Here is a 142,721-nt window from a genome sequence, read left to right on the forward strand (position 1 = left end):
TTTACAGTAAATCCCGTGGAGTATTTGCTCTGACGTCGTAGACTCTGTATCAAATGTAAGGATTATTATCATAACGATCGCGGAGACGTTGACGAAAGTGTAACTGGATACAACCAAGCCTCCGTGCCGTCACAGAGGCGCTTTGCGAGTCTCGTATTTTCAAAGTGATTAGCTTGTTGGCTGGAAAGCAGAGATCACTGCTACTCTGGGTGGGGTTAGATTACACCCAATTTTCGCATGAAACATCCATTATCGTGTTGTACACATTGATTGAGAGCACGAACAAGCATCGGGGGCGAACATCTGGTGAAAATTGAGTTCCCCGCTCTCGCCGGTGAATAAGTAATTTCGTGAAAACACGGCGGACTCGGTTAAAGTTGTTTGAATTCGCGCGAAGATTAAAACACAAAGCATTTATCCTTGCATGGATGCACACAAAGGGAAAAAGGAGATCAGCCTTTAAACATGAATTTATGCCTAACCACCCCCAGAGGAATAGAAGAACCTACTGATCGATATTCTCTTCCATTTGCACTGTGCTAATTTACCTGACTAAAGTTTGCTCTGAGAGTTTCCCTGGCCTCTTGTAGATTAGAAGCACCATTCTATGCTGAACAATACCTCGTCCTGTCTCTCTCGATCGAGCTAGCGTGCAACAAAACCTGTTCCATTACTGTGAATGGAACTAATCTGCCACATTTTCTTGGAAGGTCAGGCAACAGGTAGATTAAATGACGGGCTTGAACCTGCAACCTAGTGACTCAGAGGCAAGAGCGCTCCTGACTGAGCCAGGCTGACATACTACCGAAGCAAGTGAGACTGAGCAGAAATAATCTGCGGAACCGCCTTCAGTTTATCCATGAATTGATTCGCTGATGGGGTGGTTCGGCAGGTGAGAAAAAGCATAAATATTTTTGTTGTTGTTCTATGATCCCTGAGATGCCAAACTAATTAAGGTGGGTGGAACACACAATTTTCCTCTTGTAATAAGTGTTCCTCCTGGATTCCCCTCAGAACTGACTCGGTTAATGCTCCTCAGTGATATGATTTAATAAGCAATTGTGCGGGTTCAATTCCTGGCTTTTTGATTGATTGATGCTGTAAATATAAATGTGCTTTAAAATTGGCAATTTACGATGAACCTGACGAGGCAAATACCACTTAGCAAACCACGTGTTAGCACGAAGGAAAAATGACATTTGCTGCCATAATATTAATAATGCCAAGTAAAGACAGGCCTGAATTTCAGCCCCTGAAATCCTTTTTTCCTTCTGAGTATAAGATTGGGCACAAATTGTTCCATTCAGTCTTCTCTGCGTAATTGGCTGCCATGTTTCGCCCACAAAATACATAGTCAATTCACCTTACAGTAAACGCTGTTAGTCGACTCGAAGACGTGTGTCAAATGCAAGGATTATTATTATTATTAATTTTGAAGCCGCCTCTCTAAGAGTTGCAGAGAGATGAACTTCTAAATCAAGATCGAATTTCACCTCGAATTAAAACCGTTTGGTTTTAAAATTTAAGAAATTGCGCAGAAATTGAGAAAATTCTCCCACACCCATTCCTAATTTGGAAGCCAGTTTCATTTATTTTGTTCACCTACAAAACACACAGCCGCTACACTTTACAGTGAAACCCTTGAGGTGCTTTGAGACGTCCTCCCCACGTAAAAGGTACCGTCTCAAACGCGAGGATGATTATTATTACTACTTATGCGTTTTAAGAGCTGATTTTAAAATCAGTTTCCCCAAATTAATGATCTTCGCATTTCAATGTTAGCATCTTTCACAACGGGGCAACGTTCCAGATAGATAGAAAGGGAGGCATTATAGAAGTACAATAATCCTTGCATTTATATAGCCTTATCAAGTCGTTCAGACGTCTCAAAGCGCTTCACAGGATCCACTGTAAAGTGGATTGATTGTGTATTTTGTGGACATTAAGATGCTTCCCTGAAAACTCACTGAAATATTCAATTATAAAGATTCACCATCTCCAACTTTAAAGGGATTTTCGAGAACATAGATAAATCTTTACATAATGATATGAGAGGTTTTTAACGCATTATACTGGTTCAGAAACAAATGTAATGGTGTAGCGATAAAATAAAGCTTCACTATTTTATTGTCCGTCATAAAATCAGTTGTGGTAGGAACAGAATACCAGATGGCAAGTCACTGAAAATTTCATCTGTTGTGCTTGTGAATTGGAGCAATGCTTTAAGTCACTTTTACTTAGACATTTTCTCAACATTCAATATTAATAATCCTTGCATTTGATATGGAGTCTTTCATTTCAGGAGGATGTCTCAAAGCTCTCAACTGGATCCTACTGTGAAGTGAAGTGACTGTGTGTTTCATAGGCGAACTTGGAAACCAATTTGCATACAGCAATACCCTGCAAATAGGCATGAAGTGAATGAATGATTTTATCTGGGCAATTGTCGGCAAGCACACTGGGAGAAACTCCCTTCTCTTTTCGAGTAGCGCCATGGGACATTTAACGTCTGGGGTGGTGGTGCGGGGGGAGGGGTGTGGGAAGAAGGAAAGACAAGTCTGAAAGTGCTCCGAGACGGCACCCACTGTGAATAATAATAAGAATAATCCTTGCATTTGAAATAGCGCCTTATCGCGTCTTCGGGACGCCTCAAAGCACTTCACAGAATATACTGTGAAGTGAATTGACTGTATAATTTGTGGGCGAAACACAGCAGCCAATTGCGCACAGCAGTGTCCCACAAACAGTCGTGGAGTAACCAATGTATTATTCATTTTTTTTGAAGGAATTATTAGTGAAGGGCACTATATAAATTCAAGTTGTTGTTGAAAGCGAAGAACTTGCTAGACTTGAGACGCAAACATAATCCTTTCAGAAGTTCATGTTTTATTCAGAGTTTAATTGATCATCACTGTGCTGGCCAAGCACAAGAGACCTTAGCTTTGTATCCAGGCTTATTGAAAGAGATGGATTGCAAAGTGTTGAGGGGATGACCCATCAACACATCTGTCTGCTCAGATATCTGTTATCTATATGCAATATAAAATCAGGCCTCCTGTGTTTGGAGAGCAGACATGTGATCAATTGGTCTCCTGAATAAAATATGATTGTTCCTTGTTCCTCATAGCTTTGTGTAATTAACTGCACTAATTTGGCTCTGTTGGTCATCAGCTTGTTGAGATTGAGTTTCTGGGGCTGAAATGCCAGATATATAATATGTATATATGTGCGCGTTTGATATTAAACAAACTGGTACTTTTTGATGTATCCAGTTTTTGCAACTTTGCGAAAACGTGGCAGATAATAATAACTATAATAAGCCTTGCATTTCATGTAACACCGTATCACATCCTGAAAAGTGACTGTGTAATTTAGTAATAAAATAATACAGCGCCTTATCATATTCGAGACGCCTCAAAGCGCTTCACAGGATATACTGTAAAGTGAATTGACTGTATATTGTGTGGGCGGACGTGGCAACAACGTGAATGACCAATTTAATCTTTTTTTGGGTGGGTGGGGTGGGAGGGTGGATGTCAACCAGGACACAGACCCAGAGAAATTCGTATCTTGTTTCGAAGAGCGCCATAGGATCTTTAATCTCCATCGGAACAAGCACAGACGGGACCTCACTTGAACGTCTCATCCAAAGGACGTCACTGCAATCAATGCAGCACACCCCGCAGCACACTGAACAGGCTAGATGATTAGCTCAACGTCCCCAAGTGGGGCTTGAACCCACATCCTTCTGACTCAGAAGCAAGAGTGCTCCAGGCTGACTCCCTGACCAGATGAGCAGACTTCAACCACAGTATTGGCAGCGTGACTGTATTCTCTGAGCAGCGTGAGACATAAGCAATGTTGATGGGCCCCTTTATTATACTCATCAGCGCATTTCTTTCAAGCTGTTAAATAAAAGAAAAGACAAATGCTGGAAGTCTCAAGTCAAAACAGATGGAGGGAGGCTGCACTGAACTAAATACATAAACACAGAAATTCGGTTAATTATAATAATAATACTGTAGTTGAATTTGATGTGGGTCAATATCTCAAACCTCTTCATAGGTAACTGCTGTCAAATGCAGTGTCTGTGTATGTGTAGGCAATAATTAAATACTACACCATAATTTCATTTGAGAGCAAGACTTTTCGCAAGTTTTCATTAACTTCAAGTATATACATATAAACTATGGAAGCCATTGAGGAATTCAGCTTTTTGGTAAGTGCATTGCTGAGAGCTCTGATCTGAAGCTCTGGCTCATATATTTCACTGGAAAGCAAACAAGGCATAAGTAACAAGGTCAGCTTCTCAAAATTAGATATTTTTCTTATGAAAGAATGTACCAACCTGCAGAACCAAAACTAATGAATAGACTGTGGTATATTTATTAATATATCTACGTATTTATTGTCTGATTGATCGGTTGGTTAATTAAGGAATTTATTGCATTTGTTTCTTTTTTAATCGCTTTTTTTTGTTTGTCTATTGGCCTATTTCGTGATTGATCCATTTCTTGGTTGATTGGTTTATCAAAGAGTAATAAATCGTAATTATCAACCAAGGAAGATATTCATTAATTATTTATTGCTTTATTTATTTACTTATTTATATGTTTCTTTCACTATTTATGTATTTAACGATTCGTGTATGTACGTCACATAGATAATACATAATAATACGTATGTATGTATGTATGCATGTATGTATTTAGTTATTTATATATTTGTATTTCTATTTATGCACGGATCTATTTATTCATAACGCGTAACTTGCACGGTTGTTTCACCCACAAAATACACGCGCGCCGCACTTTACAGCGTCGCCCGTGAAGCGCTTTGAGAAGGACCCGCAGGCGTGATAAGGCGCTCCATCGGATCGCAAGGGTCATTAATTACTATTATTATTATTGTATTATTACCGTTCGTTCGTTCATTTATTTTATTCATTCATTTATTTGCTTGTTTATTTGTTTGCTTGTTTGTTTATTTGTTTATTTGTTTATTTGTTTGCTTGTTTGCTTGTTTGTTTGTTTGTGCTCCAGGCTGCCCCATTGCTCTCTGTGCATCAAGTGGTCACTGGCACATGGTGGCCATGTGTCCCCCTTGACAAGCTACAGCTGTTGATGTCGTCATCGGAGCCGCGCCGGCCGGAGGGGTAGTAGCGGCGTGACATCATCAGAAAGCGCCGACCGCGACCGACGCGACCGCCCCCTCCCCATCCCATCCCCCCTTTGGCCGTTGCCGTGGAGACGAGGCCGTCAGCCATGGCGCTGAGGAGGGCGGCCTGCGTTCGGCGGCTCCTGGCCGCCCGGAGACCCGGGGGCGAGGGCTCGCTCGGGAGGCGGCGGGCTCCGAGCGGCTCGGTGACGGCGCGGGGCCAGCGCGAGGGCCTCCGGTACCGCAAACACGGCGAGCCGCTCAGCGTGATCCGGTAAAGCGAGGGTCAGAGGTCGCGGCCACTCACTCACTCACTCACTCACCGCCTCACTCACTCACTCACTCGGCAACTACACGAGAACAATAATAACACTGAATATTTACAACGACAACAACAACAGCAACTTGGGTGTATATAGCGCCCTCCAGGCCGGACGGCGTCTCAGAGCGCTTTACAGTTACGGATCCCGGGGCCGAGCCCGGGGGGAGGGGGGGAGGGGAGGAGGGGAGGGGGAGGGGAGGAGGGGGGGGGGGAAAGGTGACCAAAGGCGCGGGCGGTCGAAAAGAAAGGTCTTCAGCAGAGACCCGAAAATGGGAAGGGAGGGAACGAGGCGAAGGGAGTGAGGAAGGCAGTTCCAGAGCCTCGGGGCGCGGCCGCCGAGGGGGAGCGGAGGACTCGGGGCAGGAGGAGAAAGCCAGACCTGGAGGAACGGAGGCGACGGGCGCTGTTTTGAGGAGAGAGGAGGTCGGGGGGTGCAGAGGAGCGCAGGGACTTGAACACGAGGGTGAGGGTCTTGAACTCGATCCAGAGGAGCGCAGGGACTTGAACACGAGGGTGAGGGTCTTGAACTCGATCCATATGATTATCGAGTGATCTCTGGGCCCGTATCAGAGGGGGTGACCGAGCTTTAAGGTCATTATAACCTTACAATTATTAGAATGGGTTTGACTTATTTACATTTATTTACAATATATATTTATGTTTGTTATACACAAACGCCGCCGCTGAGCGCAGTTGGCGGCCGCGTTTTGGCCACAGAATACATACTGGTAAATTCACTTCACAGCCTATTCCGCGAAGCGCTTTGAGACGTCGAGAAGACGGGATAAGGCGCTGTATCAAATGCAGGGATTATTGTTACTATCGTTAATATTTATTTCTCGGTTGAGGCCATTTGTGTGTCAGCTGGGGCCACAGGTTGGTAAACGTTCTCAAGCCGTCCTGGCACTCCTCTCGCCTCTTGCGTCACGGGGTCGTGGGTTCGAGCCCCGCGTCGGCACTTGGGAGTCACATCTGGTCTAAACTGACCCTCCAATGCAGCACTGGGGGGGAGTGGGGGCAGAGGTGGGGGTTTTGCCTTGTCGGAGGTGCCGTCCTTTGGATGAGACGTTGAACCCACGCACGATGAAGATCCCCCTGGAACTATCGGAAACGAGAGGGGAGTTCCTCTCTCTCTCTCTCTCTCCTGGTGAACTACTTGACAACTCCCCCCCTGATCAAAATCGCTCGCTTCGCTTTGTGAAACGTCACTGTGCGCAAATTGTCACATTCACCCACAAAGCCTTACAGTCACTGCACTTTATAGTACACTCTGTGAAGCTTTTTGAGACGTCTTTCTGATGTGAAAGGCACTGAAGCAGACGTAAGGATGATTATTATTGTATGGTAATCAATGTAATATGACAAGATAATATATAACAACATACAAGGCAATACACATTTGTGTAGCGTCTTTCGGGACAGGAGAACATCCCAAAGAGCTTGACACTGCTGGCTGCACACCCAAGCTGGGGGCGATAGTGAAGGGTGGGGAGGAGAAAGTTGACTGAAAGCATGGTCAAAGAGATAGATATATAGTATTAAATAAATAAAAGGTTATAGCAATCCTCTGTAAATTGCTTTGGGATGTTTCAGTGTTATAGTTTATGAGAATCCTGATGTTTTGTTGGTCTCGGTCATTGTCATAGTTTGGTCTACAATTGGATTTAATATCTCTCTTTTTTGTCCCCTCCCCTGGGCGAATGTAACTCTAGAGAAGCCAAAAGTAATCGAATCTGAAAGCAATAACGTACCAGAAATCTGACATTTGAGCAGGGTGCCTATGCAAATGGTGCACATTGAACATCTTGGTTACTATTCGTTCAATTTTAAATGTTGCTTTTTCCGAATTTCCTAACTTGCTATTTCATTCAATAAATCATACGTTCTCCACAGAGTGAGAGAGATGGAGTACTTTATCTGTTTATTTTTACATTTTGTCCCTTTTTAAAGGTTTGATATTTTATACCTTTAGAGGAAACTATTTCAGTTACCAGGATCAAAATGGTGTGTATTAAATTGGATTTTTTATTAAAGAAAAATGAAACTTTGTTGGCAAAACAGATTGAAACGCAAACATATTATGAGTTTGTTTCCTCACCTTCCAGGGCCCACTGTGAGAAAACAGACTATTTATTCATCATTTCCACATCTGGCATAAAACACAGCTGTTTTTACTACTCAGTAAGGAATGGGACAGGCATTTTACAGTTTAGATTATAAGAAAATAATTCAATTTCCCAAAACATGTAAACTGAGCTGAATAAAACAAGTGTTAATTAGCAAATTTCCATTGAAATATAGTTTCTAAATACTAACAGAGAAATACTTAACAGCGTTATAAGTTTGTGCGTGCCAGGACTTGTCATCCCTAATTAAAGGATGCTCAGTGCTGAGACTTTTAAGAGATGCTTCATACCGTGCAGTTGACTTTTGGCTTCACCAGATATTTGGGACGTTGAGGTCTGATTTTTGTAGGAGTCCATCACTGATTGAAATTGAAGACGGTGCATGCATGGTTCCCATGGTTACTGTTGGTGTTACTGGCTCTTGAAATCCCCTCACAGCACAGACAATATACTCTTCTTCTTACAACCCCCATCCTTATAACTCACCATTCTCTGCTCAAGACTGGCAATAGCCAAGACAATGGCGGTTTGATGTATGAGAGAAGGGGGGCTAAGGAGATCCCTGGCTTTTTTACAAAACACAATTCTCCATTTTAATAATATAATAATAATCTTTGCAGTTAATATAGTGCCTTATCACATCTTTGAGATGTCTCAAAGCATGTAAATGTTGTCGTGGTCTTCACACCCTGAGCTTGCATGGCTGTTGCTTGTGCTGATAATATCAGACAGATCACTGGTGCAGCAGACTTCCCGTTATTTAAATTGCTCAGTTGAATAATTCCAGGCTCCACTGCTGTGTGATGTATCATTCCATTCCAGCAAATTGAATGTGCGTGCCTGTTTTTATCCGTCTTGGCTTCTGGTCAAGATTTTGAAAGTAGCAACAAAAATTTCCACAAAATTTGGCTAGTTTTTGTGCATTTGCTACACGTTTAAGAGGAAGGTGAATCTATCATCATATTTTTTTTCTTTGGTGTTTGTGCACGTGGTTCATAAGTGGGACATATTTGGCTATTCAGTAAAAGATTCCCAGGGAGAAATAGCACAATTGGATACAGATAAAGCAGCCTTAATAATAATAATAATCCTTGCATTTGATATAGCGCTTTTCACGTCGGGAGGACGTCCCAAAGCGCTTCACAGAACATACTGCAAAGTGAATTGACTGTATATTTGTGGGCGAACGCGGCAGCCAATTGCGCACAGCAAAGCCTTCCCTGTGGTATGGCTCAACAGCGCGCGTTAATCAAAGCTTCGAAGAATACTGTCTACTGTGCACAAGTACCAGCAACAGCTTCCGTCTTGTGGACATTGTGGGTGCACAATAATCTAACTAATCCTTGCAATTGATAAAGCGCTTTTCATGTCGGGGAAACTTCTCTAAGCAAGTCACAGGATTTATTGTAAAGTGAAGTGACTGTGTGTTTCATAGGCGAATAGTCAATCGTTGCCAAACTGTGGGCATATCTTACTATTGCAGCAGGTTGTTTGTTTGGTTAAGGACATCTTGTGCGTGTGGTGGAATCCCATCAATGTGTGCGTAGAATACGACATTCAAGATACACAAAGCTCTGTAAGGGAAAACACATACTAAAGATAATTTACTCAAGGTTGTTGAGTAAGGCTCTTTCACACGTCTAAAATCCCATTATGTATTCATTGATCTCAAGCAAACCTCGTCCATTTATTTGCTGTTTTATTTTGCTCAGAGCAACTCTCTGAACCCTTTTAGCTGGTGATATATGCAAAAGAGAGCATTTGATCATTCTTTTGAAGATTAACTTGTGAAAAGACAATTTGTGCAACCTGTGAAAGGCTGGCTTGTCGATGGATTGAAACTTTTACAACGAATGAAGTCATCCATTCTTTTTTTGCAGGCTTGAGAGCCTGGAGCTCCCTAGCGTCGGTGATTATGATATCAAGGTTCAGATGCTGGCAGCACCCATCAATCCATCAGACATCAACATGGTCCAAGGTAGTACTTCAAACATCAAGTGGCTTCATCATCAAAGAATGACTGATATCTGAAATGTTCTTTATACATTAATCAAATTATCTTCGCGTGCAGATATGACCTGAAGCACTGCAGAAAAGAGAACTGTTGTTGACTCTACTTTAAGTGTTCAGAACAGTTAAGTTAGAATCAAGACTTGGCATTCACAGTTGCCATGTTGCTTGAGGCAACGTAAATTAATTTTCAGATGATTACCTATCTGCATGTGCTCAAAGTTGATTATGTTTTAGTCCTCAAGTGTTTCGAGTGGAATCTGTAATTGTGTTAAGCACAGGGACTTGTACACCATGGGGGACATTCTCGCCATAGGAAAGAATTACAGTTAGCCAAAGTATTTGCAAGATAAGAACAGAGCCTAAGATTAGTTATGTTATTTGCATGAAGCGTTCAAGAACAGAAGTGGAACACTGAATAAGTAAAACTTGATGGAGGTTTTGTCCATGCCGTTATATTGAAGGAACTATAGTCTCTTGAGAAAAAGCTTCCATTATTACTTGATTACTGGATGGCGCGTTTGCCCACAAAACACTACACTTTACAGTAGATCCTGTGAATGCTTTGAGACGTCTCGGCGATGTAATAAGGCGCTATATCAAATGCAAAGATTATTATTATATCCTGGTGTCTCTCCAGCTCAGAACCAACGCAAAACCTTTGGATCCTTGGCTCTTCCCTTCCTGACCAAGGACAAAACGAGAGTGCTTTACCTTCTTGTGTTAATCACTGCAGCACAACTATACAGCACTTCAGATATGCCGGCTAGCAGGATAAGAGAGCACAGGTTCAGAGTTGTGAAGGACAATATTAGGACAGATACCAGGAAGTATTATACGGAGATAAAATGACGACTGGAATAGGTTACCAGAAGAATGGTGAATATACCAAGACTAGATCATTTAATGTTGCTCGAAGGGAATAAGGGAGAGAGCGTATTCAGGAAGGATAAGAACAAATGGGACAAAGGTCTTGTCTTTATCCAAACCAGGGTATCTTTTTCAGGCACCTACGCGATTCTTCCTGATCTGCCAGCCATTGGAGGGAATGAAGGTGTGGGACGGGTTTTAGATGTCGGCAGTCGGGTGTCCAGTGTGAAAGCTGGTGATCTGGTGATACCATCAAATACGGGGCTGGGTAAGTTTGCAGTTTTCGATGTTTGTTCAAGGGTGTGCATTGAAGAGGCAATCAGAAATAGCCATCAGTGCTGTGCTGTGGAAATCCTCTGGATTAATCAGTCATTCAGATTGTTGCTAATTGTAACATGTGCATAAAATGGCCATCATGGTTTTTGCCTACAAGAAAAAAAAAGTCCCCTCACCTGACAGTAATTATTGTAAAGTGCTTTGCTATTTTTCTGAGGCGCCCTATAAAAATTTAATGTCTTAATGGGTGTGCAACAATTAATTCTTCAGGACAGTTGAAGCCTTGAAATCTGGTAGGGTCATTAATACCAATCATTTTTCAGAGCCTTGCCCCTGAATTGCCATAAGCCCTATCGGAGCTTTGACAGCAAGTGTTTGTTAGCTTCCTGACTGTGGAGGCTTTGCCACTGTAATCATTCGTCAATCAGAGTCAACACATGCATCCCTGTGGTAATTGGATAGCAAATGGGAACCTTGACCAATTTTCCCCCTACTCTGTAACGCAGGTCAGTTGGGGCTTAATTGCAGCTTTCTTACCCACCCTCACTGAGATCACCTCACTCGACATTGACTGGGGATTGAACCTGGGATCGTCCCAGTCCTTTTGCATTAACCGTTTAGCTGGATAAACTCACTGGGCCATTGGCGAGTTGTAAAAAGCAAACTGGTTGTTTGAATTATTGCCGTGCAATTTCCTGCCAGCCATTACTTATGTCATAATGCACGTAGCTTAAACATCACACTTGGATTATTGTGCGATTCTGTTTCTATGAAAAAAGATGCTCTCTCTTAGTTACATAGAGTACAATTTTTCAGAGTTGAGCTCGATAACACATAGTTTCATCCCATTAAAAAAAAATTTGATGAAATGCACCATCCAATTTTGGGAAGTAATTTGAAGTTATTTCTTAACAGGATTCCTTAACAAGAAGTGCGTTTGAAAACCCATCAAAACCTGTGTTAACTGTACTCCGCAGACAGATTTCTTTGACTTTGAGTTCCCACAGATCCGATTACCTAGCAGGAGTCTGCATGAATTGGAATCTCTTATTGAGGAATCCCGTTAAGAAATACCAGAAATTAGACCCCAGCCCATCTGCATATTTCCGTGTGTAAAATAAAAATCAGAATAAGTCAAAATTATTTTTTTCCAAAAGGCCTTTACATGATTCTTGGAATCTGGCCATGGGTGGTTGATGATTGTTAAAGATTAGTTTTTAAAAAAGATATTAAGTCAGGCCTGGACTAAATTAAATTTACATTATGATCACTTCAGGGAACAGTTTAAAGCAATAAGAAACCGTAGTCCCGAATCAATCAATTTTTTTAAGACGCAGCATTTCCACCCACTAGAGGACCACAAACACGGAATATATAAATTGTGAATGAAAGAGTTTACCTATGTTGGGGGGAAAAATACAGGCTGGACTTGCGCAATGCTTGTAAATTCCAATAATCAAAAGAACCCTTGTTTTTCAGGCAATATAATAATCATTTGCATTTGATTATCTTGGTTCAGAGCATATTTGATGATGATGATGATAATAATCATCCATTATTTGATACAGCGCTTTTCACGTCTTCTAGACGTCTCAAAATGCTACACAGAATATACTGTAAAGTGAATTGACCATATATTTTGTGGACGAAATGATGAGCCTCAGTTGACACTGAACCTTACCTCCTAGCAGTTTGTAGCAAGATTGTTAGAAATAGCAGGGCCCAGAAGATCCCACAAAATATATAGTCAATTTACTTTACAGTACATTCTGTGAAGCGCTTTGAGATGCCTCAACGATGTGAGAAGGCTTATATCAAATGCAAGGATTATTATGAATGATCACTCCTTGTAAATATGGATTATATAAATCATCCAAAGCAAATTATAATTTCTCCCTTGATGTGCAAGGTACAGGAAGCTTCAATTTCTCTGTCATCATTTAGATCTCATTGGATAATGTAGCTTTAATTAGGAATCTGTGCAAATAATTTGTTTAGTCTGCATCAAGGGCATTTTATTTCTAACATATATTCCATATAGAGGTTTTAATTTAGAATACCCTTCAAGGTAAGTACACTATTATTTTGTCTCACAGTCATTGCCTGGGTTTAGTCTCTTTGATCATAGTGCGCTTTGAACTTAATCTGAGAAAATGAATGTTTAAATCATGAGCCTTCAATGCAGCTTCCAGAAGTTTTGAATATTTTTCTCAACCATTATCATTCATGAATGATGTGAATATTTATGCAGGGAATTCCTGAACCAATTTAACACTTTGTGAGACGATATTTTCTTTGCAGCTTTTCAACATGATCTGTTTTTTTTTACATATAGTTTCTTTTTTATTGCGGTGAGGGGAGAGGGTTACTATTCTACAGCTGAATATCTTTGTGGGGGTAAGAGGAGAGGAGATGATTTCATGGCTTTCCGACTGGTCTGCTTGTGCGTTCGTAACATATCAACAGCAGTTAATACATCTGTGGTTTGACACCTTGGAATTGGTGTATAGTATTTGAGGTGTAAAGCAGTTCAGTTGAACAATGTTATTTTAGAAGACTAGCAATTAGGTAGTGAAGCCTATTTTTGAGACATGTATTTGTTACAGGAACCTGGGCGACGGAGGCAGTGGGCAATGAAAGTGCTTTTGTTAAGCTCCCCATTGATGTGCCTCTTCTGTGTGCCGCCACCTTAGCTGTCAACCCATGTACTGCCTACAGAATGCTGTACGACTTTGAGTCCTTGAAGCCTGGTAGGTACCACCATTCAGTTGTAAGATATCATTAAAGTGTGGAAACTAAGCACCTTACAGAAATCTGTGAGGCTTTTATCCTTTACTTATTGAATTTACCAAAGTTCATGCAGTTGGTGATACCTGATATGTTAAATGCTACTCGCAGGCACAAACCTTAAGCGATGCATTGTATATTTTGATAGTGCTGCTTGTTCAGGTGTGATAGGATCAGAGTCATTCCTTGGTTGAGGAGAAATGCTTACAAGAGGAGACATTCTTAGTTCAAGCAAACAGGAAAAATTCACGGGAATTTAGTCCAGCGTGATGTCTAGGGTGATTATATGAGCAATTGCGGGCAAGGGTTTCCTTTATTGTCTTGATCCTGGAAGTGCTTCAACTGAGGGTTATTGATCTGTAAGGAGTGCAGTATATAACAACAACAACTTGCATTTGTATAGGGTAGCATACCAGGGTGCTTGAAAGAAGGGAGTTGGCATGGTGCAGGATTCCCAAACGTAATCCATACATCATTCTTTCAGAGTACTGGGTGTCTTGCTAGGTTTTTATAATTTACTTTATATAGCGCCTTTCACGTGGGGAGGATGTTCCAAAGCATTTAACGATCGTGTCTTGGCACGCAATCTGGAGTTGAGAGCTAAGGAGGGGAGAGGAATGATGACTGAAAGCAGTCAAAGAAGTAGATCTTGAGACGGACCTTAAACATGGAGTTCCAGAGAGCAGGGTGGATGGAGTTCCAGAGAGCGGGAGCAGACAGGCTAAATCCTGACCGCCAATGGTGAGGCAGGTAGGGCAGGAGATAAATATTCAGGTTTGATATTTAAGTATATCTTTAAAATGTATAAATAATCCAAAGGAAAAGATTAGGATGTAGCCAGTTCCTCAAGTTGTTCGTGTGTGTGAAAAAATACAGGCCTGCGTGTAATTTTAAAAAAATTGAAATTCACCACTGAAAGTAATGAGCTGTGGGGGGCAGTGGGGAGGGCTTGAAAAATGAGACTGATTAAAGTGATGTTGTGATTCTACAAAGCGACAAAGAAATTACACTTTGAGTTAGCAAGCAGTTTGCCAAGTTGGTCACTTTTATCTCTGGTTATTTTTCCGCAAGACAATTTCTCACACCTGAGTTGTTGTGGTCTTGTAGCATTTGTTTTTTATATATGTATATATATAATGTATATATATTTTAAAAATACTTCTAAGAAACAAAGACATCAAAATTCCAAAAGACGTTAACAAGCTGATTTCCTGTGTCTAAATCACTCAATTACTGGCACAGATGCAGGGACAGCAGAAAAATAGCCTTGTATTTATTTTTCAGAAATGTGCACGTTTTGGATAAGTCATTATAATATTGTGTTCACTGGGTGTTTGTAAACGCAATGCATCAGTGAATTGAACCTGTTGAAATGGTTGTATATGATCATCATGTAACTGCTTCCAGGAATTGTAGAGCATGTTTCACACAATACGCCGTGTTCAGATAATTGAATCGGTTTCTTAAGCTACTTGTTCAGTGACTTATACTGGTTTTCTCAGATTTAATTCCTCCTGCGGTTTCTTTCTACTGGCTGCAGACTGATGCTCTTGTCTCTCAATTTCTCACTGTCAGAGCCTCAGTGATTTTCCTTGCTCAGTAGCTTGTGGATACAAGACCAAACACTGAACCTGAGGAATCAAGAGTGTAGAGCAATGTCATTGCGTCACAGCCGGTGAGAAACTGTAGCTCGAGAACAAGATTGAGAAACTGTTAGAAACGTGGGATGAACAATTGGAGTGGCATCAGATGTGAGAAAACTCAGTGCGAGAGTGAGCTGTGAATCACCATTAACGATAAACTGAATGAAGGGTGTTATTAAATAATCCTGTGTAAAGAGATCAGAGAGCCACTTTAATCTTCTCCAAACCAAATGCCGATGGCTTGTAAAACTCAGTCCTTTCATTGTCTTGACCTTTTATATGATGTATAAGCTTCTCCAAAGGGGATTACGTCTTTCAATTAATTCAACCATAACTCAAAATTAGTCATTCAAGTGTTTTTTAGGGTGATGAAAATCTCATAATGAGCCCTAGTTATTGGGGTGAGCATATATAGTATTGTGGTGCACCTCAGGCATGGAGACCCAAAAGGATTTTTATACACCTTTCAGCTTGCCACCCATCCAAAAATTCCCAACGTTTTCCAAATTTTTAGATTCAGATGTATTTTTCTGATTCCGGGTATATTCTGTATAATATTCCAACACAAAAGAGAGTAGGAGATGCAGGTGACGTGGTGATGGGCGCATTAGGAAAATAAGGAATTACAAAAGGTTTTGAAAAGCAACTAGACCAGTTTCTGCCAACTAAAATGGTTCTGGGTTATAATATTTAGCATTAGATACATTGAAGGAATCTTATGGGAAGTTGGCTGGAAAAGCTAGATGCACTGATGGTCTCCTGCCGGCCTAAGTTACAAAACCTTTATTTTCAGAAATTACAAATATGTGTCTCCGTTTAGCAATTTACAATCAGATATTGTAGTTTGCATTCAAGATGGACTCGGGTATAATGCATTCTCTTCAAATGGCTGAAATGCAGAAGATTATTTGATATAGTAGATATAAACAGTTTGGAGCTAGGACAGATTGATCTGAGGTGCCTGATTAGCATTCAGCCAGAACTCTGTGGTCCCAAACCTGCTGAGACCTCGGGAATGTTAACGGGTGAAATCTTACTAGAGTTGAGTAATGAAGATTATAACATGGAATTGATTTCCTAGAGTTTTGCTTGATTACCTTCTGGGTTTGGGGAGAAGTTTTACAGAGCTTTATCATCTTGGATATGTTACCTGTGACAATTCACCTCGCTAGAAGGAAGTAAATTAAGTTGGTATTGGTGTATTTTGGTCGATTAGAAGGAAGAGGCTTGGTGACCCAAGTGCCTTCTTGTCCGTTACTGTTTTTTTAAACGTTCTTGCAGTTTCTCCACTATCCAGAATTGCTAACTACATAATTAGTTTTTTTAAAAAAAATCTATAACACACTGAGGAACAAAATAGATCACCTTTGTTGGTCTTTCCCAAAATGTCGCAGATTTAATCAGGTCATATTTCACGCTCGTTTCCCAAATAACCGGTAATCAGAGTTTTTAACTAAATCCAGCAGGCTTTGATTTCTGTTCGAGATAATGGTTAGTGCAGACATTTCTAATGGGTCAACAACAAAAACTTGCACTTATATAGCACTCTCCACGCAGGGTAGCGTCTCAGAGCGCTTAACAGTGGCAGAGCCTAACTCCGAGCTGCTGGGGTGGGGCGTGGGAGGGGGGCGCAGGGGTGTGGTGGTGGTGAGGTGAAGAGGGAGGTTTTCAGGCAGGACTTGAAAAAGGGGAGAGAGGGGGCAAGGCGGAGGCATTGAGGGAGAGCGTTCCACAGTTTCGGGCCATAGTGGCTGAATGTGCGACCTACAATGGTGGGGCAGAGGATGCGAGGGATGAGCAGGCGGCTGGTGCCAGTCGAGCGGAGGCATTGGGTGGTGGATTGGAAAGTGAGGAGGTCGGAGAGGTAGGGATATGCCAGAGAATGAAGGGATTTGAACATGAGCTTGAGGAGCCAGTGCAACCTGACCAGAACTGGTGAGATGTGAGTAAGGAATTTGGTCCAGGTAAGTATGCATAAGTATGGGTCCTTCTTTCTCAATGCCCAAATAAACTGTGTGTGAGTGTGAGGAGGGGTTGTGACAAACAAATATCTATTGCTTCCTGAGGTTGGGACGTCCTCCTGACGTGAAAGGCGCTTTATAAATGGAATCTTGTTGTTGTTGTTGTTGTTTCCACCAAATAGGGAAGCATAAGAGGATATCAGATCGTCAGGAGTTTTAAACAAATCTAATTGTGACAAAGAATTATGATCATCTGGTTTATGTTTTGATACTTTTACTCACTCCTTAGATTTGGTCAGTCGAGCTTTTACAAGGTAAAGCTATTTGGGATGAATTGGCGGCATTTGATCGGTTAGGAAGTGAAGTTTACTGTTTCGTGTTATAAGTTTTAAGTTATTGAGGGTCTGATTGCAAAGTTCAGCACACTGTGTATCTCAAAGGGCTGACCGTACACGTTCAAACCAAGGCAGATTCATTTGGAAAGAGTAGATGATTGTGGCTGTGTGAGCATTCTGGATGCAGACAACATGCTGAAGTAAGAGGGTAATTTCTTTTCATGCAATTAAGCACCATTTCAGTAACCAGTTAGCTGTCTGACGAAAGTGCTGTCGATTTGAAATATTTTAGCAGCATGATTCCAAACATGTTTTTTGATCTTGGCCTTTTAAAAAATAACTAGTACAGTGGCTAAAGCATTGTGTTTTGCGAAGCTCCCAATTACTCTCCAGAGACTCTCCACTTACCCTTTTAAGCGCTCTTGAGACACTATAGTGCATGGAGGGCGCTATGTAAGTGCAAGTTGAGTGCTGGCAAATAATATAAATCACAGTTTAACCGTTTGGCCTTTTAGAGAAACCGAAAGGGGTTGAAATCCATAGGAGACCAACGGTAAAAGGATACCAAGATTTTGTGGTAGAGTTAGGTTATTTTTTAATTCAGTTTGACTTCTGCAAAAGTTTCAGTACGAACCTTGTTTTCATTAGAATTTTTTTGTGGGGGACAGTGGTGGGGCGGGTCATTTTTGTTAGTTTTAGAGCAGGAAAATAATCCTCTTCCGAACTAATGCAGCCACAAGCCACAATGTCCAATATCTTAATTTTAAAAAATTACAACTGGCAGAATGTAATGTGTACCTTGCTCTCAGTCATTTGCCATCGATCATCTTGTAAAGTACATTATCTAATTTATTTCTTCTGTCTTATTTTCTCTCCTTACCGCCTTACTTATATTAACCTTTGATTGATTTCCGTCAGATCCATCCCAGTCCCCAATCAAGCTTCCTTTGTTCACTGCCAAAGAGCCTCATGCACATCAACTCTATTACACTGGGTTCTGAAGGGCAATCTTCTCCAATCAAGCTGTTTCCAGTATTGTATTCCATTACTGGACTGATTGCGCTGTGCTCTTCCCATACTGTATAGAAAGCTGTGCTCTGGCATTATATTCTATCAGCTTACTTAATATCCCATCCCAGCACTTCCTCAGGACTGGGCGATCCTAAAACATCTGTGCCTTTTGCTGCCTTTGCATCAACATATTGCTTCTCACATTAATCTCGCCCTCTACAGGTGTTTGGGGTTAGGTAAACCATCTGTGCGCTCTTGTGTTACCTTTGATTTGATTTTCATGCAGGTTTTCCTAACTAAGTAAGCATATCCGCTTCCATTCTTTCAAGTCCCTATTCCCAGCTCTCTTCTCTCCTTGTCTAGTTTATCAGTATTGTTGAATAGGGTTTTTGTGCTTGAAGGAATGCCACTAGTTTGTGAACCATCAAACTGGTCCAAATCTCCTCTCTCTGTCCCATGCTTTGAGGGTTAGACCTCTTAAACATTGCCATTCTCCACCCCCCTCTCCTCTTCTAAAGTAGTAACTACTCCCTAGGTGCAACAATAATAATAGTCCTTACATCTGATGTGGCGCCTCATCACATCGTTGAGATGTCTCAAAGCACTTCAGAGAATATGTTGTAAAGTGTATTTTGTGGGTAAATCGCGGCAGCAAATTGTGTTCATCAGTGTCCCACAAACAGTTGTGGATTGAGTGACCATATTATTTGGGGGTGAGGGATTAATACTCCCGGAAAACGATCCGCCAATCGAATAACAACCACTACGCTATGTGACTCCCCACAGTAACTCAGCTGTCATGTTACCTTAACCGCAGGTTACCTCACCCCAGGTAGTCATTATTAGCAGTGAATGGTATTATCTATAATACTTGTGATGCAGGTTCTATTACCTTAAAAGTACAATCCATGATTCATGCTCCCTCCCCCACCACAGTTACTTCTTGTATCAAGAGAGAGAGGCTGATTGCCTGAACAAATGGCTCCACAGCGAGCAGAACATGTAATGAGGGTAATGGACTCCCTGCCTGGTTCCACTCAGAGCGGAAAGACGTCTAACATCAGTCCATTAGTCAAGATAGATGATTGCGGTTCAGAATACAAGCCTTCTTGTTTTTAACATATAGAGATTCTCAGTATGTCAATAAAAGCCTGCTTCAGTCTTCACCTGGTAAACACCCATCGAAATATGTCATGTCTCACTGTGTGGAGATTGTTAATGAATTCATAAATACATCTGGCACAAAAAGCTATGTGGATTTTAGTACAGAGCTTGAACAGGCTTTTGATCAGCTACTAGATTGATTAGGCGTGTGGCTCAACTAGCTAGCTCATTTTAGGGAAATTAGATTGGAAAAGGTTCTAAAAATTTAAGCACAAGTTGATGTGCAATGTTGCATTAAATTCTGAAACTGCAGCTTTTGGGTGTACACCTAATCGCTAGGAAACGCTGTTTGGTGTTGCCTTGGGACATCCTCCTGATGTGAAAGGTGCTCTATAAATGTAATTTTGTTGTTGTTGTTGTGAAAGGTGCTATACAAATGTAATTTGTTGTTGTGCAAACTGGCCTTTTTTCTGTAACAATCGGGTTAATGTTTTGTAGGTGACTCTGTGATACAAAATGGTGCAAACAGTGCTGTGGGCCAAGCAGTAATTCAGATAGCCCATGCCATGGGGCTGAAGACGATTAATGTTATCAGAGACAGGTGAGTTTTATCTGCATAAACCCCCTTGGAAGGACTGGTCTGCCAACTCTTCCTCTTCCCTCACTTTGGGACATGCTCCTGACATGAAAGGTACATCAAAAATGCAATTTATTATTCATCAATCAAATCGATTTTTTTTGTTCTTGTAGTCCAGACAATTATGTATGGTTCCCTCACATGCCTTACCCAAGACTCATCTGCAAGCCTCAACAGTGAGTGAGTGTGGGGGCTATTCAACCATACAGACATTCACAAAACCCATACATACACCTGCCGGAGGGGTGTCTCTGGATAACAAGAAAGAGTGGGAACCTTGGTTAATGTTCCTTTCTCTAATTCAGGGGCAATGAGATAGTTGTACCTCTAGGTACTGCCTGGATGTAGCACCTTGGGACATCTCGACATGAAAGGCGCTACACAAATATAATTTGTTGTTGTTGTTGGGTTCAAATCAGCTGTTCAGGATGTCCAGACCTGCAGTCTCCTGTTGTGATTAGGGTTGTGCCTTACTGAGCGGTGTCCTTACCGACTAAGCTATCAGAGGATTTTGATCTCGCACCTCGAAGGCAGAGCTTGTTTTTTTTTTGCTAACCTTCAGAAATGTTTTCTCTGATTTGATTCAGGAATAATCTTGAAAACAGAAACGCTCTGAACCAGCATGTGTCCAGCTTGCATGTTCAGATGAAGTGATTTATCACGTCAGTTTCTTTTAAAAAAACGCTGTTACACTTAGAACAAGCTTAGTGGGTGATTTCCTCCTTTGTCCGCGGGGATCTTTCCAGAAATAGACGTGCTGAAATCTGTGGTGCATTGATTGGTTTGCCTCCCAACAGTCTGTAATTGAATGCTATCGTTCACCTTAATAAATTAATGCTTTTCATCAGACTATTAACGGACTCTCATAAGGGTTTTGATTCATGTGCACATAAACACCAATTTGCAACTTCATTAAGTTTGGTTGCATGTTGTCCATTGTTTTCCTCTGAGCAGACACATCATTATTTTTAGATATTAGCAAAGTCGAACTTTCCTATTTGCTTGGTTACAAGTCCCAAATCTGTTATATTTTGAATCATGACAAAATATCCCACTTCTTATTAGCACAAAAATGAAGTTCATTTGCTGGATGACAATGTTTTTGTAAAGCAGGTCTATTAATCTCCACTGACTTTTGTTTGTCGTTACATTTAGCTGCTTTTTATAAACATCTTCATCACTGCTATTGTATTACAAACAATGTGTGGGCATTCTTTGTGATGCATAATGCGTACTCTCTCATTCGAGTTTCGATTGCCATTTATCCCTGCCGTTTTGGGTGGTCAATTTGAAAATGCTTGAGAATCCGTGTAACTCATAAAATACACGGATTCTCTCCAAATTGGTTGTCATCACCATTGATGATGCTGGGGAATAGAATACGTTTCCATTTTTTTTATACGTCATCTTCATTGAAGAGCTCCCTGACCACAAGTTAGACGCAAGGTAAATACTTTTCCCTATAGCGCAACAGGAGGTAGATAGATATTTGATAGGTCAGGATATTAAAGGATATGGAGCAAGGGCAGATAACTGGACTTGAGTTACAGATCAGCCATGATCTTATAAAATGACGGAACAGGCTAGAGAGGCTGAATAGCCTACTCCTGTTTCTATGTTTCCTACAGTTTGGCTTAAACCCAGGCTACCCACTGCTGCATGAATGTCAATACCAACTTGGCCATCCTTGTTGTCTGTCTGGTGAGATTACAACGAGTTCTGGGCAACATTGTGCTGTGGATTCCCAAGTTGAGAATATCAGTGTTCTTTGCACGCATTGATTTGTGAATGAGAGGAGACTTCAATGCCAATAGTCTGAGCTTTAATTGAACCCAATGTCCCACGGGCGAAAGAACAGTGTGGCAGCCGACGTCATCGCCCTGTCCCTGCAGGAAAAAATTTGTAAAGAAAAAATGATGAGATTCTACCAAAGTTCTAATTGGGTTGACAGAAAATGAATGTTTTGCTGTAACACAATGAGTTTCTCATTTGCTTGGTTACAATACCGTTTCTGTGCAGCTGAAATATTGCCAGGCATTGTACGCCACATCTTCTCGGTGAGAAAAGTGTCACAATAAGTAGGCTTCAGAATATTTTAGATCCCTTTTCTTTGTAAAAAAAATTATTGTCATTGAGAGTAATAATGCTTTAATCTTACTTTATGTGTTACTTGAATTGCTAAAGACGGAAAGCATTATAGTCAGCTGGAGGCCACTTTCAACTCCTTTGTGGGCTGAATAATAGGTATAATTTCTGAGAAACAACCATGCCTTCCATCATGTGTTATATTGTATAATTCTATAAAGGCCATTAGGATAATGTTCTTGGGAGGTGGCGAGACATCGTTAACAAACTTGCACTCAATTTGTGTAACTAGGTAGGTCACCAAGCCTAAATTCTAATGTGTGTTAGATTGCTGCTCTGTCCATTCATGTACATAATCTTGTAGACATCTATACAACTCCTTGCAGGAAAATTACACCAAAATTTCAAATTCCTTAAAATAACTAATAGGTTTTATGTTTCGTTGACACATAGATACAGAGAGGACCTATTGTTAGCTATGTGGTGGGGCATTATTCTCCCGTCACTTTGTTTTTTGGTGCTAGGATCATAGTCTTTGAAATGATAGTCTGAACGTAAATATGCGCTGTTATTTACCATCATTACTTATATACCGTACATTACGTTATGTTTTAGACAAATAAAGTTGTTTATAACCCAGATTTTTAGCACTATAATCTTGTAGAAGAACCTTCTTCCTAGGACTCTTGTTTAAAGCCATTTTGTAAAAAGAAGTGGCTGTTAGTAGGAACGTAGAGATGAAATAATTTAAACCGTCTGTGTGTAATAATAACAAAGGATATTGGGTTGAGGTGATGACAAGGTCAGCTTTAAATGGCAGTATTTAAGCTTCTTGTGCTTTGATGTTGGAATTCCATAAACAAGTGATGTCCTGCGGTGTGTTCAAGCCCTGTCAAAAGCTCCCAGCAACTGATGTCCTTTGCTTCATTGTTGTAATGTGACTATTCCTTGACTTGCAGGCAGACCTTGGGGACTTTTTGCATTTGACTTCTCCACCAATTTGGTGAAGGCTTTAAAAATACTGTACACGTGCCACTCATGCTGGGTTTCAGGGATTCAGTGAAGGAATGAAGGCAAACCAAAGGTTTGGCTGTGCTGCTAAATAACTGTGTTAGATTTTTTGTCGTGGGAGCAGAGATATTTTTTATGGGAATCTTGTATTATTGTTAATATCTTGACAGAATCGATCAAATTCTTGAAACTCCATAGGAGACCAGAAGGCTCCCAGGCAACTCTTAAGAGACAGTGTGTGCCACTTTGGACATCGAGATTTGGGTATTTTTGAGTGCTGTGATAATGTTAACTAAAGTTGTAAGTTTGTCACAGGAAATTTTGCTTATGATCCCAACTCTTTCACGCAATTGTGGTTCTCAGAAAAGCAGAACTCCATCCTGTCACTTTTACTTGGCTCAGTAATGGCACCAAGAATAACTCTTCTCTCTGTCTCTTTCTCTCTGTCTTTCTCCCCCATCGGCCCCTCGTATTTTCAGTGCCAGGCCATGATTACGCACTTAAGTGTGAGCCCAGTGGTGCAACCTGCTGTGCTCAGTGTGGGCTGTATTGCTCAAATGCATTGTGATTAGTGCATTTCCACATGCATGCTTCGTCCTAACTGATGTTTTTAAATGAAAGGAAATATCACAAAGTGAGTCTAATTTCACAGTACCTGTGACACCTCTGACAGATGCGCACTCTTCACAATAAGGCTTTCTTGTTTTTTCTATGCCAAGCTTCTCTAAGGAGGTATTGTTCAGGGCTGTCTTTCCTTAGATGGAAACATGAGCAGCAAGGGGAGATTTTCACTCAATGTCCTAAGATGATAGAGAAAGTGGCATCTTTTTCAACCTCTAACCCAGGAGCATAACAAAACTGAAAGCTTTAATAATGTCATTCCTAAAGCCTTTATAGATCTTCCTGATGTTTCTTTGCAGACCTGACTTACAGAAGCTGACAGACCGACTTCAGTCAATGGGAGCCAACTATGTGGTCACCGAAGAGGCACTTAGGAAGCCTGAGATGAAAGAGATATTTAAGGTAGCTGCTTGATTTGGCAAGGCACTCAGGAACAGATCGATAATCGTGCATTCAATAATTATTCCAAAGATTGGATCTTGCTCCTGCGATGATTGTTCTTAGCCTCTTTAGCATTTCACTCTCTTATAACAGCAATCTAGTGTTGCTGAATTAGCTACATTGGTTACCTTTAGTTCAGAAGCTGAAATAATCAAGTTGCTGTTTTTTCCTGCTCAAAAATTGCTTTAAAATGCTCAAAAAGTATTACAGTTCTGTTACAGGGCAGGGTTAGACTTGCAAAGACCAGTTGTAGTATATATTTGTAATGCTTATTTAAGATCTTCAGCAAAAGAGTACACCCAGTTATTTTAAGAACTGTTCAAACTGATCAAAAGAATCAGCGATTTATACCATTTACAAGGTTAGAGACTGGCGTGAGATTGGTTGAGTTTTGTGATGCTGAATGACCTTGGATCACCACATGCATGAGTATCATGTTGTCCATCAGCTTTTGAAGTGAGTTAGATGTGCATAAGGTGTACTAATGTGGAACACTCCAGGGCCCAACAAGGATTTGCTTAAGCAGATGTGGAAATGAGCGGATGAATCATTATTACAATTCCTACATGGACGATCTTTATTGTTTTTGTTGTCAGTTTAATGCCTCTGCACACTTGAGGAACACAGTGAATGATTAGCTATGGGAATGGGAAACAAAATTGGTGGGAAGAGATCAAACACTAGGTGTTTTAGTGCCTTGGTCTGAAGGTGCAAGTTGAATGAAAAAAAACAGCACCTGGTCATTTCTAAGAGCCACTGTTGAGTGTAAAACGGTGACCACTGTTTTAAAAGACTTTGGTGTAAATTGCCTGATAGTTTTATAATATTTGTGAAGATGTTCAATATTCCTATTATCTCCGGCCATTGAATAATAAGCAATGTCTTTGTTCCTCAGGTTATTTTGAACTCAGCTACTTAGTTTTATTACTTGCCCCATTACTACTGCTGATGTGAATCTGTGTTTCGGTAGCAAATATAGTAGGAGTTAGTGTCCAGTTGATGTAATCTAAGAAAGCATGGAATGCTGAAAGGTCAATTAGCTCATCAGACCAGATGCAATCTAATCCACCAATCTAATTTTATGAGGGAATTTTTTCAGAATACTCATCCCCTTGATTCCCCAAAGTTATTAAGCAAAACTATTTTCATTACCTTACCCCCCACCACCACATTCACGTGGCCTGCTACTCTCCATGAATGGTCCATTCCGCAGAAGCACAAGGTCCATTGTGGCAGTTTCATTAAATCATCTATAAGAACCAAAAATTGTTGGACCTTCACTAGAAAGTTAAAGTTAAGCACTGAATCTCCTCAACAGCTTTCAATCTGCATATGTGGTTGCTATCACAGATGTACAGATCAGAAAGTATGTCTACTGTGAATGCTATGAGCTGTCAATGAAATGACATGAATAAATGAAAAAGCATGTTAGAGTTGTGTTTATCTGATTTGCTGCACTTCCCTGGGGAGCGTTAAAGCTGGAGAAAAGAAAGTACTGTACTTTGTTCTCCTGTTATTATCACTGAATAGTCATAATCGAAGTTAAATTTGTTTGAAATACATGAATGCTTTCTGCTGGCAAAAAGATACATTTTGTTTTGTGCGCTTTTCTGTGCAACACAGAATGGAAAGTCTAAAAAAATAACATTGGAATAATGGATTTTAGTTTCTTTTAAAAAAGTATTGTGGCGAAATGTGTGGGTTGGCTCCTCTGGTAACCTGGTGGTAACGTATGGCACTAACTCATACAGACCAGGTCACGCGCTTGATTCCTGGTCCGTGCTGATCTACTTGATCGCGACTAGGGCAGAGTTTGGGATCTCTAGTCAGTGCTAGTGACCTGGGTTTAGGGAAAGGAAAGACATTAACATTAATCTTCCTGATCACCATCCAGGGATGCTTGGTAGAAACCTGTGTGTTTTTGTGCACGTGTGTGAAGGTTAAGTTAGGACATTATGGGAGTTGGTTGTTATCCCCTTTATGGTCAAATTACGGCCTGTCAAAGACTCCCATTGAATGACAAGCCGCTAGAACAAGGTATTGGCTCCCCGGGAGAAGAGGAGGGAAGGAATTTTTTTCACAAGAAAAATCAGTGTCTTGTTCCAGCATATTATATTAAAAGAAAAATAATGACCGAATAAAATGAAATGGCGTGTGCAATTATAGGGGATTGATGAAGGATTCCATAGATGACGGAATTTTTTTTTTAAAAATTCAGCTTAAAAAATTAAGAGTAATTTTTTAAACAAGGTGTTTTTAAAAAAAATCAGAGGCTGACATTTCAGCCAAGGGCCGTCAGCCTGTCTGCTGGAAGCAACCCTTCTTCTTGGTGTGTGTAATAAACCTTGAAAAAGGACATTGCTTTCATTGAGACAGCAATTTGTAACAGATTGTTGGGTTTAACAGTTATAGATAATGGGTTTGATGTAGAAAGCCCAGATTGTCATTTGCAAATTATTGTTAGCTGAAGAATCCACAGTACCATTCATGGAACAAAATTGCTCTATTAGCACGCCACTTGACCGTGCGCCCATCATTTCAGCTTTTCAAGGTGGGAAAGGAAATCTTAAAAATTTTCACAGAAACATTTGTCAAAATTGCATTAGGAGAATTGGGAAGAATTTCGGGTAATGTCCACACAGGCACAGCGTGCTTCAAATGAAAAAGCCATTTTCTCTCCTTTATTTAAGTTTTTATTTAATCAATTCCCCCAACCCCCACCCTTCTCCCTCCCCACACACAGAAATTCTCTTCTGGGTGCTCTCTGTTGAACTTCCTAACGTTACATGTCCTCGTCTTTTTGAAAACAGGAAGTACCAAGACCTCGGCTCGCCCTGAACTGCGTCGGAGGCAAAAGTACAGTTGAGGTTCTACGGCAATTACAGTAAGTAACGGTAGCAAGTCGGACAGATGGAGTAGAAACAAAGATTTGAAGTGTGGAGTGAAGGGGCCACTCGAATGCTTGCTTGGCTTCAGCTGCAGGCTGCGTAATCAGAACTCCCCTCAAGGCAGCTGCTCAAGGAATACGTGAGGTTGGACCCCAGCAGTGACCCAGACAAATTTTCTGTTACAATCTTCACTCGGTGACCTACTTCTGATCTAAATCAGACCTTTTATTAAGCGTCCCTGCTGTGTGCATTGTTCAACTGTGTCTGTTGTTTACAGCATCCGTCCACAGTTTTGGATGCTGAAAAGCTCTGTATAACAATACACAGTGTGATACTCCCACCCAAATCCCTCCCTTTTTTCTGTGTTTAGTACTAAGGACCACAGTGGTGTTGTGTGTGACAAACTGCAGAGTGCAAGGTGGGCACAGTTTCAGGGCGATCTGATTTGCTAGACTGCAAACAATGACAAAGTGCTAACTGAAGGATCAAAATCTGTACCTTGCATTGCAGCAATCACACCAGCCATTTGGAATTAAGTAAAGACAGTATCAAAGAGAGTCTGTAATAACCTGTTTAGCTGTCTGGACATGTCCGTGTTTGGTTGGATATTAAGATCAGGCAACATAACAGTACAATAAACCTTCAATTTTAATCTTAGGAAATAGCATTTCGCCCACAAAATACACCGTCAATCCACTTTACTGTACATCTGGTGAAGCGCTTTAAGATGTCTCGACAATGTGATAAGGCTCTATGTCAAACAAGGATTATTATTCTTATTAAGAAAGAGCAGGTACCAGGGTCACACATACAGTTTAATTGAAACTATTTGGCTCAGTTTTCCTACTGAGGAGGAAAGGGACTTGAGCGATACTATGAAAAACAACCCAGGATACATGGGTGTAGTTGTAGAGGTAATGGGAGCATAGAATACAAAGCAAAATTTTCCTACTTTAAAAGCACTAGTTAGACACCACCGGCGGGAAACCATAGGCTGGTAGCTCTGCCTTAAAAAGCTTAAGTGCAGAAAAATGAGGATGATGTCTTAGCTCTCGTAGCAGGTCAAATTATGAGAAAAGATTGCAGAAATGAGGCTGAGTACAACACTGAGCCATTGCAGTGTTCCTAACTTTCTTTCACATCTGAGCGATGTGGCAACACGCTGGGAAAGTTAAGAGACGATATGTATTGTTGTTCCTTGCAACACTGAAATTCAACTTTGAATTCCTGCTCTGCACACTCAACATACCAGCGCAATTCAACTCATTGGATTTCCAATTAACCAAAGATATGTTGCCGAGAAGTGGTAATATAACAATCTGTTACATCTTTGAAACCTGCTCTTGATTATATTCATCCTGAACTACCATTCGTCAAGACCATCGCAATAATTCTGTTATTAGGAATAAACACTGACCTAGACCAATTTTAGTGTACAATCAAGGTTTCTACATAGATTTCTACGTGGAGTCCTGTAGCTCAGTGGTTGGAGCAATCGCCTCAAAAGCGAGAGACCTGGGTTCTATTCGTGGCAGGGCAAAACCTTGGGCAAGTTTCCTTACTCCACACGCCTGATAATAATCCCTCAAGAAAAAAAACAATAATAAATTGATCACTTCAATCCACGACTTTTTGTGGGACACTGCTGCGCATAATTGGCTGCTGCGTTCCACCCACAAAAATATACAGTCAATTCACTTTATAGTATATTCTTTGAAGCGCTTTGAGACATCTAGAAGACATGAAAAATTCTATATCAAATGCAAGTATTATTATTTCTTCTCTCTCTCTCGCCGTCTCCTCTTCTCCGCCCCTACCCCCACTGGATTTAAGTACACTACTTGAATTGGACTAAACGCCTGCTTTTCTGGCTTGCCTTTCTTGAGTGCTGTGAATGGTATTCTACAGAGTACCTTGCTGTGAGATAAGCAGCTCCCTTGGCACCAGACACTTAATTAGGGTGGAGCAAATAGCAGGGCGCAACATGAATTTAGTAAATGATAAATAATTGTAAATGCAGGTCTAATCTGCTCTTGAACCGTATGGGTTGCAGCTAAATATAGTTGACTGCTTTTGAGTATAAATAGAACTTGAGTTCGATTTTTATACTCAATTAATTGGTTAATTGGTGTAAATATGAAGCACATTGGTCTTGTGTGTTTTTATGTAGACACGGAGGGACTATAGTGACGTACGGAGGGATGGCGAGACAACCTATCACAGTTCCAATGGTAAGGAAATGTATTTATATTTTCTTATTCGGTTTCCCCTGGTTGAGCACCAGAGTAGGAGAGAACGGAGGAGGGATGGCAAGCTGATTAGTGGCTTCCACCAACGTTGCTCTTAACTAGCGACTAGGAGCTGCACAAGTGGAGTTTGTCCTGCCTTATATTCCCTCTTCATCCAAATACAGCCCAAATATTCTAACGAATCGGCTGCTAATCTTATTGTTTTTAGGGTAAATTAGTTGCCGCAATTACCTCCAAGATGAGACTCACTCTAGTCTTGTTTTAATCTCAAGCATTTAAGATGCTTCTTTGATGCTCAAGACACTTAAGTTTGTTATTACTGTAATTCATAATTATAAATAGCAAAGCTTCCAACAGCTATTGCGTATCATTTCAAACTTGCTTTGTCTCCGTCTCTAAACTGGGTTTGAAAAGATGAATTTCTTTCACAATAACACTAACATGCGTTTTTATTAATGCTTTCCCACCGCTATCTTTCTCTCTCTCACATTAATCTATAGCCTGGACACCCAACATACAAATGTACCAGTGCAAAAAAAAAACTGAGCTGCTGCTGTGGATTTGCAGAGATTGGTAACAGCTAGTCCAGGCTTCGTTATTTGCACATAGCTGAGTGCTTCTCAAGACTCTTATGGCTTTTGCATATATTATACTCTTATGGCTTTTGCTTCATAATATATTCTGCACAGTTAATAACGCTGTAATCAGCTGCAAAAAGGAGCTTGTAATACCCTTCATCAGTCAGGCTGCAATCCTTCTTTGATCACAAGAAAAAAGATTCTAATATCTTTCTGTGAATCACATGATCCTACCAATGTCACCCTAAACCTACTGTTGAACATTGTGAACATTTCGAGAAAAAAAGTAAATTACAACTCTGTAACCAAATCTCAAGCTTCCGATAATGGACGGACTGATGTGAGAAGCTTATATTTGTGAGGCTCAGTGAAGCTGAGTCAGTACCTGCAAAGGTTCTACATTGAATGGAGTGACAGGTCTTAGGTATGAATTCTCTGGTTGCTCATAAATCCTAAGTGAAGAAACAAAGAGTCCTCAGCTCCTGGTGAGTGCCACCAAGCAGCACAGCTCTCGCTGTTTTAGTCAAGTCACTCAACTGCAGTATTATGGCTGAGAAAGGGTAAAGCTCTTTCTCGATGGCTGAAATGGTTCTTGGTTTCCATGACGTTTTTCGAAAATCGGGGAAACAGATATTGAGGAAAATGATGATGTGTTTTCAGTGCCTAGGCATGGCTAAGCGTGCTTCTCATCTCACTGCATTTTCACTGCTTCAACTCCATCAATACATTTCTGCTCGAGAGATTTTTAACATCATTAGTCAGTTGTTTTCATGAGCAAGCATAGCACTCATCCAGGACGAGTCGCTGCCCTCATTCTTCACATCCATGCTTTGTGCAGGCACCCAGGGGTGACACTGACACTGGTTACACATGTCCAGACTCTTAACAGATTTCAGAGACGCTGAACATAGGGACCAGTTGCCACAATCTAATTCAGAGATTTATTCATCTGGACTACAGTATCCTGGAGATATTTCCTCAGTAGTCTGTGTGGAAAACACTTGCATTCTGCTGCAATGCAGTTAAAAATCCTCGTTTTAGTCTTATTGAAGTTGCTGTATTCATAATGGGACGTTTTTCCATCCCCGGCCATCATTCCCCCCCCCCCCCCCCCCCCCCCCCCCCCCCCCCCCCCCCCCCCCACCGTTTGTCTGTTTATCAACCTTCCATTTCCCTGGTTTATTTCGAAATGAAGGCAATGAGTGCCAAGTGCCTGGAGCAGATGTGTTAGATTTGTGAGGCTCTCAACAATTTGTTCTGGGTCAGTTTTGTATGTCAGCAACTTGCTATCAGCCTCCATGCAGTACATGCTTCGCAGCGTTGCACTGCGAGAGTACAGAAAGCCTGCAAGTTTGTTGAACGATAAATGCCAGTCGACTACACTGACTGTTATTTCCTGGCTTATATCTATACAATAAATACATCCAGTTAACACCTGCAGTGCATTCTTTTATTGTCTACTCGGGTTCACTTTGGAGCTAAAGACCTTGAGTATCACTGATGCTCGGAAGGTAAATTCGCTAGATATGTCTCACAGAGGTGAATTTTATTGAAGCAGTATTTTTGATACAGCTGGTTGGAAAACAAATTGCTGCTGTTATTTTCATATGCTGTTCCAGAGTGAAATGTCAAAGCCGTTCCTTTGATCAATAAAGGAAGACTGAGTAGCAGGCGAGGAGAGGATTTATACTTAACATCGTTTTAATACGTTTGAAATTGAACTATTCAAGCACTGACCTTTTCAGTGTCGTGCAAAGTGCTGTCTTGACTAAATTCTGCTAGCTTCCCACGATTGTTTTGATGAAGTTAAAAGTTTTAGAGAGCAACTGGCAGCCAATTCACTTATAAACTTTTATTCTAATCTGCTGGATGGTGCAGATTTGGGGTTACAAATAGCCTGGTGCAGTGGAAGTACTCTGAGTCAGAAGGTTGTGGGTTCAAGCCCCCATGTCTGTTTGCTGGACGCTGCTGTGCATAATTGGCTGCTGCGTTTCTCCCACAAAATTCACCGTCAATCCACTTTGCAGTATATTCTATGAAGCACTTTGTCGTGATAAGGTGCTATGTCAAGTGCAAGGATTATTGTTATGGTGAGCTAGAGTTTCGGGGGGAATACACACTACTTGTGTTTAATATTGCCTCAGGATGTAGTATTTTAATGCTTTGCACCTTTCTTGTCTTTAGAGTGCGCTTATCTTCAAAGATATTAAAATCCGTGGATTCTGGGTCACCCGCTGGAAGCAAGACAACATACACGGTGAGTGAATTTTGAGTTTGAAGTCTGGCACTGCACAGGTAGACTGGCTGAATGTGAGGTTGGGTTACAAAGATTTATCAAACTTAAAAAGTGCTTTTGAGAAAGAGGCATCATTTTGCATCATTAGTGGAGGAGAAATGGGTCACCTTGTTTGTAACGTCAGAGTCTCATCTCCAGTAGTGTTCTCGGAGCTGTAGACTTCACAAAAGCAGAGCTGTGTGATTACTGTGCATCATCCAGCAATTGCACCATCTATTTATGAACTCTTTGCAACCCCTATATATAGTGCAGATTGGAGACAGAGATTGCGGTCTGGCAACATCATAAGACTGCATAATCTTGCAAAAATACTTCAGACACATTTTAATAATTTTTTTTTATCGTAGCCGCACAGTTGCTGTGAGTTGTTGAGGATGGGGCTGGGGCTGACAACACCACCGACAAATTGCATTTATGTAGCACCTTTCACGTCCTTGGAGGACGTCCCAAGGCGCTAACAGGGAATAACGGATTTTACTGAAGTTATTTTCAATGCAAGCACTATTTATGAGCATATCACTAAATACATCAACATCAATGGCTCATGGTTGTGTGCAGGGAGTTGTTGGGTGCAGATTGGCTGCTGCTTTTGTCTCCATGAGAACATTAATTTCAGTTCTAATTCATCTCAATCAATAAAGCCCTTCTTGAAGCTACTTTGACAGAAATTGTATGTATGGGTAGAAATGTATGTTGTAGCTTTTTTTTAAAAACATATTCTAGTGTTTCACGGGGACAAAAAGCTCTTTCATACCGTGTGTGCCTATTTTTTTACCCTCGATGTCTGACCGAGGCTCAGCATCATATTCTCATATGCTCATGCTTCAATCCTTTTCTTCTCTCTCTGGAATTCTTAACATTTAAACTACAACAACAATGTTGACCTTTGTTTCAACAGAGCCGAGCAAACTTCTGAAGATGATCACGGAGCTTTGCGACCTAATTCGTGCAGGGAAGCTGACGGCACCAGCGTGCACTGAAGTCCCACTGCAGGACTATCGAGTCGCCCTGGAGGCTGCCACCAAGCCCTTCATTGGCACCAAACAGATCTTAATCATGTGAACTGTCAATAATCTCTTGCAGAATGACAAATCATGAGCTTTGCTCTCAAGACAGACAATCATTCCTACTGGTGAGCCCAGTCCGTCCAATCTCAGTCTCTAGTTTGATTTTCGATGAGTGGTGATTATTTTGTAAGCCAAAATATCCAGCTGTGTGTGGCACAACTGAATTGACTCGATGAAGGGCAGGAATGAGAGTCCTGGTTGTTTTTCTCCCCCCATCCCCCCCTTTAGCCCTGGAGCACTGGGGTCGATCACAGCATTGCTTCTCTGGCTACTAGCCGCTAAGTCAGCATAGTTCAAATCTGTTTTCTTCCTGCTTTGTATGGCAATTTTTTTCTCTTTCAATTTCATCCCTTTCCTCCAGGCATTTTTTTTTTGGTTCTACTTGGACACAGTCTCATGGGCACTGGATTTGAGTCCAATGAGGGGGAATTGCAGAAACTAGATTGATCAGATCTTTTCTCTGATTTATATTGGAGTTCTGCGGTGGTCTAGCCCTATTACTGAAAACAAAAAGGAACGGGAACTCAAAAGGTATCTTAAATTCTGCTTCAAACGGATTAATTTCAGGTGAAATGATTCCTCTACTCGGCACTTCAGCTCAATGTGTAAATTGGGCACTATGCGAGGTAGCGGAGGACAGCTGGCACTTTCTGAAGTGCATCTAAGTAAGAAAAAGGGATGGGGCAGGTGAAAATTCTTTAGAAATGCATTACCAAATAAAAAGTGGGTATAATTTTACAAATCATTATTCGCCGCTATTGTCATCAGTACATTTATCAAGCGTAGCCTCTTTTAACTTCCTCAACTGGAAAGAAGGGGTTATATCTCTCTTCCTCACTCAGTGTTGGCACATCAGAATTGCAGGGATAGTTTTGCGTGGAATCTCTAGCAGTTGCGCTGTAATTTACTCAGTGGGTGTGGGAGCTTTGGCGCCTACTGTTAAATTCATCCAGCAGGGAAACCAAATAGTTTTATTTACATATATATTGCTTTTTCTTCTGGTATGTGTCGCCGCTTATTTTATTTCCCCTTGCATATTTATTGCCGGCAAGCCGGAGAGACTTATGAGCTGTTTCCTTGGTGCACGAGTTGTGAGTGTTCGGGCCATTCTTCGCCCCCCCCACCCCCATGATGTGACTGAGATCACGAGCTCGCCATTTGGAGAATTAGCTTTGGGGTCTATACATCCCCAGCTTGCTCTGAAATTTCTGATGGGTTTAACCTGAAGACCATCAGTGGATGAGCTTTAATCCATCCTGCTCTCTGGATCTCCCTCCTCACTCTATCCTGCTCCATCTTTAAAGCCCATCTTAAGGCAGTTCTATTTAATAGCACTTTTGCACATCTTTTTCACCCCCACTCTTAACTTCTTCAGCTTCCCCCAACCCCCAGCTCAAGCTCCCAATCAGCTGTTTTGTAAAGCACGTAGAGATGCCCTACTAATGTGAAAGGTGCTGTAATAGTAATATAATAATAATAATCCTTGCATTTGATATAGAGCTTTTCACATCTTCTCGACATCTCAAAGCGCTTCACAGAATGGACTGTGAAGAGAATTGACTGTATATTTGTGGGCGAATGTGAAATTGTCGTTTTATTGCTTCACAATGTAACTTTGCAGAATATGGGGAAATCCTTAAAGTAAATCCTGATTTTGAAAACCAGTATTCCGCAGTTCTTACAGAAGACTCGCTCGCAAACGCAGGGGTTTTCTGAAGTTCTGCATGACTTCAAAATTGAAGATAATGGACTCAAGGCTATTGACCACGTGCCTTTATAGATGTCCGATTGTGAAGCAGTGACCCTACCAGAATATGCTGCGCGTATGTGTGTCCACAGGGTCACAATGGTCAGTCGGGAAAATCCAGATTACATATGGTCAAGTCAGTGACTTTCCTGGTTGGGGAATTCTACACGATAGTGTCAGTACTGCTTGAAAGCCCATGTGGTTAATGGAACTGTGACTAGATTCCAAGCATCTCCTCAAAGGACAACACTTTCAGTCCGCGACTGAGAATAAGAAAAATGATACTCTAAACTTTTAGAACGTGTTCTGTCTGTGGGAATTCATCATTCCCAGCATGTCACTGATATTAAATAGGGAGCTCAACCCAACTACCGTTGAACTGAAACTTGACCTACTAAACAAGATTAGATTTGGATCGCTATTCTTTCTCTCGTTCTCCGTCTCTGTCTCTCTCGGTTTCTTTCACTCTCCCACCGCCAACCTCTTTCTTGACTGAGGTCTGTCATGTTGACTTGTCCAGATGTAGCGCTGTAATTTTAGATGGGAATGCTCTGTTCAAGTGCAAGTGGTCTTATGCCTCGTGACGAAGAAGTAAATTGCACCATCACTCATTGTCTGCCTGGGCGTTGGACCGTAAACTCACACTAATCGACAAATGTACTTTTGCGGCCTGTGTAGACACAGAGTTGTCAATTATTTGGTGTAACCGCCTCGTCACGTCGGGAGGCACAGGATTTAGTCGGCAGCAGAGCAGCCAACTCAAAGCAAAGCAACCGATTGCGTTGCTCTCTGGGACGCAACCGTGATTTACAGCTCGCGATGTGGAAGGAGACCAGCTGGATGTGTTGTCAACAACTACAACAGCTTGCATTTATATAACGCCCTTCACGCCGGACGGCATGTCGCTGCGCTTGTTGTCTCTTGTCTTAACTGTTAAGGCGTTTCTAACTAATAATTCTTCAGGTTACTTTCTCAACTGAAAAGGCAAGCGGTCTTCCGATAAATAATCCTGTACGGGGGGGGTGGCGGGGAGAAATAATGTTGATTGCAATTCGTGAAGCCATTCCATATATAAGTACAGACCGAATAGCTTCTGTCCTTGCCGTTTCTAAACATCTGTTCATTTTTAATTTCTTCCGTCAGAGCAAGGCTGTTCTGGAATTGGCTGTACTCTTGTGCACACTTTGAACCAGAAAACTTTCAGAGCTGAAATTTGCGCTTTGTAACGAAATCAGAAGTTGCTCAGAGTGGGGGGAGGAGGGGTACGGCCTGAGTGATGTAACACCAGCGATGTGTGCTTCCAATAATAAGTGAAATGTCGCATCATTGTTCTTTGTGTTTCTCTATGTTAAGACTTCATTAATGCCCAAGTACTCTTTAATACGCTCCCGTTAATGAGACAACTTTCTCCACTTGAATGTCGATCAAGACAGAGGCGCTCCTGCTCTCCCGTGAGCGCCTCCTCACCTAATCATGGATGCACTCTCCACCTCAATGAGCCGGTACAGAACCTTGGTGTCTTGTTTGACCCTCTACTGTCCTTTAAACCCCACGTCCGTGCCTTGACCCATTTGGCCTCCCCCACACACCCCCCCCCCCCCCCACCTGCACAACATTGCTCGCTTCCGCCTATACCTCTCCCCTCAAGCCGCCGAGACCCTCATCCAGGCTTTCATTACGTCCAGGCTTAACTATGCTATCTCCCAGCTTACTGGACTTCCCAACATTTCCCCCCCACCACCGCCACACACCCCCCCCCCCCCCCCCGCAAGCTGGGACTCATTCGGAACTCTGCATGTGGTTTGGATCTGGGCTGGGCACGCTGAAATGCTTCACCATCGGCTCAGCTATCGAGGGAAGCAAGAACATTCACAATTACATTTAATTCTCGTCAACAAACGTGGAGGCAATTAAAACACATAGCTCTCAAATTGCGCAAGTGAATTAAGACTAAATGTCTTTTTGGACGCTTTAAAGTAATTGAGTCTAAAACACAAGTGCTGCAAGCCTGACGTCAATGGTGAACCATGGGGTTGTCGAATTAGCTGTCTGTGTCCTCGTCTCCTGTGGTTCTGTGGTATTTTATTGCAAAGTCAACAAAGTGTGCCTTCAGGTCAAATAAAAGCCAAAATTACTAGCCCACATATAATGTTGATGAGAAAGAAGATCTCAGTAAACAGGAAGGGTTTGGAGAGCAGTGGCTGTCAACACACCCGAGTGTATTAAAGCAGGACATTCCAATAAAATCTGTGACTTGAGGGGGATATTCTTATATAAAAGCAGAATTCATTTGAACCCTGGCATGTCTGCAGCATCATATTCAATGCTAGCTCATAACAAATTGGATCAGGAGAGATTAAAAGAACATTACATATATAATATAAATAAAATAGATCTCAGTATAAATGGGCATGAAATTGACAAAATGTGCAGTATTTTTTAAGTTAAGTGTTAAACTTTCCCAGTAAACTATATTAACCTTTAGGACCCACTCCCCCCGGAGTTATTTCTGCATCAATCTTGCAACTGGTGTATAACCAGCCCGTATAGTATTATATTACAAGGATATCGTGGATTAAGAAGGGCTCCTCGGTTAATTAAATACCTTCCACTCCTGTGTATTTATTATTGAAATTTAATCACAAAACACATGCTTGGCAGACGTTATATGAAATATATATTTTTTAAAAACCCAGTAGACAAATCAGTATTTCTTTACTATTAGTGAACGTAATCTCTCTTTACAGCCACTCTTGTTACATATTGGAAAAACCCAATGTAAATGAGCTTTCGCTCTGGCTTGTTCTTGACATAAACATTGTTACAGTGATTCACACGGCAAGGCAGCATGAAGCCCGGACCCAACCACAACAAACAGCGCTCCCAATTTATTTGACATGTTGGTTCCTTGTTCGAGCTTCAGGGTTCTTCTACTCTGGGACGCTTTGCAGGTGACTTCCCTTCAAACAAAAGGAGGTGGTGGTGTCCCGGGAAGTTTCAATGCTAGGGAAGGGTTGAGGAGAAAGAAGATCTTGTACACAACAAGTTTTAAAGTTCCCCTGAACATGGAGCCCTCCCTGAAATTCTTGTCACTTTTGTGCTGATGGTGGACTTGGCGAGTCTGGGGCAGTCTCACTCATAAGGTCCACAATTTCCAGCTTGTCTGGTAACTGGAGAGGTTAATAGAATTACAAAGCGATTATTTTCCAAAGAAGGGCGCACCGGAGTCTTTTTATTTTTGATTCCACCCTTTATAAAATTGTTCCAGATATAATATAATTTGTCCGTATGATTTAAAGTCGCGATGCTTTCGTTCTTGCTGCCAAGCTTGAAATTGGCTTGATCTGTTCTCTCAGAAGCTGTTTGAGGGATAACTCGGGTCTTTCTGGCAAATGAAGTGTGCAATTAAATGGCCATTACCTATCATCAACAGTAAGCCCAAACCTGCAGCGAAAGGTAAAAAAACACAACGTGTGCTCATTGAGGTCAAATAATTACACAATGCTAATTACTGGCACTATTAGCGAGAATGTTACGTCTTATTTTTAAACAAATTCTCTGTCCAAAATAGTTTGGTGAGACTGCACTTCAAGTGCTACAAATTCAATATTCCTTCAGATTCCCACCTCATAAAATTCATAATCCTATAAGTCTTCTGTCGCAGTCGGCTTGAAATGGAAATGAAAGTGTGGAGACGCAACAGGGAAGGAGAAGGGAGCGATTACCATAAGGAACATTCATAACCTTTATGTCAGAGGACAGCCGCTATTTCTCAGCGAATTACAAGACAGCAACTTGACCGAGGGGTTCAGCAGATAAAACTCGCCACGCTTTGCTCGTGTGGTTTATAGGGGTCGTGTATGTCTCTCAATTTCATTACCATCTTATCTTAGCACCGAGAGCTGTCCATTACCCTTTAACTTGCACTTGAGTGCGTAAAATTGGCCGCATTGCAACCTGAAGGGCAAAACGAGGTGAGAAAAATACTGGTTCCTGAAATTGATAGGAACATAGCATTGAGGCTGTTCCACCAATCTGTTAGATTGTGACTGATCTATATTTCAATTCCAATTACCTGCTTTTGCCCCATAATTCCTTGATAATTTATAAATGATAAGAGATGGCATTCTTTTTTTCTATTTATTGATGTATTATATCCCCTCACCCACCCTCACTTGATGATAAAATGCAGATGCCCTCTCCCAAACCTCTGTGTTGCATTCTGCAAACCCCCCCCAAACCTTTGCAGAACATCTGGGCAAAATGAGGTTGGACTTACCCAGAGCAATCCACCATTGCCAGACAAGAGGGAATTCAGCCATCACTGCAAATTCAACAAAAGAAAGGGCCATTTCTAATGTAGAAGCTTATAATAATAATAAAATAATAATAATCCTTGCATTTGATATAGCGCCTTGTCACGTCATTGATACGCCTCTAAGCGCTTCACAGGGTATACTGTAAAGCGAATCGACTATTTTTTGTGGGAGAAACAGCGAAAACCGTTCTGCACAGAAGGAGCTGCTGTGTCTGTGCTGCCGCCTGTATTTTTATCCGGCGGTTCGAACAGGAACCTGCAGGGAAATTGGCGGCCACCAGCGTCCTTTGGAGGAGTTCTCAATCCAGCCAGCGTGCTGAGAGACAGACAGCGTGCGGCATGACAGAGGGATGGAGCGCGGCGCTGAGCCTCTGTCTCTCCTCTGATGTACTGCTCCCAGTTGCGGTGATGCTCAGCAAGGGCTAACTACTTCATCAGCGCTGGCAAGGGAGTTTCAACTTAAATAAATAATAGACCGCGGTCTTCTTGCTTATTTCATTTAGCTGCAGGGTTTCTTGTCGCTGTTCCTCCTCTCTCTCTCTCTCTCTCTCTCTCTGTCTTCCTTACATTAAAAAATAGAGATTCAGGTGAAGTTGACTCTTCAATCCAGAATTCTCACTCTACCGTCCTCCTATCACAACATTGAATTCTTTCTTAAATGACTCCTGGATCCTGGCCTCAACCAACCTTCCTGGAGACCTGTTCCAGGTGTTAATTACTCACTCACTCGTGAAGTTGCTGAATTCCTGAAATTGCTCCTACATTTGTGCACTCACCTGCTGAGCTCAGTAGGATGTGGATAAGAGTAACTGTGATTGCGTAATCCCACACCCAGTTCTTAACCACTGGAACAAATGCCAAACCACTCGCAAAGTAGGTCAACTCCATAGACAGCAGGTTCACTAGAGCGATCAAAATAGGTTCTGTAAATCGCCCTCATCCCAAAATTGGGAGAATATCAAAAATGTAACACACTGAATAAAACAAACACTATGCAACTGTGTCAATTAAGGAGTCCCTTTCATGCATCACATTATATACTGTATTTTTTTAATTAAATTAGTTCTAAGATTTCCCAAAGCAACAGCCTTTTCTGTCTCTCTCAGTAGGACTGCCAATGTAATGCACCCAAGGAAGGTGCACAGTGAATTGGCTCCACACGGAGCATTGTACAAACAGCGCTGGCATCGTCTCAAGAACATGACAATCAATTGATAAATTTAACCCAGGCAAATTACTAAAGGGTTCAAAAAACAGGGGAACAAGTTAAAAGGAAGTAAAGGGCAGGAAGGAAAGCTAGACAGACGTTTTTGCAGGGAGGATAAAAGGAATGTTAACTAGTCGTTATATATATATATAATTCTTCCAGTAAGTTTCAATTCTGACACTTGAATGGTGGAAAAGTGTTTTAAGAATCGTCTCTTTTCCACTGACTTAAACTTGAGTAATAAATGTGCTGCTTACCTAGGTATTTAGAACTGGACTTTGTGGCTTGTGTTTTAAAGTCAAACGGAATTAACCCATCAAATGAATCAAGTCTGCAAGATTAAAAGGTAATGAAAAAAAATGTTACAGAAGATATCAAACAGAAAGGTTGTCAAATGAAAATGGAGAGCTGCCAAATAAATGTTGAGTGGGATATAATGCATTTGATATAATGCCGGCAATGCCAGAGGCATGTCACAGATAATTGCTGTCAAATGTCTTCTTTCATTGTATTATTTATTCATTTAAGTATGGGATTGTTGTCCAGGAGAATTAGAGAACATTCCCCCCCACACTCCCACCCCCTTCTCTTTTTCAAATACTATCCGGGGATCTTTAACGTCCGCTCGGTCAGGCAGAGGTTTAACGCTTCATCTAAAGGATGGTGCTTCTGAAAATGCAGCACTTCACCCATCACTGCACTGGACTGTCAGCCTAGACTGTGACATCCTCACCCTCTTGGTCAAGGAATGAGTCAGGAACGTGGCTTACTTTTAGGACCGAAAACAATTTTTTTAAAAAAGAAACAGAAAAGCTGAAATTGAATAGGTTGACGTGAATCCAATGAATATATTTGAATTCTCTCATTAACTCCAGTATGTAAAATCAACAGGAGTGTCTGTAGATTGTGTATTTTACCTGAAAGCACCAAAGCAGACACTCCCAATCATGTAATAGAGGGTGTAGAAAATCAGCAAACATAAGAGCAGGTTCAAGATCACCGTCTGTAAAATGCAAATCCAGGAACACATTTTATCTTGATCAAGTGAAACTGAACTGTGTGACCTAGTGACAGGAGCTCTACATATCCAAGTCTCACTGCATTATGGCAGCACAGAATAATAATAATGATAATCCTTGCATTTGATATAGCGCTTTTCACGTCGGGAGGACGTCCCAAAGCGCTTCACAGAACACACTGTAAAGTGAAGTGACTGTATATCTGTGGGCGAACGCGGCAGCCAATTGCGCACAGCAATGTCCCACAAACAGTCGTGGATTGAAAACGGTGAGACGTTGAAACGTCTCAAAGGGCATCGCGGCTAATTACTTTCAAGTGTAGTGACTGGCTGTTTGTAGGAAAACAGGGCAGCTACTTTTACACACAGCAACAGATAGCCACGAAGCGAACAAATAATTTACCTTCAACACCAGGAGAAACTCTCTTTTCCTTTCAAATATGATGGAATATTCAATGTTGGTCCAGGATCTCCTATGAGACTATGCAATCTCTTAGGTGTGCCAGCCTAGACTGTGGGTTCAAAATCCCAAGGGGCAAGAATGCTGTTGACTGAGCCAACTGCTCATCAAGGATTCAAGCCTAGAACTGCAAGTCTATATTTACGGTTGCACCAAACAGTACATGTAACCCTTGGCTATCAGAAGAATAATGTGTCGTGTTAAACAGTATAAGCGTAATTGTATTTGATGGGTACAGCTTCACAGTCCCCCTCCCTTTTCATCTTCATAAAAATAATAGCTACAGCTCCTCATTGCACACACAGCTCAGTTTGTAAGTTCATCTCTTAATGTGATTAATAAGAGACTTAATAAGAGGTAAGAGACCCAGAAGATGCCAGGTTTGGCCTGTGATGTGACATGATCATGCATTTATCTATCCTAAAGGCTAAAGTATTATTCTGGGGGAGTTTAACCTTCTGTGAGATTTGGATTAAAGGTGCAATCTTCAATTTGATATTTTATGTAGCGACTGACAAGTCCAGAGAGCTCCAGTTGCTGAAATGTTCGGCAACTACGTCCCTCCTCTTCTTACGGACTTTGATGTGAAGTAAAGGGTGCAGAATTGCTAAGTGAACTGGTGAAAGACTGTCATTTCTTAGATAATCCTGAAAAGAAACACTTTTAGAAAAATGCTGCCTCGCAATTTGGATAAAATTGCCATGTTTGAAAACCAGCATTAAAAAAAATCTTTTCAAATAACAGAACGGCGTAACCTTGAGGGAGACAAGATTACGTTTTCTTTCCTTCACCTAAAGTAACAGCACTGTCGTTTCTAGAGGCACAATTAAATACATCAGAGCAAATAATGAACAGGCGACATGTTTTGTGGGGCGGTGTTTTAAGTTGTAAGGTTAATGTGTAGTGTTGTAGCATCAATTGGAGAGATCGAGTGACTCAAAAGTGGAGAAGAACAGCAGTTCTGGCTTGACGGACATTGGGCAACCTGTTCTGTGCTGTAACATTCCAGGATCCCATCAACAGATCGCTTCCTGCTATCCCTAATTTAAGGTAACTTTGTGTTAGGAGGCAGCTCGCGCGTGAACCAGTAACCCAGACAGCGCATAACAGGGCAACTCTGTACAGTGTACCCAATGGGAACCCACATTGCTGGCCATCAACACCATTTGGCCCTTGGACAGTGGAAGGGGAGGGGGCAGCGAAATGGGGAGGGGGGTGGGTGGGGATGCAGTCTGGATAGAAAATCAATTTCCTCCTATGTATGTGCAGTCATTGTTACTTGGTCAGCCGGGTGTCTGACACAAGAGGAAACCCATCACCGTCGCTGAAGTCTACGACTGTTTGTGGGACATTGCTGTGCGCAATTGGCTGCCGCGTTCGCCCACAAATATACAGTCAATTCACTTTACAGTGTGTTCTGTGAAGCGCTTTGGGACGTCCTCCCGACGTGAAAAGCGCTATATCAAATGCAAGGATTATTATTATTATAAGGGTATCCAAACTAAACTTGAGAGTTCCTACACATGGAAATCCCAGAGATAGCTTGTTGGAATGGAATGCGCTCTCTCTCTCTCTCCCTGGAGGGATGTCGCCTGCTTACCTAATTCCGGAACGTCTTAGGCGCAGGTTGGCGAGAGCCAAGGCTTGGGGACCCCAAAGTGTGCGTTGGGGGTGTGACTGCTGGCGTCTAACCAGCTAAAACCACATCGCTTGCCGTCCATAGCTCTGTGGCGAGCAGTCACTTGAGCAAAGGCCCTTGGCACCTACTTTGCACAAAGTGAAGTGATGACACTCGCTCTTTCAAGGTCCAGTTGGGTTTTTGCAATCAACATAAAATTGGGCAGATATCCCCTCTCCCCCGCACCAACTGTTTCTGGATCAGTGGGCGAAAATATCTTTGCAAGATAAACCCATGGTGGGTGAGTGGGTGGGTGGGTGGGGGGGAGAAAAGATTACATTAAGATGAATAATTTTGCAAAACACTGATTAAAAATATTCTGTTTTCGCTCCCAACCACTGTCAACCCCAGGTAGGTTGAAAAGTTGAACAGCTGTTTATTTTATATTAAATTGTGTGTGCGCGCATATATATATATATATGTATATACTGTGTATAGAAAACATCTGCAAAAAAAAAAGCCTCTCTATATCTCTGAATAATAATGCCAAGGCAACACACTTGCAGAGACACTGGAATCTATCTTGGTGATTGCACTATCTGCAAGCTATTTAAAGGGAATGAAGGCAGCTCTTATATTATATAGTGACTGGCCAGCACTCACTTCATGTCAGGTCTATTCCACGTCAATTTCACACCGACACACTGTAATTTGCTGCAATCTCTGTGGCAGATCTAACCCTTAACGTGTATAGATATATAGAGATATATGTATATATAATATAATATGATATATTCTTTTGCAGAAATGACCTGATTGCATTTTTTTTTAACCCCCAGAGCTATTCAAATGGACCATCAAAGCAGGATGACAACTTTCAAACTGGATATGATTGCATATTCGATTCACCAAAGATAAATGAGAGAGAGAAAGAGAGGGACTCACACATATACACACATATACATACACACACACACACACATACATTCACTTCCATTTCTCAAGGAGGGGATTAACAAGGGATTTGGTGTGGAATCCATTCTCATGTTGCAGGAATTAAATAGAAAGGTAAATAATCTTGTGCAAAACAAAATTAAACCCTCCCCCAAAATATACTGTACCTTAGTGCCTGCAATCCTGCCCTTAAAGGCCATCTAAATGTCACCTAGATTGGAAGATGGGATTGAATTCCAGGGCTCTTCATTTTTTTTCCAATGGCTTTTATTTTGCCCTCCAGCTCTCAGTGCTGATCCTCTCTCCTTCTCCCTCTCTCTCCCTCTCTCTCTCTCTCTGACTATAGAGCCCAAAGGAGAGTAACAGCGCCAACCACAGATCAGACAGATAGCAGAGAGAAATAATCAGGGAAGCCAATTCTCTCACCAACCCCCTCAATATTTCTCAGTTCCCAATTATTATTTTATTTTTCTTTGTCAGATGTTTTCACCAATATTTTTCTCCTCCACACACACACACACTCTCTCGTGTGTGTGTGTGTGTGTGTCTCTCTCTCTCTCTCTCTCTCCTGGTCTAATACAATGACAAGATTACATTTGTACAGCGCCTTTCAAGTCGGGAGGACGTCCCAAGGCGGCGGGTTTGTAATGATAAATGATAATAGTAAAAATAATCCTTGCATTTGATGCAGCGCCTTAGCACGTCGTCGAGACGCGTCTCGAAGAGCCCCACGGGGTATTATTTGTAAAGTGGGTTGACCGTGTATTTTGTGGGCGAAACCCGGCAGCCAAACACGTTCACCGGCAACATGGGGAGCGTGTCAATAAGAACGAAAGTCTCAGTTGGATGAATTTCCCCCTTATGTGTGTTACCAGCGCCGATAACTTTAGTGGTTTGTCATGATATCTCACTTTGCCGTAGAGGAGGCAGAGCATTCTGCGACGCTACCCCACGTAAAAGGTTAGCTGATAGCTTTGGACTCTTCTAAGCTTAATCATAATATTGTATAGTATCTGCTTTGTAACCTTAAACCTAACCCCTCCATCCCCGCTCTTACTGTCGCTTAAATTACTTATTTATAATCTGTCTGGACTACATCATGCACACTCCTCCCCCATCTCTTTCCCAAAGAAGACACATTCATCTCTGTGACCCTTTCCTCCCAATTTAAAGCTCATGTCCTGGGATTCTAAAGATGTCCTTCAAAGTCTTCTTTGAACCTTTGCCGACATGTTTCATTGCCCTTTGAAAGCAGTGTGCGCACACTCTCTTTGCAAAGCAGTTGAGAATAGCTTTTTTAGTTGTGACAGTCGTAGGATTCTCGCCTCTGAGTCAGAAGGTTGTGGGTTCAAGCCCCACACTGGGACTTGGACTTGGAATCACATAGTCTGAGGTGACACTCCAATGCAGATGTTGGAGGTGTGTTGCATTGTTGGAGGTGACGTTCTTCGGACGACACGTTAAACCGAGGTCCCATCTGACTGTTCAGGTGGACGGATGTTAAAGATTCCATTGGACTATTCAAAAAGAGAAGGGGGTTTCTCTCTCTCTCAGTGTCCTGGTCAACAAATCCCTCAAAATAATTTAGTCAATCACTCCATGGCTGTTTATGGGACGCTGCTGTGCACAAGCTAACTGTGAAACGCTTTGAGACGTCTCGATGACATGATAAGATGCTATATCAAATACAAGGATTATTATTATGATTAATAATGGGTGAATGCTCTCAATACTGTATATAATGCTAATACTTAAGCAGGCATGAAGTGAGTGAACCAATTTTATGTGGGGGATTGTTGGCTAAGACACTAGGAGAAACTTGGGAGATGTGCAAATGAGGAATTCCCTCTGTAATAATAATAATAATCCTTGCATTTGATATAGCGCTTTTCACGTCGGGAGGACGTCCAAAAGCGCTTCACAGAACACACTGTAAAGTGAATTGACTGTATATTTGTGGGCGAACGCGGCAGCCAATTGCGCACAGCAATGTCCCACAAACAGTCGTAGATTGAAAATGACCAATTTATTATTGTTTTGGGTTTTGGAGGTATTATTATTAGGCTCTGTGTGGAGTAAGGAAACTTGCCCAAGGTTTCCCCCTCTGCCTGGAATTGAACTCAGGTCTCTCGCTTGCAAAGCGAGTGATCTAACCACTGAGCTACAGGACTCCACAAAGCTCTGTAAGCTATGAATCTCATCATGTTCCATGTCAGTGTTTTTTTTCTCACTGAAAATGGATTTAGTTTTCTCAGGCTCTCTTCAGAGGCTTGATGAAGTAAAGCCCAAAGCTACTTTTGTTGGCTTTTGGATTTTTTCCAAACCCTCTCTTGTCTTTTTATAAGGTCAATTACTGAAACTGGAGCTTGGATTTCAACTGTGGTCTCATCAATATTATATAAAAGTATCCGTATCATTTTGGTAGACAGCTCCAAGCAAATGTTCATTTAACCAAGCAATCACTGGCATTCAATGTGATTGTTCTTTCAAAAAAACTCGCCGAATTATCACACCAATCTCTCTCTTCTTACCAGTCCTTCATTGTGTAAATCATATGTGTTAAGTTTTAACATTACTGTGAATGTAAACTCCCTTGTGTAAAGTGACCTTCAGCCCAGTGACCAGCAATGTCGGTCCATCCATCTCTAGGTGACATCTCTTGCCTTGTTAAGGTTATTTCTTTACACCATTTGGTGTTTAAAATAAAGTAAAACAAAATTTTAAAAAAGGGCGATTTAGAAAAACAGGTTATCAGAGGTACAGACTCTGATGAGTCAGAGACTCATTTATCAAGACAATTTCAGTTTCCACCCTTAGATGAAAGACTAAATGCTGTAAATAAATTCTACCAGTACTCACCTTTACCCAGTCATAATTTGTACCTGTGTACAAAATCCCATATTTACGTCCTCTCATTTTCCAGTCATGTACTGCAGTCCTCTTATTATTGATCTTTTCTTGGTTTCCCACTGAAATCAACTCGGCCCGGTGTTAGAGGAATGTGCTGTGAGCAATGATTAGACAAGTATTGACTTGAGATATCTCGGAGGAAAGGAACCTTGTGGAGGTGTATAGAATTATAAATGCGGTTTAAAAAATAGACCCGATTCCACACGCAACAATCAGATCCTGCCCTTTGTGTTCCTTGGAGAGCTCGATTTTGGAATGCTCTACCCGACATCACAACAGGCGCCCATTATTGACGCTGTCGGACGATTTACAGCAACAACTTGCATTTTGATAGCTCCCCCTCACTCAGGGTAGCGTCCCAGAGTGCTTGACAGTGGCGGAGCACGACACCGAGCCACTGGGAGGTGACCGTAGACACGGTCGGTCAAGGAGGAAGGTCTTTAGGCCGTTTACTTAAATAGGGCCACGGTAGATGAGATGTGAATGCGGGAGACAACTGGAAAATCAAACTGAGAGGGAAAGAGTGCGGGGTCAGCGCAAATAGATGTCAAAGAACCACATTACTTCAGGAGAAGAATGATCGATTTGAAGCATTTGTGGGGCTATAGAGATTAGGCTGAGCGTCAAATTAAACCCCTGAACTTTAGGCAACTGGAGCAATACAAAGTGACTGCTTGCAAATTACCTCTAATTTACAATCAAGACTGAGAATTAAGTCTTGTAAATCCTATCGGCGAGAGAGCTGGCATTAAATGTCTGATAAAAGTCAGCATTCTAATAACAAGCTTAACTGCCACAGCTCAATAGTTGTGTCAGCACCTATCTACTAATGGTTGTAATGAATGTTTTCATCAGAATCTGTACTGGAAGAAAGGGCTTCAATTTAATTAAAGCAAGAAGTTCTGCCTTTACTTTAATTAGTTCTTAATCTCCATCCCCTCATAAAGCGCATAAGAACATTCATTAAACCCATATTAGATTAAGGTCTATATTAACTATATTCATGTGTGATACTGAACTGTGAGTGCTGGCAGGTTGTTTGACTGGGGATCAGGGTAAATCACAGCTGAGCTTGTTCCTGTCATACCAAGTGTCCAATTAATGGTTGCCCACAAACTTGGGCAATCATTCTTTTCTTCCAGCCCTCTCCTGCTCTGATATCTCCATTTTTTTTTGCATGTTACCTTCCGAAATGACCTTTTCCCTCCACACTGTCTCCCCTTTCATTTGACCAAGAAGATTTTGATTTTGCCCGCCCTACTTCCCATCCCTTCAACTTCCTCACGAAACAGCAATCTATCTCTGGAATCACCATGTGTAGGTGGGATGCACGAAATTCTCAGCTTGGTTTGGATACTCTTAAGCACGGTGATGGGTTTCCGCAAGGGGTCAGACACCCAGTTGACAGAAAAAAAAAACTCTCAAGACACTGTTAGAATTACTCTTTAGCTGCTTCCATACTTTGGTGCTCCACCCCCGGTCCCCCCTCCAGTTTCGGCTTCTCCACTTTGCTGCTTTTTAGTGTAACCTGCGTCTCTCAGCCTTACTCACATCCCATACCTCTTGTCGCTGTCTCCGCTGTGAATGTTTTGATGCATCAACCACCCAATGGCTCTGGTTCACAATCTATCAATGGCCCATTAGCTTATCTCTCGTTCCCGGGTTGATGGCTTTTTAATGTCTTTTTCTCTGTATTTGGTGTGTTGCTCTCTTGCTGTGCTGTCCTACAGAAAGTTCTTCCAATCTGCTACTGTACTTACGACTGATCGAGAGGCACACCTCAAACTTTAATTTCTCTTTCATTTAAGCTTTTGTTCCAGATTTCCAGCATGTGTGGAGGGATTGTTTTCACTTTTATTTATCTTTTGCTAGATCGTTCCTGATTTAATCGTGTTATTAAAGTCTCAGGCAGAATTATGATGTAAATACTGTAGTATTTATCGATATAATTATTCCTGTACCAGGTCGTTCAGAAATGAATCACAAATAAAAGTTGGTACATTGTGCAGTCTTCTACGGTAGATTTCAAATCATTGCAGAATAAATATTTAATACAATATTGCAATAACCAAAAGATATATATAGGTTACTGCATGGGCTGCAGCGTGTTCTAAGGCAATAACATCCAGGGAGTTGAAGTACCATGAGTTCTGGAAATTAATTATCAGGTATTTTTAACCCAGAAGCATAAATACACCTTTAAACTTTTCTACAGCCCGTGTTGTCCATTTATTTATGGAGTCCTGTTGTGTAGTGATTAGCCCACTTGCCTTGCTAGCGAGAGGACCTGTGTTCGATTCCTGGCTGGGGCGAAACCTTAGGCAAGTTTCTCTACTCCATACGCCTCTGTTTACCTAGTAGTAACTAGGAACCCGGTTGTTACTCGATTGGCAGATCGCTTTTCCAAGAATAATAATCCCTCCAAAAAAATAATAAAATTGTTCACTCAATTCATGACTTTTGCAGGACATGGCTGTGCGCAATTGGCTGTCACGTTTCACCCACAAAATATAGTCAGTCCACTTTACAATATATTCCGTGAAGCGCTTGGGAAGTTTCAAAGGGCATAATAAGGCGCTATTAACAAATACAAGAATTACTATTATTATTATTATTTTTCCGCCTCTTTCCCAAACGTCAACTAAAATGATGAATTACAGACTTTTTTTTGTATATTTCAGCCTTTATTTGTTGACCGGGAAAAGCTCAAAGGTGTGACAAAGCTTTACCAAGGCTTTGAGTCGCCACCTGTCAACCAGGTGAAAGCAAGGGCACATTCACGGTCTGATTCGCTGGGGAATGTGTGCGTCCTGCTGCAGTGCTCTTCATGAAATATGATGGATTGCACACTTTAGTCTTTGTTCTGAATCCCTATGAAATCAAGAGGAGCCATTTAATTTGCACTGTAATGGATTATTAATTTCCATTCCACTCGCTTTAGCCTGTCAGCGGGAATTTTACCCTCTGCTGTTCCGGACTGCCAATAATTCAGTAACCGCTGATGAGGGGAATGAGGGAATCATGCCACACGGAAAGAGGTTTTGCTCCCAAAGAACACACAGAGAACAAACTTTTCAAACAGGGCTTTTTATTTAATGTGCACAGCAAGCCAATTAATAACCATTAGTGTTCCAAAAGGCTTGAGACGACAAGTCATTATTGTGCACAAATCAGTTGTCACATTCAAGTACAATTACACAGTCACTACGCTCTACAGTCGATCCTTCGAAGGGTTTGAGAAGTTCCAGTGATGTGAAAAAGCACAATGTCAAATGCAAGGATCGTTATTCCTCTCAACTACCTCGGGGGAGATAAGGAAGGGGGTGGCGTCCACAAGGGTGATCAAAGAGGTAGGTTTTTAGGTGGGTTTCAAAGACAGATAGATAGGCGTTGAGAGGCAAAAGGGTGAATTTCCAGATTTTGGTGCTGAAGGCTCACCCACTAATAGTCGTGTGGAGGGGACAACAACAAATTATATTTGTATAGCGCCTTTGTATAGAAGTGGGGTAGGAGATAGTTTTCAAATCAGAAATGGTCCGTTAGGGTCACCCCTTACATGACACATCATCTTCCTGTATGTTTTCAAGCTGACTAATTGTTCTCTTAGTAAACCGTGATTAATGGTTTCTGGGCTCCATCTTTCTCACATCAGTACGTGTTCCCACTGACCTCTGAGGCAATCAATACATTTCTGACAACTTCTATTCCAATCCCAAGCCAACAATCTTCAATGTCCTGCTTCATTGCAACGGGACCCAGTGCCAAAGAGCAGGACTCAGACCGCATATAACTTCCTGGTTATTGATGCGCATCATAAATCTGCCCCAGCTCAGCAGACACAAAGAAATGGTTTCAAGGCAGTCAACTGATATTGGGGGTAAGGTGACAGCTTCTGATGCCCAGCAATCCATTGTTCTGAATGGAAGATATTTGACTTCCTTCCATTAGGTCGCTACGAGTTCTGCCAACCATTACTCACCGGAGACTAATAATTGCTCATTTTGTTTTACAAATTGTAAGCCGATTTAATGGATGTCACTCGTAAAAATATACCCAGTTTCTCTATGTGTCCAAATGGAACTTCTAAGGTACATCTATCTTACTGCTCATGATCGCCACTCCAACCATTTCTCAAATGTTGACAGTATTGCTCCCAGACACCAATTATTTTTTCTATATTCACAAAGACCGGTCCGCATTGGGTGGGGTGTTAAGGCTGCAATTTATGATTGTCAGGCGCTGAACACATGTGCTCGCAAACCCATGTGCTTCCTTTTTTCAGAGGTAGATGCATTAAAATAAATTACAGAGCTGTCAACGTCAGGGAAATTTCGCAGTCATTTTATGATTGGTAAGAATGATAGATTTCAAACCCATTTCAACCGATGGCGATTTCCTTATGAAAGAGTGACACATATCAAAATATAGTGGGTTGCACTTTCAACGCAAATGAGTGTCATTTATTATGAGTGACATTCGGCAGGTTTGAAAGTACATCCGACATTCCAAGTTTTTCACTGCTGAATTTTTAAAGCTGTGAAACACCAGACCTAACAAGTGCCAATCATTTGGAGTGAATTGAATATACATTACTGCAATTGACGGTCAATTTTTCAGATTATCAGTGCTACTTCTATTACAATCTGGAACTCGCTTCCAAAATCCCTTCACCTCACACCTTCTTTCTTCATCTTGAGAACCCTTCTAAAAATATACCTCATCCCTCTGGACACCTTTCACTTACCCTGTTCCTCCCTAGAACAGAGTTGATCGGCTGAATGATCTCCTCCTGTTTCTGTTTTCCTTCACCACTTGCTCTGTGTCTCATGCCAGTCAAGTGAAGTACTTTGAAGTTCTCCTACCAGACAGGCGATATATAAGCGCAAACTAATAACACTCATCCTGGTTTGTTATTGCGCCGAAAGCAATCAAATACCCCAAAGCACTTTACAATTAATTGTCATTTTACATTTCCAGGAAGTGAATCAGCCATTTATATGAAAGTCAGCTCTCATCCAGGACCTGACGTCTGACAATCAGGACAGCAGTTGTCCCAATAATAATCCCTCCAAAACAAAACGATAATAAGTTAGTCATTTTCAATCCACAACCGCTTGTGTGACACTGCTGTGCGCAATTGGCTGCCGCGCTTCGCCCTCAAATATACGGTCAATTCACTTTACAGTGTATTCCGTGAAGCGCTTTGAGACGTCGGGAAGACGTGAAAAGCGCTATTTCAAATGCAAGGATTATTATTATTATTATTATTATTATTATCATTATTATTAGTCCCAGAGTCGAGGGTGGAGGCAGAGAGATAGTAATCCTCGGATTGCACGAGCGCGCCTCCTCACGCCCTCCAGGCGTCCCAAAGCGCTTCACGGGACCTGCGGGCGGCGTGGGCGGAACGAGAAGGGTTGGGGGCGCCCTCCCGGACGCGGAAGGCGCCCACGAAACGTGACAGTCGGTCCGCTCCGCCATCCAGTGTACTACTCCAGCGAAGCGCTGTGAGACGTCCCGGCGGCGAGATCTGCTGCAGCAGATGCAGGAATTATTATTATTATTATTATGATTATTATGATTATTATATTATCATTGCCCAAATGCAATGTTGTTGTTGTTGTTGTTGTGGTTGATGATGAGGTTGTGACTCCTCCCCCTCAGCTGGCAACGTGTCACGTGACGAGAGAAGGGGGGGGGGGGTCAGCGCCGCACGCGCGGCGGCGTCGGTTACGTCGCTGACGCACGCGGCGGAGAGCGCGAGCGAGCGTGAGGCAGGAGCTCGAGCGACGTGAGGGAGTGAGGAGGAGGAGGAGGCGGCGGCCCTGAGAGGAGCAGCAACGACAACAAAAGCCGCAGCGAGGAGAGGAGGAGGAGAAGAAGAAGAAGGAGGAGGAGAGGAGGAGGAGGAGGATGCCGCGGGTCTACATCGGCAGACTGAGCTACCAGGCCCGGGAGAGGGACGTGGAGCGATTCTTCAAAGGTTACGGTAAAATCCTGGAGGTGGACATAAAGAACGGGTGAGTGCGAGGAGGAGGAGGAAGGGGTGTGCGGGGGGAGAGGGGAGGAAGGAGGATAGATAGATAGAGAGGGAGAGAGAGAGAGAGAGAGAAAAGAAAATGGCGCCGGCGGTTGACCCTCGCTGGCTCTCAGGCCTAGAATCGCCTCAACCGCCCGGTCAGGGCAAGACGGCAGCTCCCCGTCACTGTTGCGTTTTTTTTGGGGGGTGGGGGGGGACTCAGACCCCCCCCCCCCCCCTCTCGGGTATAGTGGGTGGGGTGGGGGGTCTCGGGTTTGTTTGCTCCTTTTGTCCCCCCCCCCTCAACCCTATCATCACCATCACAGGCGAGTGCGTCACACGCGCGCGCCAAACTGGCCAGGTGGCCACTGCGCACGCGCGCTCACCTTCCACCTCCCCCCCCCCCCTCTCCTTTCTCCACACCACCTCCCCACTCACTCTCTCCCCCCCCCCCCCACACACACATCCTGACTCATTCGCTCTCTCCCCCCCCCCACACACACACATCCTGACTCATTCGCTCTCTCTCTCTCCCCCCCCCCCCCACACACACACACATCCTGACTCATTCACTCTCTCTCTCCTCCCCCCCCCACACACACATCTTCAACTCGCCCTCCTCCTCCCTGCACACCTTCACTTACTCGCATATTAACTCACCCCACTTCACATACTCTCACTGATTCACTCTCTCTCTCTATCCCCCCCCACACACTCACCATTTATTCTTCCCTCCTCCCCCCCACCCACACACACACATGCTGATTCCGTTCCCCCCCCCCATACACACACGTACGCTCTCACTCCACTCATTCATCCACACACACATCTTCATTCACTCATTCCTCCTCGCTCACTGGCACTCTTGCCCCCGCCTCATACCCTCGCCTGTTCACTCTCTCTCTCCTCCCACGTTCACTCGCTCCTCCCACAACCGTGCCCGTTCACTCCCCCAGCCCCCTCTTCCCCCCCACCCCAATCAATGATAGATATCCCTCTTGCTGAAAGAAAACTCCCTCCGTGTATGCATACACCGAACAAACTTATTTTATATTTAATGGCCCATGCGGCAGTGCGAATCTATTGCCTCCTTGCAATATGGTAGCAAAGTGAGAGAGAAAAAGACCTGAAATGGGAAGCAGCTGCCTGAAATTTGAGTTGCTCAAAAAAAGAACAGATCACACTTGAAATGTCAATATATCTTTTTCTCTCAAATATTGGTTAAAACTTGTATCCAGTTGATTTATACGGTTCCTCAGCATAACTTGTGAAAAAGACATATCCTCTTTTCCCCCTTTCTCTCTCTCTGTGTTCATGACGTGATTTCTAATTAAAAGTATCCATAAAAAACACATGCAGTAATCCACAGGGAAGCTGCGCTTTCTAAGCTGCACGTTTGCACTTTTTTAGCTCGCACCCAGCTGACTTGTGTCAAGCTTTGCCCAAAGTTTTTCATTGGCTGAGCACTTTTAGAATTGCTGAAGATTGATGCAGCCAAATATACTTATCAGTGGTTAAGGATAATGCATCTGGAATCTCCAATCACATATTACTGTTTCAATTCCAGTTAGCCAGTTCTGTTAAATTGATTTTCAATGAAGTGCTGGTGCAGTTTGTAAATTTACTCTAGGAGAATGTAATCTAAGATGTGATTTATAGACATTTTTGATGTAACAAAACTAGAGCAATTTCTAGCAACAATTTTATTTTCACATCACTGAAAAATGGAAAAATTGTATTTGAGTTGTTATAGCTTTTGAGATTTTTATAAGGTCCTAAATTTTTATAGACTTCAGCTCTAAAGTATAAACGCGGATCATGGAAAATATTTTAAGCCAAAGTTGTGCACAGCAATGGGACATTGCCGTGCACAACTGGTTGCTGCGTTTCACCCACAAATTACACTGTCAGTCCACTTACAATATTTCCTTTGAAGCACTTTGAGATGTCACGATAAAGTGATAAGCCACTGTATCAAATGCGAGGATTGTTATTGTTAAGTCAAACTTCACGTACAATGTTTAATAAATGTGATATGAAAAAAGGGAAGGACAAAAATTTCTGTGAAAATCTTTCTAAGCTCACTTTGCGACACAACACTGTCATTGTCCATTGGCACATTATTTGAAAACTATTGCTGTCCTCTTGTCTGATTACTCATGCTATTTATTATTATCCAAACTGTTTGAGAATGCAGGGTACTAGTTTGCAACCCTACTTCACAACATAATGTTTAAAAGATTCTGGAGCATCTGTTACTGAAGTTAGAATCAGTGTGCTCCAATGAACTTTTCAGTTCCTCATGGACCCACAATCTGAAGACCAGATGTTTGAAATCCATTTGAACACCCAAGTCTATTTTTGCACTTCAACAGTAAGTACAGTTGAACATTCAGTGCAAGTATCATACTTATAAATGTATGGTTACAAACAACTGGGTTTAAGGTGATGAAGTATTGGAATTCTTCGTATTCTCAAATACAATTTATTATGTTAAAAAGCAGATGTTCTAAGTAATATTTTTTTCTGACGTTCATAACCATTTTCTGTTATAACGTCCACTGTACTATCAGATTGGAATGAATTGAAATTGGCAGTGATAAATAAGAATGTTCTGGAATGTAATGTACAGCTTCAATAGTGAGATTTTTAATTACATTCTCTAAGGAAGGCATCGTTCCAGTAGGTAATGCACAATGTTTTGTGTACAAATCGTAGCTAATGTTTATTTGCTCAGAAAATATTTAACCAAATATAATTAATCTTCACAATTTTTCAAGTTTTATCTTCAAAAAGTCATGCTGTTTTTGACTACTTCTACAGTTTGTGCTGTTTGTAGTACATGAAATGAAAACAACAACCCTACCATTTTCACACAAAGATTTCATGTGTGCCATTCTAGGGATGATAATAGATCTAAAAGAATAATTTTGGCAGGGCTTTGTGGAAACAATTTTAACATAAATACAAGTTATTATTATGTGAATCTAACCTGTGCCACATTATCAACTCTAGATTTGGTAAAACTTCAGAGTTAGTAAAAACTGTTGCAAGGTAGTAATAGCTGTACGATGTTTATATGATTTCAGCATTTAAGACTTCCCCTTTTTCATATAAATTCACTGAACCTAGGGCTGCTATCACTTTGTTGTTTGAATTTGCCCTGATTGAATTTATATAAGAGGTAAGCCTACATGCATCTCAGTACCTTTTATTGATGTAGATTTGATTTGGTTTCAGTAATTTGAAAATGGTTTGTTGTTGATTTTAATGATGGTAATCATCAGCCTACCTTAAAAAGGGCTGACCAGTTATACAGCAATTATAAACTACTACCTTTAACATTTTGTTGCCCCCAGAAACCATGAATTAAAATAAATGTTGGTAACTTATTCAATTACCAACCTTATCTTTTAAACAGCCATTTGAAGTGCTCTTGGCAGTTTTTGTTGCACTTACTATATGAATATTTATTTCAGCAGGCAGCTGCATTTCCTTTGTTATTAAATATGTGCACTCATGCAATTGGTATCCTGTACATTTAATTTTAATGCGGCGAATTAATATTACATTCTTGCTTTCAGCATGATTGCCGAAAACAGCCCAATGCCATGTGAAGTATCGGAACAAATTCAGAGAATGCAGCTGCTTTTCTATTGGTCCTGTGGCTTTCCTTATTTGTGTTTAACATTCACTAAAAGCACCTTAGCTATTTTAAAGCTTTCTATAAGTGCAATTGCATTAAAAATCCAATTCTTTTGGAAGGGACTTCTGGGTCGCCCTCTTCCATATTTAGGATGCAATCTTAATATCTTTAAGCAAAATTATGTTTTACAGAAGACTTGTAACATCAGATCTATTGAGTGAATTTTGAAATAGATTCAGTCTATAATCAAAAATTAAAACTTGCAATGCTTAATATTTAATAGTTAATAAGGCCATATCATTTGCAGATTCTGCCTGCATATATATTTTAAATTATCATCTGAATTGTGGCTTCATCATACATTGAACCTGTAAAACTAGAATATTCAGCATATGTTCTGGGGATGCAGGTGGATTAAGAACAGAAGTTGAGGTTTGTTAGAAGGATAGATTTTACTGGTGTAAAATGAACTCTACAAGTCAAATTTATATTTGTTGTTGATCATTAACTGTTTAGGAATAATTTGTTATATGTAGGTTTCTGTAAGGCCTGAGAACCCATGCAGTAGTTCTACTCTTAAGCTTTACAACTTTGTTACTCAGAACCTTACACCATGTAGTGTGTTACATCATTCAATAACTTTCACACCTTCCTCAGGATTGTGTTTGCGATAGAAAGTGATTCAAATTTAACCTGATATTTTCTTGCTTATAGATATGGCTTTGTTGAGTTTGATGATCCACGAGATGCAGATGATGCAGTTTATGAACTGAATGGTAAAGAACTTTGTGGTGAAAGAGTAATCGTTGAACATGCTAGAGGTCCTCGGAGGGACGGTGGTTACAGCTCTCAGCGCAGTAAGCATTTATACATTATATGTCATAATTTGAAAGTGTTTAATGTTAAAAAAAGTAAAATTACAATTTCATGTAGAATAACTAGTCGCAATTTACATTTTGTAACTTACAACTTTAAACCTTTGCACATAGCAACTACATCTTTTCAAATTTTGTATTTAGTGTTCAATTATACCCTAATGTTCATAATTTGATTTATGTTTGTTTTATTATAACTCATTTAAAACTTAATTGAATCGCTGTTTTCATTGTGATTGTTGATACAATAGTCTTAACGAAGACCTCAATGTTTTAATTAAAAGAGTCCTTTGAGGCTAAGATGACTGCCTGTTCCATTTGCTGGCCTTGGGTTACCTTTCCATGAGTGGCTCTAAGACCTAAGACCTAAGACCTTTGGCTGACCTTAAGGAAGCCATGTGATGACTGCTACTTTTGCCATTAGACCTGGGTGGTGAGGACCCCAAGGGTTAGAGGCAGATGTGATAAAACTGAAAATAGGTGCCTGAAAATCTTTTTCATGTCAGATATTCTGAAAACCATTGTTCACCGTAAGTATAGATGGTAACTGGTTTAGTGGCTTGGTTACTTTATCAAATCATTATCACTTTTCATGTAATTTATGCATGTTTGTGTAATTTTTTCAGATTATATTAAAATATAATGTATATAAAATGGAAGTAATATTGTTTTTGCATTTATAGTTTTCTTGTAAATTTTAATAGTCTATTTTATGAGGGTGGGACGTAATGTTAATTTTGTAGTGTTAACAGTTCTGATAGTCTAGCTTTTGTGGGAAGGGTGAAATGTTAATCTTTGTACGTTTATTGTGTATGTAATTTTTATTATTGTAGTTTTATTAGAAGGCATTAAAATCCCATTTTGCTGAGGTGCAGTACCTAAAATATTATTATTGTGTTTACCTGTCACCTTAAAGGTGGTTATGGTTATAGAAGAACTGGCAGAGACCGTTATGGGCCACCTACTCGTACTGAATATAGACTTGTTGTGGAGAATTTATCTAGTCGGTGCAGCTGGCAAGATTTAAAGGTTTGTGATGTTTAATGACTGATATTGAATTTTCACTTTAAAATTCCCTTCTCATGAAGAGGAAGCTTTCAAAATTGCATATTTAGTCTTGTGCCTTAAAATTTGTTTTGTAGCCAGGATAAGAAACATCCTAAATTCCTGTTCCATACTGGAGGTGTGCATTTTATTTCTTCCGTGTGCTAGTTGTACCCTTTTTTAAGACTTGACAATTTTTATGTTGCTTAAATGTTAACTCAAAACTGTCTGATCCAAGTAAAAATCATCTAATTATATTCAAATGAAAGCATGTTTTGAAAAATTCAGATATCTTACTGAATAAAATGCCATTGTAACTTTGGAGGGTTCCCAGCAGACATGTGCATGTCTTTTGTGCAATCATTATAAGTGGGAGGAGGTAGGTGACCTAAACTTATTTTTAAAATATATATCCCACAAATTTCACCCACAAATATATGGTCAATTCATTTTACAGTCTATTCTGTGAAACGCTTTGAGACGTCGAAGACGTGAAAACCGCTATATCAAATGCAAGGATTATTATTTATCATATACATGGAGTGTTGAAGGCTAGAAGTCAGATCACTGGTTGATGCAACGCAAGATTTAATTTACTTTGTTTAGTTTTGACAATTTCAGACTTGATCGCTGGTATTAGGTAGGGATATTGCTGGTTGCAATATATTGATGTGAAAGGCGCTCAATAAATGTAATTTTATTGTTGTTGCCGGAGAGGAGAAGTTCCCGTGCTGCCAGGTGGGATTTGAGATGTCAGGGTTGGCGGAAGGTGATATTATTGTCTGGTCCAATTAGGATTAGGTGTCAATTTCTATTGAACATATCCCACAAAAGAAAAATCGCTGAAAGAAAAAAAAATCAGTGAAAAACAGCACATAGTCCGAATTGAGGCCTGGAGCTGGGCTGACATTAATAGAATGTAATGCAGTATTATTCAGATGAGATTTTTGGTTTGCTTATTTTATGGAAATTGAAATTGTACTGTAATGCATCTGAGCTTTTTGCATACAATATCATGTTCTACAGAATCAGTAGGGATTGTTATAAGAACAAACCAGTATTGTGTACTTTACTAGATTCGTTTTCTACCTTGTTTTATAGTAAGTCTTGTAATCATTTTTATAAGTCTATAATGAGGCTATGAGATCTGTGGCTAAAGTTTATTCGTATAAATGTAAAAAGATTCTGTTGAATTTTTGAAGCGAAAATACAGTAGAGAAGGGAAAATCAGTAAAGGTTAACAATGAAAATTTATATGCCATTTTATTCTTTGTGTAGGATTATATGCGTCAAGCAGGAGAAGTGACATATGCAGATGCACATAAAGGAAGAAAGAATGAAGGTGTGATTGAATTTAAGTCTTATTCTGACATGAAAAGAGCTCTTGAAAAACTAGATGGGTCAGAGGTTAATGGCAGAAAAATTCGACTGATTGAGGACAGGCCTTCATCGAGACGACGACGCTCATATTCCAGGAGCCGGAGTCATTCAAGGTACCTTGGGATAAATATTCAAATTTGTTCTCGGAATGAGCAGTTGTTGCTAATTTTTTATTGGTTTGCTCATTTATGGAAACTCAGAACCTTTAACGAAATGCAGTGCTCAGTCTAGTGACATAAATCCAAATCTATCAAAAAGTGATGGTACTTTCTTTCGACGAGATTGCAAAATCGCCAAACAGGGCGGTTTGCCTGAAGAGTACTGGAAGTGCAGGCGGTATCTTTTCTAGTTCTAAAATGATCAAATTTCATTCTAATGGATTGGTCTTAATTTTAAACTTGTCGGTGTTGGTCAAGGTGGTTTAAATGTGCAGATGATCTATTAATCGGCATTTTTCCTGACCCCGTCTGTCAAAAATCTAGGTCTCGCTCACCAAGCAGAAACCGTTCTCATAAGAGCCGAAGCCACAGTAGAAGCAGCAAGAGCAGTCGATCCCGATCCAGGTCTGTGCTTCATCTTGCTGTAATGTTCCAACACTTGTGTTGATGTGCTAAATTGGGAGGAGGGGATTCATTTTATAGATGTCTGAGACAAATTTTGCCATCGCAAGGAAGAGGATGAAACTACTATTGTGTTTTTCTTGTGTGAATGTTGCTATTTATGTGACTTTGTGTGGCGTGTGCCTCTTTCAAAGCAGTCAAAATATAAATTGGTTTTGCGGATTACAGCTTTGTGCGTATATTTGTGAATTTTGTTTGATCTTTGCAGTTGAATCCTTTTTTTGACAAGTTTCTCTTTGCCTCATTACAGGTCGCGTTCACACTCTAGAAGCAAAAGTCGCAGCAGAAGCAAAAGTCGGAGTGCGAGCAAGAACAAGAACCCAAGCCAGAGTAGAAGCAAAGAGAAGAAAATCCGAGGCAGGAGTAGGAGTGGCAGTGAACCGAAAACTAAGAGCAGAAGCAAGAGTGTAGAGAAGATTAGAGACAACAGTGCAGAAATAAAGGTTGAGAAACGAAATGAAAATGGGGAGAAAGAGAGGAGTCTTAGTCGAGACAAAATTAGGAATAACGATGGGGAAAAGAGGGTTAACAGAAGTAGAAGCAAAGAGAAGAGTAAGAGTCGAAGCCGCAGTGGCAGTCCTGCCAATAGCAAAGTTAGGAGCAAGGACAAGAGCAAGAGTAGGAGCCGAAGTAAGAGCCAGGAAAGAAAGGGGAAGAAGAGGAGTAGGAGCCGGAGCAGGAGTCGGAGCAGGAGCCACAGCAAAGGTGGGAAAAGCAAAAAACACAAGCATGGAAGCAAAACTAGAGGTTCCAGTAAGAGTAAAAAAAGAAAGAATGAGGGTGAAGATAAAGAATCTAGATCTAGGTCCAGATCAAAAGAAAAGGATGAACCTGATGTGAAGTCGGAGACAGTGAAAAAAGAAACAAAGGTGAAGAAGATCAAATGGATGGAGAATCGGGTGTGAAGGAGCAGACAGAACCCAGCTGTATATCTCGGTCTAGGTCTAGGTCATTGTCCCCATTGAATGTCAAATCTCCGACTCATTCCAGGCCAAAGTCCAACTCTAAAGCCAGATCACATTCAAAGTCGCGCTCACCTTCTAGATCAGTGTCTAGGTCAAGGTCCCGCTCAAAGTCCTAAATTTCTTATGTTCTACATTTTATACGAAAACCTTTAACAGATTTTTATCTGGCAGGTCTGTTAGCTGTACCACAGATAACACAAACAATAGACACTGATGCTGTACATTTTTCAAAATAGAAAGGATGTATTTAGTGTTAAATTAAAGTTTATGATGGGCATATACTGTCAGAAGGAGGACTCGTGTGTAGGTATGCTATAAGCAGAGGCAAGTGCCCATCACTGCTGGTGTTGTCAGATATGTATGATGAAGTCTTAAACGTTTTCCATCTGTATTGATCATTTTTTTAAAAAAAGAATCTTTCTGATGTTGTGGACTTCATAGCCAAAATGTTTAGCATAATGTAAAATTTGCCAATTCCATGTAATCAGAATGTAGAAATATTTCCCTCCCCTCTGCCCTCAGTTGTGAAACAAAAAAAGCTCTTTGCCTGAATTTCTGCTTGTATTTTTTTTTCATCTGGCTACCGCATGTTTTTTTTTGGATTGGTTTAATAAAATGTGAATAAATGTCTGCCTGGAAAATTTGGAATGATTTGCTTTGCTCATTACAGCTGTACTCTTTCTTGTTTCAGCAATTCTGGATAGTAAATGTCAGGAAAGATTCAACCAGGGAGAGAGTGGGACCTATAGAAGACACCGATTAGATGTTTAAACTAAGACTGAGTTTTAAGAATTATCCAAATTTCTGCACCATCTTAAATTTGAAAACAGTTACTGAGGCTAAAAACTTAAGCCTTCGGAATTAATCACAGCCTTTTCAACCCAATTCTGAGGACACACAAACATGGCTGCCAGATTTTTACTTGGTGCAAAAGTGCAGTGATAAATTTTGTAGGGTTTTGTGGCGAGGGTGTTTAGTCCTCAACCCGTTCCAATTGTTCACCCTGAGGTAAAGTATTTGAATAGAGACAAAATATAGTAAACTAGATAATTATTATTAATCAAAACAACGGTTGCAACAGTTATAAAACCGCGGAAGATGATCCAGGGCTCGGTTCAATCAAGATTCTTACCCTGGGGGACCTGGAGTGACTATTCGTCGATGTTGCTTGTAGTCGTTAGGCAGCTCGCTACGCTGCCACAGCCGCGATCTCTCCCCCGCCATTGCTTACTCAGGCTTTTATAATTCCCTTTTCTTCCCATCCTCTGCTGATTATTTGTGAGTATTTCATTAAACACATAAGGATATTTTTTTTCTGGGCTGGACTCAAAAGTGTCCTGAGACCAGTTTTGGTCCGTTTGTTGCGTTTGATCCAGGTAACACGTTGCCTTTTCTTAACGGCAAGTCGGTCGGTATTAGACATCGCCTTTTCCTTGCAAGTTGGTGTACTCATGACCTGAGGTCATTCGACGCCACGGTTTTCCATTTTGCAGCTTTGGCAGTTTACAGTTTGCATTTCCCACTTCAGTTAACACTGGTGGTTCAAGAATCACACGCTCAGTGTTGGAATATGCCGCAAATCACTGCATTACATTGTTCTGAATGTGTACGCTTGGGAACCAATATGTGATGGATTTAGTTATGTGTTTCCAATTGGCATGGCTCTTGCTACATGAATAATCGTAAGACCCCAGAAGATTGATCGATTCAAGCAGTGGAATAGCTTGTCAACACGTGACGAGTGATCTCTGGGGTGAAGGACTTGAAAGGAGCTGTTGCCAACCATGGAAACACACTGGAGCGTGGGTTAATGCCCGAGGAGAGGAAGAATTGCTTCTTTACGGCAAGAAAATCTATAGTTATTGAGTACACGGAGGAGTATGTTTGTCCCAATTCACTCAAAAATCTTGCTTCTAAAAGCTTCGGTAACTGGGTTAATACACTGGGGGTGCGGTGGGAGGGTACATTGAGACTGTTAGTTGTTGTCCTGTCCAATTCTGGGCTTTTGTAATAATGACTTTTCTACATTTGAGTGGTTTGTAGACTGCGCCATTTGTCGAGCGCCAAACTATAAATTTTCCAGCGAGCTGTTTTTTAATGCAAGTCATTTTGTCTTGCAAGTATAAGATTTGCAAATCGAAGAAGATCCCAAACACAATCATCTTCAAAGACCTGTCCTGATAAATGGAAAGCCGGTTTGAAATCTCCACGGCAGTCTGTTAAGTGACTCTTCTGGGAAATGTGCTGCGGAAAGGCTATAATTGGATTGTTCATTCAGCAGAGTCCTTCAGTTTAGTTCTTATCAATCTTGAAACTGTTTTGGACACCCCAAACAAGCAGCTCAATTTACTTCCCACTCTATTAATATTGTGGCAGTGGCTTTTTAATCAATGTCGGTGGATGGTTTGTACATATTACAGATTTTAAACAGCTGCTTTAAACGCAGATTGATGCAGATGTTTGCAGCAAAAGAGACCCAAACACGGATGCGTAAATAAAAATAACTGATATCGACATATCTGAATATCGCTCAATGCACCTCATGCCTTCGGTTTGTGAGCATGAGGCTGAATGAATTTGAAGAAAGAAAATTCATATTAATTTTAAATGGGGGCACGGGAGTGGGGGGAGAGGAGAGAAATGTATTTAGAGAGGGAGAGAGTGGAAGGACACTTAATCCATCTCACAGCCCACGCCTTATTTTTGGGAAGAGAATCTACATTCTTAAATTTGTTTTTTTCAAGTTGATGGAACATACAACAGTAAAATGAATGATAATAATAATCTTGCATTTGATATAGCGCCTCATCGCGTTTTCAAGACATCTGAAAGCGCTTCACGGAATATATTATCTAATATACGGATGCTACAATGAAGAAACAGTGAAGGAAGGAGGAAGAGGTTTTCATTTTGATTTCTAAATGAAATAGAAGATAGAATGTCACTGTACGTAGAAAGTTAGTTCATGTATCCTTCATAGGACAGCTGGGATTTTCGAACGAAAATTACTATTTGGACATATCTAATTATTCTTCAGCCTATATCAGATTTTGATTGTCCATTAAAATAAGAAAATTGGTCTTTGAAGGGAATTACCGTAGCCTCAAAAGTGGCAATTGCTGATTGTAAGAGATCCTTTTCCACAGCAACCACTGAAGCGCATTTAATCTGAGCGCGAAGCCTGCAAAGAATATGGATTGTCCTTAATCAAAATATGTTGCCATTGAACATTGTACAATGAAAAGTAACCTGAATTTGAAGTTAATTGAAGTGGAACTTGCTCTCATCAGCCTGTGTGTCTTTAAGTGCAGCAGACAGTGATGACAAATGCCTCATGTTATAATCTTCCAAGGATTTTCAAATATACCTCTGCTTTCATAGAGTAGGATGTGGACGGAACTGGCTACGAGACGTCACAGAGCAACGTGCACGACAACCGATATTGTTGTAGATATTGTTAAGTAGATATTTACCGTATTTTGAGAACGTGTTCGTTCAGCTTTTGAACTTCTGTCGCCGAGAGAGAATTTTGGGGGCAAGTTAATGACACGTCAAGTCATTTGAGGCTTAAAAAAAAAAACGACAGTTGGAAGTTCCATTCAATGTTAACTTAAAAGGAATTTTTAGTTGGAATAATGAGGTGAACAGGTGGAGCCTTCACATGTGATAGTTATCAGGAAGTTATGAAAGAAACGTGCACCAAAGTTATCTTTCGGTTTTCAAAGAACAGAGTCGCATTCATTGAAGAAAGGGCAGACTAAAAATGATCTAAAGGGAATTTCAAATATGCATTCGACCTCTGTAAAGTGAGTTGTGAAAAGGAGCGGAAGATAGAAATGGAAAGCGTAGATCTCACTAGAGGAATCTTTAATATAGAATTTCAATTTGCCATTTCATCATCTGAAGAATGATAAATGCAAATAGTGTGAGTGAAACCTTTTCTAAGCAGGGGAAAGTCACTCACGGGCCTAAATTCATATTTGGGAAAGAATAAAAAACTGAAGCATAAAAATAAGTGAAGAGAGAAAGAAAAAGGAACTAAGCGGAAAAAAAAAGAGCAGATTTGATCGCAAGAAAGCTTAACTACTCGAGTTGGATTTGAGGCTTGGATGTGGACCTACATTAAATATTTGGTATTTGTGCTCAGATAACTCTTTCCCTCAAGTTTGGATGTGGCACGAGATACAATCACACAAATTATATTTCAGCGGACGATAGTAATAATACTTACTTTGATATAGTGTCTATCATGTCAAGAGGCTATATCAAAGCGCGTTACCGAATATACGGTAAAGGGTAGCAGTGACTGTGTACTGTGTAGGCAAACGCAGCAGCCAATTTTAATACGGCACGAGGCTTTAAGGGAATCATCTATTTTATTTGGGGGATTGTTGACCAGGACAGCGGGAGAAACTTCTTTCATTTTTTTTTGCAAATGAACACGATGGAATCTTTAGCGTTCACCCAATTAGGCAGACGGGACCTTGGATTAACATCACGTCCAGAGGATTCTACACGCAATTATTTTTTTTTTACTGTGTACACGGCACTCTGCAGGTTGTATGTTCCTGACAGGAGAGAACAATTATTATGAAAGATTCAGAGAAAACAATTTCTCATCGTTGAAATGTAACAGCTTTGGCAGGTAAGTGCCAATTCTCTAACGTAAATTAAATAACTACAGATTATAGATTCAAAGTAGTATACATTTGGGGGGAAGATTATGCAGCAGATTTTGCTGCAAACACTGACATTTTTTGTTAATAATTCAGCTGAAGACATGATATGCACAATTACTATTAAAATGCTAATGCTGCATTTTCCGCACTTGGCCCAAAGCAATAGATTTTACTCCCAACTAATTTAACCATGCAATCACATTGAGGTCGAAGTGATGCAAATGAGTTTGCTTGTGAAAATTGGTTTGGTGAATTTTCGAATGAAGTATTAACACTTGCAATAAGCAGCGGAGACCAAAAGCTAGAAGAATAAAACACGATTTTGGGGGGAGCAAAGAGAGATATCTGTTGACGTATGAGGTCATGTAAAAAATATGTGATCACATTTAAAGTTTGGGTTCAAAACCCAAGGTTTAATCCCACACGGCCACTGTAATAGCCAGAAGTATCCATCAATCAATGCAGTGTTCCAAACTAAAGGCTTAAGATGAGTTCAATAAATGGCCCAACAATGGGGGAAACATCTATCAAAGGTACATTTGGCTTCAGTAGACAAATCCTGAAGAGTCTGCAGAAGATCACAAGGCCTAAACCCACTGATATCAGCACAAGGAAAAGTTGTCAACCGTCAACCAGGCTACACAAAGAGGAGGGGATGGGGGTAGAAGAGAGGATTTGCTAACTTTTATTTCATGTTTATTAGAAGAACAATATTCGCAATATCAATTTTGAACAAAGTAAATTAGATACTTCAATAATTGAGACGTTTAACAAGGAGATGGATACTTGCATTAAGATATTACGGGAAAAAGTGTGTGGGTGCCTTGACTTTTTTTCAACCTGGCTAGATTAACTTGTCCCTCATGTTTGCAGGAGTCTCTTGATCTCCAGCACCAAAGCTACCAATAATATTGACCTCCGCTAGACTTTGCTTCTCCCCTGGACAATCAACAGTGATGCCAAGCTGCACTGACATTGTGGAACAGGCTCTCTCAGGAGACGGTTGAAACAAGAAATGTTGATGCCTTGAATCACAGATTAGATAGTTTTGTTTTAGGAAATAACATTATGGGACATAGTACAGGTAGTTTGGGACATATGTGCATGCAACCGCCAGGAAGCTGGAGGACGAACTAGATGGAGAACTAAAAAGACCTTGGTCTTTTTTCCGTCTCGCATTTCTTATGTTCTTATGAAAGCGTTCTGGCCGTTACTGCTACTAGTTTGGAAATCTCAGAGAGGCAGATTGAATGGCAATGACTGGTCTGGCTCAGACTCTAGAAGTGCGCGATCAACATTGCTTGACGTGTTTGATTAAGTATGTGCTCGTAAAAGGCGTTGTGAGGGTTGAGCAGGCCAGTCATTAATCATTACTTCGAGACAATAGCCATGGGTGCCTGTGAGCAAGCGGTGAAATCTTTTATTTGCGTGGACCCCAGACATTTGCAACAGCAATATCCAATTCCCCCCCCCATTTGTTTTAAAATCATACACCACCTGAATATTCAATCTTTTTTGAGGATATAATAGCTTCATGGGAAGGCGGATGGATGATGTTGACGTGCGTGTAAACTATACAGTAGTGTCTCACCAATGACATGAAATTGTTGCTGGTTTTAGCTCCTCTTTTGATCCAGAAAACAATGTGCAGTATAATTGTGGGCAGTATAATGTTATTGAGTAAATGATTCATGCAAAATCTCTTAAACATAACCTAGAAAGATCCTAAAGCGAGGAGGTCACCTGTGGTCACCTTGATGGCTCGTGGTAAAAGAGGCTAATTTGTACATTTTTAAGGTCAGTTAACAGCTTATCCACTGTGTGTGATATCCTCGGTCATGTCTGTAAGAATCAAATAATATAACCATTATTTTCTAACTGCAAATTGTCTTTGAATGTGGTACGTAAGCATTATATCTACCGTTCTGCGCTACAATAACTATGAGTTCAATTGGCTCCTAATGATTTTTCACTTCAACCATTGCACAGACGTGTGCTGAATTGTGGTCAATGTACCGTGCTTTAATTATCAGTGGATGAAAGCCCTCACCGTGGCCCACGAGCCTATATCAGTGAATAGCTGTGCTGTACGGTACCAAGTCCAGCGTTGTGCTGTTTTGATCGGTTTCAATCAGGGCAGCAATGGAGGCGCTACAATTGGTCTCAGTATTCAGGGAGGGGAGAACCAGCCGGAGGTCTCGCTGCTCATCGCCTTGAAAGTGGATCAATGCCCAGTGACAGATAGAGAGCAGTAGGTTTCGATGTGATTGATTAGACTGCTGGCATTTAATAGAGCACATTTTATAGTGAAAGAGGATATCTCAGAGCACATCGCAGGATTTCGCTGTGAAGTGTAGTGACTGTATTTTGTAGGTGAACGCGCCAGCCTGTTTTGCGCACACAGCAATGTCCCACGGACAAATTTATCTGGAGGATTGCTGGCCAGGACACCGGGAGAAAGGAACTGCCTTTGCGTTAAGAATCTTATTTTATTTCGGTTCAGCCAAATCACCCCCGGGATCAGTTATTTGAGCAGCAAATAAAACAGCATTGTGTGGGGCCGTGTTTGTGTCTTTTTGTAAATAAAAAAAATAAGTTTGCACCTTGAAAACGGAATGAAAATATTAGCCGCGACGCTTTTTCAGAAACCAATCATTTTTAAGTGTGGCTGAACGCACACAACGTGACTGTTCGTAATTTTTTTTATACTTTATATTTTTTCTACACAGCAGTCCCATCGTCCTCGTTTATACTTTTGGGCTGAAATATTGAGAGGAGAGAGAGAGAGAGACGGAAAGAGAGAGCAGTGAAATGAACACTTGCGGTTCATTCAGTTTTACAAATTATAAACTTTGGAACAAGAAACGCAGCAGCACAACAGCAAATTACATTTGTATAGCTTTTTGTGCCTTTCACGGCGAGAGGACATTGCAAAGGCACACGCGCGCGCACACACGCACACACACACACACACGCACACACACGCATGCTCACAGCAACAACGCCAACAAAAAATAAGTTCAAGACAGAGCTACTAAGTCAAAGCGTCCGGGGAACGAGAGGGATAACAATTTAGGGGAATTTATCCCTAATGCAAAACTTGCCATTAACACAACACTCCCCCACACACAAACACAAACACGCACACGCGCGCGCGCACACGCAAGGAATTATACTGCACGGTATATACTGCATATCTATACTGAATCATACTGTACTGTACGATTGTATGCAGTATAGTTGTGCAGTATAATTCCTTTTGTGTTTGCGGGGTGGGGGGGAGAGTGCGCGTTAACGGAAAATGTTGCGTTAGGGACGAAGAATTGGATGTATTATATTTTTTTACACACACACACACACGTACACACGTACACACACACACGGACAGACAGACAGACACAGTAAAGGGTGTGCTTTTTTTTGGGGGCAGAGTCAGCCTTGCGAGATCAGCGGAAGGAAGCGAACCGAGGCAAAGAGGTAAAAGAAAGGCGAGGGGGTGTGCAATGATTGGGGAGCTTGATTGATTGATTGATTGATCCATCGATTCCCCACCAAATAAAAAGTTTCCACCAACACAAAAAAAAGTTGGGGGGTGTGTGTGTGTGTGTGTGTGCTTCACCTATGGGTGAGAAGAGCATGCGTTGACTCCTGTGACAAGAGAGAGAGAGAGAGAGAGAATTATTTGGGGGAAAAAGAAAAAGGTGCGTTTATAATTAAAGAGAGGGAGAGAGAGAGAGAGAAAAAAAAGGAGAGAGACAGAGACAGAGAGAGAGAGAGAGGAAAGAGAGAGAGAAACAAAGTATTATTTGATCACTTTCCCTTCTCTCTGTCTCTCTCTTTGCTTTGGGTTCAGGTTGTAGCAAGAAATTGTTGCAGCAATTTTCTTTTCAAAGTATTTTTTCTTCCCTTCTCTCTCTCTCTCTTTCTCTTCTTCTTGGAAACTTTTAGTTACACTCTGAAATTATTTGCAACTGTTTTTTTTTAACTCGTGTGTGTGTGTGTCTCTGTGTGTGTGTGTGTGTGTGTGTCAGTGTGTGTGTTTTTTTCCCTTTTTTTCACCCAAAAAAAAGCACTATTTTTTCAACTTATTTTACTTGCAAATGATTTTTTTTTGGCAAAACTTTCTTTCTCTCTCTGTCTGTCTTTCAACGTTGGAATCATTTTATTGATGCATTCAGATCTGGAAGGGATGAGGTGTCTCTGGGTGTGTGTGGGGGTGTTTTCTTGTGTTTTTTTTGGGGGGGGGTTTGAAAAGGCTATTTTTTTAACAAAAATGATAAAATAACTTTTTTTGGGTGGTTTGGGGGGGAAGCAAAACACAGGAAACAGAGAGAAAAAAGAATTGAATGGCAAATAAACGTCTTGGATGGAGTTTTTCCTTTAAAAAGACAGTAAAAACGTGTGTGTGGATAATATAGAGAGGTAATAATATTAAAAAATTCTAATTTTATTAAGAGATGTGTGGGGGGGGGGGAAGGGGGAGAGGAGGGGGAATTGTTGGGGGAGTTTTTTTGGGGGGGGTGGTGGGGGGGGGATGATCTTAAGTGGCTGTGAGTTTGGGGAGGGAGGGAGGGGGGGAGTGAAATAAAAATGACAGTGAAAAAGGAGGGAGAGAAAGAGAAAAAAAAGGAAAGAAAAAGTTTTTTTTTGGGGGGGGGGGAATTGTCAATGTGCTATTTTTTTTAGGACCTTTGCTTCTTCCGCCATTTTGTGCATTAGAGTCTTAAAACTCTTTGAACCACAAAATAAAAAAAAATTCTCTCTGCACAAAAAAAATCTCTCCTATAGAGATGCACAAAAAAAAATAACATTTTTTTTTCTCCCCTTTTTTTTTTATTTGTTTGTTTCAAGGGGTCGAAGAGAGAGAGAGAGAAATAACAAGACAAACAACCCCAAGGATTTCACTGCAAAGGAGAATTTCTTCATTGTCCCCCAACGTTAGTGTCCCTTTATTTGTATTTATTTACTTAAAAAAATTCTCTCTCTCTCTCTCCTCTCTCTCTCTCTATGTGTGTGTGTATAAAAAACATATGTATCTATCTTTATACTTAAGAAAAAACAGGGGATTTATTCCCTGGTATTGCCTGGAACTGGTTTTAGCGTTTTGTTATTGTTTTTGGGGTGAAATAACCCCCTAAAAAAGTTTATTTTTTTTGAATTGAGATGTTTATTAAAACACATATGTGGATTTATATAACAAGAGAGTTTTGTAACACAGTAGAGATGTATATGATGTGGTGATGGTTGTTTTCGGAACAACTTGAGATTTTTTGATATTTTTGTTCCCAGTGTTTTTGTTGTGATTTTGATTTGATTCGAACTCAAAAAAAAATGTATCTATTCCTTTGAAAGAGAAATGCAGATTTAAATGGTGTTAATTGAGTGGAGATATGTTTTTGTGGGAGGGAGTGGGGGGAGTGGGGGGGGGGGGAGGATTTTGGGTTAATTTATTTAAAAAAAAATCCACTGATTTTTCTCTAAATCAGGGAAATAATGTGTTGTTGTTGTTATTATTATTATTAAAATAAGGAGAATTTTTCTGGTCGGGTGTTGGTTGAATTTGAGACGTGTTAAGAGCGACTCCCTGTGGTCGTCGACGCTTTTCAAGGGTCCATTCCCCCCCCCCAGTGATGTGCGAGAACACGTCCCCCACTGCAGGAATATTGTCCCCTTTTGGGGTCACAATCACAGCAATAACATAGGCTTCAGAGGGGGAGAGAAGGAACTTGTCCCACTGTCTCCAGGGAGTTCCTCCCTGTGTCCTGGACAACAGTTTTGTACCTCTCTCTCTCTCTCTCTGAGTCAAGCGGGTCGTGGGGTTCAAGCCCCAGTTTGAGCCGTTGACCCGAGGTCCGGTCCTTGCCGTGTCCCGCGAAGCCGTTCGAGACGTCCCGACGACATAAGAAGACCCGACGTCAAAGGCGGACGCAACCCGTTGGCTGCTTTTTTGCGGCGTCGCTGTGCGCAAATCAAATCCGCTGCTGTGTGTTTTTTTTTATTGTGTGGTGGGGGGGTTTGGATGGAGTTTAAAAAAAAAACCCTCAGTGACTGCGTGACACACCGTTTACCCACTTGAGAAGTTTTGACGTGATTTGGCGTCGTGTCGAATGCAAGAGATGTTTTTCTTTGCAGCGTAAATTAAATTTGCTTTGATGAGCCATGTTTTCTTTGGCAGAGGTGTCATCTGCGGTTAAAGCGAATTAGCGGACAGTCGGAGAAGTGACTTAACGTGTTGAAGTTTCTCGGTGCGCTGCAAAAGAAAACGCTGCCAGAAATGGTGTGATTGAGTTTTTTTGTAGGCGAACGCAGCAGCCACTTGCCGCAGCGAAGTTTCGCCAACAGCCAAGAGGTGAACGACTAATTTATCTGGAGGATCATTGGGGGAAACCCACTCCTGTTCTCTTGAGACGTTAAACTGGGGTCCTTGTTCGGTTGGGCTTTCAAGATCCCTTGGAATAGGGGTATTTTTTAAGCAAACGAGGCAGCCAATTTGTGCTCAGCGTTGCCCCACAAACAGCCATGAACTGATGACCCATTGTACCCGGGGGATTGGCGGTCAGGGCAGGCACCAGGAGAAACTCCCTTCCCTTTTCCAATAGTGCCACAGGATCTTTTAACTTGCACCTGTACAGCAGTCAGTTAATGTCTCATCTGAAGGTCTCCATCTCTGATGGAGTAACCCGAAGTGCCTCTCTTCCCCCCCCACCCCACCCCTCGCCTCGCCTCAGCTGAGCATCAGCTGAGACTGTCAATTCAAAGTCCTGACATGGGGCTTGAACCCACAAGCTTCTAATTCTAATTCCAACTGAGCCAGGCTGCCACTTAAATGCTGGAGGGTACCAAGGTACTGCTGTTGATGTAGAGGAGGAAAGCCAATCGCCACTACTGTAGCATGAGACTATCAGGATGCTAGGAGGTAAACTAGATGGATCCTGGTCTTTTTTTTTTTTGTCTTGCAATTGCTGTTTTCCTCTTGGCTTTTCCGGTGTGTATGAGACGTGAAATGAAAAGGCTTGGATGGTGCTGTAGATTCCAACGTGGTATCAGAATGGGTCTGTGGTTATTGGAACTGCAGAGCCGAGTGTTGAGTGTTTAATTTGATGAGATTTCGGATGACTGAACACAATTTGTGAGGTTCATGTGAACCTTAATATTTGATGACTCTCTTGAACTCGCTCACCCCCTGTCTGTCTGTCTCTTTCTCTCTCTCCGCCATCTGTACTGTAGCCTCAAGTGAAAGCAGAACTAATAACAGTTGAACGTGCAGCTGAAAGTACATTGTTTCAATGTTGTACAAGGCCGTGATTTTGTTGTTTCGGAGTAATGTCGCCGCAGATTTTACGACGAGGGTGATTTAGGGCTGCGCTCCATTCCCCGTTCTTCTCTCTTTGCAGGTTTTGTGTGTCAGGTTGTATGTACACACCGGATGCTCTCTGGCCCAAGTGGTCATTCCTCATGTGTCACGCTTCTTTCCTGATCGTCACGCTTATTTATTACTCGTTATTTGTCCACAGGGGAGCCCGAATCCTTGCCCAATGTCAGTCACGTACTTTCCAGCAGAGGAGCCTGGCTGCTAATACAGAGCAGGATAACTGTGTCCTCTGCACTGTATCACAACCCAAATCCCCTTACCTGTCTCTGGCATCTTGGAAGGGGTTTAATCAACCCGCGTTGAGGTCTTTGTCTGGCAAAGGAGTTCAACGGGGCAAAACGGTAGTTTTATTTCCTTATGTTATAGCTTCGCTGAGTTATGTTTGTAGATTGATTATTATTTTTCAACGCAGTACATCCACTTGAGAGAATACAATGGAACAACATACATCGAAAGAGGGCAACATGACACCCGCTCAAGGGCAGGACTTTGATCTGGTCAGTGCCATGGAATGGAGGGACGGAATTGCCACTCTGCCCGGCAGCAACCTGAAGGTAAGGCTCCAACGAGAGGCTGGCGGGTCAGGAATCTGTATTGCATTAAGGGGCCTTAGTTAGTGTTTCCCCCCCGCCACGACCCCCCTTTGAATTAAGAATATTGTAGACCAGTCAGTGCAAACCCATGTGTGACAATCTCCATCTTAACTGAATAAAGAAGTCCTTGGAAGCCACAATCTCCCTCCCTCACCTCGTTCAAGACACGCCTCAAGGCCCAACTCTTTGACTACTATTGGTATTCTTTCCCCTCCCCACTCCCTCGGCCCCCATCGCCAGCTCGGGCACCCAGCTAGTACTGGGAGGGATTTGATGTTTAATGAACATCTATATTTTTCTAACATTGTTCATGCGGCGATTCACATTCTTAGTGTTTCTACTGTTTAACCACAACACCACCAACTTGTATTTCTAATAATAATAACCCTTACATTTAGTACAGCGCTTTTCATGTTGGGAGGATGTCCCAAAGTGCTTCGCAGGATATAATTTAGAGTGGAGTGACTACGTGTCTTGAGAGCAAGCACAGTATTGTATCCCTAACACGGGGTCTGGTATTAAGCACCCAGTCCTGACAAGTTAACTTCAGTCTTAATAACCTGAGGCAGAATGTGGTGTACAATAGGGGAGGTGTGGGGTTTTGACTGACTAACTATTTGCAGTGTTTAGAGTATGCTGTTTGCACACTGTATACACAGTGAGTAATTATAAATGCATGTCTGTAATCCACACAATGTTGTTTTCTTGTGAGTCAGTTCCGAATGACAGAGTTCAACACCCTGGAAATCATCACTGATGCGGAGATAGAAAACAAGAAAGACAACCTCTTGAAAGCTGGGAGCAGAGCTGCACCTTTGAAAGGTACCTTTTGCAGAAACTTTCCCTTTGGCTTCCTAACCCTAACCCTAACTCTGGGCCAACTTAAGCCGAATACTTTCCTGGATTAGGTAATAAGGATGCGTCCGTCCCTCCAGGGGAGCAAGAGAGAGAGAGAGAGAGAGAGAGAAAACGCATTCCATTCCAACAATCTATTTCTGGCATTTCCATGTGTAGGTGGGATATCTGGAATTCTCGGTTTGGTTAATAATAATAAATAACAATAATTATTACTATTATTATTCGGTTTGGTTTGGATCCTCTTGAGCGCGGTGATGGGTCTCCGCATGTGTTCGGTTTCCGGCTGGCCGCAATAAAAAGCTTCCGCCACTCGCAATTACTCCTAAGGCTCGGGGGTTGATTCATAACCCAGCCAGACGTGACGTGTAGCCGGTGGGCGTGGGCGAGCCTTTTAACAGCCGAGTTCTTGAAACGCTAGGGTTGCAAGACGAGGACGAGCCCAGCATGGACGGGATTTACTGCTGCGAAAACTGCGGCCAATACGGCACCATTGAGAACTTCAGCCACATGGGCAGGTTCTGCAGCGAGACCTGTGCAAACAAGCACAAAGAAAGGTACGTACTACTACACCCTTCGTTCGCTGTATCAGTCCCCGCTCCTTATTCCCTTCAGCGCCGTTACATTACGTTCAGTGCCGGATGAGGCGTTAAGCCGAGGTCCGGTCTACCCGTTCGGGTCGATGTTAACGATCCCGCGGCGCTAAGAGAAGGGAGAAGGGAGTTTCTCTCACCTGGTGTCGTAGCCGACAATCCCTCGAAATAAAATCAGTTGCCGGCTCCGTGACTGTTTGTGGGACATTGCCGTGCGAGACTGGCCCCCGCGTTTCGCCCATCAAATTCACAGCAACTCCACTTTACAGTATATCCTGTGAAGCACTTTGAGACGCGCCGACAGTGTGATAAGGCGCTGTATCAAATGCAAGGATTATGATTATTATTATTATTATTAACAAACGGTTCCTCTTTCAAACTGTCTTTCTCCAGTTCCAAGGGACAGACGCCGATGGCTGTGAAACTGGAACTGTCCAAGTGAGTAAAACAAATTGAGTTTTTGTGCACGCGGTTTCTCCGGTCGAGGAAATCTCGTGCACTATTTGCTGTGCGGAGTGACTCAGTTGGCTAGGATGTAACCCCCTGGATTTTATTATACATTTTCCGACATTGTATAAGTTGCCCGCTGATTCCACGTACAATTATCCCGTTCGATGTGACAGTTCAGCTCATTTGCAATAACTGCAAAGGTATTTTTAAACAGTATTGGAAAACGAGCAAGTGATATCAAATGTTGGTTTTATTTCGTAGTGCGCGCTTTCTGCTATTAGCCTGTAAGACGTATTCATAGACTAGAACATCACGAAACAGGCCATTCAGCTCAAGCAGTCCCTCCTGCTGTTGGTTTGCCATTCTTGCGACAGCCCTTACCTTTGACAAAACTCCCTATCAATCGTATCAAAACATCCATAAAAGCGCTTCGCAGGATTTATTGCTTACCGGTTAGATCATCGCATGCAGTCGCTCAATTTCTGATGGGTGGAACCGGAGCGATGAAACGCTCTTAAGACGTTTTCCCCGTGTGAAGGGGCACTGCATCAATGCAGGATGTTGTTGGATCAATGTTAGACATTAATTAAGAAGCACTTGAGGAGAATTCTGGGGCGTGTGTTGTGTCTCGGTGTCTTGTTACAGTGGGAGGGCGGGGAGTGGGGGGGTAGGTTGAGTGCTTTCGGACGTTGCCGCCGATGGCCGCTCGTTCCGGGGACCCTACCCCGCGAGAAGGGCGCGATCTAAACACAAGTTGTTGCCGTCGCTCGCTTCATCGTCGTGTGATTGATTGAAAGCAGCAACAAGTCCGATCCCGTGGACGTGAACGAAGAGGGCGGCAGATTCACGAAACGACTCCGAAAGAAACGGAAGCTGCTCCTGGACTGGGTGGAGGACGATTTTGAGGACGAGGAGGATGAGGTAACCCCCATGTGGAGTTTCTGTCACAAGCTCTTGATTTTTTTCCCTTTTTTGGGGGTTTATAACCGGAGCTTCGCAACTGCTGACCTTTTGAGTTTAGCCCCTGGAGGGCGGGAAATAAAAAAATCCGTACATTTGCTGCACTGCAGGCTTCAAAAAACATCTCGAACATCTTCTCGGAGAGACTGCTGTCAGGTGTAGTGACTGTGTATCTTACACACAGCAAGGGCCCTTGCACAGGCTTGAGGTAAACGATTAACGGACGATTAATCTGTCAATGTCTTAATAGCTGTTTGTGGGACATCGCGTGCTAATTGGTTGCCGCATTCGCCCACAATATACAGTCACTCCACCTTTGTGTCCTGTGGATCAGTGTATCCTGTGAAGCGCTTTGAGACGTCTCGACGAGATGATAAGGCGCTGATTCGAATGCAAGGATTATTATTGACCTGGAAGCTCAGACCTCGACGGCATTTAAAAGGGAAATGGCTGAACATTTTAAAGAGGAAAACGGTATAAATATGAGGAGGGGAAGAGCGAGGACCAGCGTAGGACTTGATAGGCCAGACAGTCTGCTCGTGAGCTTTAACATTGCTGATTGTATGTACAGGAACTTCTGGAGGACATTAAGGTGAAGCCCAAAGGAGCCCAGGACCATCAAACCCGAGGCCGTAGAGCACCTAAACTATTGAAACAAGGTAAGTTAATTCAGAAAATTCCCTGTCCTTGACCTCCACGTGAAGCAATGTGGGTAGGAGCTGAATGGTCCTGTGCCTTGGGATGTCCTTCCAACATGAAAGGGGCCACACAAATGTAATTTTTGTTGTTGTTGCTTCACCGTCGGAGCTGCAGTGATGTGCTGCCGGACGGTGTTATACAGGGTCATGTCTACGGTTCAGCTTTTGTGCTGACGTCTTGCTCTCTCGGTTCGCGTTGGTTCACAAAGAGTAACAAGGCTCCTCACCTGCTGTTGTTTTGTTTCATCTGCGACCGTTGAAACCCACGCTATCTCGTGGCTAGTAGTTTTCAGCGCGGATGGGGTGGGGGGGAGCGATCATTTCAGCTCGAGATGAGAGCTGTTGCTGTCCCGATCCGGGAATGTTTTCCGGGCTGGAAGTTGACCTGTCCTGGTTCTGTATCCCGATTAGCTCTCGCCGTCCCTGGCAAGAAAAAAGCCTGGAACTGGGCTTCCTACCTGGAGGAGGAGCGAACGCAAGCTGCTCCCATCAAACTCTTCAAAGAGGTACGTACGTCTGTAAGTCGCAACTGCTCTCGCGCTGGTTTTCTTTTGAGCTTTACCTTTACGACGAGTTCTGCGGCCAACGTAAGAATTTCCTGCCTCTAATTTGTGGAAACTCTGGGGTTCCGAGAATTCCGGCGTGGCTTTTATCATCCCCCCCCCCTCCCCCCATCCCGTTCGTATCGTTTTCCTCGTCGAAACGTCGGTGGTTGTTATAACGAGGTGTGTTGGGCGAGGAGTTACTTTTCTGTCACAAAGAAATGTGGAGCCTCCTGTAGCTCAGTGGTTAAAGCGCTCGTCTCGTAAGCGAGAGGACCCGGGTTCGATTCCCCGGCAGGTCGAAACGTTGGGCAAGTTTCCTTACCCCACACGCCTCTGTTTACCGAGCAGTAAATAGGAACGATCGGTGGATCGGTTGTTAATCGATTGGCGGATTGATTTTCCGGGGTTAATGATCCCTTCAAAAATAATACTAACTCGGTCACTCAATCCGTGTCTGTTTGTGGGACATTGCTGTGCGCAATTGGCTGCCGCGTTTCGCCCACAAATATACGGTCAATTCGCTTTACAGTATATTCTGTGAAGCGCTTTGAGACGTCTCGAAGATGTGATATGGCGCTGTATCAAATGCGAGGATTATTATTATTATAAACTATGAAATTGTTCCTTTGTGTTTCCAGTGCCAGTCGTTTCCACAGAGCCGCAACGGGTTTAAAGTGGGTATGAGGCTGGAGGGGATCGATCCTGAACATCCCTCGATGTTTTGTGTCCTGAGTGTGGCTGAGGTGAGGTCCCTTAAATCCCTCTGCCTCCCCTCCTTCCTCTCCGCTGCCAAAATCCCTTCTGAAATAAATCTACCTCACTAACAACAACAATTCACATTTGTCTAGCGCCTTTTGTGTCGGGAGGACGTCCCTTGGTGCTGGACAGTCAGGGATTGGCACCCGATGTGCACCAAGGATTAATGGCACCTAGTCTCCTACACGCCCACATGCTCCCTCTCCCACTCCCTCCTCCATAAAGCACGTTGAAACGTTTAAACAAGTATGTGGTTGTCGTTCGGCGGCTAACAACGTAATGGTGTGCGCAGGTGCAAGGATACAGGATAAGGCTGCATTTCGACGGCTACTCGGAATGCTACGACTTCTGGCTGAACGCAGACTCTCCCGATATCCATCCGTACGGGTGGTGTGAAAAAACCAGTCGCAAACTCCACCTTCCAAAAGGTACCTGCAAACCTGTCTGAGCTTCAACGACACAGCTTTTGTCGCTTTCCTTCGGTTATACTGCTTTTCACTTCGCTGAGCCAAGATGCTGAATATTGGCGGGCGGTTTGACCGAGAGGGGAAACTCGCAGCTTGTTTAACGAGCCCAAGACCTAGCGTTAACCTACGCAACCTTTTCTTTTAATTCAAATTGAATGCGGTGGTGCGGTATTGGTGGGGGAGAAAACTTACCTTCGCTCCTGGATTCCTGTAGGAGTCCTGTAGCGTAGAGGATCCGGGTTTGATTCCCGGGCGGGCGAAACCTTAGGCAAGTTTCTTTACTCCACACCCCCCTGTTTAGCTAGCAGTATGTAGGAAAGTGGTTGTTCGCTGAATGGCGGAACGCTTCCCGAGGGCATTAGACCCTCAAAAAAAAATTGATCAATCAATCCACGACTATTTGTGGGGTCGCTGCTGTGCGCAAATTGCTGCCGCGTTTCGCCCACAAAATATACAGCCAATCCGCTTTACAGTCGATCCTGCGAAGCGCTTTGAGACGTCTCAACGACGTGATAAGGCGCCATATCTAATGCAAGGATTATTGTATTTATTTTTATTGTGATAGGTTGGCGGGCAGCTGCGTTTTTCTGCAGTTCTGCGGTTATATTTCAAAGAGCAAAAGAAAAAGAGTCGGCTTCCAAAATAAGATCGGATTTTCGTGTGATTGTTTGCGATCAAATTCAAGGATTATTATTCTCTCGAGGTTTAAGACTTGTAGGCTAAGACGAGGTGAAATTTCAAGCCCCTGCACTTTCCAGGAGAGGTCACTGGATGGTGCTCGGGAGCCAAAACCATTGCACCGCGTTTCACCTACAAAATACACAGTCAAAACCACTTTACAGTGTATCCTGCAAAAGTGCCTCGAGTTGAGACGTCTCAACGGCCCGATAAGGCGTTATATCAAATGCAAGGATTATTATTATTATTATTATTATAATGCTAAATGGAATTTGTATCCCTAAATAAAAGCGAGAGGTTAGGTATGAGTTCTGGGTTGGGAAAGGGCACGTTTGGGACAGACAACCGAAGCATTTGTTTCACATCGAGGATGAGCACCGGCGGGAGCGGGTCCTCAGGGAAGGAAGGGCTGTCGAGGTCAGGACGCTGGACTTGTTTAAGAAGAGAGTTTGATGCTGTATCGATTGAACGGTGGGAACTGTGAAAGGGTCAAGATCCCATGGGCCAAAGCTTTGCCGTCATCCAAACCTCTCCCATACCTCCCCTCCTCTAAGCTCTCACTCTCTCTCTCTCTTCGCTCGCGTGCTTTGCTGACGAATGATTTCTTTTGTTGTTTTTGCTAATCGACAGGTTACAAGGACAGCGCCTCCTACCTGAAGTCCTGCAAAGCTCAAGCAGCGTCCAAAACCCTCTTCAAGTCCTTGAACACGGTGAGCGTCTCCAAGCGAAGTGGTCCAACCAAACGTGGGCTAGTCCTCTTTCCCTTTTTGCGCAGCCCCCGAGCACCTGAAAGGCGCGACATAATGTAAGTTAATGCAAGTTGTTGTTGTTGTTCACAGCCGATTACCCCATCCGGTTTCCGAGTGGGGATGAAGCTAGAGGCAGTGGATAAGAAGAATCCTTCCCTGATCTGCGTGTCCACCATCGCTGACATGGTGGACAATCGGTTGTTGATTCACTTTGACAACTGGGACGATGGCTATGACTACTGGTGAGCTGTCCGGAGTGTTGTTATTGGGGCTTTGCAATAACCGTGCGTCTTCTCCCTGACAAGCCTCTACCACTATCCAAACACTCGGCTATTAATCACGATTCGCCTGCGCGCGGGCCGGCCGGACTTGCACGGATATGTCTCGAGTTTAGAAGGGCAGCGACACGGTTCAAGTGGGTGAAATCCGCTGGCTCCGTCATTAATTGTTTAAATTAGCTTCGTTGATGTTTTGCTGCTGTAAAATCGGTCGTCAGTTAGACTGGAGGGTGTGGGCAAGGAGTGGAGGGTGTGGGGGGGTGGCGGGAAATTAACTAGATTTCACTTTAAAGCAGCGAAACACGAGGTGGGCTATTTAATTGAAACTGCTCTGTAAAGTCATTGACTTTGGTGAAGGGCTACACAGGCTCAGGTGAGTCCGTACGTACCACCGGAGCTTTGGATGGGCTCATTATTTGTCTCTCTTATAACTCGGGGTGTTCGTGAGGTATGGCGAGCACGTTCCGCGCTCCCACGCAGCTCGCTGGGTCGGGTTTGCAACACCTTCGCACCCCGTGGAATATCCCCAAATAAAAAATATGGTCGCTCAGTCCACGACTGTTTGTGAGGAAACGTGCGCATTATTATTATTATTATTATTACTATTATTATTTTGGGAGTTCTCTGTCGTGACCATTTTTTTTCTCATTTTTTTTTAGGTGCGATGCGAGCAGTCCATATATCCGGCCGGTCGGATCATGCCAGAAGCTTGGTTTGACTCTTACAACGCCGCCTGGTTAGTGTCTGCGTCACTCACCCCCTCGGCAAATTGCGTTCGAAAGAAAACATTTCAAGCAAAAAATATTAACTCATCGCAATTTGGGTACATCTTTTTTTTTCTCTCTTCTGGTCAGCCAGGAAACACATTTTAAAGAGTATCTCAGTTCGATTTGGATACTCTTAAGCACGGTGATGGGTTACCACGTGTGTCAGACACACACCCCCCACCCCCCCCACGACAACAGCCACCCCGCCCCAAAAGAATGAACTGTCAACTCAAGTCAAACGTGGAGAAGTTTCCATTACTGTTCATTACCGATTAACTCTGGAACTCTTTCCTTTAATCCCTGTGCCTTGACTTCCTTCCTTGCTACGCAGGATCACACCCGAAGACCTTTCTGTTCGAACGTGCCAGGGTTCACCTCCCCCACCCCCACCCCCACTTCTCTCGCTCTCTCCCTCTCTCGCTCGGCGTCAACCTCTGCCACCGTTAAACACTTCGAGATGCTGCCCTCCCGTGAGGTGCGCTGTACGAATGCCAAGTCTCTGTTGTAATGTCAGCTCTCACCTTGTTGCAGAGTACAAAGATTCCAAAGCCTTCGTCTGGGAGAAATACCTGGAAGTCGCAGGGTCACAGGCAGCGCCGGCCAGAGCTTTCAAACTGGTAGGTCTATACGGACGAGTTGACAAACGCCCTCGGTTTACCTCTCGGGCGGAGTGAAGTTCAATAAGAACGTTTTATTGCGTCCCGTTATAGCATTGGCTCCAGGTCTGTCACGCTCTCGCCCCCTCCCCTCCTCTCACCCTCCAGTCGGAAGTTTGTGGGTTCAAGCCCACCCACCCCCCCCCCCCCACCCCCCACCCGCTCGTTGGGACTCTGATATAGTCTGGGCTCACTCTCCAATGCAGCGTTGAGGATGGGGGTGGGGGAGCACTGCGATGTCGGGAGCACCATCCTTCAAAAGAGGCCTCAAAGATTCCCGCGACGCTGTTCTAAAGGAGAAGGGAGTTTCCTCCCCGGAGTCCTGGCCAAAAATCCCTCCCTCCGCCCCCCCCCACCCAATAAATTTGGTCATTCATTTCACGGCTGTTTGTGAGACATCACTTTGCGCAATTGGCTGCCGTGCTTTGCCCGTAAAATACAATCAATCCGCTTTACAATATATCCTGCGAAGTGCTTTGCGACGTCTCAACTACGTGATAAGGCGCTCCGTCAAATACAAGAATTATTATTTTGACTTGTTATTTTTATTATTATTATATCCCCTAGCGTCCGCTACATGGCTTTCAGTTGAACATGAAGTTGGAAGCCGTTGACAAGAGGAATCCCATGCTGATAAGAGCCGCGACTGTTGTAGACACAGAGGATCACAGAATAAAGGTACTAAATTATCCTGGTCCGGTTTTAGCTCAACCAGTATCTCTGGGTGTCCTGGCTGCCAGTCCCCCTGATGTCAGCGTCGACTCACTCCCTGGGTGTTTGTGGGGCATTGCTGTGAGCTCGCTGCCTGTCGCGGTGGCTGACACAGTCGGGAACGCTTTACACTTCGACATCAATACTAATCCTCGCATTTGACACCGCGCCTGATCAGGGTCTTCGAGACGTCTCAAAGCGCTTCGCAGGACACTTCGCCGTAAAGTGAATTGACAGCGCGAAAGGACGTGCTTTTGACGCAAGGCTAGTTACCGCGTCGCGCGCGCTGTCCTAAACGGGTCGAACGAGACTCTCCTGAGGACTCTGCAACGCGCGCGAGAAGAGCGCCACTTAAGTTCAGGCCGTTGCTGACGGTGGCGTTTGGTGGTGTTTCAGATCCATTTGGACGGGTGGAGCCACGACTACGATTACTGGCTAGACTCGGACAGTCCCGACATCCACCCCATCGGGTGGTGTGCGAAAACCGGGCACCCGCTACAAACCCCGCTGAGTAAGTTGGGAAGAAGTCGCCTCGTTGCGCGTTCGGTTTCCCGTGCTGCGTTCCCCCTTTGGCCTGCGCTTTCCCCCTTTCACTTGAAAGCTAAACGCGGTCGCACAAACCCGTGGCCGTTGGCGGGACGCCGCTGGCGCCCGTAAATTACACTAGAGTCACTGCACTTTGCGGGGTATTGCGTGAAGCGCCTCGAGACGTCTCGAAAAGGCGCTGTGTCAAATGCAAGGATTATTACACTTCCGTTATTTTCCCCGTTACAAAGTTCCCCGGGCGGCTGAGGTTTTTGAATTTTATATTTTCTTAAGAAAGTAAAGACAATAGCTGCAAACTAACACCGCTGTGTGTGTGGTATGTGTGTGGTGTGTGTGTGTGTGTGGTGTGGTGTATGTGTGTCTGTATGTGTGTGTCTGTATGTGTGTGTCTGTGTGTTGTGGTGTATTGTGTGTGTGTGTGTGTGGTGTGTGTGTGTGTGTGGTGTGTGTGGTGTGTGTGTGTGGTGTGTGTGTGTGTGTGTGTGTGTGGTCTCCCTGTTCCCTCCCCACTCCAGGTCCCGCTGATCTGGTCACTCCAGTACAAGGAGGCTGTCCTACGCCAGGCTGTAAGGGAATAGGACACATCAAAGGAGCCAGATATGCTGCACATTACACGTACGTGACAGGTGCTTCGCAACGCCCGGCCCTCTTTTAAAACTCTTTAAGACCTTCCGAGGATTGTTCCAATTTTTAACGCCAGGTGTGAGGTCGACCGCTCACGGCTGCTGGAGAAAGAATCTGGTGGTACAGGAGAGAGGGAGAGAGGTGTACAACAACAACTTGCATTTATACAGCCCCCTCCACGTGCGGTTGCTTCTTGGAGCGCTTAACTGTGGGGGAGCCTGACGCCAAGCCGGGGAGAGAGGGAGGTGGTGACTGTAGACACAGTGAAAGAGGGAGTCTTCAGGTGCGATCTGAAGACAGGCGGAGTGCAAATGGGTGGCAATCGGAATAGAATTGAATATCCCAAGAGTGGACTTGATGGGACTCTGGGCTTCTTTCCATGTGGGCTCTCTCTTCGGTTTCTGCCCCTCGTGTGCGTGCATGGTTCATAAGGATAGGATTATTGTGAATGTTACAGCTAATACATACAGAGAGAGAGACAGAGAGAGAGACAGAGAGAGAGAGAGAGAGAGACAGACAGACAGAGAGAGAGAGAGAGAGAGAGAGAGAGATAGATAGTGTTTATTTCAATGGTTTGGTCTCTTTTCAGGCTGATTAGCTGTCCGTACTCGGAGATCAACCTAAACAAAGAAACAGTCCTGCCAGACCGCTTAAGCGGCGAGAGACAGTCTCCGGTCTCAGGCGCTCAGAAGCTAAGGAAGATTGGAGCCGAGACCCCTGGCTCAGCCACTCCAGAGCCCCCCGAGGAATCTCCGCAGCTCAAGTGAGTGTAAGCCGGTGAACTGGGGGGCGGAATTCCAACCACACATCGCGCTCTCTGATTTCTGGCAAACTTTACTTTCTGTTGGAAGTTTGTCCCCACTAAAGAAAATGAAAGTGGTGATTTCATTCCCCGCCCCCCCCCCCCACCCCCCACCCCGAGTCTCTCCTCCTTTCTTTTCGACCGCGCTTTTAGTCACCTCTTTCTGTTCAATTGAATAAAGAAAATCCTTTTCTACCTGTCCCCCGTCTCTCTCTTTCTCTCTCTCTCTCTCTCTCTCTCTCTCTCTCTCTCTCTCTCTCTCTCTCTCCCCACCCCCACCCCCCCACACCCCCCTCCTCTCATCTCCCCTTTCTCTACCTCCTCAGAAAAGATGCAGAGAACGGAATTGGAAACTGGAATGAGCCACCGCACCTAATGGAACCTGTCGCCACAGAGAACAGGCTGACAAACGGGGGTGGAGAAGAGTATTCTGTAGCAGCGCCGACCAGAAAACCTCAAGTGTTCGTTGACGGCAAAATCAAGCACAGAAAGTAAATCAGGATTTCTCCATTCTTTCCTTACCCCCCCCCCCCCCCCCTCCTGTTTTTCACTCCCTCTAGTGGAACTCGGGTTAAAGTCTCATCCAGCCTTCGGGTGAGACGTTAAACTGAGGTCCCGTTCAGGTGGACGTTAAAAGATCTCACTGCGCTATTTGAAAAGAGAAGAGAGTTTCTCTCTCCCCGTGTCCTGACCGACAGTCCCCTAAATAAAATCTGTCGCTCAATTCCATGGCTGTTTGTGGGACACTGGCTGCTGCATTTCGCCTACAAAATACGCACTCAATCCACTTTACAGTGTATCCTGTGAAGCGCTTTGAGACGTCTCCACGACGTGAAAAGGCGCTGTATCAAATGCAAGGATTATTATTATTATAATGATCTGATCCATCCATTGTACCCAGGGCTGGACGTCCACCAAAGTACCTGAAGTTACAAATCGTGAAAGAAGAAGAAGGAAGGTTGAGTAGACTACAAGAAACTCCAGGTTACTGAGACTCTCGACAATTAAACCCTCGCCACAAAATACCCACAGTCGCGGCAGTTTGTACAGTATATCCTGTGAAGCGCATCTCAATAAGGCGCTGTATCAATCCCGAAGATTACTTATCATTAAGGTTATTATAATTTAAACTAGAAATAATTGATGTAAGTATATAAATAAATATATGGCCCTTTGAATTTCTGATACGTGGTTTGGATACCATTGAGCGGGTCCCCTGCCAACAAATGTGATTATTATTTTTATTTTTATTTTTAATCGTCTTTCCTCCTCCTCCTCTTCCTCCTCCTCCGCAGACAGTGACCCCAGCCTCCAGCAAGCCCTTCATCAGTCGGTTTTCATGTCTTCCGTGTCTCCCCTGCCTACACAGCATCGCCTGCAACTCCGCTGGGAACAGCACAGCAAACTGCTTCCCGAGGTGGCCGGCCACACTGCCAGGAGAGTGGCAAAGTGGTCCGTGGAGGAGGTAAGAAATTTTGACGGGGCGAGAGGGTCCTGGGAAGTGAACGGCTGCTTCGCCCGGTGAATTTCTGGCCCAGGAGAAACTCGCCTTTCTCTTTTGTGAGTAGCAAAAAAAAATAAAAAAATAAAAAATGCGGATCACTCAATCCACGACTGTTTGCGGGGACATTGCTGTGCGCAATTGGCTGCCGCGTTTCGCCCACAAGACACAATCCACTTTACAATCTGTTCTATGAAGCGCTTTGAGATGTGCCAACCGTGTGATAAGGCGCCATTACAAATGCAGTGATTATTATTATTATTATCCACCTGACCGGGGGGGGACACACGGGGAGCTCGGTTTTTAACGTCTTACCCCGAAGGATGACTCCTCTAGCGTCTCTCGCCAAAGCCCACCCACCCCCTACAGCAATATGCTGGAGCTTATAGTGTCACCCTGCACTATCAGCTCTGATGTGGGGGTGCTACCTTCCAACTGCTAACGGGGTTTGAATCCCGCAACCCTTTTAATTATAAAGTAAAGAAACATATCGCACTTTGCCAGGATCCTAACAGAGTGTCCGAATTTCACAGGTCGCCATCTTCGTACAGAGTTTACCGGGGTGTAAAGATCAAGCCTTGGTTTTCAGAGAGGAGGTGAGCTTTACCTCGGTTTGGGTTGAAGCCGCAACGTTGCTTTCGGTTTGCAATCTCCTGTTAAATGGTTTCTGGGTCTGTCCGCGGGTTATTTGCCTGTTCACCCTTTCAGAAATCCACACACACCCATTTTGCGCCAGATCTAAGTGAACAGTAGATGTCGCCGATTCTTATAAAATTACTGCAAACTGCGTGTGGGTGGGGTGGCCGGGCAGATGGGGGTGGTGTTGGGGTTAGTGTAAGAATATAAGAATTTTCCACTGGAGCAGCTCGATGGCAAGAAATTAGAATTCTTGTTCCATTCGCAGCGCCCTGCGCGCTACTCTGTGATGTGTTTATTCAGACAGAATTTCCTGGCCCCATTCAGATTTATGTCAGTATTTGCTACGGTTTGCCCCACAAAATCTACAGTCAATTCACTTTACAGCATATTCTGCGAAGCGCTTTGAGAAGTCTCGAAGAGTTGATAAGGCGCTGTGTCAAACGGAAGGATTATTATATCGACAGCCACCCGCTAACTGTTGCCTCTTTTCTTTTGTGTGTGGTGGTGGGGGGGGGTTGGTGGTGGTGGGGTGTTCTTTGGACACAAACAGCAGATCGATGGTGAAGCCTTTTTGCTGCTGACGCAGATGGACATGGTCAAAATCCTGAGCATCAAACTGGGGCCCGCGCTGAAAATCTACAATTCCATCGTCATGTTCAAAAACGCAGAAGAGAATGAATCGAACGTCTACTAACGTGGGGGACAGGAAAGACTGACTTGTAGCACACGTGCTGGCAAACTGGATCAAGGTCTAACCTTCAGCCATTGCTTCTTCCTTCCGCTGAATTAAGACCTGAACCGAAATTTGCAACGGACGGTTTGGAAGTGGTGGTGACCACATCACGTCCGTATCCAAGTGAAGAAGACATTTTGCGGGACACGAGGGAATCATCCCAAAGTACAACTCGTTTCTGTGGTGTGTGTGTGTGTGTGTGCGCGCGCGCGTGTGTGTGTGTATACGTCTCTTTTTTTAAACGCTGGTTATTGATGGTTTGGGATACGTCAACTTTTTTTTAAAAAAAACAATCCAAACTTTATTCAGAACTTTATTCAGGGAAACTTATTCTGATATATTTTTTTTTTTTTTGCTTTCTTCTGATGTCTTCCGATATCCACATTCCACCAGTCTTCCGGACAGATATTCGGGAATTTGGGCTTCTCTCCTGGAAATAAAGTCTCTCTTCCCTGTCCGGTTTCCCCTTCCTCACCCCCACCCTCTCGCACGCCAAACAGGGAGCTGTGACATTGGTTTGAATCGTCTCTGTCGCCAAACAAATTTACAGAGCGGAGGGAGAGAGAGAAAATGTGAATTAAGAAGTGGAGGGAGGGATAGGAGGTTGCAAAGTGACCATTATCCCAGTGATGAAAAGTGATGTCTACCTATCTACCTTACTTAACCTACCTACCCAGCCTTTGTAACAATTCAGACACTACAGTAACATTATATAATTGAAGCTTTCTCCGAAACAGATCAATCATTAAATTGCACAAGTGAACTAAACCCGTCCTGACCTAATCTAATGCTGTACTGTGTCAGTTCCTTTTCATTGCGCCTTCTGGTCTCATTCTAGGACTGATGCACATTGAACCCAAAAAAAAACGATAATAAAATCGGCCATTTTCGATCCACGACTGTTTGTGGGACAGACGCTGCTGTGCGCAATTGGCTGCCGCGTTCGCCCACAAGTTATACAGTCAACTCACTTTACAGTATATTCTGTGAAGCGCTTTGGGACGTCGAGAAGACGTGAAAAGCGCTATATCAAATGCAAGGATTATTATTATTATTATTATTAACATGATGTCAAACCAGGTTCGATAGAAATTCTAGGGCCTGAAATTCTTGGGCCCCTAAAATAGCTGAAATCCAACCCATTCCTGAATTACCATTTGTTGATACAAATCCTAGTAAAATCGTTTGCCTCCAAAGCTGTTTGTGGGACGTCGCTGTGTGCAAATCGGCTGCTGCATTCGCCCACATACAAAGTCACATCTCTTTACAGTTTGTCCTATGAAGTGCTTTGAGGCATACTGTCATGAAAGGTGCTATACCAAATTATTATTAATAATAAAACACACACAGTTGCTACATTTTACAGTGAATCCTGTGAAACGCTTTGAGACCTCCTCCCGACTTGAAAGGCACCGTATCGAATACACACCGTCAACAGCCACGACAAATGACATTGATATAGCCGCCTGTCACGTTAGGAGAACATCCCGTGGCACTGGACAGTGAAGGGTTTGCACCTGAGATAGGGCTTGGAGTCGAGAGGGGCGGAGAGCAAGGGGGTAGGGGTGGAAGGTGAGGTCGAAGAGGAAAGTCTTGAGTCGGATCTTGAAGGAGACAAGGGAGGGGTGGGGGGGGAGGTGAAGGGTCTAGTGTCTGGTCATTGCTATCGCTCAGTGCGCAGGTGAAAGTTTCCACTGCCTTGACTAATACCCAAACCCAGAAGGTGTGGTATCTCTCACGTTTCAATTCACTTGCAGTATATCCTGTGAAGCGCTTTGAGGCGGTATATCAAATGCAAGGATTATTATTATTATGTTCCTGGTGGCAGCAGCATTGCTCAGCTGGACACAGAAGCCAGACTCACGGCCAGTGACCTTTGTCTCGCTCTCCCACGGCTATCACTCGGGAGATCCTCACAGCTTTTACCCTTCAAAGCTGGAGCCTCTCTTAAAGCTACGGGTAAGCTCATCAATTTTAAAACCCATTGATCTCTGCGGACTGGGCGAGCGAGCCCCTGAGGAACTTCCACCGCCGGGGAGCGGAGCACTAAGCTAGCGAAAGGGAAAGAAAAGATCCAAGCTAAACAGTGTAGTGCACTTGAACATTTTAAAATAAAATCAAAGACCAACTTCTGTTGACTAAGGAATTCTTACTCAAGGGCAAGGAGGATAGGATGGCCAAGCCAACGGCATTCCAAACATCCAGCAGATGTTGTGTGAGATAAGGTCAAAAAGCCTATTTATTTTTAGAAGCTAGTTTCTTTTTACCTTCCCGCCCCCCCCCCCCCCCCACCACCAACTCACCATCCCCACCTGTCCTCTCACACACTGGGAAGGTGTTTGGCAGCGTTACAGCATTAACAGATGGGAAGTTGAATACTCGATGAAAAACAACAGCAAATCATGGGAACTTGCATTTATATCGTGCCCTTCACGTAGGATATTAATAATAATACTCCTTGCATTTGATATGGTGCCTTATCGTGTCATTGCATCGTCTAAAAGCGCTTTACAGAAAATACTGTAAAGTGGGCGAATCGCGGCAGCCAATAGATATGTAATAGATACGTACATATCTATTATATATATATATTTCATCCACAAAATATACAGTCACTTCACTTTACAGTATCTTCTGCAAAGCGCTTTGAGACGTCTCGAAGACGTGATAAGGCGTCACATCAAATGCAAGGATTATTATTATTACGTATTGTAGGTATGCAGGACAGTCATCTGAGCCCCTGAGTGCAGAACCAGACCTTGAGCCACGGTTTTACAAAGGCAGCAAAAGTGGATTAAAAGTGGCTAATGCATGTTCAATATAAGGTTTCAATTAATATAATGACTTGGACCCCAAGTAACAGTATTGACCTCACCTGACTGAATTGCCTCTTAGCTGTACATGTGGTTGATTGCCTGTGGTGATGGGGGCGTGTGGGTGTGGGGGGGAGAGAAAGAGAGAGAGAGAGAGACTAAATTCACCAGATTAAATTAATTTGCAGATTCGGTGCGCTTATAACTTTTTAATTTGTTTATTCAATCCAATGTTCTTTTCGAACACCCACTAATGAATCAAAATACATTGCATTCAGATTTTACACCCTGTGCTCTTGCAGAGGACATTATAAATGGAGCCAGCTGGAGCCACAAATCAATAAGATAGTCCGTTAAAAGGGTTCCCAAGGACAAAACGTCATCCTCTCAAATCTGGTTACCCGACATACTGTTGCCGGCAGAAATTTTTCATAAGTAGATTGATCATCATAATATGTATTTATACAGCACCTTTCACCTGAAAATGAATGCTTCAAAGTGCTCTCTACAAAGTGCAATTGATTGGAAGTGAATCTGAATGTTGTTTTAATAAGAGTCCTGGTGTTTTTTGGAAGCACAAGTGGCAGCTTAGCAACGTCAGCAATGCTGCGTTATGTATATATGGAAACACATTGAGATGAGCAGTGCTTTACTTTGATTTTTGAGGATGAATTTGGATCAGGAGGGGAATATACAATAGAATTGTACTGCATTTTAACGTTTGCTTATTGCCTTTCTTGTCGGAAGGACGTCTCAAAGCGCTTTGGATATAAACCGGGTTGATGGGAGATAGACTCCACACTTCAGAGAAACCGTACGTGAATATAAAATAAATAACACAATGAAATACGTACAGAACACGACCGGTTGGAATTGCACGCGGGTCGAGATTTACTCTCGGTAGGATTTCATAGTGCATAGAAGTGGGTAAATTATTGAATCCGATCTCTTAACTTTGAAGCCGGTTTTCTTAAGAGAAAAGGATAGAAAAACGCCTTTGAAATGAGGCAGTATTTAAGAATTTGGGCAAATGCTCTGAAATGCTACATAAGTAAATCTAGCCCTGGGTGTAATTTCTCTCGCTTCCTCCACCCCCCCCCCCCCGCCCACACACACACTTCAGTGGGCAACTGGTAATTTGCGATGGAAACATCCCATGGACAAGTGAACCTTAACATTGAGGATAAAACCGAAAGAGGGTGGGTGGGGGGCGTTGGGTGGGGGACTAAATTGGGACAGAGAAGTGGGGAGCACTGATCAGAATCAACGATTTGAACTGCATCAGTTACAGGAAAAGTCGACTAAAAAGCCAAATGTTAATTTTTTCGTTAAAAAGCAACGATAGTTTTTCTTCTCTCTCTCTCTCTCTCTCTGGAACTAAATCCGAAAGGCGACAGAAAACCACCGGCAGAGAGAGAGAGAGAGAGAGAGAGAGAGAGACACCGAAGTCCAGGTTGAATGAGTGAAACGAAGCAGTGACATTTGGGATAATAGAGCACATTCCAGTGTCTTGGTAGCTCATTGATCACAATCGACCCAGGAGATCCAGGGAGATTTACAACGCAGCCAATTTCTTTGCGAAACAAAAATCACACACTGATTACGTGTGTGTCTAGACAGTCAAACCAATTCCCTTGGAATTCTCCCTGAGCAGCGAGGGTGGTTGGCAAGCCATCCATTTCTTTAAAGGTCCAGCGCTATCGATTCGGGAAAAGGATGATGATATTTTTCCACAGAGCGAAGATAGGCTCATTTCCGTGGTGATCTCTCTCTCTCTCTGTGTCGGTTGAGTAGTTCTGTTGTCGTTTGCTTTGAGATTTGTCGGCCTTTTTTTTGTAGGGTCAGCAATAGGGTCACCTATCATAATCCCTAAATCAATAAGGTTGCTGCCCCCCCCCCCCCCTCAAACTTCCAACCTGCAAAATTACCTGAAACTTAATCGCAATTAACAAAGCCGGCAACGTGTGTGCATTACAGCAAAGCTCACTGATTTGTGTCGGTCGTGGCAGTTGAACAACTTGAGTGTTCGGTCCAGGATTAAAAAAAAAGACAAGTCCACTTAACGCGATGGTTTCAGCACTCGTGCCAGCCAGAGGGAGGGAGCCCTCGAGTAAAAAGGCAGTGGAGGAAGCTTAAAAATAATAATAATACAAATAATAATCCTTGCATTTGACATAGCGCCTCATCGCATTGGTGCAGACGTCTCAAAGCGCTTCACAGGATACAAAGTGGCTCGACCGGGCATTCGGTGGGCGATACTCGGCACTCAATTTGCGTCCCACGAACGACCACGGAGAGAGAGAGAGAGTGGAGCGAGCGAGAGAGCAATTTTATTCGGTTTTTTTTTCAAACGAAGGAGAAAAGTTGGGGCAGTCGTGCAAAGGGGAAAGGACAATCTTGCCAGATCGGAACTTGAAAGAGGCACCATTTAGCCACCGAGAGCGAGAGAGAGAGAGAGAGAGAGGGCGGACGGGCGAGAGGTGAATTTGGGGTGGGTGGGAGGGGGGGGGGAGTGGGGGGGGAGAGAAACTTTCGAGATGGGAGGAAGGAAGGAGAAGATTTTGGTGCGTTGAGATGGGACGAAAAGCAACTCTTGACAGAGATGGACACACACACACACAGGAAGTCAGTAAAGAGGGGGTTTGCCCCTGAACCCATGGGAGGCCAACTTCACCCTGTGATTGACATCCCACAGTCAGTTTCCTGTCTGGTCCATTTCTTTCCCCCTCCTTTCCCCCCCTCCAACACATCCCCACATTCCCACCCAAAGAGAGATAGAGAGAGAGAGAGAGAGAGAAACAGGAGCATCAAACTAGTCTCTTCCAACCCTCATCAGATCAGAGAGAGAGAGAGGGAAGGAAGGAGAGAGGGAAGGAGGGAGGGAAGGAGAGAGAGAGAGAGAGAGTGTGGTTTAAATCCCACCAGGAAACACTGTACTTTACACAAAAGAGGTGGGGAAGTGAGAGAGAGAGAGACAGAGAGAGACAGTGGTTGGTGATTATTTCTATGCAACGATTGACACTTGGGAGGTGGGATTTGCAGTGTGGATCCTGGGGGTGGGATAGAGAGAGAGAGGGATAGAGAGAGAGGGATACAGAGAGAGAGGGATAGAGAGAGAGAGAGAGAGGGATAGAGAGAGAGAGAGAGAGGGATAGAGAGAGAGAGAGAGAGGGATACAGAGAGAGAGAGAGAGAGAAGGGGAAAGGCACAGCCAAGAGAGCAATAACCCCAACCCTGGAGAGAGAGAAGGTGAGAGGCACAGAGAGAGAGAGAGAGAGAGAGAGTTTGGCAGCTCAGCTGTTTTGTTGTCTTGTCGGATGTGGAGGAGAGTGGACACAGAGTGGGTGAGTGAGTGTGAGTGTGTGAGTGACTGAGTGTGTGAGTGAGTGAGTGAGTGTGAGAGTGAGTGAGTGAGTGAGTGGCAATAGGCTGTTAAAAGAATATTGTTGGAGCAGAGAGTGGACAATCTGCGCTAAACAGTGCCACTGCACATTGCATCGTCCATCTACTCTCTGTGCCCCAACGCAGAGTGAGCTCTGTGGGTGTGTGTGTGTGTTTCTGTGAGTGTGTGTGTGTGTGTCTGTGTGAGTGTGTCTCTCTGTCTGTGTGTGTGTCTGTCTGTGTTATGCCTGTAAGTGTGTGTGTCTGTGTGTGTGTGAGTGAGTGTCTGTGAATGTGTGTGTGTGAGTGTGTGTCTCTGTGAGTGTGAGTGTGTCTCTGTGAGTGTGTGAGTGAATGTCAGTGAATGTGTGTGAGTGAGTGTATGTGTCTCTGTGCCTGTGAGTGTGTGTCTGTGTGTGTGAGTGAGTGTGTCTGTGAATGTGTGTGTGTGTCTGTGAGTGAGTGTCAGTGAATGTGTGTGAGTGAGTGTGTGTGTCTCTGTGCCTGTGAGTGTCTGTGTGTGTGAGTGAGAGTGTCTGTGAATGTGTGTGTGAGTGAGTGTGTGTGTGTGTGTGTCTCTGTGTGAGTGTGTGTGTGTCTCTGTGAGTGTCAGTGAATGTGTGTGAGTGAGTGTGTGTGTCTCTGTGCCTGTGAGTGTGTGTGTGTGTGTGTGTGTGAGTGAGAGTGTCTGTGAATGTGTGTGTGAGTGTGTGTGTCTCTGTGAGTGAGTGAGTGTGTGTGAGTGTGTGTGTGTGTGTCTCTGAGTGTGTGTTGTGTTGTGGGCTTTGGCACTAACCTTGTCTCCCCTTGGTTTCTCTGCTGTTCTTGCTGCTAAAGAACAATAAGAGCAGAGTGTGTGAGTCAGACAGACAGACAGACAGTCAGACAGACAGACAGACAGACAGACAGTCAGACAGACAGTCAGACAGACAGACAGACAGACAGACAGACAGTCAGACAGACAGACAGACAGCCCCTGTAGTCTGAGCTGTTGAATTCAGTGCTGGTGGAATTGGGAAGAGTCTGGTGTCAGGACAGCGCCTGAGCTCAGTGGTAACTCACTCCTCCAAACTACACTCTCTATACAATCTCTGCTGTTCCCTTGAACATAAGTGTCCTGAGTGAGGTTTGGATTCTTAACTCCTTTTTTGAGTGCGTGTGTGTGTGTGTGTGTGTTTTGTTTGGGGGATTTCTGCCCCCACCCTGCAAAAAAAAAGTAGTAGTGCTTTGAAGTCCCCAGTGATCTGACCCCATCTTTTTCTCTTTTGCCCCCACTACAGCCCACCTGTTCAGGATCCACAGTGAAAATGTCCAGAAGGACAGATGAGAAGGTGGGTAACATCTGTCTCCTCGCTCCAGTTACATCATAAGAAAGGAGTAAACCGTGAAGCGCTTTGAGACGTCTGAACGACGTGATGAGGCGCTATATCAAATGCAAGGATTATTATTGTTGTTATTATAAGCTGCGGGGGAGAAAGGGCAGGTAAAAATGGAACTGAAACGATCGCTTTCGCTCGTAGACACGATGGACCGAAGGGTCTTCTTCTGTGCTGTACGTTTCTGTGTCTCTGGGCATTGCCCCAGACCACAAAGGATGTTTTGCCATCTTTCTGCCCATCTTGTCGTTAGATGAAACCATCCACGCTACTCAATTTCTAGTGGTTGTAGTCAATTTACTTGCCAAATCGCTATTTAATTCCCCCTTTAATTTGGTGCGGTAATTAAAAGCAGTGGGAATGGAAAGCAGCTTTCCAGGCGTAAAATGATCATAATAATCATAATAACAATCAATAATTGTAATCGGGTCTTTAATGATGAAACTGGTTAATGTGTGCTTAAAAGGCAATTTGCTATCAGGTGTAATGACTGCGTATTTGTAGCACAGACGTAGGTAACGGATTTTAATGTTGTCTTGGACTATTGGAGACTATTGATGAGGCATTGTACCGGAATGCAAGGATTCTTGTCCTGTTACGTACTGGTTAGAACTCACCTTGAAACCAAGAGGACGCGGATTTTGATTAATTCACTTGACAGTATATTCTGTGAAGCTCTTTGAGATGTCCCAATGACGTGATAAAGCGCTGTACCAAATGCCGGGATTGTTATTAGATTAGATTATTACTATCTGAAGAGGGAATCTGGGCCTTTCTGAAAGTTTCTGTTGCTCACACTTATTTGGCCGGTTCAGCTTTGTGCTGCCCACACCTCTTATATCAGGCTGAACGGTCATCAGAAATGTCTGAGGACTCTCTCTCAACCTAACTGGCTCAGGTGATGGGGACTCCACGATAAAGGTTTTAATAATAATAATCTTCGCATTTGATACAGCGCCGTATCACATCGTCGAGACGTCTCAAAAGCGCTTCACGGAATATACTGTAAAGTGAATTGACTGTATAATTTGTGAGCGAAACCCGGCAGCCAAATTGCGCACAGCGGCGTCCCACAAACAGCCGTGGAGTTACCAAATTTATTTTTGGAAGGGGGTTATTTTACTCGGTGCCAGTCGCCCTGGCCAGGTGTGTCGCCAGCTGTGTTGCCATGGAGCCAGATGAGCACCGGAGAGCACTCTCAGGTGGAATAGGCATGAACAATAAGCGTAATTACACAGGCAGGGCAAAGACCAGCGACTTTCTGTGGTTCGTAACAATACGTTGTCAAATTGATAAGCATGGGTCAGCACTCTCACTGGATCAAATGCTGGTACCAGGAACACCTCCCGAGCGATATAATGAGCATCACAGCTGTGGGCAATGTGCGAGCACTCTCACCGCCCCCAGACTATGCGATTGAAGAGGGTTATTCATACTTAAACGGCCCCTTTTTGTTTATAATGTGAGGGGAGCAGTCAGCCCGTGACACATGGTGGCATGGTCCTTCATTTGCACCGAAAGGCTTGAATCTTAATAGGTGAATACCCACCTTTGTGTGCATTGTGTCGCTCTGCCCTGCGTTACAAACCAACTCCGTGATATTTATGTTTAATTAACGATAACCAATTACCGCTCCCTTTGATACCCAAAGGGTGGGGATTTAATGAAAGTTACTAAAAATGTGAATCAATGGAATGAATAGCTGTGCTTTGATTCAATTGATTTTCTTTGGCTTCTGGTACATAATGTCTCAGATCAGTAGACTCGTGAGATTCAAAGTCCCACCTATTCTTAGCACAGGAGAGCAACTTGTCCTAAAGGCAAATTCTTCAGTTCCGTCTCTTTAAGTACTTCGGAAAACCAGCTTCCAAATTAAGGCTGAATTTCATTATTTTCCATTATTCTGGGGTAGCCTTAGACTTAATAATATGTAATCCTTGCATTTGACACAGCGTCTCTCGTGTCAGTATTGCGTCCCAAAGCGCTTCATAGGATATACTGTAAAGTGTAGCCGCTGTGTGTTTTGTGAGCAAATGTGGTAGCCGGTTAGCCACGTCCCACAAACACCCATGGAGTGAGTGACCAATTTTATTTGGCGGGCGGGGGGGGGGGGGTGGTTTGTTGGCGAGGAAACCGAGAGAGAGAGAAACGCCCTTCTCTTTTCGAATAGTGCCACAGGATCTTTAACACCCGCACAGGCAGATGTGGTCTCCGACCATTTGGCTCCCAAACTACACCGTCTCACCACGTGCCAGTATATCCCGTGAAATGCTTTGTAGAAGGGGGAAATCGGAGACGAGGTACCCCCTCCTCCCCTGATATGTCCCTGCTTCAGCCTGTAAGCGTTTCATTAACACGATAGCTTCTGTCGTACCCTTTTAGGGAACAGCATGACATGACGGAGGGTGAGGAAAGAGAGATCACTGATGGATGAGAACAGAAAGGTTGTGCAAGCATTAAAAAGTCGATTAGCCCTTGACAAAATGAGGCTCTTAAACATTTGGCTTCCAATTCTGAAACGTGAATGCTTTTTCATTAAAACCAAACTCTTTTACCAGGACATCAGGTCTCCCGCAGTGCTCCGAGCACATCTGCAACCCATTTTGCCTCCTAATAACTAATTGCGCCCATTAGCAATGATTATTTTGGGCGCAGCATTATCAAACAAAACTGCTCCTTTCAACTTTTTGTGCTGAACGCGACAATTTGCCGCCTGGGTTTGGGCTGTTTGATCGCCGCTAACAAAGGTTTGTTTTTCAAGGCGTCCCGCTAAATAAGTTTTCCGACTCACTGCGGAAATTTTAGTAACCGTGGGAAGCAGGCGCCATACTTATCATACCCACAATCGTGGGAAACATTTCAATATTCCAATTCCCGTGGTTGCAACTCACCGGATGTCAGACAGGCGCAGTCGCCTGGATGTAAGAATCATCAGTGAATGTTTTAGTAATCTTGCGAATGCAGATTTCGTACCAGACCAGTTTCAATTCCAGCGTTTTTCGCATTTTCCAATTTTTATTTCACTTACAGTCGAGCACCGATTGATTAATTCCCCTTCTCATTACAAATCAGGCACAGCATGCGGTCAACCGGGTGTCTGACACATGAGGAAACCCATCACCGTTGCTTAACCCCAGCTGAGAATCCCAGGCATCCCACCTACACATGGAAATTCCAGAGATAGATCGTTGGAATGGAATGCGCTCTCTCTCTCTCCCCAGAGGGACACATCCCGTTTAACTAATTCTGGAAAGTATTAGGCGCAGGTTGGTGAGAGCCAAGGCTTGGGGATGCCACGGTGTGTTTTGGGTAACCGCTGGAGTCTAACCGGCTAAAACCGTAAAGCTTTGCCGTTGATAGCACCGTTTGGCAGCACAGCGTTGAACGCTGCATTCCTGGACAATAGTCACGCACGATAGTGGGCCTCGCAACAGGGGGAAGGCATGAATAGCCTGTTCCATTTGCTTGCCAAGCCGGTGCTTGGCTTTGCCTGCCTTGGTTTTATGGGTGAATAAGGAGTCCTTTGACCCTCAGCTGAGCAGAGGTTGTTCCCAACGCGCCTGTCAGATTTTGACACCGGGTCAGGAATGCAGACTGGATGTGGAGACCGAACCAGCCCGAGTGAGCTCTCGAGACCACATGAGTAAGAGAAGCGTATTAATCGAGCCTCAAATGTGGTAACGTTTAGAATCGAAACGGGTCGAGTTGACATTTTACTTTGGTTGCACTATTTCTTAAAGGAGTCGTCCAATTTGTTATATTTCATCTTGCAATCATTCAATAAAAATAGGTGGACAGAAGTTGGATAAAAATACATCGCACCTGTGGCGGGGGAGGAATAATAATTTGGTCCACCCAATCCCACTGTTTGCGGGACACTGCTGTGCACAATTGGCTGCCGCATTTCGCCCACAAAATATACAGTCACTCTTTACAGCAGCGCTTTGAGACGTCTTGACGACATGATAAGCCGCTGTGTCAAATGCAAGGATTATTATTATTATTCCGTGCAGAATTCACTCTAATGTTTCAGAGTGCCCAGGATTGGCAGATTGTAAAATTCAGCATTAGGTTTGAAGCTCTTAACAAGAAAGTCGCAAAAGAAGGGGTCAAAACTAATGCTGTGTTTATGCGTTGGTCAAATTCTGGACACTCCGAAAATGTCGCGTAAATAGAACAAGAAGAGAACATGTTACGTGAATCGAGCTCCGGGTATGGATTTCTTTTGGGCAGTGTTCTTTTCGTTAAAGCACCCGCCTCTTTGCTATATATTTTTTTCTCTCTCCTTTGTTCAAGGGCAATTGAAACCAACGAAACATGACGACGGCCGTGACGTGTGAGGAAGACCGATCCATGATGAGCCAAGACAGCTCCAGTCCTCGGCCAGGCAGCCCTTTGTCTCTTAAAGAACCGGGTCCGGAAGATTCGGAGCCACGTGAGGAAGAGACCAAAGGGAGGCTGAGGATGCGTTCTCCCTCTGGCTTCTTCATTGTTCTGGGTGTCTTCATAGTCACGGTGGGGATTGCCATCGCTGTGGTGGGCTACTGGCCACACAAAAAGTTCCCCAGGACCATCGCCAATCATTCCAAAGTGCCCAACGAAGTGGCAGTAAAGTCCCAAGCCCAATCCGGGTTGAAGACCGAGAAACTGAAATTGATTGGCCCCTTGATCATGGGAATAGGGCTGTTTGTGTTTATCTGCGCCAACACGATCCTCCACGAGAACCGGGACAGGGAGACCAAACTGATTATCCAGAGGAACATGTATTCCGCGGCCATGGTGCTCTCCGACGGAGAACGCAAGGAGATGGAACCGGGTCTCGGGACGCTTTCCGTCGACGCTGGTTTCAGATGCTTCGAGCAGTGCTGCGCGGGGGAGAGAGCGCTCTGCGCGGCGCACGGTCACTCAGACTCGAGCGGCACGGGTCAGTGGGCAGACGCCGACATGCCCGTCAGACACCAAACCACCACCCAGCTGGTCTATCACAAGAGGCCTTCCCCCTCCCTCTCCCTCCACAGCCTTCAGTCCGACTCCTGCAACTCCAGCGAGAGAAACCTCAGCGCGTTCCTGACCGGCGGGGCTGACCCTGGGGTCTCCACGCCCGTCGCTGTTTTACCGGTCATCAAACTCAACAACTGCGTCATCGTCGACACTCCCAGTGCCTCCGATCCGATGTCGGACGTGGAACCAGACCAGAGGGAAGCAGCCAGTTCTACCGAGGACCTAAAGCTCTGGCAAAACCACGGCTACATCAGGTCCGGCAGCATCCGGAGTGCGGGAGACGTATCCGGAATATTGGCCCAGGCCGGTTACTGTTTGCGGAACAAGTCATTTTCCACCAGGTTTATCGGGAGGTTCTTGTCCCCGGGTCGGGTCAGGAAGGAGTGCGGCTCGGACTTTCACCTGCCGATCGCTTGCGGACACGCCAACTCTATCGACCTCGGAAGGGACAGAAACAAAGTGAGCGTGGAGAGAGAGGACGGCAAAAACCGCAGCTGGCCTCGGCTGGACAGGAGCAACGAAGCCAAGTACCTGAAACTGGAAAACCGGGAGGGTTCAGCAGACAGTTTGATCGAAGAGACGGAGCCCGAGTGGGCAAGGGAGGAACAGAACGTCAGAGGGGATTTGCAGGACTGACAGTGACTCTCGGCGATCGGAGGCGAGATTAGAAATGTAACGCGTTCGTTCTGTGAAAGGCTCGGCGATTGGGGGAATTCCCTTCGGCTCAGGACAAGAGGACGAGGTCGTCGGGAGATGAATCGGTCACTCTCAATGCACGACTGTTTTCGGACACTGCCGCGCGCAATCGGCTGCCGCGTTTCGCCCACAAAATTCACGGTCACTCCGCTTCACAGCAGGTTCTGCGAAGCGCTTTGAGACGTCGCAATGACGTGATAAGGCGCTACATCAAATGCAAGGATTATTATTATTTTTATTATCATTATTATTATTGCTTCCTGGTGACACACTCACTCCTAACAGGCCTCGATTCCTTTTCGAGAGGGTTCACACTGCGGTGAGTTCCGTGCTGTGAGACAGATGGCAGTGGGCACCCTCTTCCCAAAGGCTCACCTTCCTCGAAGGCAAGAACATGCTGCCCACAAACAATTCCCGTTTGAGCACTTAACCCAGATCAGTTCATGTCATGTCAGCTCACGCCAGACTGGGAAGCGAGCCCAAAATCACAGGAGAGCAGAGCAAATCCAAAGTCATTCAGGGCCACATTGTTCACAATGGAAAGGTCTTTGGTTTATGGATTAGTGGTTACACTGATTTACTGTCTCGCGGCAGATTAGAGAAAGATGGAATCAGTCAGTCAGTTGGCAATACTCCCAATATGGTTGTTCAAGCAAATCATAAAGGGTTCCATATTTTACTCCATGTCTTTCATGTCTCAGCAAACACCAGGCTGTTTGTCTATCATCTATCGCATTCGATCTGGGGGTTCAGATTGCTCGTGAGTCAAGGTTCGGTGTTAATTAAACCCAGGCGTACTCGAGTGGAAACTGAGGGTATCTTTCCGATTAAAGGGGAAAGGAGTGCTCGTGGAAAAGCACGACCGACCAGTCTATCAAAATACTGTCACTCCACGTTGCAGTGTAGCCTGTGAAACGCTCTGAGACGTCTGAATGACGCGATAAGGCGTTTGATCAAATGCAAGGATTATTATTATAATCGGCAAAGACAAAACACAGGCAAATGTTTCAGATAACACCCTTTGGAGCCAGAATAGTTGAGTGTAGGGGCTGTGTTATAGAGGAAGGGGTTGTGTTTATAGAGAGGGATGGAAGAGGAAGTAAGAGACACGCAGGAGATGACCACAAAAACAGACATTAGAGCAAAGTTAAACATTGGAAACCACCAACCAACCAAACCACAAAGAGGCATTCAACCGGATTGTTAACAGATTGTCAAACACTGAAACTAGGAGCTGCACATACAGGGCTGTTTAGAAACATAATGGGGAGGAGAAATCAGTAAGATAAAGACTTATCAGACACTCGCACTCCCCTAAAGGCATCTCTCCAACCCAATCGTTCCAGTTTAGATGATTCTCACCTGAAGGGTCTTTCTCAATCAGTGGCTGATTGATTGCTCTGTGTGGGTGTGTGCGTGTGCCCAGCTTTTTCTGGTTTTAGTTCTCAGCAGCTGTCCATGTGCAATTATACAGGTGCATTTGTCATTCTTTCCCCCCCCCCCCCCCTCTCTGCAGGCAGCGAGCATCCTTCAGTAGAGTCACTGGCAGTCAGTTTCTCCCAGTAAAGTTGTTTGTCACCATTGTTCAGAAAAATACACGGTAAAGCAAATCTATTCCAGATTGTTCTCCCACATCTTCCAGCGACTGGAGCTCATAAAATGGAGGAGAGAAAAATCACGAGGACTGGGATAAACAGTGCAATCGAGCCACTTGATGTGAGATTTCGACTGAAAGAGCTGGGAGATTGTGCTGCTTTGTTTGGATGTAAGTACGGTGAGAAAATACAGGGATGAGAATATTGAATGTAACATATTTATAAGAAGATGCAACAAACTGGTAATTTATTGTCCGAGGGGCAGACTGGGAGCAGGGATTCTTATCACTCAGTTCCTGGTAATCCTGCAAGTTAAACCCTAACGGTTGGGGTAACCCTATCTTGTCAGGCAATCGGAAGCTTGCCAGACCGTTAAACTCCCAACAATTTACACCACACACTCTGGGGGTTCCCAGATCTTGGCAACTTGCACCTATTATCCTCTGGAAGGAGAGAGTGCATATTCCATTCCAGACACTGGGAATCTCCATGGGTAGGGGGGGGAGCAACGAACATGTGGAACTCTCGAGTCTGGTTTGGGTGCCCTGTAAGCAGAGCAATGGGCACGTGGCTGACCAAACAAAACCGAGGATATAATGTTCCGTCCATTGCACAACAGGACTGTCCACTGTCAATCAAAGCGCTTGTAGTTGTCAAACCGAACACAGGCAATGGAAGGCGTTTTTCAGTTGACTAATTCCATTGCTGCTTTGTTGCCACCACCGGGTACTGATAAATGCACGAGTTTGTCAAGAAATGTTATTGTTGGATTGAGTTTCGTAACAAAGCGCAAATGATTTTTTTTTTTTTGCAGCCAGTTTTTTTTTGTTGGCAGGGGGGAAAATAATGTGTGCGCCACAGTTTACTTTATTCAGTGAGTTGAGAAGATAAACAAATGGTCAGAAATGATTATAATTTGTACATTTGATGCGAAATCAAGCCGGGCTTCTTATCAAGAGGGAGACGTGAATAGGTGCGATGTGGAGCAAAGGCAGGTAACTCGAGTTGAGGTCCAGATCAGCCATGATCTAATAGAATGGTGGAACAGGCTCGAGGGGCTGAATGGCCTCCTCCTGTTCCTATGAGGGGTGGAGGTTTGTGTGGAGTATAAACACTGATGTGGCTTTGTTGGGCTGAATGGGCCTTTTTCCGTGTTGTACTGTTTTATGGCGATTTTGTGTTGTCCTTCACTGTGTGAATATGGTGCCTGTGTCACGTGAATTGTTCAGGAACAGTGTGCAGTGCAAGTGAAGAGGAAGTTATTTTGCCATTTGGGAAATCTTAGTTGGACGAGGAATTCGGTTTGGATCGGGTGTGCGTGGGGGGGAGAGTAATTAACAAAACATATTGTCGAGCGGTTTCAATGCGAAAGCAAGTTACTGCACCAACTGGAGGGAACAAGAGGCAAGAAATATTTGCTTGTGCAGTGTTATTTTAATTGGCAATAATCATTATCTCCGAGTCCCGACAGAGCCCAAGAGCTTCCGATTAACCCCCCCCTCCCTGTGGAAAGAAAGAAAGCTCTTCCTGTTCTAGGAAATGTTAGTTCTTAGGTGGGTGGTTTGTTCCACCGAAAAGCTTAATCAGCTGAACGGGCTGCGATAGTTAGGGGCATTTTTGTACCAAATGCTCAATCACTTTTAATCTTAAAGTTTGAGAAAGTCGTGTGCCGCCTTTCCTCTACCATCCTCTGGCCAGAGAAATGTTCCAAGTCCTCTGTGGTGGAAACTTTGCATCTTTAATAGCCAGGCCAAATATCTTTAAATTTCCAAAACATCAGCTATTTATAGTAGAGCGAGACTGCAGGCATTTTTGTTGAAGTAAACAGCTGGACATGTTTCAGATCAAGAATGTACAGAAAACACGCTCGTATCTTTGGTTTCAAGAAATGAAATTCACGCTCAGTCAGGCGTCTGATCCATTAGTCAGGTGAATTTACTCGTGACCGACTGTGACCTGACCAGACTATATAATAATAGTAATAATGTTAATAATCCTTGCATTTGATATAGTGCTTTTCACGTCTTCTAGACGTCTCAACGATTAGTTAATCAAGTAGTAGAGCACAATGAGGAAGTTAGTGATTCAGATGTAAAACTAGTGCAATTTGGGTTTTGGTACATTATCAAAGGCCCTTCAAGGCCCATCTCAAGACCCTCCAATTTGACCATTTGCCTTCGGTCACCCTCCTACCTCTGCCTTCCACCCCTCCTGATCCCAACCTCCAGCTTGGGTCCAAATCCCTGACTGTCCAGCGCCTTGGGACATCCTCTCGACATGAAAGGCGCTGTACACATGTAATTTGTTGTGGGCGGTGGTAGAGAGCTCTGTATTCCAAAGTTGGGGTTTGAAACATTACTGTGGGAGTTTTACCTTCCGTCTGAGCGTATCTCACTTGATCACGGAGTGTTTGTTATTCGCATTGGAGCTCAGATCAGAGAATTGTGACCTTCCCAATCTGACATCCCTCACCAGGAAAACAGATTTTTTTTTGGTATTGCGCAGATCACAAAGTGTTCCCAGGATTTTGACATTCGCAGTCTCTGATGAGCTGAAGGGATCAAATATCCCTTTAAAAGAGAAACCCAGTAGCAAAGCAATACTTCAATGCAATTTGCATTGATGCAGCGCTTTTTTTTCACGTCGGGAAGAGGTCTAAAAGCGCTTCAATAATAACCTTACATTTCAAGTTGGAAGAGCTTCTCAAAGCTCTTAATCTGTACAGGACATAGGATATGTAAAGTGCAGTGACTGTGTGTTTTGTGGGCAATGTCCAACAAGCAGCTATAAAATGAATGATCGATCTATTTAAATGCAGTGTTGACAATCACCCAAAATCTTGATTGTATTCAGACCCCAGTAATCTATTTACTGCACCAGACAGGTCAGAACACAGCTATATACGAGCCTGACATGGAGCTAAACATTTCTAAATAAAATAACACTTTGATGACTCATTGGCCTAACTCCACTGTTCTGTTCGGCCTCATCTATTTCGTAGCAATTTTCGGTTTGAATTTAGCCCAAAATCCCTTAACTCGCTGCAGATGCTTTTCAGCAATGTTTGACTGGAGGCAACTTTTGGTCATTTTCTTTCTGCATTATCCGAGTTGGCATTCCTTGCGGTTCATCTTACATTTCCATACTTGCTCCTAAAAAGGTTAAATACCATTTTCTGTAGCCTGAAATAACTTGCTGGTCATACAGCATGAGATATATCAGTGTGTGTATATATATATATATATACACACACACACACACACACTGTATTGCTTGGAAAGGCACATTAACGTAAAGGTTAATGTTAATTAGGAATCTTTGTCCTTGGAATCTGTTAATTTCATCTGGCAAATGGAGAAGCAAATTTTGAAGCATCGACGACGTGTATTTAAATCAGGAATTGGAGAAGGGACAAGCAATTAAGGGGCTTGGAATCGAGTTCTACTCTGAATCGAAGTCAACCACAAGTCAAACAAAAATGTGCGATCCAGACTGGTGCAGTCTCCCAGGTCTTGATAAAGGAACAAACCCACGTGAAGTGCATAATATTAAAACTGATAAGAAATGGGACTCAAAAAGTTATTTGTGGAAACAGACGGGAGCGACTGTCAAACACTGGATGAGTTTAATGGTAGTAATCTTTGCCTTCGATATAGCATCCTGGAGATGTCTCAAATTGCTTTACAGGATATGCTGTAAAGTGCAGTGACTGTGTATTTTGTGGGTGAAACACGGCAGCCAGTTTTCACACAGCAGCGTCGCAAAGGCGGCCATCGAGTGAGTGACTGACGTTCTGTATTTGGGGGATTGTTGGCCAGGAAACCCATTTGAAAGATGGCCTGTGTGGCATCTCTCTAAGTTTCCCCCCCCCCCAACCCCTGGAATGAAAATTTGATGGCAACGAAAAGTTAGAACAAAAGGATAGCTGACCTGTAGAGGCCAAACAAGTGGCCAAAATACATTTTTTTAAAAAAAATAAACAGCAAAGGGCGGATCAGTTAAGGGATTTTTTTTTTTTCTCCATTAAAAGATCATGAGGGGTGAGTGTGTGTGTGTGTGGGGGGCATAAGGAGAGATGAAAATGTGCTTTTCACTCCACCTGATCTCACCCTTCCAGTAAAACCAGCGCCAAACATCTTCCAATTAGAGCAACCAGCAGATTCTAAAATGAGCGCAGTGTCCCTTCCAGCCTTGACCATCCTTCCAGGTAACCCACTCCAGGTATTGATCGACTTCCGTATTAAGAAACGCTGATCTGTCTGCCCCCAATTTGCCCTTCGCAACCATTGACCTTGGCCTGGCATTCCCTCGCCTTGGCATCGTATGAAAGCATAATTTGGGGGTTATCTCTCCCTTTTACGCATCTTGTAACTCACTTATAAAGTCCCTTGTGAGATGTTATTCCGAGACTTATTTGGATAATCCCTATATATTCCCCTGTGAAAGTAAATTTTAGATGCTGTTGTTTTAACCGTAACCTCAGTGATTTCCTCAAGTCTGACGAATTACCGAGAAGCTCCCACTTTCTAACACTGAAGGAAGAAATAGCATTTGTTTTCAGGCCTTGATCAGGTTTCAGGTTTTCAGGTTTGTGGAGTCCTGTAGCTCAGTGGTTAGAGCACTCGCTTTGCAAGCGAGAGACCTGGGTTCAATTCCAGGCAGAGGGCGAAACCTTGGGCAAGTTTCCTTACTCCACACAGAGCCTAATAATAATCCCTCCAAAACCAAAAACAATAATAAATTGGTCATTTTCAATCTACAAATGTTTGTGGGACATTGCTGTGCGCAATTGGCTGCCGCGTTCGCCCACAAATATACAGTCAATTCACTTTACAGTGTGTTCTGTGAAGCGCTCCGGGACGTCCTCCCGACGTGAAAAGCGCTACATCAAATGCAAGGATTATTATTATTATTATTATTATCTCTTTGCAACAGTAACCTTCAGTGAGTGAGCTCCTATTATATACACCGTGCCCTGACGGCTGTGATTAATTAGTGTGCGCATCTGTTTTCTTTTTTTGTTTGAAAAAGTCTTGAACAGCTCAAATGTACACATCGTGCACCTTGTAATAATAAAGAGAACGATGCCAATTACAGGCCGAGAAAGACTCCAGGCACCAGCTCCTGCAGAGATGCAATGTGGATTTCAGCACTGAACAAAGAAGCCCATCTGTTTAAAATTAATAAGCGCGGCTGCAGTGATTAAAAAGATACCTGACATCTCCTGCTAGTTTCTTGCACAACAGTCCGCAGCGGGCAGCTATCAAAAGCCCTTAAATGAGATAGCAGCCCTCTCCCAGGACTCGGTGGGTAAATGACCCACACCGTGATGTGGTGCTGAACCATACAGACCAGGAAAATCTGAGGATGACAGTGCTGGAGGAGTGATGTATTGTTGGAGGTGCCGTCCTTTGAATGAGTCGTGAACCCAAGGCCCCTTGAGCCTGTTCAGTTGCTGTTAAAGATCCCATGGCACTATTTTTAAAAGAGTGTTCTCGTCAAACAATCCCCCACCACCCCCCCCCCACCCCAAAGAAAATTGATTGATAACTTCATGGCTGTTTGTGGGACATCAGTGCGTAAATTGGCTGTCACGTTCACCCACAAAATAGTCACTCCATTTTATAGTATACCTTGTGCAAGGCTTTGGGAATCCTCCTGACGTGAAAGACGCTATACCAAATGTAAGGATTATTATTTAAGAACGAGACGAGGCAAGACTTGCTACGACCATCTAAGTTCTTTTTTTTCCATTGGTCTGGACTGTAAACTCGTGACATAAAAGGATAGGGCGTTAGCCCACGCACCTCTTGGCAACAGCGACAACTTAAATACGACTTCCAAGTGAGTTGCTTACATCTGCTAATGTTTTTTGGAACCTGGCTGGTGACTGGGATGTGGTGAATATTTCCCGAGTTCAAAACGCTTCTTTGCTTTTGTCTGTCCAGATAGGCTGCGTCTTGCATAAATATTTTAAATGCACGTAAATGTAAACATCTGTCTGCTGGTACTCTCAACTTGAACTCTTCATGCGCTCCAGGGGAAAAGAGATGATGAAAGATTTATTGGAACGCTAGTTTGTACGCAGTCAGTGGGCTTAGGATTGGCTGGTTACCAGTTTCGATGAAGACATGTCCGAAAGACCAGAAAAGTCCAAACAAATCGTGAAGTTGGATGAGTTAAGCTCATCAATGTTGTTTTGTTTTCTGCCTTTCAACTTTGAAGTTAGCTTTATGTGCTTTCACCAAACCTGTGTGCAATTAGCACCAACTGTTGGTTGGCTCGAGGAATTCTATCCCACTCCACCCCACCCCAGCTGATTGGTTTGTAGCCAGTGAATTTTTGAACTGGACGTACAAACTCACAAACAGAATTCAAGTAAAGTCCAACAATGTCTTACATTGTGCTGCAAAAGTTTGCAAAGATTTGAATCGGTGAAATAGAGATTCTGTGAATTTTGAGGCTTCGCTTGTTAGAACTGCAACTCCGGCAGTGTACCAAATCACTGAGAACTTGGCGACAAAGCTTCTTACCTCTTCTCCATTGTGTCTTTTACAAGGAAGGGGCAGAGAAGATTGGTTTCAGACCTCACATCACCTCTGACAACCCGGGAAAATAAACTAATGGGAATTCAACAGAATTTTATCTGGTGGGGGGATTGTTGGTCAGGACCCCAAGAGAGACTTCCTTCTCTTTTCCAATAGGGTTGTGGTATCTTTAATGTCCACCTAAACAGCCACAAATGTGTCCTTGGTTTAAACATCTTATCCAAAGGCTGGCCCCTCTGATAATGCACCCCCCCCCACCCCTCATGTTGCAATGGAGTGTCACAAAGTAGTTATAAATCAGACACTAAGAAAAATCGGAAGCCATACAGTGACTGTCGCAATAGATTCAGAAATTCCGCTCTGTCAGTTTATGATCAAAAACTTTTATTTCTTTTAAAACTGTATTGAAAAAGCCATAGAAGCAAGATATCAGTCAACACTTCCAGCTACCCAATGCTACTACATTTTCTATTACAAATTTTTACCATGATTAATGGCGTGAATGAAGTCTCACAACAGTGAAATAGTTTCACACTAATAGTAATATCTACAAATTCTGGGTGCGTTTTTTTAATATTTTCCACCAAATTCTGAAAAATTTATGCTGAGGTTTTAAAACTGCTAATCTATACAATGTAATTACTGTACTTAAGAACTTTACAAAAAAAATCCTTCAAATCAGTAGAATTTCACATCTAGAAAATGGAATCATAAGTACTGAGCTCTTTTCGAAAATAGGGTTGGGATCATAATGTTGCAAATGTACATCGATTTGCAGCGCTGAACACTCTTTGTAGGTCACTGGATGGTGGTGAATGCTGAGCTTCGATGTGCAAGAAAAAAAAATCCCCCCCCCTCCCGGCTTATAGGCTGCAGGTATTTCAGAGTCTCGTAATGAACTAATCAGTTGTTTGAAGCCCAAAGCGAGAGAGTTGTGATTATTGCGTTGAGGCTGGGTTTTATGTGCTGTAGACAGTAAGAAAAAAAATTATACCGAAATAATACATATCAAAGGAAAGGTTATTAATGATACTGTCTTCAAAGGTCAAATTAATTGGTTTGCAATATATCTTTTGAGCGTTTGTCTCAAACAAATACTAATGCGATCCTATATAACTTATTCCGTATAACTTAATTCAGTTTGATGGTCCCAACCCTACTTAATCGAATGTGCTTTTTTTTTTTTGGCCGTTTTTTTTTCAAAGCTCTATGACAAGTTACTGACGAGATCAAAGCTGTTGTATCCTTTCTCTTATAGCTTTATCTTTTTAAAAATAGAATAAAAATTTAAAAGCTTTTTTTCTGCTTTGATACATTGAGTTTTTTTTATATAAAGTTTTCTATGTTGCAAATAAGTTTACCAAACACCCACTAAAATCAGCCACACTAGTGTCACCTAGTTGATGCTGAATGTCAAATTTAAACAGTCGGTTTCGTTAAAAAAAGGATACAACAGCTTTTAAAATAAAAGCAAAAAAAGACTCCTGACAGATCACAAATGTTCTTCCTGCTAAAATGCTAAAATTCACAAATATTCACAGCTCTTTTAGTTCACAGTATAAAATGTTTCATGATTCAACTCTGCTGGAATTTGTCTTTTTCTCCCACAGACCCCGCGCCCCCTCCTCCTTTCTCTTTCTCTCCCACCACCCCCAAACTCTTTTTACAAACTATTTGCATCCTAACTATCAAACACTTTTACTCTGAACACCTCTCCTTCTCCCCCACCCCCCTCCGCACAAAACAGACAGTGGGGAAAAAAAAATAATCGGATGGCTAGACAGTTTTCTCAATCCAATTTGGGGGGGGTGTGTGGTGCTGAAAATAGCTTAAAAAGGTACGGAGCTTACAAAACTATCAAAGAGAATGTTTTCCAGTGTATTAAAAAAAACACAGGAGAAAACGAGAGTAATAGACTGCACATCGACTTTGACCCCTTTTGCTCGTTTTGTAAAATGTACTTTGTGCTGTTGGCTCCATTTTATAAGACTTGCTGTGGTTATCAAACGGGTGCTGAATTTGCCAAGAACGCAGTGGTCAAATCCTAAAAAGTTATTTCTTCAAAAAAAAAATCAATCCTCTGTTGCATGGTCAAGCAGTGGGGTTTGAGGGTGTGGCGGAGATGGGGGAGGCAAAATTTCTCTCTGCAATTTTTCCATCTCTGTAAAAGAAATAATGAGAAAAACACATTAGCACACAGTGGGCTGAGCAAAAAAAAAAGGCAATAAATTATATTCTGTCCAACTTGATCCTCAAACATTCCACAGCTATTTTAGCTCTGAACCATAATTGGCTTTTTAAGTCCAAACATTCTCCTCTTGTGCTTAAATCACTAAAGCAGATTCTGATCTCAGAGACAAGGCTGACCCGAATCTTGAGCTCTGTCTCTGTTGCCTGAAGTGGGTGGTGCAGGAGAGTTGCCTAATGGTTCTCTTCCCTCCCCCCCACCCCAGCACCCCCGCCCCCCCTCCCTCGCTAGGGAGAGAACTGGCCTTTGCTCAGTAACTGCTTCATTCCCTTTCCCACCCCATCCTCCCAACCCATTCCAAGCACACATCTGCAACTGAGAACACACTGTGGGGAAACACAACAACAAATTACATTTGTATAGCGCTTTTTATGACAGGAGGACGTCCAAGGCGCTGGACAGTCAGGGATTTGGAACCGAGCCGGGAGGGATGGAGGGCAGGGCAATTAATTAGTAGTTGGCGGGACTCTGTATCTCGCCACCTCTGCAACACCATGTATTGCACCACGTGACTCAGCTACAGGTCTCTGCTGTTCACTGTGAACATCAGAAATTGTGCTTCAACAGCTCAGTGAGGGAATGAGGCATGTCAATGTTGCCAGAGAATCTCGGTCCAAGCGCTGCCTAAAATCTAATTATTCAGATCTTCAGATGACAATAAATCCAAATTCCATGTAAATGCACCTTTTCTGCAACCCTTCACCAATCCCACAGACTTTTACGACAACATCTGTTGCACAAATAGAACAGTAAGTATAAGCGAAAGGACACTGAAATAAAACCTTACTGCGTCTCATTCCTCTTGAGCTATTTCGGTCTCTTGATGCACCACCACCTTAGTCACGGACATGTCAGGATGCTGTTCTTTGGCTTCTTTGATGGCTTGTGCCAAAGCCTGTGAAAAGGTGAACAAATATGGTTATTAATTTCTACCTTAAGTATGCCTGGATATTGTAGGCATATTTAATTTCTTGATGATATAAAAACCAATCAACTTTTTTTAAAACTCATCTTACTACAGGATATTCACCTATTAAATAGGATTTGAGCAATGCAACTATTTTAAGCATCAAACGAGTAATTTCACCCCCATGTAATTTAATTAACATTATATTAGTAGTATCATTATTATTAGTATAATGTAATATTCCTTTCAAGACGTGTCAAAGAGCTTCTCAGAGGATTTTACTATGAAGTGTAGTGACTATTTTGTAGGCAAATGCACCAACCAATTTGCACACTGCAATGTCCCAATAAAAACAGCCATGAAGTAAGTGAATGACCAATTTTAATCTATCACCAGATAAACTAAGGAGACATACTCACTGATCTGTGTTTGCCTAAAAACCTAGAGTAGCAGCTGTGAAGCAACAGTCACCTGATCATGGTCAACATCTGCATCACCTGTGATTACAATTCGCTTCTCAATTCTGGTTTCTGAAATTCCACCCTTTACAGTCTGCAAAAAGATGTGAAAAAAAACACAACTGAAATTCTGCCAGTCTTGCTAGGTACTTTCAAAATTCCCAAACTTGTCCGAAGCACTGACGTCCTCCCGATATGAAAGGCGCTATAACAAGTGTAATGTTTGTCTGTTGTTGCACGACCGAACAACACTTGCATTCACATAGCGGCCTTCGCACAGGACGGCGTTTCGGAGTGCTTATCGAACCATTGACATGGGGGAGCAATGGTGTCTCCCTACCTTTGTGATCTGAGTGGTTGTGGTGGTGGAGACTGTCTCAGAAGTGATGGTCTGAGCGCTCATCAATACCCCCGGCTCACCATTCCCATCTTCCAGCTGGAACAAATTGCAAAACGTCGCTAATTGGGAGACCTACTAACTGGGACGAGTCTACAGTACCAGCCTCAGGCTGTGATTGCAAAATTCAAATGATTTTGCTGTTACGAACGACAAAGTTTCAAGAGCTTCTCGTCTCTCACTAAAATGCTCCCTCAGTGATTTTAAAGAGGACAATCATCAAATAATGCAACACTAAACTAAGTGAGACACAAATTGGATTAAGAAAGTGCGAGGATCGAAATAACTATCTTGAATAGTTAACACTAATCATTTTTTGCAGTATTGATTTTTATGTATCAAACTGCAGGAAAAGGTCATTTTAGAAAAAAACTGGAGTATAATAATTATACTTGTATAACTGAACGAAGAACAAAACAATTATGCAATAAACCGCATGAATTGGTAGTGTTTCCTTATTGATTAGTAATCAAATCAATGTAAAGAGAAGTTGAATACTTTTAATGTCTGATGACGCTTTTGCAAAGAGTACCAACTGGACCAAACAGTGATATGTATAAATTCTGTATGTTAAATATTGTAAACCAGAATAAATGGAATATACAGCATGGTGATCACAGGATTCTCAATAGAATCTAATCTAGTGTTTCTCAAAGAAGCACCCATGACAACATCTCTGAAAAGGGACAGAGAGATTTTTAATTGGAACGTGAATCCAGATCATTGGATCATAGAGCGAGGCGATGGAATTAACACGGGAATAATTCCTAACCTGTGCTGCTTCATAGGTGATGGTCTTGGTTTCGGTGTGAACCACAGGAACTTCCTTTGTTGCAATTTCATTCTCAGCGTTGGACACGTCGGAGATGGTCACAGTTTGTGTCTTCACAAGTGGCGGCTATTCAAAAGAGGGAGGGGGAAACAAATGGTAAAAATATCAGCTGGATATTTTTCATGCAACCACAGAAGAACAAATTTAACTTAGGTGAGCGATAGTTACATTCACCAATGGCAAAAATCGAACACAGGAGGGTGAAATTCAGACCACAATGATTCATCCGCCTGTCAGTGGAAAATTCAAAACTTACCCATTTATTAATGTATTGCAAATGCTTGCGAGAGCTTGTGACCGCACAACACCACGGCTGATTTTGAACTAATCTTGTTAAGAGTCACCTGCAATTTGTGTCTCAAAAATGTTCTGGTTTTGCCACTTGTGACCAATTCAGGTTGTAGACAGGCGCTCACTCAGTTAATGACCCTGTGAGCACTTCTGACACTGATCATTTATCGTCTCATGAACATCACCCACTATCCATTGCTACTCTTCTGAATGCAGTTTTCCTATTACTGAAACCACAGAAGCGCTAAAGGGCTCTACGTTCTGTGGGGGTATTTATGAGTTTACACATCCTTTGGGTGACAGGGCGCGGGGAGAGAGGTTGAAGTTCATAAGACTCCACAATTTGCCAGAAACAAACGATCGAATATAAATGTGGTTCTAGAAGTGTAAAAACTATTTTGGCTTGTGATCATGACATTTGTTAGTGAAAGATTCCTTACTTAGGATTCTTGCCGTGAGCGCTCAGCTTTTATTTTAACTACAAATTTCAAATTTTAACTACGTTCACGATGATGGAACTCAACTCAATGCATACATAATGGAGAAAGGAATACAGTAATACTGGGATTGGCAATCGGAGGGATAGAGCCTTGTGTGGAGCATAGCAAAGCTTAGTTAGGTCAAAAGGTCTGTTTTGGTGGTGTATGGTCTATAGAATTCTCTGTTGTATCCTAGGCAGGTAAGGTATTAGATAATTTGGGAACATTGTAGGAACCCCAAAAGAAATAGTTAAAATCCTAGATACCTAAAAGTTCCTTAGGTATCTACGATTCAAACACAGAAGTACTAACTTGGATAAGAGTGAATCAAATCTGAAAGTTCATGATCGGAAACCATCTGTGTCAGAAACTACTCACTAACAGTCAGTAAGTACAGAAAGGTCATCGTTTATACAGCCATATTTACCAACCGTGTTTGAGTGTTAATGGTTCCAACCTTCACCTGACACACCAATGTTAATTGATCACCATGCAAAAAAAAGCAACATTAGTATAAGAGGAGCGTGCTAAAGTCAAGATCCAAAAACAGATTAGGCAGGTAAGATTTGGTGTAATTTCCAGCACTCTGATTTGCAAGACTTTGCAAAGTACTTTCCAGGCATTTCCCAGTGTCCAGAAACCAACGACACTGAAGCAAACACAGAGCTGCCCTCTCTGTCCCACAAAAAATGTAATCAACCTCAGAATTAGTTTTGAAGATCTCTAAAGATGCTAATTGGGGTTTGATGTGCACACATTAATAATTAACAAAAAAAAATGCTGCAGTGCCTTGGTTTTCATGTGGGAAATAGATTAAGTTAAAATGATGGGTGGGAGGGAGGGGATTTCCTGGATTCAATGTTACCTGAAAACAGCGAATTAGCTGAGGAGGTTCATGGCAATGATATATATCTCCATTAATCTTTAAAAGCTCCTCCCCTTCCTTCATGTGGCAGCTTGCTTGAGGAACAGCAGAGGTCGATAGTGTCTCTGCTGTGACCTCCTCTGAAGCCTCAATGTCCAGGCCTATTTCTGGCCTGTTTTGGCACTTTGGCTCCTCGTTCTCAAGGAAGTACAATTCTTCCTCCTCCTCCTCCTCCTCCTCCTCCTCCTCGTTGCTACTCACAGAGGAAGGGATAGAACCCAGGCTCTCCGGTGGGTCGGACATTTGGCTCTCGTTGAGGCCACTTCCTCTTTCAGTCCCTCTATTCCTGCATTGTGATCAACTCTTACACACTCTGACTGCTCTTCCAGTTCTGAATTCAGACTTTCATCCACATTCTACAAGAAAACGGGCAGATGTAAGGCCAACACAAGAAAGTCGACAACAAAACCTGCTACTGAATCGGGTCCAAAAAGAACATAAATCCCTTTCTCTGTGACTTAAGGAGAATGTTAGCGTGTTGTTGAATCAAGGGACTGATCTTAATTTGGACTCTAGCTGCGGGAATGATTCAACCCAGAGTTAAGCTGAAAATTGCTCTGGACTCAACCTGAATCTCAGCAAACAAAGCTTTTCCTTTATAAAGGCAGCTGCCTCCAGTTATGAAAATAACCTCATATGGAATTTCCATGGGGAACGAGAGTACCATTGGACAGGGTGTTATGCGTGCTCCCATAATACCAAAAAAAAATATTTTGTGCAGTTTGTTGACTTTTGCTCCGCTTGGTGTTGTATCCTACAAGAGGTCCAATTCATTAAAACACTAAAATTATCCTATTAGGTGAGAGATGTCTGAACATAGCATTACATGCATTACTTCTAGATCAGCAAATCAGAATGGATTCCTCAAAGGGAGATTTTAGTATGCAATTTTGAAAACCACTCTGCAAAAGAAGTTAAATCTCCGAAAATGAGTATGAAGTCTCTACATGGGGTGGGGGGGAGGGGAGAAGGAATTCAATGCTCAGGACTGAAGACAATGCACAAAATCAATACATTGTGGATGATGGCAAAGGAGGTTGACAGAAAGTTTCCACACTTCTCATGTACTGGTAATGATGAAAGTCCCGATGAGGAAGGCAAAGGTTATAAAGTTACCCCAAGCTGGCAATCACAAACTCATCTCTAATGAATATTGGTGATATGAATGGATCAATCACTCAGTGATTAGTTTTCCTGTTTTTTTCCTTAAGATAAGGTTGTGAGAAATCTAATTGGGTGGTGGGAGGTGTGGGGGATACAGAAGAAGACTGGATAACATAAGATGATGAAGCTGTAATGAAATCTAGATGGTGGCAAGTTCATTGGCTTTAATGAAAGATATATGGGAACGAGACTGCAAAAATAAACAGCGATAAGCGAAAGTAGAAACGTATATAGCACCTGAGCCTGGGAAAAAGGGTAAGACAAAGGACGTTTAGTTGGAGTCTGTCCTGCACGGTTGGTCCTCTCAGGCGTTCCGAAGGGGAAGTAGGTTCCCTGGTTTACCGAAGGCTTTTCGCTGGTGCGCAAGTGTCCGTATAAGCTTTCTATTAATCTCTAGGTAGTCAGCGAAGAAAGAGTGGAAAGAAGAAAAGGAAAGAGAAGAGTAAGGAGAAACTTGCAACAGACACTGGAAATAAAGATTTCTTATATAACCCTTAAAAATATGACAAATTAGAATATTGGGTCCAGAATGACATTCTGAAGACCTGGTTTTACTCCGTTCGAAAAAGATACTTAGGCCATGCGATTTAGTTGCTCTGGATAACATGCCAGTGGAATCCAGCCGCTGTTAGCATCAGTGAGACAGCTCCCTGTGCAAAATAAAATTCAGACTCTTCATCTTGGAACGCATTTGACTCAAAAGGCTCCTTTGAGTATACACATAATATACCTCGTAACACTTGGAATGTACCAAAATTGTATTGCTCGGTTTCAAAGAATTAACTTCTCTTTAAGGGTTAAAAAGCAGTTGAATTTGACTGAACCGAATTTTGAAGCTTGCATTCCTTGTCTGAGTCATGACAAACCAAAACGTGTTAGCAGGTAAACCAGTATTGATCACCAATATATCGATCCTTAACTTTTCACAGTCGGACATCAAGTCCTAATGGTTGATGGAGGGATATTGGATCTTTACGAAACATTCAGATAACAAGCGGACAGACATGCTGTGAAACAAAGGGCTGAATTATAAGATACCCCTACAGAAAGCAAAAGAAACTGCAAATGCATTAGATATATTTGAAATAGGGTTTAAAATACTTGGGTGCCCATCAAGTATACTTTTTTGGGAGACCAAAGGATAAAAAAAAAATTAAGATATTCCTTTCATCCCCCAGTTACAAAACATTAATTATTTTTTGCATTCAGCTTCAGTTATTATTCACACACACACATCAACCACGAGCCCTTGGGTGATTTGTAAAACACTTATTACAAATCTGGCACATTTATTCTAGCCTGTGAAAAATTAGTTATAAAATTGAACGATGGTTATAACCAGATATCAGGGCATTCCAAAAACTATCATCTGAAAACAAGTAATGACAAAACCCCATACACTTAATCCATAGGACAATTAATTAGCCATCATATTTGGAAACCAATCTAATGTTAAGTGATTTTTTAAAAAAAAAAGCAATGGCGGGGGGGGGGGACAAGACAAGCTTGTCAAAATAACATTTGAGAGGAAGCTAATCAAGATTCGATATAAAAATTGCCACAAAGAAAATATTTTAGAGAACTGCAACTTCACACAGATTAATTCCTGCGAGCACTAAAATACCAAGATAAATCTAATTTTTATATTGCAGCATTATTTGGGATTACAGAGCATTTCAGAGGGTCCATTGTTTTGGAAACAGGAGAATAGTGGACAATTATTTTTAAAATTGGTTTGAAGTCCCTGTTCCATTGCAGAACCTACATCTATATATTATAAGCGAGTGGAAGTAAAGCTTCTCTTCCATTGCCCAGTGATCTGTCAATTTGATACAAAGAAAGATTACCTACCTGTTAGGACGTCATTCCGACGTGATAAGGCGCTCTACCAAATGCAAGGATTATTATTATTATTTTTATTATTATCTTCGATCCTTGAATTGAAGGCATTGCCCACACACTGCTTGTATTAGTGAGCTCACTAGAGCAGTGAGTGAAGGATGCCTGGGAATGAACAATCTTAGGAGAGGGGCAAGTGAAAGATAGAACTTTAATAAGGCTACAAGGCATGACTGAGACATTCCCACTCTCAAATAGGGAAGAGTAAACCAGGAGTGCATTTAAAGGCATTGGCAAAAAGTTTGAGCCAAACTATTCTCTGTATCAATTTCTGAAATCAATGCCAGAAACGAGACGCACATGACTAAAATAGGATTGTATCTCACTCGCCTGATGTACCATATAACAAAATCTTAGACTACCTGTTACCAAAAAACATTTTTTGCCGCAAACTTAATTCATAGTCAACGCTTGTCATAAGAGTTAACTGTCAATGCAGCAAGATAATGGCTTATTCAAGAATAATGTGATCTTACACGAACTGCGTTCAAACTCGGGTGCCATAAAGTTACACTTACTCTATATACATATGCACGCAAGCCAAAAACCTACATTTAGATGGACACCTTGCATGTTCACAAGTATTTTAACCCCTCTTGGAAAAGTGCCCAACTTTTAAAGTGCTCTTTTGATCGTAAAGAATAGTAAGGAATTAAAAAGCTTGAACCACCTTAGGGGTGTCCTAAACGGGAGTAACAAATGCTCCAGCTGATTAGCCGATAGAAAGCAAGCCAAATGCGGTGACAATTGTCAATGTGGTACCATTAGATCAGCCTCACTGGCAAATGGAAACAAAACTGTACCGAAGCAAACAAATTGATAAAGACGGTTTCTTGACCTACGCAGACTGCAGTTTCAAAAAGAAAATCTACGATCGCAACTCCTTAACCCAATTTTAATTCCGAAAGAATAGCAAAAATGACATTAAGAACACTTTCCTTCTTGCAAAGGAACCTGATCCATAGGCTGATCCACCCCGTGAGGAGCACTGCAGGCGGGATGGACTGAGGAGCCCAATTCCAGATCCAAAGAGAGCAAATTTACACTTACAACTTCATAGAATAACAAAAATCCCACAACAAAAGTCTAATTCAAGGTAAAAATTGATGAAAAGAAATCCTGCAGTACTTCAAATTCCATTGATGTACAAGCCACTAGTTCTGTACAAGATTTGTAGCATTGGATTGATATTAAAAGTCCCAGTTTTATTTAGAAGTATTGAAGAGCTGCCTATGTAGGTCAAGATGAGAATATTGTGTCCAACTTAAACACTTCCATTCCAAGCAAAAACAAACTGTTGCTCATTTAATATCTGTTACAGCCAGTGTGCCAAGTACAAAGCCATAAAACCAAATATAAAACCGCATTACACATAGCACTGAGAAACACTCACCGGTAACAAATGTAGTTTTCACCGGCTGTATTTTCAACACAGTGAAGGTACAAAATTCTGCGTAATAGGAGTTCTATGGTAAAGTGCTTTGTTAGAAAACAGGTACACAATAGCAGTTTCTTACCTAGAACATGGATGAAATCTCACCACTCGCATGCTAAGTCCATAGACTATTGCAACTTATTTTGTGGTACTGACCACGGTCTCAATTCACTCATGGCTGTAATTTAAGTCCCTGAGTTCATATTTTAATTATTCAGCGGGCAATTCTGAAGTATTCCTTAGCACATATTCAGCATAAAAAGCATTTCACTATACGAGCATGAAATGAGAGGTGACCTAAGGTGCAGCCAAAAGAGATGGGCCTGTAACAAGCCGTAAATAAACTTGTGCACTATGTATAATTATTCTATTTTTTCACTATGGTTTATCGCAAGTTTGCTGATAAACATTTAACACAGGAGAAGTATACTCATCTACGATCATCTTGTACCAAGAAATAGCCTGAGCAAATTTGCAGGGAATTACACTGACACGGACTAAATGGCTTGTTTCTGCGCTGTAACATTCTAAAATTCCATGCAAAATAAGGGCTGATAAGTTAGGATGGGACCAAACTCTCTATTATGCTAGGGCCTTGTAATTTACTTAACAGGTAGTCAACATATTGGACTTGATTTTATCATATAATTTGTTTTTACAGCATTATCTCTTAAAAGAAAAGACCAGGTCTGTAGATTGGGTTTTCACAATGTCATGTTTATTTTTCTTACATATATACAGGAAAGGAAATGCAAGAATATACAAAGTTCCACTAAAAGTGTTTTTGCAATATACCTTTCTCTTTCAGAGGGCTAAGACAGATTGTCCAACTTTGTCTAAAGTATTGCAATTAAGTCTGGGGAGGAGAAATTGACTGCATAATCTGATTCAGCATAGAATTCCACTGTATCATTCCCATTGAATCATATAAAAATCCATACAATCTCTTCTCAAATTAGGATTCAATTGCAACCAAATCTGATGGAAAAATTGGACTACAATTTTAAGTCATAACCTGCTTATCATCTTCTTATTAAGGAATACAACTGAATTGTATTCAAAACGATATCATTTGAGAATAGGGGGGAAAAGCGTGTGAACTAACGACTGATTAGTTCACTATGCTGCAAGGCAGCTTCTGACCTTATTCTTTTAACTCGTCTCATGGAATAAGTCATTATACCAGGCTACAATTTTACTTAAATTTTTTCTTAAAAAGTATAAAAATATAAAAAAGGGCACAAACCAAAATGACCAAAGGTTAGCTTCATGTGAAAAATCTACAGTCTAAATATATTATTACATACAGGATGACTGCAATTTCTGTGCCGAACTGTCACTTCTTTTCTTTTCACGTAATCTGGTTTCGATCCTCTTTTCACAAATATTTTCACAAAGAGCTTCCACTAATTTGCAGCATGTGATTTTTGCCACATTTATAACTGTTCCTCTGAGGGCTACACTTGTGCTTTGCCGCTCGCTTATAACATCCAGATACTTTGTACTACTTTTTGACAAGTCCACATTCTTTAAACTATCGAGCGATAAAATGGTTATCAGGACAATTGGTTCAGTGTTTTTGTTGACTCTCAGAGAGCCAAAGTGAAAATCCACTTCTTGACATAAATAAATCAAAAAAATTACTTTGGTTTGGCAACGGTTTCTAGGTCCCTTTCTTCAGGTCATGGAAGTTTCTGCCCAACTTTCTAAGCCAACTATTTGATGCCCAACAAAGCCTCAAGTTCATGCCAAATTCTGATCGTCTCTCTCCACAAAATACATATACATCACATTATGTAATTCTGCAGCGTTGAATTAAGAGTAAGCAACTAGTAAATTGATTCTCAGTGACTTTGACGTCCCAGTGCCTCAACAAAACACCAGTCTACATACACCCCGAACTCCACTGCCCTAATCTTCAGATAGATTAATAACCACACACGCAAATGTTCTGGTAAGCTTTACACAACTCGTTTTAATGAGCTAAAGTACTTTATCTGTGAAATATGCTCTGTTGCTGTTTGCTGGACAGATTCTTGAAATCGAAAGACATTCTGAGCACAAAAAAGCCCTAGTGTTTACAATTACTGTAAATATGGAATATGTTTTATGTAGTCACAAAAAGTTCTATTTATGTGATGAAACAATAAATACCATTTCCTCTGCAATTCATTCCCTTGAACATTGCTACAGTACAAATTGATACTTATATATATATACTTATATATACTTTCATGTCACAATACTCTAAATAAATGTAAACAACCGCACTCTTAAGTTAAAAAATTGCGAGTATTATCAGCTGGACCAAATAAATTGGACCATGATTTAAACCCAAAATATATTTCCTAGCCAAGTCGCAGGCCGTATTTTAAACATTTTCTATATTCAATGTGAGTGAAGCCGATAAACTCAAGTTCTTCCCAGTAAACCAACTCAATTCAGCTAATCTCACAATCAATTGCAAACCATGCTAATGCTCCAGATCCGGTCCATCACATATAGGGCACTTCCTCTGATCTCTCACCCATCTCTGGGTTGAATTAATGAAGTACTAGCAATATACCAGAGATGTACAAACTGCCCCACAGGCTTTAGAGAGGAATTTCCTTCGGTCATATCACCATTCCTTTTCCTTGACTTTACTTTTGGTTAGTAAGGACATTAAAATGGTTTGCCAAACTTTATCTCGCTAGGATAACGTTTCTGAATACTGTACTTCCATTCACCAACCAAATCAGACTGTACCAAGCCTGATAATTTGGTGTCCTTTCCTATCTGCAACCTGTTGCAATCTGTGGTAATTGCAAACAGTAACTAGGCTGTCCAACACACCAGAGCATTCCTAATTGAACAAAGTCATAAGTAACAAACACAATCCTTCCACCTCTATTGCGCACTCAGAAATATTTTTTTATTTAAGATTGCATTTCCCAGGCACTAGTGGGGAGAAAATTAGAAAAAAACAATTGGTGGTCATGTTTATTTTTTAAAAAATGCATTTATTTAGTAAAGATTCAGAGCCAATTTAAGTCAACAATTAATTCTTATCTGTTACTGAAGTTTCTCTGTTCCAAGCTCCAAAATATTTGGATTTCCGTTTGATGCATTAGATCTGATCAGAACGACACCAGAGCTGAATAATATCTGATATAAATACCAGATATTATCTTTTTACACCAAATGACAGGAACTGGTAAGAGTTTCTGAATCATCTTGAACTGATTGATTTAACTTAGTTATATGCTCTCCCATTTGGCCACAAAAAAACACAATGAATTCAGAACTAAAATGGATTTTAATATACCCAAATCCTCCTTGTTCAAGTCTTAAAAGAAACTTTGATATGCATGACTGAAGTAGTAAAAATGCAGAGTTGTTGATATATTCTTGGGACAGCTTGGTGCACTCACGTCCATCTGACTGCAGCCAACATGCAAAGCTGTAGCAAAGTACCTCAAAACCTCTGACCACTCATAGAATTCTCAATTCCCCCCTGCAAAGCTGTGTCTCTATAGGAATTGTGGATTCCTGCTGTAGATCAGTATCTCACAGTACAGAAAGGATATAAATTTCAGCACGACTGTGAACATTCATTCCAAAGCAGAGCAAGATCCAAGAACTTTTTCTGCAGATGAGCCAAGTACAGATAGAACAACAAATCGAGTTACAAGCTTTGGAATGCCAGAAAATACACATCTTTCTCTGTCAAATGATGCTGGAATAAATGTCTCCTTCCTGCATATGTTTTGACTCTTGGTATTAGTGCAGCAACGTTTAAAACAATAAGAATTTAACGTAGAACCATTTTAAAATATACACAGTATAAAGTTATTCACTGTCAACCAGGATAAGGAATATAATGGACTGCTTAAATACTAACAGTTTTGTGGTGTTAATACTATAATCCTTAAGTTTGACGGCAAGTGTGATGGGTATTTTTAAACTCTTAATTTTTTTNATAGAGACAGTCTTTAGATAAATGTCTTTTGAAACCGAGGAATTAACTGTATCAGCAAAATTAAAGCAGTGTTTTTAGCAAAAAACTACAATGGTGTAATTAAAGTTGATACAAACGGCAAAGCATGTCACAAAGCAGACATGGATAGTCATTGATACAAATGAAAAGGAGAAACAGCGAGAAGAATCTGTGTAACAGAATTGAAGGAAGAGTACAGGTCAATCAATACACAACGTTTTTTGTAAGTAACAGCTAGGAAATATAAAAAAACTAGACAGGGTTTTCATTAGTAAAGGAGGAAAGAGATAAAATTGCTGTCGGCGTAATTAGAATTTAGTTTGGCTCAGGGAAGAGCAGAATGGGACCTGAAAGGTTAAAACTATGGCTTTCAAATGAAAACCCTGTTTGTGCTGCTCATAGAAGAATAAGCCACCAAAGTGTCAGAGCAAATACTACAAGGAACGACATTACAAAAGGAATGCGAGGATGCTCAAACGTTAAAGAGTAGAAGCTACAAGGTTTTATTTTGGCTAGGTCGTCTGGAATCTGAATGAAAACCTTTTGGGAGCTTTCTTCCTCTGTTTTCTCTGCAAGTGCAGTCCCTGTCGTGTCCTGCTTTCCCTTTAGCTTATCTTCTTCCTGTACTAACAGAGGTATTTTCTTTGTCTGCTTTCATGACAGAAGACCAAGAGAAAAGAGAGATGAACCAATGAAAGATGGAAAAATGAAGCTTTGGAAGTGAAAAGGTAAAAGAGAAAAGGAAAAAAATAAGTAGCATTGGAGGGGGGGAGGGGAGGGGGAGAGGGCGGACAAATCACAAATCAAAATAAAACGATGTGGGGGGGGGGGATTCGTTCCTGCACGGGTTTTTACACTTCAAAATTTAAGGGAATGATTGCAAGAGTGGTGTATACTTCCAGAAACATGAAGGAAAGAACCAAAAAAGAATAAAATGTGAAAATATTGCAATGGAACAAGGTTCGCTGGCACTTTGGCAGGTTTGGCTTTGAAAATGTATGACCATTTCTTCATGCACCCTCCAAGCAGCCATGCACTGTTTAGTTGCCATTCTTAAAGCTGCAGGAGTGTAAGTCTTCACTGTTAAGAGTTTGGGGAATTGTAAGAGTAGAAAAACTGATGTCTGTTGACTAGCAACTCAAAGATAACTCAGCATTGATGAGATCTGCTTGTGCAAATAAAATATTGGCATTCACAGCACAATTATAACAACTTTACCTCTGGCCCACCAAGCTTCTTTTCAGGGCGTAAGCCAGAACCCATCATGGCCTGTACGTACATAAAGTTAGTCATTTTAGACACTAGACAGGGATACATTGGTAATATGCACTTTTGTTTTAATGGCAACACACACGAGGAGATTGACCCACCAAATGAACATCGGTTCTCAACACTTCTCTACCAACTTACTGCACGATAACGGTGACCAAGGAAGGTTTTTTTTCATTCAAAAAAGTACATCAAGCCATCCCATCACATGGCTTCCACCATCCCATTACATGTTGCAATGCATCAATCACTTTTTGTTGATGTTTTTAAGTACCATATTGCCACGAGCTTTCCCCCCACCAGCCCCCTCACCATTCATCTATTTAGACAGAGCATCTCTTATATTTTGACTATGATCTTATTCTCAATCTTTAAATCAAGGTCAAGAGAAGGAGAGCGTGGGTAAATTAACACGTTCAGAACTTCATATGAGGAAAGGCTACAGCAGCTCAAAAAAGTAAGTCAATAAAGTGTTTGTCTCATTGATTCCTTTCCAGGTTTCCAAAGTAGAGCAATTGGCTTGACATGACTGCTGGGGTGGCGGGTGGGGAGAGAGGAGCGCAAACCTTATACCATAGACATCTGGTAGTTAATATACTGGTCACTCACTAATCGCCCCATGACGCTACCCTGCTGCTCCTTATATTACATCTTGATGCCTGAAACTATTCTCCGTATAATCTACGGAGAATAGTTATCAGGCATCAGGGCGCAATATAAATGCAAGTTGGCAAATTAAAGGATTTTAGTCTGAGTCAAAAATGGGATCTGTCTACTGAGACACAGAGTATATTAGTGTGGGCTCGGTGAGGAATTCTAAGCAATTCTAAGTGATGTGGACTGACTGGTGTATTGGTTCCAATGCATTATGTTCTCCCTGACATTTGGACAACTAACACCTGGGAATTAGAGTAGGATGAGAACAGAATTACTTCCAATAATTTGTGGTTTTGGCAGCGTTAGAGATAACAGCTTCAACTATCCTAGACTAAATATTTGCCTGAGCCTCTCAGGCAGATACTTTTCAGGATCGTCTCCAGAGGTTTTAAGAGAATTCGAATGTAAAGTTGTGACAGCAGAAAGTCTCAGGCGCAGGAGTCTTGAGAAGAATGCCTTTTTCCTCATGGTTCACAACAACTTAAATGAAGGATCTGTCATAAATGACAAATGTTAAAAGTCAAGCTCAAGGCAAAAAAATGTCTAGGTTTACTGGTATTCGGGGCAACCAATTATCACAGAACAAACACTGCTGGGCCTTACTGCTGGGGGTCTAATAGTGCTTCTCTTAGTCATAGGAACAGCAAAGATTTAACCAAAGCCAAAGGATAGAGCAGTTCTGATCCAGGGTGGGTATACTCTTCCAGGGATAAAATCTCACATTCTCAGAATAATATTCCTAACGCTGGCAAGATTGAAATCTTCAGCGAATGGATTTGCCATCTGAAATTGTTTGTGTATATTGAACACCAGGGGGAAGACTTCACAGTATTCATGACACATTTATACAGTATAACATCATATAACAAGTCTCCTTACCTGTTGCTGAACTGTTATTCGTAGGCGGTTGTGAATAGACACTAGCTCACAGACGGAGAATAGTTATCAGGCATCAACTGAGATTTATTTACTGCAGGTTCAATACCTACATCAACACTTGTGTACTAGTGCAAAGGAACTAACACTGCTGTGCTTTTCTGCTCATTTATGCGATTGCTTCTGTGTTGGTGACACATTAGATGTTAATATAGCTGGGATTTCTAGACAGATATGCATATATTGTTAAAAATCCTAGCATCTATTGTGTGACATGGAAATACCAGCCCTACAGCCCAGAATAATTATGAGGGCAAAAGCATTACTTTGTTACGCTCCCAGTTAGACATAGAATACTGCACACGGTGGAAAACTAGTTTGAGACTTAGTGTATGTGGGAATCTAATTTGATAATGAGTTGCCACCTGAATTTTTGATACCGAGCTGCTGACACCTCATCTAATCCTAATTTAACTTGCCTCGTATTGAGTTTTAAAAAAGACTCAGACAAATGCATTGGAACATGACACCTCAAACAATTAAGTGGACGGCAACTGACCTGTCAACACACCAGGCAGATTTGTGACCAGTACAGAACAAACATCACTAGTAACGGTGCTAAAAGTTGCTAAGAATCAGAATTAAAACACTCACATTTAATTAAGCTGGTGCGCCACAAATCATCAGCTAAGCGAGAGGGAAAATAAATTGCAAACTTACTCCTTCCGTGCCAGACTGAACTTGTCCATTAATGTTCAACGTTCGAAAAGGCGAGTGTGCGGAAAGCCGTTTATCCCATTCGCTGGGTCGTGGCTCAGGTACAGACTCCATAAAACTGCGCTTGAGTTCGCTTATACTAGCGTGGTGTTTCATTATCTCATCCTGGGTTTTATCTAGGTCCTATTGCAAAAAGTTGAGTGAAAGGGGGAAGAAGAGTTTTAATATCAGGAGAAAATTGGTAAAAACGGCCAAGAAAAGACTTATTAAAAAAAACATACAGGCCTTTAATTCCGAGCAGTAACAGTGCAACACACACCTATTCAATACCTCACTGCTTTGAGGGAAAACAGAATCCCTTGAGTGAAAACTAATGAATTGTACTTCTTAAAGTTTCTAATTATTGATATATCTGATATATATAGGTATATACACACACACATTGGAAACCTCTTACCATTTACTAGAAAGTCATACTGAATTCCCACTCATTTGTGTTAATGGAATAGAAAAGAAGCAATTATTTCATTATTACATTTTCACTAACAATACACCCTGAAAATAAGACATTAAAAAAAAACAGATTGGACTGACCATTTTAGTGCACATCACAAGTCTTCGAGTAAACTGTCAGTGGCGAACACTCTGAAACCATCTATACAAACACCAGAAAGAAGCAAGGCTTCCAAATTATGTGCTCAATGTCACTGAAGAGCACCACTACACACCCTATGGTTTATTTCTAGTGAAGTTGATGAGTTAGTTTACCGTAATGTTTGAACACAAATCACTGGGTGAAATGGAACACACACAAAAACATCAGGCGACATAAATGCTCCAATTCACTTCAGAGAAATCATATGGCTAGGAAGTGGGCAAAGCAATATTCTCCCAACTGAACGAGACAACAGTAATTACAAAGGAGCAACATGTTTGGGATTCGACACACCCTATTTGTTGCTATCGGCTGGAATCGTTTCACTGTTTTTTCCTGGAAGTGCTACTTTGATCTTTGTAAGAGGAGGCATTGTTTCTAGTGTTACTTATGGTACAACTAATTAAAAGGAACTTAATTTAAAGGTAAACTATTGATGTTCAATAAATCACCTTTAATATAAGATGCCAATATTCAAAAGACATCTAAACAATGAGGTGTGTGGGGTAGGGGGATGGGGCAGTAGGGGAAAAGAAACAAAGGTTAACATTGAAATCCAAATCAATCTCCCATCCCTTTCTGGTGAGGTAGAAAAGGTTGCGAGAATTCAAGGAGAGTCTATATGAATCAAAAAGCTTTTTAAGTCAAAAGGATCACCAAAGTTCCAAGAATCACCATAGTGTGAAAATTTGGATTTAGTATTTTTACGGTCCTTTTACATTCACAGAATTACATTTCTGTGCACGAACATCAGTAACACACTTTGTAGCAATGAAACGAAACACTCAAACCATTCATATTTAATGGTTTCCCAAGCGCTATTGGCCACCTTCAAAATGGGTCATCTTATGGGGCCACCTTCCCAACCATATTTTCAAGCAGATTAAGGGGGGGAGTGGGGGGGGGGGGGGAGGAGGAGAGAAAGTGAAGGAAAATTCACAAACACAACATGCAAACAGTAGTTAAAACAAAACGGTGTTTGTTGAAAAAATACGCATTAATGTTGTCATTTTGGACTCATGCAGCACATGCAATATTGCAAGAATGCAGCCAAAGAATAGGGAGGAGGGAAATATTTATTTCTGCAGAAGTCTGGACTAAAGACAACTTGATGAGTAACAAGCGTTTAGTTCATACAAACCTCCAACATTAAATTGCTATGCCTGATATAAATGTTTTCACCCTCAATTTTCTTTGATCTCTTCTGCGAAACGAAAGAAGGGAAAAAAGAAAAGCACAAAAATTAAAATGTCGTTCTTGTGTGGCATCGCAAATAAGCAACGTAAAAAAAAAAGTGTGTTTTCCAACAAAGAGAAAACCTTATTAGCGCAGCAGAATCTACAGAGGATGATCATGAAATCACAAGAGCACATCCCAGATTTGGTCACCAAATGAAAAAGCAGAATGAGGTATGTGATCATCGGTGAAGGAATGTAATGAGATTAAAGAGGAAAATGATTCTGGCTGGACAAAGACAGCCAACGTAAAAGAGCCTGGGAAATACACAACTAACCTTACGCATTCGCACCACCTCTTCCTCTCCTTCGTTCTGTTGCTGTTTAACAGGTTGGAAAAAAAGAGAGAGATGCTGTTTAGTTACCCATAACTGCGTTACTTCCTAAAGCTTTAAAATACTGGAATCTACACGTCGCAACTGGCTTCATTCCAATACCACAAAAACACAAACCTGCGTTTTTTCGTGCGTCGTGGCAGTTGCTGCTCTGACTTCCGCCTGCTGTGGAATGACCTACATTGACGGAAGGAAACAAATGCGAACCATTTTGGAATCAATAAGTCAGAAACATCACACTTGCAACTGTGCTTTTGTAAGGTTGCAAAAGTTTTTTTTTTTTAAATAGTTTCTTCTTCAATTTCTGACACTCCCCCCCCCCCCCCCCCCCACACACACACACAAACACACGCATGCACTCTCACAAACTGTTCGCTGTAGCAAAGACTGCCACACACCAGGTCACGGCGGGTGTGAATACAAAAAATAGAAATGAGAATAATAATAATAATCCTTGCATTTGATACAGCACCTTTCCACGCCTTCGAGATGTCTCAAAGGGCTTCACAGGATATACTGTAAAGTGTAGCGACTATATATTTTGTGGGCGAAATGCAGCAGCCAATTTCGCACAGCAGAGGGAGGGAATTCAGGCATGATATACACCAGTCACCTGGTAAGTTCACTGAAGAGAATAGTGCTTGAGGATTCAACAACAACTTGCACTTATATAGCGCCCTCCACGCAGGTTAGCATCTCAGAGCGCTTAGACACATGTACAGAGGAGGGAGTTGAGATGAAAAATAGAAACCTTTTAACAGTGAGATCAGTTTGAGTGGTAGATTACAAGACCGATTAGGATGAGACTGGTATGTTTGTCACAGCAAAGTTGGGCTGAGACATTAGACGATGCAACTGGGATATATAAGTAACTGGACTAATTTGGAACGTGATGAAAGGAAATTCTTCAAATAAACAATTTATTAATCAGATTAAGATTAATATCACTAGGTAAAGAGATATCTTTGTTTCTGCTGAGTTGCATTTAACTCTTCACTTCAGCACAGCAATTAGATTTGTGTCCACAGAGGCACTAAATATCCAGCTAGCCACTGGCACAATAAAACCTCTTCATTTATTCCATGTTAAGATCTTTAGATATTGATGGTCTTGAGCGAGGATAGATATTACCAGCTAAAAATAGTGTATCCCAGATTTGCATTTCTACCCTCACCCAATCTGCTCCCAATTCTAAAGAATGCAAAGACCAGTCTCGTCCACAATATGTTATGGCAATTTGCCGAAATTCAAATTACAAGGTTACACGAGACTTTAGTCGCTCAAATCAGATTGGAGTGCAGGATCTACGAGGCCACGAACATAATTTCTCCATGTAACTGCCAATTTCCTAGAGAATGGTTCGATTGAAGCTGGTTAGCAGAGCAAGATAACCTCATAATGGACAGACCCCGGCCCTAACCAATTCATGTCAAATTGTGGAAACTACATTGGGTTCACTACTCAGTAACGATGCATTAGAAGAATTCAAAACAATGTACCTTAACTTCCTGAGTTGGCACCGGTTCTCTTTTTGCGACGATAGTTTCCTCCTGCTTGCCTTCGATCTTCATTTCATCTTTAGCTACTTTTGGGTCAGTGACTTTCATAGTCTGGACCGTCGGTGGGCTGCTGGCTTCTACTGAATGGCTTTGAGATATGGTAGGTGCGGAGGTAGCAGTCGCTGCCTGCGGGCTTTTGTCTGGAGTCTCAACTACTGCAGCTGCAATGAAATGCATCTATATTAGACCTGTTAATGTGTATAGAACTGTTAAGACTACGGCTTAGTACAGTAAAACTTGCATAAGTCTGATCTATGTAAATCGTCATTTGTCTGCTCAAGTACCATTCAAGAGTTTATATTCTAATCAAGTTTGACATAACTCGTACTTTGCAGAAGTCATATTAAATGTATGGTCCCAACTGATAAACGACTTATGTGAGGTTTACAGTATTGCACAGTCATTAGTGAATATGGTGCAAGTGTTAGTTGTCATTATACAAGAGGAAGATTATACATTTAGGTCAACGACTTCCTTCAAAATGAATGTGAATTTGCCCCCGGCAGGAAAGATCACTTGGAAATTCAGATTTCAGAAGCAATCATCAGCTCTGAAAAGTCACCCATCACCCAATTCACATCACCCAATATTGTAGATTCCAAATTATAGAAAGGCACAGAAGGTAAGAGACCAGTTCAAGTAGCAACAGCCGTGCATGCTTCAGTTTGACTGACGTTTATCTTTTGTAAAAAAAAACAATTTGTACACTTGAGCGGCAGTAGAAAAACACATTATCTTCCCCTTCACCCAAATCCATACAAAACGAAATAGCTTCAAGGCCAGCAAGACAACCTGAATTGGGTACCTCTGAATTGTATATTCGTTAAGTGAACCATAAAAATATTGATGAATTCCCAAACCCTCCTTTATAAAAAGGTCAACACTTTTAAGAGAAGGAAGACAATTAGCCCCACAGATTATTGCATCATTGTCATTAAACAGTCAAATTACGGCGCAAAAGAGGAGTAGAGAACCCAAATAAATAAATGAAACAGCAGCTTCATTCTGCCCTGCCATAGATTTATTATTAAATACATGGTCATAACACTTTACTGTACATCGTGTGAATCACTTTTTGATGTCCTCCCTCTAGCTTACTGAAATGCTATCACTGATCTTTCGTGCACCTGTGCCCCACCCACCTGAATGAAGCGCTTTGAGACGTCCTCCCACCTACTATATTAACGTAAATTGTATTTGGTGAAGCAGAACTGCCATCTCCTTCTCATAAAAGCCATGGGAGGACCACAGACAAAAACACTTTAAAAACATGGAATTAGCCAAGCGGTTTGCAGCTTTCAACATTTTCTACTGAATAGACTCACCTTTGCGACTTCTTTTTTTTGCAAGCTTGTTATTGAACATTTTAGCACTTGAAATCACAAAGCACTTTCTCCTATAAATCACTCAATATGTGAATCAATTTCTCACCTTCCAATTTTATCCTCAAATACTTTCTGTGTCATCATTCTGAACAATTTCAAAAGTACATTGTAAATTCTGTTTGGTACCTTCAGTCCTCGAAGCCACAGTATCAAACAACATTAAAAGTACAATTTCATATTATGTTAGCATTAACTTAATAGGATGTTAGGAGTTAATCAGACCAGGTTATTATATTAAATTATATTATAAAACCATCATGACTCCAGGTTAAGTACAGAACTGGTCCATTGAGGAGACCAGTTTGTTTCTAACTGTAATTTCAATCTAAATTATCATGCATAGCAAAATCCAAGACAGATTGAACAGGATAATTTTAAATAGTCAGTTAGTCATTGGAATAGGGCAATAGCTCTTGCAGGAAGGATAGAGTTAGGAAACAGGAAGACGGCAGAGCTATTAAGGCAACAAAGCAGGTACCTGGCAGCTCTCTGAATGCGTCCGTGCATCTGAGTTCAGAGTCCTCTTCCACAGGTATGTCAATGTAAACTTTGGGGAATTTAGGTTTAGCTGAAGAGAATGCGTACATGTTAACTATCATCCATCTGCTCATGCTTGGCATTTTGTTGCAAGTAGAGACTTTGTGGGCAATCATTTGGGGAAATTCCTCAACATGGGGGAAAGTTGCAAAGTAGCTGAATTCATGAGCCTTACAACTCGCACAATGCCTTTAGGTGGCGGTGGATACTTTGTAAAGTGCCCAGGTTATTGGAATCTGTGAATCATTAGTTTGTGAACTAATGAACTGTTTGAAAGCTTTTACTTGATAAAGATGACTTATGGCCCCTCCAACTGGATTACTTTATTTTTTCATCAAAAAGGTTCCGACACTGTTCAAAGCTAAATTCATAACTCTCCTGCCATTCAGTTTATCTTTATACATTTATCCCCTAATTATAATAATCCTTGCATTTGATATAGCGCTTTTCACGTCTTCTAAATGTCTCAAAACGCTTCACAGAATAGACTGTAAAGTGAATTGACTGTATATTTGTGGGTGAAAATGCGGCAGCCAATTGCGCACAGCAGTGTCCCACTAACAGTCGTGGATTGAAGTGACCAATTTATTATTGTTTTTTTTTCTTGAGGGATTATTATCAGGCGTGTGGAGTAAGGAAACTTGACCAAGGTTTCACCCTGCCAGGTCTCTCACTTGCAAAGCGAGTGCTCTAACCACTGAGCTTCCAATTATGGAACCACAAGAATGAAAATGAATGCTGTCCTCTCTACTTTCAGGCCTTGTACAGAATATTCAGCTTCAGACTCATTAAACACAGTAACATTGCTCTCAGGGAAACAGGCTAACCTTTAAGGAATACATTCCAATGGTACCAATCTTTGAAGCAAGCATTCACTTCCATTGCTAGGTAGACATCAAGTCTATTTCAAGTCCATGTCAGGTCTCTGTCAATGTAGCAGTTTAAACCAAACATTAAAGTTATTTTGCTAGCTACCCGCATTCAATTCTGGCTGTCGTCCCAATTATACCAAGTGATTACAAAATCTTTTTGCAGCTGTAACAATGCTTGATTGTGTGGCATTCCTTGGACGAGTGTAAACTTTCCTGCAAACATTGTTACCGTGAACAGGTAAATCAAATCATAGAATCATACAGCACAGAAGGAGGCCATTCAGCCCATCATGTCTATGCCGGCTCTTTGAAAACAGCTACCCAATTCAATCCCATTCCCCCACTCTCTCCCTATAGCCCTGCAAACTTGTCCTCCCCAAATAATTATCTGGAGTGAAAGAGTAAATTGAACTGAACAGGCACGGTCCTCTCAACGTCTTACCAAAATTGCGCAGTGTCAACTTAGGAGTCTGATGTCCCAGAAATAAGAATTTACAAGACTCTATAAAATGCAAGTTTAAAAAAAAGTGTAAAATCCTAGTGTGAAGATTACAGGTTGACGTCTGTGGGGAAAAGATTTAAGGCACTAAAATTGGCCTCAAAGGGTTCAACACACTGCAGATTATTGATCAAATGGCTTACATTTGGAAGGAGGACATTTAAGAGAATTCCACCTTGAATAATAGGATCATAAAATGTTACAACACACAGACAGACAACTTGGCTCATCAAGTCTGCACTGGTGCTTTCCTCCGCATCAGCTAAAATAATCTCACCTCCTTGCTCGCCCTCCCGGGGACATTTATTATTATTCTTTTCCAAGCATTTGTCAAATTCCCGTGCAGACATTTTTTTTTCTAACCTCCCTGTCGTGTTACTGCAAGGCAGGATTTGTAACATCGGATAATCTTACCTCCATCGAGGCTTCTGGATGCCCGTTTACTTGCGGTGCGCTCAAAGCGGGGAGCCGGTCTGTCAATGAGAGCGCTTGCTTCCCTGGTCTGTGCCTGTGTTCGACCACTGTAGCGGAATTTGGAACCTAGAGATGGGAATTTGCTTTTTGGCGTGCCTTCTGGTGTCGTTAGCCTTTTTTTTGGGGGGGGGGGGGGAGGAAAAAATGCAGCACTGAGCAAAGGCTTGAAGAATACTTTCCAAATTGGTATAATAAAATAATAATCCATTCATTTGATACAGCGCCTTATCACGTCATTTGAGACGTCTGAAAGCGCTTCACTGAATATATTGTGAAGTGGACTGACTGTGTATTTTGTGGGCGAAACGCGGCAGCCAATTGCCCCACAAATAGTCGGGGATTGAGTGACCAAAAGAAACCTACAGCTGAAAGAATTCCAATACATTTGTCTTTAGATAGTATCGAAAGCGCTACAAGATTGAACGTTTTCTGTCCGAGCATCCTGATGTTGCCTGTACGCAGTCGTGTTCCCTACCTGAAGAACGTATGATGTTCCACACAGACCTTCCACAATTTTTTGGCAGCACGGTAATTAGGCAACTTGAAACCAACAGTGCTTTCACACTGATCCTGTTTTTAAAAAAAAACACACACACAAGCATTTTAACCAACAGGCTGGTGTTTCCCAAGCAACAGGAAAACATTAAATCACGCTGATAATTCCTCAGTGGATCAGTATGAATACTCGGAAGCATGGTGTTGGGTTTCTGTGAGGGTCCGTAAAACCAGACCCCACATTATAACTGGGTATATTTTTAAAAATGGCCACCAGTCAATGCTTCTGGATCATCAATGCTGCTGACCTCAGTTCATAGGAAACCAGGCAGTTAGTAGCGGAAGCCAGAAATATAGAGCCCTCCTGCCATACCACAGGTCCGGGGTGTGACCGCACTATAGAGGGACCCGCCAATAATTACCTCACAAGCAAATAAAAATGGCTTTACCATTGCCCACCGCAAGGTGGTGCCATACACTCGGCTTCTACCAATTCCCAAACCAGCTGCGTTTCAAGAATTTAAGCATCACCATCCATCCGCAATTTAACCCAATCCTCACAAGGCTAACATTGTGACAAAACAGGGCATGCCGTCTACTTGAACTTGAGCGGGAAGTGTGATTAGAAAACGTATCTAACAAAACCAAACTGGTTTCGCTGCTAGAATAATCCATGTCACAGTCAACTGTGGTTGAATATCAGTCGCTGTCCCTTTAATCCTTGGCTTTCTCACCTCTCTGTTGGAGAAGACAAGGTTGCTAGAAACAGGAGTGGCTTAGGGTAAAAAGGGAATGGCATTCTGTGTCCTTAGCACCCAGAGTAAGTGACTTTGCCACTTTCATAGGTTATACATTTTGTTTTATTTATTACATTTATGTTGCAATGAGAAGGTGGATAAAACTACTCCAGTCCCATAAAAAGCAGCCAAGAATCTACATCATTGACGTTCCCGTAACTCTCAATAGAGAGGGCATTGTTGCCCCTGTGCTTAAATAATACATTATTTTTGGTGACTGTTTCTCTGCAGGCCACAAATAGAAGAGTAAACTGGAGGTTTCAAACAGAGGCCAGTTTTCAATGTCACAATATTCACAAAAAAAGCACAGCAAAAAAACAAACGATCAACTGTTGAAGGTTAAACGCAAAAGAATGTAAAAGGGTTTTGAGTGTAGCTAAGGTTTCACTATATTGACAGTACTTTTTAACTGTTCCTTTACCAGGTTAACTAGACTTGCCCTGTGAGCACTGTGTCGCGCAGTGCAATTGGTTGTTATTCTTGCCAAGGAATTTTTCTAGTTTCAATTAAAATTAAAAGTTAAAAATATTTAAAATATTTAATTAGAAATTAAATACTTTCAGTTTCAAAATTAATAATTACCTCCTTTTTGACTGCGCCTTCAGTCACTCTCCTACCCCTACCCTCCACCCCCACCTCTTGATCTGAACTCGAGTCCAAATCCCTGACTGTCCAGCGTCTTGGGACATCCTCCTGACTTGAAAGGCGCTATACAAATGTAATTTGTTGTTGTTAAAAAACAGCAAATCTAGAACAGATCATCATGGCTGTCATGGGAAAGGTAACAAAGTGTTTCGCAAAACAAAAAGAATTATTGCACAAACATCAGGAAGCACTTGTTTAATTTCCAGTAAGCCTGTGCATGTGGTTGAAAAGGTTACATAAACACTTTTCCAAAAACAACCTTCTATATTTACAACTTGACTTCCAAGCTTCCTTCTGGATCTAAAGAACAAGAAATGCCATACCTCTCCTGGACGAATCTTAATGAAGAAACTGCTTCGTTTGTAGGAAATTTTGAGAACCTTAGGCCAGGCAAAGCGATTGATTCGAAGTCTGTCTTTGTATACAAGGAGACCGCCAGAACAAACTCCTAACATGATGTCCACTCCCTCTAGATCCTAGATGGAACGGCAAAAGAATATGAATAATCATAAAATAATCCCTGTATCTGAAATAGTGCCTCATCACATCGACAAAACATCTCAAACCAGTGAAGAACTAGCTGTGGGAACCAGTGGAAGTGCATAGGGACAATTGAGTAAAAGTGAACTGTCAAGCAGTCAGGATATTACACAAATAATAATATAACAGTAGTAATAATCTTTGCATTTGAGACCCCTCAAAGCGCTTCACAGAATATATTGTAAAGTGAATTGACTGTGTATTTTGTGGCCAAAACTATACACGAGTAAGGCACGGTTGCTGAACGCATGTTAGTTGGTGGTTAGGTTATCATTCTGGTAAATGTGGGAAATAAGAAATCAACGAGCCAATATTTGTCAGTCCATCAAAAGCACAAACCAGCTACATGTCAAACAGATCGAAATTTGTGATAAACCAACATTAATTTGATATAAAACAGAAGCATTTTGTACTATACAATTTAGTAAGCCAATAATAATCACAACGAATGTCTCAAAGTGCTGGTTAAAATAAACTCTAAAATTTATATTGGTACTGTACAGAATTTCCCAGAAGACGTCAATTCTTACCCAGCTATCTGACCCTGTTCACATTTATCATACCCTAATTACTTAAAGTGCTTTCACATCCAATTAATACAGCTACGCACGAAGGAAATGTGCATTAGTTACAGCCGCTGTGGAAGAAGAATGCGTCATAAATGCATTTTGGCCACAAGTGAATAAAGGTTCTTTCGAGTGCTATTAGGCCCCTTAAATCATCTGATACAGCATTGGAGCTCCTAGCGCTGTACCACAAACAAAAAACAACAAACAGGATCTTTTCCATCTTTATGGCCTATGATCCTCGTCATTGCTGGATATACTAAAAACAAAAAAGTGCAAAGAGATGTTCCACGGTGAATTTGATCACACAAACGATTCCTTATCAGCTTTAAAATGCTTATGTACCAACACAACACAACAAACAGACAGGGAACAAAAAAAAGGTTTAAGAATTGAAGTTGGTCTCTGGTTCAAATCAACATGATATCCAATTGCATCTGAGTGACAATTTAGTGTTACTTCACTCTTGTTGCATATCAAATTATAAAGTTTACAGAATTATATTGGTAGGAATGGGGGGCGGGGAAGAGAGGGAGGGGAACAAAATGCTCCCTCAACAAAAAAAAACCATCATTAAAGTAATTTTAAAGTCAGAAGGTTGGTTTGGGGGGCTTTAAGCCCCGCATCGGGGCTTTGAGTTCGCAGTTTAGGCTAATGCTCCAGTACACTGCTAAGTTGTCGGAAGTGTTGTTCTTCAGATAAGATGATTATGAAAGTAAAGGAATCCACTGTTTTAACTCATACATTACATTACCATTCAAGCCAGTGAAAGTGGAACAGCGAGGGTGAATTGTTACACCTGGTTCAAGAATCAAAGGGAACAGATGGTGTACCTTTGCAGGGTGAAAATCCACACCGTACATTGAAAGCTTCTTGGCATTCTCTAAGAACTGCAGATCTGCCTGTGCTGGAGTCATAGCCCTGGGAAGAAATAAAATTAAATGAATTATAACCAAAGCCATTTCTGATGTATGATAATGGGCATGTTCACAACTACGGCTGTATCTGCTTATGATTCAAAAGAGGAGGAACGTCATACTTGTTGTGCTATACCTAAAGGGAATACAATAATAATAATAAGCTTTGCATTTGATACAGCGCCTTTCATGTTGGGAGCACGTTTCAAAACCAAGCACTTCACAGGATAGACTGTAAAGTGTAGCGAATGTACATTTTGTAGGCGAACATGGGTGGGAGGGGACAAATTGGTTCACAAAGATTTTTGCAGCTGATACAATGCAAAACTTACATCAATAATTTTTGTTCAATTACCCGATAAAGAAGTTGTGTGAGGCCAGTGCAATCCACTTTTTATTCTGAACACATACCTATGCGTTTTATGAAGCTCCATAATCTTCTCTTCCAGTTCTTTCGTCTGGTTCGGGGCCAGTTTGAATTCACTGAGGTAATTTGTTCCGTGTACCTCTGGATCGTATTCCCCCAGTTCAGACTGAATAGTATATGAACCCAAAAGGGCCAGAGTAACAAAGGAACATGGCAGACATAAGGTCACTATGTCCTGGCGGAGCTGAAGACACAAGTAATACCTAGAACGAACACAAATTGGTAAGCAATCAGGCAGGTGAGACATTGGTTTAATACAACTTCAAAGTCAGGATCTGGAGCTTGACTCAGAGGCGAGAGTGCTATCAATTGAACAAGGCTGACATCTAATTAACACGGAATTTAAGAACTTTTTTTTAGATCTGTGCACAATCTTAATATTTGAAGCTAAAATGGTTTCATGATTAAGATCAGGACACGTTTAGGTCAAGTATAGCCTCTCCTTAATAAAATACTAAGGATAATATCAATAATAATATTCCTTGTATTTGATGCAGTAGCCTGAAAGGTTGAACCCTCTGACAAAAACATTTGAACACATGAGTTAAAACGTAACTTCAGCGACTGAGTAATTTTAGATGATACAAGTATTGACAGCAGACAATGATTAACTGAGCAAACATCATGATGTGTGTGTCTTAAACACCTCAAAACCTACTGACACAATTGCACCACTACAATTTGGACTCGGGTAAAGCTGTATTTATTGTCAGATTAGTAATAATAATAATCCTTGCATTTGATATAGCACCTTATCATGTCTTTGTGAAGTCTCAAAGTGCTTCAAAGTGAATTGACTGTGTCTTTTGTGAGCAAAACAAGTAAATTGAAATTAGGACATTTGCTTAGGTAGTATCTACAACCGAGAATCAAAACATTTAGAGTAGCTCAACCTAGGCAGATAATTGTTTGGCTGGAAATTGTGTTCCAGGAAATGCATAAGCTTCAATGGAAAATTGGCTTTTACCTGGTTATATCTTCAGTCAGCTGCGCAGGGTCAGGTGGGTAAAACTTCACATTGAATATAAAATCCCAAGGTCCTCCTGGAGAGCAAAATATCATTATTACTTATTCAGCCAGCGGATTCCCTTGGGTTAAAATGAAGCAATAGATTTCTGCAAATGAAGCTAAGCAATCTTTGCTTTTCATTCTCAAAAAAGGATTGGGACACTGATATAATAACACTAGTACAATGATCATCATTGCAATTCATATAGAACCTTTCACATCAGGTAGACGTCTCAAAACACTTCACAGGAGTTACTGTAAAGTGCAGTGACTATATTTGGTGGGTTTTGGTAACAATAATTGGAATAAATTCTTCAAACCCAGAAGGCTCCTGATATAGATTTGCTGTTTTTTTTATAAAGGAGGGTTGTTGGGGAGAGCGTTATTGTATAAAATTAGAATCTCACATTCCCTCAATAACATCTGTGCACATTTCACAGATTCCCAATGATGTAGAGACGTGAACACAGGTTCCATAAACGTTTTCTATCCGCGGGGTCTTGGATTTAGGGGATTCTCATTATCAAGACCCCTATCTGCAAGCAGCCATTAATTCCATGGAATCGAGTTTATCGTTCTCTTGTAACTGAAGACAGCCACCTCCCAAGTGTTTAGATGATTCACTGTGGTGGCTTGAGGAAATGGGCAACACAAAAGGAGGAACCTCCAAATCACAGGACTGCACTCCAAGTTCCCAGTTTGTAGACATTCCTTCCCAACAGGTCAAACAACACAAATCCACCTAAACCAAACAAGTATTGGAAGCAAAACATCTTGGATGATTGTCTGCATGGCACTAAACACAGACTGAGGTAGAAATTGATTTATTTACCACTGAGTGTACATGCACTGATGGCATATCATAGGGTTTGTATGATCACATACAGTTCCTGGCACAGGATTTATGTAAGTTCATGTAAATTT

General features: G+C 42.2%; 6 protein-coding genes, 1 long non-coding RNA gene and 1 other non-coding gene across 25 annotated transcripts in view; 6 read left to right on the plus strand and 2 right to left on the minus strand.

The window, feature by feature from the left end:
- The first annotated feature begins 5,284 nt into the window (after positions 1 to 5,284).
- mecr (mitochondrial trans-2-enoyl-CoA reductase) lies at positions 5,285 to 36,545 on the plus strand. The gene is made up of 10 exons (XM_042338705.1): positions 5,285 to 5,431; positions 9,486 to 9,583; positions 10,622 to 10,753; positions 13,368 to 13,511; positions 20,101 to 20,203; positions 24,256 to 24,358; positions 27,208 to 27,281; positions 29,456 to 29,516; positions 32,297 to 32,369; positions 33,307 to 36,545. The coding sequence occupies exons 2-10, from the start codon at positions 9,538 to 9,540 to the stop codon at positions 33,468 to 33,470; spliced, it is 900 nt and encodes a 299-aa protein (XP_042194639.1). The 5' UTR covers positions 5,285 to 5,431; positions 9,486 to 9,537; the 3' UTR covers positions 33,471 to 36,545.
- Positions 36,546 to 38,346: 1,801 nt separating this feature from the next.
- On the minus strand, positions 38,347 to 45,167 carry LOC103179493 (transmembrane protein 244). The gene is made up of 6 exons (XM_007894814.2): positions 44,965 to 45,167; positions 41,665 to 41,750; positions 41,005 to 41,078; positions 40,317 to 40,442; positions 39,502 to 39,546; positions 38,347 to 38,666 (listed from the first exon to the last, which is right to left on the minus strand). Exons 1-6 carry the CDS (start codon positions 44,995 to 44,997, stop codon positions 38,575 to 38,577), a joined length of 456 nt encoding a protein of 151 aa, XP_007893005.2. The 5' UTR covers positions 44,998 to 45,167; the 3' UTR covers positions 38,347 to 38,574.
- An 8,417-nt stretch (positions 45,168 to 53,584) lies between these two features.
- Positions 53,585 to 62,897, plus strand: LOC103179495 (serine/arginine-rich splicing factor 4). The gene is made up of 6 exons (XM_042338633.1): positions 53,585 to 53,727; positions 58,087 to 58,229; positions 59,164 to 59,276; positions 60,570 to 60,784; positions 61,154 to 61,234; positions 61,542 to 62,897. The coding sequence occupies exons 1-6, from the start codon at positions 53,621 to 53,623 to the stop codon at positions 62,194 to 62,196; spliced, it is 1,314 nt and encodes a 437-aa protein (XP_042194567.1). The 5' UTR covers positions 53,585 to 53,620; the 3' UTR covers positions 62,197 to 62,897.
- Positions 62,898 to 70,375: 7,478 nt separating this feature from the next.
- Positions 70,376 to 89,702, plus strand: l3mbtl1b (L3MBTL histone methyl-lysine binding protein 1b). 7 transcript variants are annotated; one of them, XM_042338831.1, is made up of 25 exons: positions 71,234 to 71,357; positions 71,787 to 71,872; positions 73,111 to 73,284; positions 74,720 to 74,861; positions 75,617 to 75,722; positions 76,177 to 76,312; positions 76,742 to 76,786; positions 77,599 to 77,719; positions 78,330 to 78,417; positions 78,868 to 78,962; positions 79,640 to 79,744; positions 80,050 to 80,185; positions 81,533 to 81,612; positions 81,742 to 81,893; positions 82,589 to 82,665; positions 83,228 to 83,313; positions 83,920 to 84,030; positions 84,460 to 84,574; positions 85,125 to 85,224; positions 85,823 to 85,996; positions 86,362 to 86,526; positions 86,937 to 87,019; positions 87,331 to 87,500; positions 88,070 to 88,132; positions 88,726 to 89,702. In XM_042338831.1, the coding sequence occupies exons 4-25, from the start codon at positions 74,742 to 74,744 to the stop codon at positions 88,867 to 88,869; spliced, it is 2,472 nt and encodes an 823-aa protein (XP_042194765.1). In that variant the 5' UTR covers positions 71,234 to 71,357; positions 71,787 to 71,872; positions 73,111 to 73,284; positions 74,720 to 74,741; the 3' UTR covers positions 88,870 to 89,702. The 7 variants fall into 7 exon arrangements, with proteins under 7 accessions (XP_042194766.1, XP_042194767.1, XP_042194763.1 ...); XM_042338829.1 differs by lacking the exons at positions 71,234 to 71,357; positions 73,111 to 73,284 and adding an exon at positions 71,100 to 71,139; XM_042338834.1 differs by lacking the exon at positions 73,111 to 73,284 and having other exon boundaries at positions 75,613 to 75,722.
- On the plus strand, positions 79,229 to 79,301 carry trnat-cgu. Its single transcript has one exon. It is a non-coding gene; the product is annotated as a tRNA-Thr (tRNA).
- A 5,184-nt stretch (positions 89,703 to 94,886) lies between the features above and the next one.
- On the plus strand, positions 94,887 to 100,887 carry LOC103179497. Its single transcript, XR_487980.2, has 3 exons — positions 94,887 to 95,065; positions 96,383 to 96,433; positions 100,775 to 100,887. It is a non-coding gene; the product is annotated as an uncharacterized LOC103179497 (long non-coding RNA).
- Positions 100,888 to 100,891: 4 nt separating this feature from the next.
- On the plus strand, positions 100,892 to 102,115 carry LOC103179611 (transmembrane protein 200A; the record flags this gene model as incomplete). Its single annotated transcript, XM_007894987.2, has 1 exon — positions 100,892 to 102,115. A coding segment is annotated over one exon (1,224 nt), but the record flags the coding sequence as incomplete, so codon positions are not given.
- Positions 102,116 to 110,685: 8,570 nt separating this feature from the next.
- Positions 110,686 to 142,721, minus strand: part of epb41a (erythrocyte membrane protein band 4.1a) — a 57,635-nt gene continuing 25,599 nt past the window's right edge. For 2 of the 12 annotated variants that reach the window (XM_042338689.1, XM_042338691.1), the window contains exons 6-23: positions 141,757 to 141,832; positions 140,774 to 140,992; positions 140,279 to 140,366; positions 138,663 to 138,815; positions 136,878 to 136,972; positions 136,343 to 136,515; positions 134,499 to 134,588; positions 132,576 to 132,796; positions 131,194 to 131,253; positions 131,020 to 131,061; positions 130,648 to 130,710; positions 128,855 to 129,034; positions 118,257 to 118,412; positions 115,101 to 115,226; positions 114,272 to 114,367; positions 113,945 to 114,025; positions 113,354 to 113,461; positions 110,686 to 112,479 (exon numbers count right to left, since the gene is read on the minus strand). In XM_042338689.1, coding sequence (XP_042194623.1) covers positions 113,360 to 113,461; positions 113,945 to 114,025; positions 114,272 to 114,367; positions 115,101 to 115,226; positions 118,257 to 118,412; positions 128,855 to 129,034; positions 130,648 to 130,710; positions 131,020 to 131,061; positions 131,194 to 131,253; positions 132,576 to 132,796; positions 134,499 to 134,588; positions 136,343 to 136,515; positions 136,878 to 136,972; positions 138,663 to 138,815; positions 140,279 to 140,366; positions 140,774 to 140,992; positions 141,757 to 141,832 — 2,021 coding nt within the window. In that variant the 3' untranslated portion in view covers positions 110,686 to 112,479; positions 113,354 to 113,359. Of the gene's footprint in view, positions 112,480 to 113,353; positions 113,462 to 113,944; positions 114,026 to 114,271; positions 114,368 to 115,100; positions 115,227 to 117,023; positions 117,212 to 118,256; positions 118,413 to 126,550; positions 126,602 to 127,307; positions 127,753 to 128,854; positions 129,035 to 130,647; positions 130,711 to 131,019; positions 131,062 to 131,193; positions 131,254 to 132,575; positions 132,797 to 134,498; positions 134,589 to 136,342; positions 136,516 to 136,877; positions 136,973 to 138,662; positions 138,816 to 140,278; positions 140,367 to 140,773; positions 140,993 to 141,756; positions 141,833 to 142,721 lie in introns of those variants that run through there. The other 10 variants (XM_042338694.1, XM_042338692.1, XM_042338693.1 and 7 more) reach the window with 10 other exon arrangements.

This window comes from Callorhinchus milii, unplaced genomic scaffold (genome assembly GCF_018977255.1).
Source record: "Callorhinchus milii isolate IMCB2004 unplaced genomic scaffold, IMCB_Cmil_1.0 Scaffold10, whole genome shotgun sequence".
Classification (NCBI taxonomy): Eukaryota; Metazoa; Chordata; class Chondrichthyes; order Chimaeriformes; family Callorhinchidae; genus Callorhinchus; species Callorhinchus milii.

What these genes read in the sequence shown, in the direction of transcription:
- mecr (XM_042338705.1), top strand. Translation starts at nt 9,538, where the DNA reads ATGCTGGCAGCACCCATCAATCCATCAGACATCAACATGGTCCAAG. An exon ending in AGACATCAACATGGTCCAAG is followed by an intron (nt 9,584 to 10,621) that starts GTAGTACTTCAA and finishes TATCTTTTTCAG; the next exon opens with GCACCTACGCGATTCTTCCT. An exon ending in ATTAATGTTATCAGAGACAG is followed by an intron (nt 20,204 to 24,255) that starts GTGAGTTTTATC and finishes GTTTCTTTGCAG; the next exon opens with ACCTGACTTACAGAAGCTGA.
- LOC103179493 (XM_007894814.2), bottom strand. Translation starts at nt 44,997, where the DNA reads ATGGCCTTTAAGGGCAGGATTGCAGGCACTAAG. An exon ending in GCAGGATTGCAGGCACTAAG is followed by an intron (nt 41,751 to 44,964) that starts GTACAGTATATT and finishes TGCATTTTACAG; the next exon opens with ACGGTGATCTTGAACCTGCT. An exon ending in GCAATGGTGGATTGCTCTGG is followed by an intron (nt 38,667 to 39,501) that starts GTAAGTCCAACC and finishes CTTTCGCTGCAG; the next exon opens with GTTTGGGCTTACTGTTGATG.
- LOC103179495 (XM_042338633.1), top strand. Translation starts at nt 53,621, where the DNA reads ATGCCGCGGGTCTACATCGGCAGACTGAGCTACCAGGCCCGGGAGAGG. An exon ending in TGGTTACAGCTCTCAGCGCA is followed by an intron (nt 58,230 to 59,163) that starts GTAAGCATTTAT and finishes GTCACCTTAAAG; the next exon opens with GTGGTTATGGTTATAGAAGA. An exon ending in GCAGCTGGCAAGATTTAAAG is followed by an intron (nt 59,277 to 60,569) that starts GTTTGTGATGTT and finishes TTCTTTGTGTAG; the next exon opens with GATTATATGCGTCAAGCAGG.
- l3mbtl1b (XM_042338832.1), top strand. Translation starts at nt 74,742, where the DNA reads ATGGAACAACATACATCGAAAGAGGGCAACATGACACCCGCTCAAGGG. An exon ending in CAAACTCCACCTTCCAAAAG is followed by an intron (nt 80,186 to 81,532) that starts GTACCTGCAAAC and finishes GCTAATCGACAG; the next exon opens with GTTACAAGGACAGCGCCTCC. An exon ending in GACGATGGCTATGACTACTG is followed by an intron (nt 81,894 to 82,588) that starts GTGAGCTGTCCG and finishes ATTTTTTTTTAG; the next exon opens with GTGCGATGCGAGCAGTCCAT.